Here is a 133,973-nt window from a genome sequence, read left to right as displayed (position 1 = left end):
TGGGGTGTGCGCACCCACCCTCACGGGGAGGCACAAAGCGTGTGTGAACCCACAGTAGGAGCTCACACAGGAGGGCTTGTAGAGTGACATGTGCGGCACACAGAACAGATGGCCAAGTGGTGGATCATGTCCTCCTCCAGTGGTGGCTCAAGCAAATATGAGGGTAACTGCGCGGAGGTTTCTCCTTTAGTTTAAGCACTCTGTGATTTTGATCCCCGCTGACAACTATGAAAGCTATACATACAGACAACTGCATGCTATGGAGACAGTATCAAAGCCTAGATCTGCCTTTAGGACCTAAGTTTTCCTACTGTTTCTCTCCCTCCCCCCTCTCCTCGTTTAACTCTTTCTTACTGATCATCCGCTGGAGTGGACAATTGGAGAACAAACAGCTCAGAAATCAAAGGGCTGTCAGGTTCCCCTGTGCAGAAAAGCTTTCAGAGAGCCTCCCCCTGCCTTTTCAGCGCCTCGCTGCCCCCGTCCCTCCAGCAGCCAGCCGGCACGCTGCTCCTCTGCTATTCATGGCCAGCGTGCAGCTGCAGCTACTCTCCTCGGCTGACACAGCAGCAGCTGCTATGTGTGTGCCAGCTGGCTAGCCGCTCTCCAAAATCCTCTTGTCCGCCCCGCTCCCCTCGCTTTCCTGCTTCCCCACCTACAGACCTGCTTCTCCTTCCCCACCACGTCTCCCACTTGCCACAATCTGCTCCAGTTTCCTAGCTTCCCCACTGTCCTGAGCCTACCCCTCTTCTGTCCTGGTTCACCTTACTTGCTCTCTAGGAAGCATCCCTTACTTTCCCTCTCATCCCTCTGGAGCTCAAACAGGAGCTCTCTGAAGTGGAGAGGTGAATATTGCTTTTAATTATTTTATGTGTCCTCTCTTTGAAACTGTGCCTCCCAAGATAGCTGCATTCAAGCATTTTTTTGGTTAAGATAACCTCTGGGATAACCACCTTTAGAAGGCAGCAGGGGGAAAGTGGGGAGAGCTGAGGGGAAGGCTGTTACGCTGGGTTGAAGTCTCATATTAAAGTTGCTACATTTTGTTAATCAGAAACTCCACCAAGCCCATGTTCTTTGCCCAGCTGAGCTGCTCCCTGACTTCCAAATGGACAGACAAATGCTTTTTAGCTTTTAATTACTCTTTCTGGTGGCTGAAAGGAAAGAGTTTCTTAGACGAGCTTTCTGCCCAAAGATTATTTTGTGGTGGATGGCAGCCAAAATATTTTGCAAGACAGGTATTTTGTTTGCATGTATCATGATAAACAAGCATAAAACCTCACAATCTACCTTCAGCACTATGTGGTCAATATGCCTGTGGAGGAAGACTTATATTTTTATCACCAAGCTAAGCAAATGTAATACAGAAGAAAGATGATCCAGTAGTTACAGCATATGCTCAGTCTCTACAGAGCCTAGCTCGCTTACCTGCTGTATCACAGAATTTCTTTGTTACCTTGAGCACACTGTGTGCTCTTTTTTTGCTTTGGTTTTGCCTTTGTATATATTCCACAGTACTCAGAAACTCTGGTGCCATTTTAAAATGCCTTTTCTCACTGTAATCTGACTTCACACGAGCAGAGAGGGAAGGTGCAGCTATTTCCGGCCATTCTCTCTGCTTGGGGAAATGTTCATTTTATTCATCTCAGCAGCCCCATTTTCAGCCTGAACTCCTTAGTTCTCTTGCTGTGGTTATTATTTTTTGAGTGCTCCCTATTCTCCTTCAGGTATGGAAAGCTGTTTCATTACAGTTACGCACAGACAGTGATGGCTTTCAGGTAATGCAACAAGAACATTTCTTAGCAAATGAACTTTGAGCTTTTAAAAAAGCCTAGTGGCCAGATCTGGAGGTGAATGCTGAGCACGATTAGGAGGGGACATCCCTTGCAGCTTGAAGAATATACATCAGATGACCCGTGTGTGACCAGCCCTGGAGGAGGGCAGTCCAGCCTCTGGAACTGTCCCTCCCTTCCCACCAGGGCTGCCTCCTTGTAGCTTTCGGAGAGAGATGAAGTTCAGTGAGATGAAAAGCAAAATGCCCTGTGCAGCCTTTGAGTGCCTTGGTCACTTCCAACAGCCACCAAACTCCTGCACCCAGGAGTGCAGTGGCAGGATTTTCCCTTTTCCTCCAGATTTCCCAGGCTCTGGGCCCCTGCTGCAGGACAGCTCCAGGAGCGGCTTCCCCCGCTCGGAGCAGGCGGCTGCCTCCATAACTCATTCCCAATCAGCTGCACGCTCCCGGGCCTGCTCCAGGCTGCCAAGTGTAAGCAAGTGTCTCCTCTTACACACACACCTGCAGCCCAGCCTGCTGTCACCCAACCCGCCCGCTCCCTCGGCCGTCCTGCATCTGGCACCCTGTGCCAGCAGCCATCCTTTTTCCAGTGGGTGAGGCCAAGGCCTTTCCTTCCCCTCTGCGCAGTCATTGTCCCCTCACCTTCCCCAGAGAAAGGTCCCTGTGCCTTTGTGCTGGGTCACGGGGCTGTCCGTGCAGCCCCATGCATGCAGGCACCTGCCTACAGCTCAGAGGGAGTTGATATAAATTTCCCTACGCTGAGCACAAGCTTTGAAGTGCTGTGCTTTTGCTCCCTCCTCACCAAAATAAGGGCCGCCAATATCCAGATTAAAAAAACATAAATATCCTCCCATTGCTGCTCCCTTGCTTCCTCCTGCTGCTGCTCCTTCTTTCTCTGGCAACTCCTGATGATGGTAGCAAGTGGGAACCAGGGGCTGTGCATGACAGAAGGGTGGAAATAAGGCTGAGAAAACTCATGCTTGACTTTAACTGGAGTTTGAGCATGTAGCCAGCAGTTACTCATCCTGCACAGGGGACAGGACGGAGAACATTGGTCCCTCTGGCAGGGGAGGGATGCACTCACCAGCAGCCCTGGGCAGGGTGGAGTCCCAGCATCCCACACCCCCTCCTTCCCAGCCCTCTGGGCCAGGATTTTAGCTTTTGTGCTCTAGATGTGCACTTTTGCTAAAGTTATGCCTGCATGTATATCCTTTGGAAGTATGCTCATTAAATCTTTTGCATAAAATATCCCTGGAGGATCTCAGCAGCTAGGAAGTGGTGGGGTTTATCCATGTGCCTTAGAGGTATAGGAATGCCTTTTATCTGTATGCATATGGACATGGATATACATCTCGCTTACCCAGGCCAGAATGTCTCCACTTGGGAAAGTTAAAGGCAAGAAGATCACTTTGGATGCTATCCATCTGAAAATTGGCAGGGTAGGAGTTAACCCTCCCTTTGTGGCCAGAAAAACTACAGCTGCCTGTCCTTGAGATCAAGGCATTGCAGGACAGAACCAGCTGTGAAGAATTAATTCCTCTCCTTCCATTTCCAAGTGAAGCCTTGTGTGTCAGGGTTAAGGATGTGGATGGAGAATACTGCTAAGGGGCAGAGGTAGAGGGTAACTAGCAGAGAAGAATTTTATTTTTCTCTTCTTTGTGTATCTTGACTGGAGCAAGGTATTTTGAGTTTTGCTCTGGGTTTGGCAGACAAAGGCACATCTTGTCCCTTGACTTTGACTGAAGACTCCTGTTGGGTTTGTCTTGTGTAATGTCATTAATAAGGGTGTACATGCATGTGCTTGTTCTTCATGGAAACAAACCAGATCTAAACTGCAAATATGTTGATTTTAAATATTATCCAGTATAAGCCCTGGGAGTGGTTTCTCTAGTTAGGATTGAGCTGCCTGTAGAGCCCAGGAGAAGACCAGGTGGAGAAGGCATAAGGTAGTGCTTATATTTGTCTTCCTTCTTGACTACTAGTAGGAAAGTAAAGTTATGCCTGATGGAAGTTGTGCCAGGAAAGGAGCTGACATCTTGGCAGCACCCTTTTCTATTTCAGTGGCTGCCCAGCTCTGATCTGGCACTGGTCTCCATGGGCTTTAGAGCAGAAAAGAGGTGATTTCCTATCGTTTTAACTTTGCAGCCTGGCATGCTTTCTGCTTTTGGGGCCTGGTCTTCTGCCAGCAGAAGCATATGCTGAGTCTGGCCCAAGAAGACAGTTGGACACAGTTTGTGCAGCTCTGGGTATTGAAGGCCAGCAACATTGATAAAGTAAAGGAGAACCACTGAACACAGACTTTGAGAGTTACTCCCAACTCATTACCACATGTGTGTGAGCCCTGCTTAAAATGGGAACACCTGGGGTGAGGGTGGAGGTGTTAACTGGTAATTTGGGGGAAAAAAAAGTTAGAAAACCAGCTCAGCTCACTTCTGAGAAACAATCCACTCCCTAAAAAGTGAAGTTCTTGCTCTCCTAGTGGTTTATCTTCATTGTGGGTTTTCAGAAAACATCCCATCAGAGAAGCCCTGGCTGAGCCATGCTGTGTGCTGTGTCTGCTACCCACCCCCAGCCTTTGCTCCTCAGGTTCATCCTCAAAGAAACACCTGCCCATGGCTTCCCTAGTGCATGAATCACAGAGAGCAAGGTCAGAAGGGATATCCAGAGATTGTCTAGCTTATCCCATTCCACAAGGAAGGAAAAACAGTGCCTCTTTCTTGCATTACAAGTGATTAAAATACATCCTCAGATAGAAATTTCTTAGTTGTAATAGCCTGTTCTAATGGATAAATATCAGACAATACATGCTTCTGCATTACTACCTTTTGATCCCACTTGACCATTTTTCAATGGATGTGGAGCTCAGCAAATTCCCTTCCTCTCTGAAGCTATCCTTTATGTATTTGAAGACTAGTGTTGTGCCTCTCCCTTTTCTACAAAAAAAATATTTTTTGAGTTTTACATGATTGTTGACCATATTTTCTAGACCCTTCATTATTTGTGTGGTGCTATTGTCATATCTCTGTCCTGGTTCCTCCATTAACTTAAAATGCAGTGCCCCAGACTGGACACAGATTTCCAGTGAGATCTTTGCAGCACTGGATGAGATGAGATGAACACATTACAGACCAGGCAGAAATCACTCCTGTCTGTACACACCACATGATGCTTGCTTAAATAATTTTTTCCTTCTGTTTTTTTTTTTTTAATTTTATTTTTTTGTTGTTGTTGTTGTTGTTTTTTGTTTTTCTTGGAACAGCACAGTGTTATTGACTTTGATTTGGTTTGCCATCCATTGAGCATCTTTTCAGGAAAAATACCTACGTGATCTAATGAACTTGTGTTAGCCATTACTCAATTCCTTATTATTTTCAGTATGTTTAAAGAACATTTCTTTATTCCAATTTTATTTGGAAATTCCCATGGTGTTAGCTTGGGCCATATTCTTAAGCTCATCTTCCAAAAAGGAATTATGTCTCACTTCTGCGGTATTCTGACACCTTGTTGGTTCTCTGTGGGATCCCAGAGAGCTGTTAAGAGCCGTGAGATAGATTTAACAAGCAGTCTAAGCACATTATATGTAATCAAGGCAAGTATTCTTTGCTTATTCTTTCATTCTTCTAGACTGAGAGGATCTCCTGTCATCCATGGCACCATCTGTGCAAAACGTTTGGGTACAAGTGGTCTTTTTACTGAAAGCTATGGTGAAGAAGGCGGGTGCTTTTCTTCCCTGTTGATAGTTCTTCTGATAGAAGGCCTTTATGTCCCTGATAATGTATTTTATATTTTCTTGATGTGCTCTCAAACATGTTGGTTGTATTTATATTTCCATCTTGATTTTTCTTGTTTGATCCCTAGATTTTCAGCCTATACATTTACATTCCCATGCCAGTGAATCTCTTTTCCATTTTCTGAATAAACCATTTTTTTCTTTGCAGGTCAATGAAGTGGTCATGTTTTAAGAAAATAGTTTATGTCTTACAAAAGCTGCTTTCCCTGCTCTGCTGGGATTGTTTGAATTGATGCCCTTACCATTGTTTCTTTAAGGTTCTGCAAACTTTCCTGAATTCTCTTTTCTCTGAGACTTATTATCAGTACTGTGAGGTTTTTGAAATATGGTTTCTGGAAGTCCATTGTATTTATTTTGCTGTTTTCCTTTTTTCCTTTCCTATAGCTTGTGAACTATGTTGTTTCATGGTCATTTTCACCCAAGCTGCATTCCTCTTGCGTGATATAAGTGGTTCCTCTCTTTGGTCAAACATAGTCCTCATTTTGATTATGTATCAAGATTTTAATCTCTTTTTATTTATTCCTTATGCTGTTTGTATGATTCCATCAGGTGATCCCTTATCCTCTTCAGCAGCCCTCCAGTGATATTCTAATGAGTAATGGTATTTTCCCCCATTTATAATGGCTCTGCCCAAGCACTTGATGCTTGTATTTACCTGCTCACTTCTGACATCAGTCCTTGTGGATCCTGGTTTCATTAATCCAGCAGGTCAGGGCACAGAGATGCTCTTCCTGTCTTGCATTCCATGCTAGCTCTGATCACCAACTCTTTTTCTTGGAACATCCATCCAGGTTCAAGCAAGCCAAAACCACCTGCACAGTCATGCATTCATTTCCAGGAATAGAGTTCTAAGTAGCTGATGCCACTCGTGACCAAAATAGCTAGTGCTTTATTCATGGAAGGAATTTTCCCTTCCTCCTTTAATCCATGAATTAGCCTGACCAGTGCTAAGAAAACCACTCTGATGTGCTGGGTCTAGACAACTCTCAACACATCAGATCTCTGATTCCCATGGAAAGATCACAGGAAATTACCCAAGATGCAGTTAGCAGTTTATCTAATTGAAACCTAATCCAGATTTAGACTAAGCCACTGGCATCTTTGATGACCTGTTGTGGGACAAGGGAGGTCTGACATCCCTCTGCTGTGTCTGGACCACTTGTCACAGCAGAAGCTCTCACTGACCAGAAGGTGATGTTTTCCTGCTAAGAGGTGGTGGCAGAATTCAGGAAGATACAATAAAATGTTTGTGTCTGTGAAAAGCACATATTTAGTGAGTAGGGAGGAAAGCAGACAGCTGTCTATGCAATAAATTGCTATGATGCAAAGTACTGTGGTATATTTACAGAGATATGATAGTAATTTTCTCTTCATACAAAGGTATTCCTTTCTCCACATTAGCCATGTGGCTGGGTTTGACCAGCTCACACCTTGTTAAACCTAAATGTGAGTAAGATGGAGATTATGGTTTGAGTTATTTAAAATTATGATTCCATCTTCTTTGAAAGCATCCTACTCACTGTCAGTAGAGCAGGGTTCATGCAGTCCTCAGTGATATTAGGCTCTTTCCCAGCAGCTGATAATGTTCATTATTTCTGATGACCTGGAAAACCTACCCAGCACTGGAGGAGGAGGAATCACTTTTTGTTAGCATCCTCTGTCATGTAGAGACAGCTGTAAGACAATTTGTGGTAAAGCAGTCAGACCTAAGGAAATGCAGATCTGTACCTGGCACTGCTGAACATGACCTGGGGGTGTCCCAGTGTGAGCATCCTGCCAGTCCAGCCTCAGCAGCAGAGAGGCACAAAATGCAAAGATCTGTTAGTGCACTTACACAGTGACACTGATTTAAAGAAAGGGGAAAAATGACAATAGCTTTCTTATCAACACCATTATTAACATTTTTTCCAGTTATTAATGAATTTATCTGAATTGCTCTTAAATGTGCAATTTGATCTGATTACATGTTCATGCAATCCTCTTTCTCTCACTGACACCTCCAGCAATTTATGTTTTGCAGAATAAACTTTATAAAAGGCTTATTTTTAAAACTTCTCTTATGACTGAGATTGTCAAAGAAGTGATTGTTCTTATCATAGCTCTTAAACTAAAATACTTTGTGCCCTTGTCTGCATTTACACTGGGATCTCAGTCAGTCTGTTCCCTTCAGCCAGTGTCTTCCAGCACTTTCTATAAGGTGATGTGCAGGAGCAGACCTCAAGCTTGCAGAAGACAGCTCAATTCATCCACTGGGATGGATCAGATTGCTATTCACAATTCATCTATTTATGCCCCAATTAACCATTCAAATAAAATTTTTTATCACTCCTAGTTAAAAGCACACATAAATGGAGCTTCCTCTTCTGAACAGGAAACTTTGCTCCAAAACAGAATTCCTTCTTCCTGAAGCCAGGCAAAATAACCAAGAGGGGTGAGAGATGATTAATCTACCAGCACTCTCCATCAAAAACTGTAGCTAAAACAAGATTACTAAGAAGAAGAGTGCTATTAAAGGAGGAAACTGCTGCTGTAATTTTGTTAAGGAACATGAGATTATTTAAAAGCCTTTTAAAAAGTGTGTTTGTTCCGGGAGAGTAGGGGGGAGGGAGGATTTTAGAGGAAGGGAGAAAGATTATTAGTCTTTCTTGCCTATAAAATTCATGCTGCTTCCCTTGCCCTAGCCAGGGATTTCAGGAGCCATTGTAAGCCATTATTCCAGTCCTAATGAACAGGGAACAACCTGCACCTTAGCTTTTCAGAGGCTGAAAGCATAGGAAATAAAGGTTGTGATCTGTAGAGGATTTGGTGCACTGCACTGTATATAATTACAGGTTAAGATTTTGTTTCCAGCAGTATTTGCTCCTGGTGGTGACAATCCCTGGAATACTCACACGGCAGCAGTCTCATAAAACTCTCAGAGCTATGAACAAGTGAGCCTCAAAGCCTGAGCCTCGCTTCCCTCACCCATAACCAAGTTTGCACCTGCCCAGCACACAGGCAGTGATGAAGCAGGGAGTGAAACAGGCTGCCACCACTTCCAGCAGCCTCTGCTGTGTTGTTGCCAGCAAACTGCACAGCACACACGTGGCAGTGTAGTGGCCCCGTACCAGGGGCTGCAGGGGCAGCATCCCAGAGCTGCAGGAGCAGAGATTGGGGTGATTCTGTGGGGATGACGTGGTCCTGGCTGCACACCTTAGCCAGGGACTGCTGCTGGATTTGGTCTGTCTGTGGCGCACAAGGTCTGCCACCAAGCAAAGCCAGCATAAGTGTCCCTGGGATTGAGGGGCAAACCTTAGCCTGGGAAGTTGGAGATCCTATTCTGCTTCTGAAAGTGGCTTCTTTGCATAGCAAATGGGCATACTATAAGTATTACTGAGAGAGACAGGAAGAGGATTTGTGCAGATGCAGATCACTGGCCAGGAATTACATGTAGTCTCTCCAAATGGAATTCTGTGTAGAGAAAGCTGAGGGAATGAAGGGATGCATTAAACCAAGTACTGCAGCCATACAAAAAGCATTTTGTGTACAGTGTCAACTTGCAGCCAGAGCTGTGCATTTTTATCAGGTTTTCAAGGTCAGACAGGAACTTGGTGGTGATCTGGTCTGACCTCAGCTGGTTTTCAGCCTTTCATTCTGCTTGCTTTTATCAAAAGAGAGGCTCTGCAGCAGGGCTTCCCAGGATTGGATCAGGACAGGCTGCTCATGGGGCAGAATGTGGCCCAGGGTATGCCAAAAATATTGAGATCACACTGCTGAGAAGCAGAAAGCTCCAGGAGCCAGCATGGGTTGTGTCTATGTATTTCTGCCAGGCAAGGGAAGAGTGCTGTGGAACAGAGCTGATACCTATTTGTTCATTGTAAATTAATGGCATGTTTTAAATGCAGAGCTCCTCTGAGTGGAATGGCATAGAACTTTGGCTTTGTGATGTGTCAGGATGGGGGGCTTGGGGGAACTGTGGCAATTCCGGACTTCAAAAAGAAAAATGTTACACAAAGGAACTTGGAAGTTGAGAGAGGTTCCAGTAATGAACAATTCTGAATAAAAAGATTGAATTTATGCTGGAAAAAATAAGTTCAGGATGTGGCTTGTTTTCTGTGGTTAGTCCCTTCTAAATATTTAAGGAAGAAAAAAAAAGAGGGGATGGAAATAGTGCTTTGTTTAAAAATAGGATCAGAGGTTCTCCTAAACACATGAAGGAAAGCTTCAACATGTTGTACCCTGGGATCCCTCCCCTCAAACAGGCTCACCCTACTCAATGCATCCTGGAAGAGTCAAAAATGAGCTTGCATTTTTAAAATCTATATCTAGGATTTGTTAGCCTTTGAATCTGGGTTCAGTCCTCAAAGCATGTGTCTAAAGCATATGTCACCCACAAGCCATTTGTCCTTATGCAAAGAAATGAGGAATCAGACCTGCTGTCACTGAAATGTGCAGAATGACCTGGGCTGGAGAGAGACCCTCCAGCTGTGGCATCAGACCCTCCATACACCTGGCACAGCCTCTCCTCCCTGCCCTGCCTTGTGAAACCTCTCTCTGCAGGCCAGCAATGTGCCCAAGGCTTCTGAAACCCTGGATCCATCCAGCATGGACCAAAACACACAGAGCTGGCTGCACGCCCGAATGCAGGGGGTTGTGGGTGTATTGTGTCTTTGCATACATTTCCAGGGAAAACACATTACACCTAGCTTCGGATGCCAAACTTCTCCAGTTATGAGAGAACAGTAATTCACCAAGGAGTAAGTATTCCTTCAATTTCCTTTCCTTGGAAATGATATTGAGAATCTGTTCTGAATGGAGGCAGATGAAAAATGCTACATGTTAATGCATATTCTGGGTTAGCTGTCTTTGTTAAATTAGAATGAATGCTGCTCATTTCCCATCTGGTCCTCTTTGACATTACTTCCAGAATATATTCACAGCTCTTATTTGTACAGTACAAATGGCTGGCTGTAGTACCAACTTTACCTTTTATAGGCTGCTAAAATGTTGGTGCCAGATCGCAAAATAACGTTCTACTTCTAGGAAGCATCTGTGGGCATTGCTTGCTCCAACAGCTTTCTTTTTTTCTTCCTCTTATTTTCTTTAAGTGTAACCATGTATGTGAAGTGAGTTTGTTGTCAAACCAAGTGAAAGTTGACGGCTTGACAGCCCTGGAGCCTGCAATCTTCCTGGAGCAGCGAGGATGCAGCAGGCAGATCAAGCAAAGTGCTATCAGCCTTCTCATCTCTTCTGCACAGCCTTCCCCGAGGGCTGAAAGCACAGATATTTCTCCATCCGCAGCTGCTGGTTGGTGCCTTTGCTGACTGCTGTGGCCAGGGATTTTGTGCTCTGGATCTCCGCATGCTCCGGGTTGCCCTGAAAAATACCAATGCAACAGCAACTGAGCAGCTCAGCCAGCGCTGAATCCGGTGCTGCTGACCTGAGCTGGTTTTCTGATTATTCCTAAATCTTCCCATCCATGAGTGTTTGTTTCTGGTAGTTTCCTTAGCAGGCTCCCAGTGCCAGCAGCCTCCGCCCCTGCCCTTCTGTGCATTTCAGACCTACCTTGGTAAACAGTGTTGTGAATCGAAACGCCCACGTTTTTCTGCCTGGAGAGACCAAGGGCTGCAGCGTCGCGCTGGGAATTCTCACCATAGCAACTACCAGCATTGACAGAATTTGGTGCTCATTAAATAGGCTGTTTGTTTACCTCTTTGGCAGCCAGAGTAGACTACAACCAGAGCTGAAGCACCGCCAGCTGAACAATGCTGGGCTGCCGTTGTAACTTCACGTGTGGCACACATAATGACTGTGCTCTCTAAGTGAAACAGATACAGAAAACCCGTGTGGGATGGCAGTGTTGGAGATGCAGGGTGACATGGTGTTATTATCAGAAGATCAGCAAGCGTGCTTGTCAGACACTGCTACGTGCTCTCGATGGATCCAGCAAAAAGCGAGTCTTGAGTCACATCCCCTTGACAGATGAGCTAAATGATCGTTCACAGGGGTCAGTACATGGACTCACCAAGCAGCAAACACATGGGCAGGGGAATAAATTATTGGTACCCCAGCAGAAAATCCTAAAACCTGCAGATTGAAGCTCAGTGCTCAGCCTCTCAGGGATCAAATGTCTGGGAGTGGTTTTTAAGATGGTTGTCAAAATGTAGAACCACCTAATAGTGCAAGAGTGACTTTCAGAAAACATATCCCCTTGTCCGTGCAGCCCTTTCAGTTCCAGGAATGTGGCATCTGCCAGCCTCTGGGCAACCCAATGGGACATCACCTACTGCAGAGCTGCTGTCAGCTCTTCAGCAAAGGATACTGGTGATACAAATAAGAAGAAACACAGCAGCTGAACATCTTCTGCCCACCACAGAGCTGCCTGGCCTCCAGAGCAGTGCCTCTGTTGGGGTGATGGCTTTCAGCACCTTTACAGGGGTGCTGCTGGGCACCAGAACGGCTCAGCCAGGAGCAGGCTAATGCTCAGCCTCAGCACAAGATCTCCAAGCTGTGGTGTCCTGTGGGTGCTGCCCCCGTTTTCAGGCAGCCCTGTAAAATAAACTAATGGGTTCCCAGCAAAGCCAAAGCCATGAAGAAGGAGCACATGCAGGCATGGCCAGAGCATGGAATGGGAGCATTGCACATGGAGCATCCAGCATCCCATGGCACACAGCTGAAGGTTCTGTCCAGCACATGAATGCATTGGCCACTCTTCTACACCCCCTGCGTGCCTCCAATCTGGATAGAATTGTTGTTTCCCGTGCCTGCTGCCAGAGCACCACTGAGGTTTGGGATGTTGCTGGCAGTGAGGAGCCCAGTCCAGGCAGCAGCTGCTGGATGCTGGAAGAGGAAAGAGAAGTCCTAGTGTGCACTCCTCATTTGGCATTCCCTGTAAAAGGGGCCAGGACTGCTGCTCAGGGCCCTGCCCCAGGCGGGGAGGGAGCAGGAGGTGGACTGAAGTCACTTTCTGCAGTCACCTAATTAGAGCATTTCAGAAGAGGGACAGGTCCAAACACCATCCCCTCTGCCCCTTAGGGAGCACAATAGGTGTCCGGTCACCACTGGCATGCTCAGGACTCTGTGCAGGCAGGGGCTTGTAGGAAGAGAGGGCAAAGGGGAGAAATACCTCTGAGACAAAGGTGAGCCTGGGAGCCAGCCTCCATAGCTCTGCTGGCTGCAAAGGGCCGAGGATTCTGCATGCTGTTATTAACACTTTTCCTCAGGTCATACCTTGAACTAACCTTTCTCCCTTCCTTAGGCAGTAATTTTTGCCTGTTTTTCCCCTTAATCTTATCACCTTGTAAACAGTCCTCCCTTCTGTGCAGGTGCTAACCCTAAATTTTACTTACCTTGAGTAATTAACAAAATTAAACTCCAGAAGTTGTGCTGAGATATACCTAGACTGGAACTGCTCCTTCTTTTCCAAACCCAAAGAAGGGATTTTAAAACTCTAAACTTGCCTGTTTTCTCTAACCATGTGAGTTTGTCTGATGAGGGTCACTATACTTCCATACAACCCTGGCCTTGCTTAACGGCTCTTGTCCCTCTTCCCCAAATCTTTCCACATCTGTTCGGTTTTAAATGCAGAGGGCTTTGCTTTGGGGTGCCTCAAGCATGGGGCTGGGGAGTTGTTTCCTCTCCCCACCTCCTGACACAGTTATCTTTGTTTTGGCATCAGTGGGAGAGGGGATGGGGAGCACCACTGCATCCCAGCCTGGTGTGGATGGCCTCCTGGGGACTCTTAGTGAGTTTGGCTCCTCATCTGAGTGTGCCACAGTGGCAGCCAAGGAGTCTGATCCCCACAGCTGGCTCCTCCCTGTCCAAAGCAGCAAGGAGAGATCCCAAAAAGCAGTGGGAAATAAATTGTACTGCAGCAATGCCTTCAGCACCAGGGCATTGGGAAGGTTCGTGCAGGCTGGGCCACCACAACTTTGTTGCCACCCCCCAGGGCACAGCTCTGAGCTCTGCTGGTCTCACCCAGCCCCAGACTTTGATGTAGAGGGTACCACTGCGATTCACTCGGGCATCACAGCCCCTCACAGCTTCAGTATTCCCTGGATGCTTGATTTGAGCTGGCATAGATCTCATTTTCCAAGGTGCCAGACTCTCCTCACTCCTGCTGCAATGAGACCACAGCAGAGGCATCAAACTAAAGCCTCCAGTTTGGACAGAGAATGGGGACAGCAGCAGCAGCATGCCCGGAGGGGAGAGGTTATGGCTCTGCTTTGAAAGGACGAGGATGGAGTGCAGTGAAGGCATGAGGATTAAGCAAATGCTGATGGTGAGCAGGCAAATGGGTGATCAGATCAGAGGGAGAGCTGCAGGCCCTTGCATGTGGGGACAGGCAGAATTGTGGGGCAGCTGCTGGCCACGGGGCTCTTCCTGGGGCTGCTGTGCCTGCTTTCCAGGCTGCTCATGGCAGGTTGCTCTGTGCTGCTCTTCTTCCAGCCCTACCACTTATTATGAACAGGCACATTGCACATTTCCAAGTATTTTTCTACTGATTGTGATGTAAGCAAGAGTATGGCAAAATGTGGTCATGAATATTTCAGGGTGATCATAGGAAGACTTTCAACAGCTAAAATTTCTTCTGTGACAGACATTTGGTGGGGCTTGAAGATACAGAGGCATTGAAAGATGGTTCCCTGCCATTCAGTTCTGCAAGGAGAGGGGTGATGGCATGTGTCAGGCCTGATGGAAGGGTAATTTCCCAGTTTCCCAGGAGACCTTTCAGTCATCGTTGTGTGGACCTTCCTCAATACAGGGGGAAATTGCAGTCCCTTAGAAGTTCATCCCATGGGCAAAAGGAGACTTGGAAATGATATCTTTGTTCAACAAATAAGCAGTGTGCAAAGTTATTAAATAAAAATGAGAAAAAAAAATTATGTGTCATGGTTTAACCCAGGACAATTAGATTTTGTACATTACTTACTCAGCTAGGAGGGAAGATATTTTTCCACTGGAATATTTCTTTCTGCTCTCCAACATTTATGATTTCTCATGAGCAGCAATTCTTCAACTGCACTTTCAAACACTGAGGGGAGCAATTGAGGACATAGTGGAATTGAACCTGGAAGGAAACCAGAAGAATGTTTTTCTCAATCCATAGGGGTGTCTCAGCCTGAGTCTTCTGCTGAACTCAAACCATCCCCAAACACCAGCAGTTGTTTCTGGTTATTGTCTTAGAATAAAACCAGTGGCTTTCCTGGGGCCCTGTTCACTGTCGGGACTGCTTTGGATTTCTCCAGGGGGAGGGGATGACCCAACTTGGTGCACATTAACCCTGCTAGACCCTTCCTCCCTGGCCCCTGTGCTGGGAGCTGAGCCTCTCCTCTCCTGTGCCCTGAGCTGTGGGACTGTGGGCACATCCACCTGCGCACTTGGAATATGCTCTTTCCCACTGTGAAGCTGCATGTCCATGTTTTGGGGCTAAATTGAAGCCGGGCTTCACAGGCAGCTAAGCCCAAACCAGACCTGAACCCCCAAATTTATCCTGGTTCAAATACCTGGGAGATGACTGCTGTGAATTAGACAGAAAGTTGCTTTGTTTGACATTCCTGAATCATCCTCTTTTACTGCCTCACATTTTCAGCAATGAATGAGTCCAACTGCCAGTTTGGAGAATTATTTTTGTGGCAGAGCATGCCTGATGGAAGAGACAACCATTGCTATCCATTTCCATTAGCAGCCTGTCAATAGAAATTAAATTACGTGAATAAGGCACTATCAGTGCCAACATCACTGCAGGAAAACATTAATTAATCCTCATTTACATTAGTCAGTGCTACCATCAAATAGACTCTTCTGTTGCTACCAAAGACATTTCCACAAATGATTGTTGCTGTCTGATAAACAGATTCACAGAACCTCACTGACTCACTTGTTGGGCACTTGCCATCACATTCGGGGTCTGAATGAAGCAAATGCTTCATGGGATCCTATTCAAAGCCCAGGTTTGACATTAGGACTTCCAGTCATAATCAAACCAATGCAGACACCAAAGAGGTGGGGCTTTGGGCTATAAAGAAAATAATTCCCCAACTAACTCATAATACTCATAGCAAATTTATTTTTGTGAGGAGTTCAAGATGTGGCTGTCACCAGTGTAAATAAACATCCCTGAGGGCCTGATGATATTTCAGAGGGGGCTGCACAATAGAGGGAAAATGGAGGGGACTGATCCTTGCCTTCTGGCTCATGGAGGAAGGATGAAAAGCTAAACTCCTTTCTGAGAGAACATTTAAGTCAGACATGCCCTATTTAAACGACAGGATGTCTTTACTTTTTGAGCCCTGCTGAAATCCAGATTTGCAAACAGGCTCTGCCTTCACTACAGGCTGAAGGAACAGACATCTAAACTCCAGTGCCCTCTGAGGGGCTCCAAGCCTGGCTCCGCAGCCAACCCCCATCTGCCAGCCTTCTCCCCCAGGAAAAGAGAGCAAGGAGCAGTGCTGCTGCACCAGGAGAGCTGTCTTTTGCACACACCTTGGGGGAGAGAAAGAAAACATGGCACATGGCAAGATTCACAGCTGTGGCTCACCCAGAGCTGCAGAAGTGACAAGTGTGACCATAGAGTCATCATTACCCCAAAGGCTTCTCCCTAATGCTCCCACCACTCCATCCATCCACTGAGCTGCCACATCTGGTTTAACCACCAAATAACATAGGCATGGATCTGTAGCACAAGCAATGCAAACCTTTGGCTTTCCTCTGGGGACCTCCTGGGAAGGCAGGGTCTGCAAGCTGGGATGGCTCAGAAAGCACTTTGGAGAGGTACTGTGCCTGATTTGGGACTGTTCCCAGATCTGAACACTGGACACAGCAATAGTTACACTATTTCCAAGTCCTCCCATGACTGTGGAGGAAGCACTGTGACCTGATGGAGCAGGTTGCTACTCCAAAAGCTGTGCAGGTGTTGGCTCAGGCTGAGACACACACAAGGTAGAGCTGGTCACTTCAGGTGCCTCTGCCTGTGGTGGAAACCAGAAATTATGACAGCAGTCCTGGTAGCAAAAAACAGAGTGATGAAGAAGGATGAGTGAGGAAGAAGCAAAGAAAGTACCAGAAAATCTCAAAATCATGGCAATAGCTTTCTAAGTAAGTTGCACTGCAGGGCTTGCTTTGCTGGCCACTGAGGTGCTGTGTTCCAGTATCACAGATATGTATTATTCTGCTTTGCTGCAGGAGACAAAATGGCCTAATAGGAGGTGGGAATGGGTGGAAATGGAAATTACAATCAGCAGCAGCTTTTCCAAGAGATAAGAAATGCCATTAGCAGCTCTTCTCTGTGGCAGACTGCTGGGTCATGGGTGCTGCTCCTCCTTCCTGAGCGTTCAGGAGAGCATTTCCCCCAGCCTCCAGCACTGCAAATTCACATCTCCACTGGAGAACTGTGCACTTGTGCTTGGGGTCATGTGCAAAGTAGCATTAGTACAGGCCTACATGCTGAAAAGCACTATTTTGAGCTAAAATGGTGAATACAGAAATAACAGAAAAATCAACCTGAAATCTGTGGTTATGGTAGGTTTCAAAATCCTTTTCAGTGCTTTGACTATATAGTATCTGGCAAAAACTGCTGGTTGCTGTAATAAGTCTTTAAATCTACTTTAAGTGCCCTTCCACTTATTTTCTTCCTTGTGTTCAGCATGCGAATTACTATATGGGAATGTATTAAGCAATAAACAGTAGAGTCCAGATACAAAAGCTTAGCTGGGGTAAAGCTGAGGCAGTATCCACACATCCAGTCCATGCACAGGCAAAAGTAAGAGCAGGAAATGTAGGATGCACCTCAGGAACACAGCACAAGAAAGCAAAATATACCCCATAACCCTCCTGAGATTTAGAGTGAGGAAGTGGAGATGTAAACAGCATCTACTTCTTGATCCTGTTCCAGCAGGAGCAGTCATGGGAGGACAGGGAGGGGCAGCAGTTCCCACCCTGGGTAGGAGATGCTGAAATGGGGCTTTGAAGCCCAGCTGGTCCATGGAGGGGCATCCTCCTGCAGAGCCCAGCCTGCTCCTGCTGGATGTGGGTGTGCAGGCATCGATCTCCTGCTCCATCTCACTCTCCATCCTTCTATTTATGGGAAGTGTTTTGGTGCATGTTCCCCTGACCCTGATGCCTAAAAAGGTCTCTGTGGGAGATAATGGTGAGCAGCCCTGGAAGAAAGCTGAGTTAAATCTGACTCACAGTGATTGCTTGAAACGTGCTCCCCAGTCACCTGCTGCCTTGTACCGAGTGCCAGATTAATATAATGAACCCCTGATCCTTCACTTAATAGCTACACTGTGGCTCAAAAGCTGGGGACTCCTACACCATGTAAATTTGCCTGGATTTGATACGCCTACTGGTGACCTCCAGCCCCTTTAAAAATGCTTTCGTTCCTCAGAATAGAATGGATTTATTCTTTTTTTTTTTTTTTTTTTTTTTTTTTTTCAGTGAGATAAAAGGAACAGGAGTCAGGTCCCTAACGTTATGTTAAACTGCATTGAATTAGCCAAGACAGAAAAATCTCAACTCAGGTAAAATGTCAGGTATTTAGGATTTTTAAATGCTTATGTCTAGCTTTCCTTGCATGAGCTGCTTTGTTTCTTTGTTTGTTTTTTCACAGTAAATAAGTTTTTCTCACTTTTCCAGATAATTAACCTTTCTGCTTCAAAGCCAAGGGTGAGGATGTGAGGACTGATACTCCAGGGGGACAAACACAATTAGAATCATAGAATAACAGAATTATTTTTGTTGAAAGGGACCTTAAAGTTCATCCTATTCCACCCCCTTGCCATGGGATATCTGATTTGCAGTAATCAGATAAAAATAATGTGGCATCAGGAAAGACTGATAGTGCCAAAATCAGGGAAGAAATTGTGGATAGTCTTACCTTGATGTGCTTAAAGAGCAGGGAATTAAAAGAAGTAAACTGCAGTATGTGCTGAGACATCAAAGCCAAAAATCAACTTCAAATTACTCATCACTTTAGAAAATACATTTTTAATTGAAAACAATCTCCTTAACTAAACTCAAAGACTTGTTTTCACCAAGCCCCTGTTCCATCTGGCCAAGGCTGTATTCAGGAGCTGGGATGTCTCCCACATGGCCAATACTCCTATGGCATGGTAACAACTTGGTGTCCCTGGTTTCTCCCACAGCCTGGGGATGGGCAGCCAAACAGGGGGCTTGGCAAGGGGCAAACCCTGCTCAGTGGCAGTGACAGAGGTGACTTCCCTCTGTTTTCCTCCTGGACACAAGGTGAATCCAGCTGTAAGAGGAGGTGGGCACTGTTCATGTGCTGTGTGCCACTTCCCTCCAGCTCAGTCTTTGCACTCCAGGAGGGGCTGGGGGCTCACGGGGAGCACACAGGGCTTAGGGGGGCTCTTTCAGTGACTGCTGAAGGAAGCAGGTGGTGGGTTAGATGAGGGAGAACAGATGGTCTGAGGAGGGTGTTCCTACACCAGGCTGGGGAAATCATCTCTTCCCTGCACCTCCCTCATGCAAGCTGCACAAAGTATGTGGCAAACTATTCACATGCACTTTTTTTGGTGTATTCCTCTTTTTCTTTTTTTTTTTTTTTTCTTGTGTACAGTATGAGACACTCATTTATTTTACTGTGATGCATTGCCACCACACTTTATAGCACCTGAGTGCCTTCCAAGGTGAAGCCCCTGGACAGGAATGATCATTTGCTTTTTGCTCTCTTGTCTCTCCTGTCCTTTTGTGGATTGGCTGAACAGGCATGTACAGGTGCACCTCAGGTGTGGGAAGTGAGGGGAGAGGTGGGAGATATCCACTGATTTGGCTGTGCTTCAGCAGGGATGTAAGGGCACAAGCTCTGCATTGATACTTCAGATATTCTGATGTCTGAATGCTCAGAGGCAGTGCAAAGTCTTTATGTTCAAACTGCAAAGTCTGCTTGGTCCTATGAAACATGGAACATTCATAAATATCTCAGGCTGAGCACTCTTAGTAATTGGAAAGTAGCAATTTTGACCTTAATGTCCTAGTTTCTCATTTTTTCTGCTTTCCAAAAGAGTTAATGTCACCAGGTCTCTCACGGAGATGCAGGTGGGCTCCTCAATGCTGGAAACCTGCTCAACTACTGCAAAAAGCAATTTGTCTGAATAAGTCATGAAAATTGAGGTGTTGATGTAGCTGAAGACATCCTTAATGCTGCTGATTTACCTGTGCAGTACTAGGTTTTCCAGTCTATTTATAGTTTCAAAGATATAAACTGTTCCTTGCCAGTCCATGAGAAGTAAGAGGGAAAGAAAAAGATCATCCTCAGATTGCAGTTTCATGGCTTGATCCTGGGATGGCTGTTCATTGACTCAGTTAAATAACTTGAAAGGTTTTCTATCTCTAATGTCAGCTACATCTCAAATGAGACACAGCAGAATGGTGGGCTGAAAGCTTCCGTAGAAAGGAGATAGAGAATGGCCAGGAGGGTGAGATATCAAGTCCTTTTGGCTACAACAACTTCTTATTTGTGTTGCTGCAATACTTGGAAGCCCAGGTGTGGTCCAGCACCTCGGTTTGGAGAGTTCTTGTTGGTTCTCCTCCTCTCTTGCTCATTTGCTTTGAGATAACAGGTAATTGCATGGAAAATAGAAGCTGGGCAAGAGACCAGGACATGCTTTGGTTCTCAAAGGCTACTCAGAAAAAGTGAGGCATTTCTATGGATAAGTACATGCCAGACATCCCATCAGGAACATGTTTAATAAGTCAACAGTGATGACCCCCCCTAAAAATTGCCATTTGCCTTAGATAAGACATATCGCTCTGATAACCTCAATATTTGCCTTATTCAAGATAATTCCCATAACAAGTAAAATGAACTTGGTGCTATTTGCTTAAGCAAAATTATTTATGAAGAGAATGGCTGGTGCTGTAACTTGCAGGTGTTCTTGGGTAGGTGATGGTCACAGCCATGGCCAACCTGGGGCTACGAGCAGAGCACCTCAGGGTTCTTCCCATCCACTGTCCCTGGGAAGCTCACCCAGATGTCTGCCACAGTCCAGCTGGCCATGGTGACACTGAGCAAAGCTGCTGATACAATTTTATTCAGTGTTTTCAGTGTCCTTTTTCAGTTTTCAGCCAAGGTCCATCCTGGTTTCCAGGTGCTTTGGTGGCTGTGGCCAGGAGAAGGTGGCAGGCTAGGTGGGTGAGGATGTGGCTGGGTCCATTGTCTGAGGGACATGGAGATGGACTAGATCTCACATGGATTGGAAGGACAGCATTGTGTCCCCAACCAGGGATGATGTGTTTTTCTTACCTGGTAAAGCAAAATGTTGAATGTAAGAGATAATTCTATGCAAGCCAAGAAATGGAGAAAATGCTAGAGAAGGGAAATGGAAGAAAAAGTTCTCCTGAAAGCAAGGCAAGCTTTCACCACCAAGAAAATTTTTTGCAAAAGAAACAGCAGAGATTTTAACTTTTTTACTGTAGTTTATATAAGTAAATATATATATATATGCATGGATGTGTGTGTCAATGTCAAATCCCCCAGTCCAAGCCTGGCATGCTGACCACTCAATTGAACCTGTGAGGAACATTATACAGACCTACAGACCCAGGAATGACAAGGATTTTACAATGGGCATATACACACACAGGACCCTGAAGCCTAATAAGGAAACCCTTTACCATTTGTTTAAAGACTACATAATTTATGTTTTTCATCATCTCACAGGGGAGAGAAGGTTGTTTACTTTGATTTGTTGATGCAGCAATTTTAAACATATGGTATGGTATGTGGAGTCTATCTGGAACAAAACACACCTTATTGATCATGGTGTAACCAAACCAAAATCCATGGCAGGCAAAGAAGGAAATAGTGTAAAGCACAGAGTGCACCATTATCACCCATATTATACACCAGAACTTTGTGTGATGTTTGTCATCAAAAGCACCTTGCATGACAGAAAAATTAAAAAGTAAGGTTTAAAATGCCAGATCTGAGTTGTGCCTTGAGGGCAGAAGGAGGGATAGGTACCCACAGAGTCACCCCATGCTGCACAGCTCCCAGAAGCTGCGGGTTGAGGTTTGAGCTCTCGGGGGCAGGTAGCTGTGGAACCAGAGGAACAGTGAGGCAACTCCGTGGAAAATCCGCAGTGATAAATTGTTTGCTCTTAATATAAGCAGGTTCATAAACCAATCTGATCCCTGAAGCTTGATAGAGACCAGATACCAGCAGGCACATTTTCAGCTGCAGAGCTGGCAGAAAGCATACCTGGGATCCTGACCCAGGTGTAGCGTTACACGGTGTTTCAGACAGGTTGGATTACTCACCGTGTCCTCACAGGTTACCCAGTGCTGTGCTGTACAGTGAGGCTCTCAGAGCTAAAACAAGCTTTGATTTTGTCATCACAGGCAGAGTGCTCTCACTGGGGCTTGTCTGACAGTGCTTTGGGAGTGCAGTCTGTCTGATCAAAGCATCATCAGGCATGGGCTGAGCATGGCCTATCCCTGACACCAGCAGCTCAGAGGTGGGCAAGCTGAGCAAGCCCCTGGGATGGGGCTCTCCTTGCAGGTGCCTTGGCCACAAGGTCCCCTTGGTGGCAGAGAGGGTGCAGCAGTGATGCTGACCCCAGTTGGGCCATGCTGGAGCCCAGGTGGCTTCATGATTTCCTTCTGTGCAGGCCTCATACCCCATCCTCCCCTCAGTGCCTGCAGCTGGGAGCTGCCAGCCCCTCCTTTCGCTCCCGTATCCTCACATCTCCTCTTGTTTTCATTCCCACTACACAAGCGCGCTGACTGTCCTAAGTGGGGAGAGCAGACCTTCAATTCTTCAAACTTTTTACAAGAAAAGAGTGCACTTTGCCTAATATGGGCTGGTCCCTGGGCTCTTTGCTTACATCTATAATTTTAAACAGAAGGAGTGGGTTTTGCTGGTGCCTTTTATCCCCTCCTTGTTCCCCTTTGTTTTACTGTAAGGAAAATGTAGCCACATAGTCTTACTTTGTGCAAAGGGTTCACATTCAGGAAAGAGATGAGAAGTAATTCAATTTAAGTTTGATAGCAGATTTTCATAGACCTGATAATCAAATGGTAGGTGTACACTGAAAAAGACAGATTCTGCCTTCAGTTTCTGAGCCAGATTGCAGCAGTTGGACTAACCAGAGATCTAATTCAAACCTCTAACTTTGTTTACACCAACTACTTTTTTTTATTATTATTCTGAATGCTCTTAACATAAATTGTTACTTTTTTCTTTTTTTTTTTTTTTTTTTTTTTTTTTTTTTGTAATAGTTGTCTTTTTTGTTTACATCTTAATGCAGCTGGGAATTTATTGACAGGATCTCTTATCAGAACTTCTTGCATGGTGCCAAACATCTTCTGAAGCATTTTATAGGGACATAAAAAAATAATTCCATCATGCAGGGACTCGTCCTGTAGTTTAACTTTTTATTAGAGGTCATGAAATCAAGATATCAAGCCTCAAAGTGGTTAATGGCTAGAGCAGACTAAGAAAATCCTCTCCTTATCTCTTCCTGCCCTTTTCCTCGCTGAGATATTTTTTGAACAAAATGAAGTTTTAGCTGCAGTGAAACATTTTGGCTTTCCTCAGAAAAACCTAGTTTCTCTTATAGAATATAGAAGCACTTTTTTATAGTAAAATTTCCAGTTTCTTATAGCAAAAATGTCTCAGCAGAAATGTTTTGACTAAATTAACTAAGAGCAGTGTGCCTCTGTTCCAGTCTATTACTAGAATATATTCCAGACAGAACTTGAAATGCAGTAGACAGCTATTAATCCAACTCCTTTCAGCTTCTGAATTCTTATGTTCACATGATTCCCTCTGAATTTTCTTTGTTCATGCAATAATTCTTCCTTCCCTGTTCAGTACATGCCTTTAATGTTTGCCTTTAATGTTCATTTTGCACTGAAGTTGCCAAATATGAATAGCATGAACATCAAATGCTTTTCAGCATCTCATCCCTCTGCTCCCTTGGTTTGTCAAGGTACCCAGGCTGTCATTATAAATACAAATATGACCTGCTGTTATGACAAACAGCAGCAGCTAAAGGAGCATCAGGCAGTGCAAGGGAGGGGAGGCCACCCCTGTGTTGTCTCTTTTGGAGCCTTTGGAGGCCTCAAGGTGATGCCCACATGGGTAAGCATGGTGACCCAGGTATCAGCTTGGTACTGGATGGTGTGACAACCTGCCTCTCTGAGCTCATTAGCTCTGGCCATGCTGAGTTTCAGCCAAAAAATCCCTTCTCACTCCTCCCTCCCAGAAACTTGCTCCATCCTCTTGGCCATGCTTCTGGAAGGGTACTGGGGTCTGGTGAAGACAATGTCAGAGATCAGAGTTGGTTGTGGGGAAAATATGGGGTTTTTTCTCCTTCCCTGTGTTATTTTCCAGCTGGATCAGTTTCCTAGGCTGCCTCACAGACATGTTGTACAGGCAGGTATGTGTCAGGAGGGATTTTCCCCACTGCTGGCACAGGATGAAGTGTGGAGAGATGTAGGAATGTCAAGAACCAGCCACGCTGTTGAACAAGACCCCTCATCCCCACATCCTGGCCCAGGTGGCTGGAGCAGCCTCTGGTGAAATGGAACCCAAATGCCTCCAACAGGCTCTTGATTAAGCCATTATGTTTGTGACTAATTTCTTAAATATCTGCTTTCCTTCTTATGTTCTCTCAAGAGCCTCCCACCGCACAGTTGACTCACACGTGAGCAGGTGCTGCTGGCAGAGGCAGCAGGTGCTGGTCCCTCCATCCCCCATACCAAACCCCAGCACTGCTCCCCTGGTATCCCCCATCCCCAGCATTGGGGAAGGATTCTGCCCAGACCTGTCCTGCTGCTGGTGGGGTCAGGGAAATTACACTGTGATGTAGCTCACAACATCCAAAGATCTATCTAGGTGGGAAAAAACCCCAATTTTCCTGTTTGCTTTCTCTCTTAATGAGGAAGAAAAGGGTTTGCAGTGTACAAGGTGGGCTCTGGCATAAGAAATCAAAGAAATTGTCTCATCATTTTTTTTCCATCCAGAAACTGTCTCATCATTTCTCTGATACATCCACATTTCAGAAATCATCATTTTCAGTGTTAAGTACTGCACAGACTGGGCCATGGCATTGTGGCTGGGTGATCAGGTCAGGCCTGTGAACAAGCTGGTCAGCTGCACAGTGGGAATGAGAACTGTGTTTAACTGCAGCTGTTACCCCACTGACAAATGAACCTGCTCTCCTCCTGAGTCAGTCTTTCTTAAGGGAATGACAGGAGGGGCCAACTCACACAATGCTGTAATGAAAAAATCACTGGAGCACTTGTTCAAAAATTGCAGCTCAAGCATTGCCTGAGAGTAAAGTAACCCAGCAATGGTGGGTAGAGCTCACCATGCCTCTAGTCAAGGCATGGACACCAGAACTGGACCTCACTTTGCATTTATGGGAAGGTCAAGCAGGAAGGAAGCCAAGGTAAAGAGTTGCATTTCCTTGAGTCAGGCATGGGTGAGAGGATTTACAGTGCTTGGCTGCTACTGAAGGTCTCCTCTGTCTTCTGGCAAAACCCTACCATGATTCAAGACATGGTTTGGGGAGCTGTGGGCTGCTGGAGGAGGGAAGGCACCTGTATGTGGAACACCCTTTTTTCCATTGAGATTCCCTTGGTGGCCCGTAGGTCACATCCAGGTGCAGCAGCTCCATCCATCCAGAGGAGGCAAAGAAGGATTGTGCAAGCAGGGAAATTGTCCTGCTGAAACAGCTTCAGAATCACTCTGTATGGATCTGGGTTTGTTCCATGGGGACCAAAATGGCATAATCCACTTATCTGGGGAGATAAAGATCCCCCTGTGCTCCTGCAAGCCATTTGCCAGCCATGCTCTATTCTCTGCACTGCTAAAGGCCCTGCAGGGTGTCAGGGAGGGCCAAGACAACCACCAGCCAGGCAGCAGCAAGAAAAGCCACCACACGGCTCTGCAGTGAGGAGAGAATGGGCAGCAGACACCTGTCTCAAAAAAACCTCAAAACATTATTAAGCTCTGGTGGCAAGAAAAATATCACTGGGAAAGATGTTCCTGTCTGCACTGAGACTGTGCTGAGCCAGCTGGTGGATCTATACAATTTCCAGACCCCTTCCTTCCTCGTCCTGAGCTTGGGAGAGCAGATGCAGCACCACTGAGCTCATTCCTGCTTTTTCTTCCATATTAGGTAGACCCCTAAGTGTCGTGCCCTTCGCAGAGCTCACATCATCTCCAGACAGCAGCAGATGGCACTCGACGGCTTGTGTGGTGTCCGCACCTCCTTCTGCCTGTCTCCCCCTCCTGCAGGCTCTGATTCCCTCCCACAGCATCGTGCCCATCACATCATCTCTTGGCGGTGCTACCACCCGAGCACACCCTTCCTCCTGTTTAAAGAGCTCCAGGTGCCACCAGTGTCTGTGAGCTCCCCATCGGGGGCTTCCATTTGCATTGCACGTCTGGTGCTGCGCAGCCAGCACCGCTGTCCCAGAGAGGGGCAGAGATGTCCCTGCCTCCTCCTGAGGCTTGTACAAAACCTGGGGCCTTGCACCAAAATTGTGTCCCTTGTACCACACCTTTTATCAAACTTGGGGCCCTTGTCCAAAACTTGGGGCCTTTGTCACAAACTTGAGGCCTTACATCAAACTTCAGGCCTTGTATCAAAGGTCCAAGCACAGACATCAGCACCAAGGGAAACAATCCCATCCCATGGCAGGGGATGTCAAGGAGCAAAGCATCCCTGCAGCACATTATATAGTTTTATATTTGACAAGGTTTCACTCTGCTTTGAGAGGAAAGCCCTGGGTGCCCAGTGTGGTGTGGTGGGTCTGCATTTGGTGGGTGTCAGGGCTGTGGGTGCTCCAGGCCATGGTGAGGGGCTGAGCTGGCGTGGGACGAAGGGCAGGGCTGGCCTGCCCATGATGTCCCTTGTACCAGGCTGGAGGCTGTGCTGGATGAGAGCCAGAGCACAAACTCGGGCATCCAGGAGAGTGCTTCCCCTCCCAGTGCACCTTGCAGGAGCTTCTTGGGCACAGCTCAGGATGGCAGCTGTGGCTGTGGCTGTGGCAGTGGCTGTGACAGTGGCTGTGGCAGCAGCTGTGGCAGTGGCTATGGAAGGGCTTTGGTGCCTGCCAGCTGCCTGGCTCCCTCTCCTTCCTGCCCCCACTTCCCTGAGGCTCCTATCCCCACTTCTCCTCCTCCTCATCCCTTGTGTCCCTTGTCCTGTAGGCCATGGTGGTCATAATCTGGTCTGGCTTGTGCACAGCCCTATCCAGTATGCACAGGTGGTTGGGGAAAGGCTGGAGAAGGAGACGTGTCTATTGTTAATGCAGGTGAACCCAATGGGAAAAAATGACGATGTCTGACTCAATTCAGAAGGCTGAATTATTTCTTTATTATAACTATGCTAAAATATATTAATATGCTATATAAAAGGAGGATACTAAAACTACATACTACTTTCTCTAACTCTAACACAACTCATGATCCTCTCTCGAGAGTCTAGACACAGGTGGGTTGGATTGGCCATCAGGCTCAAACAATCCTCACCAGAATCCAATAAAGTACTCACTCTAGGTAAACAGTTCTCTAAACACATTCCACATAGGAAAAACAAGGAGCAGAAATAGAAATTGTTTTCTCTTTCATTTCTCTCTGTGCACCTCTATGAAAAATCTTGAAAGGGAGAAAAATGTACTTACCACACGTGTCTGCACATGGAAGTGCGTGCCAAGTGCCAGGAGTGGCAGAGGATTCAGCTGCTGTGGGACCTGGAGCAGAGGGGCAGGTCCCCACACCCTGGGCTACCTTGCAGCAATGGCTGCTCTGGGCTGCTGCTGCAGAGGTCCTGCTCTCAGTTCTGTGCTTTCTCCTCCAAAAAAGGAGCCATGAGCCAGGTCCTCCAGCAATAATGTGTATGAGACTGAAAAAGATGAAGGAAACAATGCTGTGGTAAAGTCCTGGAGACAAGTCCCAACAGGAAGAGCTGAGCTTGTAGGGACTCACACCTGATGAGGGACTCGGTGTATATTAGAAGTAGTTCATGTTTAAGTAGTTAATATGTAGATAGTTGTACTTTCCCCCCACCAACTGATAAGTAGTTCCTATGCAGTAAGTGGAGATATGCTCAGTAGGGAGAGTTAGTGTATTTATTCCTGCTTTCCTGTTTTCTCAATAAAATACAGTGTTCCAGAATCTGGATTGCTCAAGTTCTTAGTGTAGTCCACTAGCCCTATTGTGCTGAATGGATTCTAATCAGAAATTCAGCCTATTTGCACTCTGCCCATTTTACCTTAGGGTTTAATTTCTGCTGAATTTCACTACCTTTATTGCATCAGTCACCCTATGTCCTTGCCAGGGGTCTGGTGCCAAAGTGGACATGCAGGATACAGAGACTGGGCTGCCATATCAGCAGTGGGATTTGCTGCTGCACCTTTCCTCCAGATGCAGAAGCAGACTATTGATTCAGAGTTGATTTAGCTGAGACGCATGTGGAAGGTAACTTCAGTGTGGAAACTGTGCAAGGAGAAATAACTTGAAATTTTTTCAGGTATTTTATGCTTTCGCTTCCCATCACAGAGCAATCTTTGCAGCCAAGGGGAGAAGGTGTGCACTTAGCTGATAAAAATAAACAGCATTCTCAGCTGCATTCCTGGATTTAATGTTTGCAGATCTGATATTCACTTGTGTTGCTCCAGCAAGCGTTAGTACGCTCAAATACTAAATATTTACATAGTATGTGTCACGTGTAGATGGGGAGGAGGGAAAGTATCATCCCTTCCTCTTAGAGGGGAGTTAAGTGACTTTTCCATGCTTGATCTGGACCCTAACAGGATCTCAGATCCATCAGAGCTCTTGGGGCACAGGGTTGCTCTCTTTCCCTGGGACTTTGGGAGCCATGCTTTTAGCAAATGGTGTCCCTTGCCAGGGGTAAAGGAACAATAGGGAATTCGGCATAGACAATTGGATAAAGCTTTGGGTGCCCCATCAAAAAATCAGGCCCTTGTGTGCACTGTGATAGCATCAGTGAGATCAGGCAGCTCTACCTCACGCACGGCTTAATTTCACCCAGGCAACCATGCCAGGGACTTTAAAGAAGCAGCTGCCCCCTAATTCCAAAAATCACCCAGACTTCTGAGAAAACTCATCTCTTCCAGCCTGCACAGCAAACAAACTGTTGCTCTTTCTGTTGACAACAAGTCATAAGTTATCCCGTTATAAAAGGGAGCAGCAGCCAGAGGAGCTGTGCTCAAACCAGCTACCAGGCATTTTATTTTAGCAGGGAAGGGCAAAACCCCTTGTGTTTAAAAGAAATGCCTCCCAGTTTACCCAAGGTGCCCAGCAGCCTGCTGGCTTCTATAGGTTCCTACTGTAAAGGTCACATAGATGGCTTGGGAATAATGCATTCCCCTTGCTCATGTCAGGCCGATGGAGCTGAAAGTCTCTCAGGACTGGTTGTCTCCTGCATGTTTATTTTATTCAGTGGTATCATGTCAGTGTGTCTGCCTAAATATAGCTTCTGTGAAGAGCATTTCTAAGTTTCCTGTTACAGTTTCACTCGCAGTTACCTTACAGTAAATGGAGGAAAATCAATGTAATCTCAATTACACACCGCCTCTAAATGTGCCTTGCTGGAAATTCTGCCTGGATTGATTCTCCTCTCATGGCAACTGCCTGTCCCTCTCTTCCTTTCTCCTTCTCTATCTCTCCTTTTTGTTGTAATAAACCACAATTTTATAATTTAAAACCCCCTCACTCTCCTTTCTCTGATGTGCCCGGCAGATAAGGCTTTCACAGGAACCGACCGTGCAGAAACCATGGAGTCCCTGGCCAAAGCTGCAACTGTGCAATTGGGATTAATTGACTCTGTGGCATTAGGACATGACAATTTCAGCAGCTTCAACAAAGTAAACTGAGCAGAAGGGTCAAATTCAAGGTAATCTCTGAACAGCAAACATAAGTATAAAGATCCCTTCTTTTGTCTTTTGCAGACAAGACAATCCTACAAGTAGCAAGAAAACTATTGACTTAAAAATGTATTCCCTTTGCTGTGGTGTTTAAATACAGCTCATTCACCCGTCCCCACTGCCTTCTAGTAACACATATCCACAGACACACAGAAAAACTACTATTATCAAATCCCTGCAGTGTCAGTGGCAGCCGGTCACCAGTAAACAATCACAGCTATAAAATCATCCAACAGATGTTATGCTAAAGATGAGTAGTCCAAAATAGAAAGTCTAAAAATATATCTCCAGGGCCAAATCACACCCTCTTTTTATGCTCTGCTCTGCCATTTTTGGCCCACAATTGGCAATTTGATTCCAAATGGAGGTAGTCCCACAGCCACAAGCACACTCTGGGTTGGGACAGGATGGGGGGATGTTGTCACGTGGGGCCCTGACTGCAGTGACCACCCACAGACTAGTCATGATCCTAAACAAGTTTATTGGAGATATTGTTATTATTAACCCCTCAAATATCCCTGTAATCCAACACCAGGGGCTTTGCTGATGCAGTCTCTCAGAAATGATGCACACTGATATGTATTTTTAAAAACTCAGACCTGAGGTAGGATCTAATACCCAGCATGGTTGTATTGGCATGTGCAAAACTCAAAGCACCAAAGCTTCAGCTGCTGCAGGAAAGTGGACTTATGGCAGAGATAGATCAAGTCACAACAGGGGATGACACCACTGTGCTGCCCAACCCAAGATGGGGCTGGGGCTGGGTGTCCTGCACTCCCATCATGGGTCACCAGTTCCTCAGTCCAGCAGGGATGTTTCATCAGGAGATTTTGGTTTTATCTTGTTTTCACATCCTGAGACTGAGCCAAAAGGAAAGCACGGATCCCTCAGGGGCTGAGCAGCTGCTTTGCATTACAATGTCTATTAAAGCCTGGAGATAAATGCAGGATTATTCTCTGCTCTTTTGAAAGAAGAGACATAGAAGATGTGTTGGCAACATCCTCTCTGTAGAGAAGGGTGTTGCAGCCAGAGGGACCCCAAAAAAGACCTCCCAGACCTGTCACCTTTAGGGCTTAGAGAGTTTGTTCCTACAAGTGAGCAGCAGGTGACACCAGTCATTTTGGTCTATCTGGGTACTATCTTGGGCTCTGATCCTATCAGACCTTGTGAGCCAAACAAGACAAGGCCACAGCAGCAGCTGGCTGGGAAATTTCCAGGAAAAAGGAGCAAGCAAGCAGCCTTTTCAAATCTGACCCTCTTCTCAGTTCAGGGCCTCTGCAAGGAGACTGGGACACGAGGCAGGATGGGGCATTAAAGTCTCAAATGCGAGGTCAGCTCAAAGACCTCACTCCCAGCCCAGCTCTGCGACATGGCCTAGACAGGAGGCTGCATTACCCAGCTCTCATTTTGATAGAGTTTCTTTGGCTCTTTAAAGGTTTTGTTTTAGCTTGGGTCACCATCAAATGGAGGTGGATGGCTACAACATAAGCCCTGAGCAGAAATGGAACTTGCCCAGCCAGAAAGGGGGTATGGGATTAGAGGAAGGTTGAAAAGTAGAAAAGCTCCTGGAAGAGTGTCATATGTGCCACTCTCACCCTTGAAGGCAAGTGACTGGCTGCTTATATATGAAAGAGACGCATCTGGAGAAGCCCTGGCAGCTTCCATCAGTGCCAGGATGGGGCAAGAGGGATGATCCAGAGGACACAGAGAGCTGGCACAGCAGGTATCCCAGTGCCCAGGGATGGCTCTGGCTGCTCCTCCACTCTGCTTGGCAGGACTGGTGGTCAGTGAGCCTAGCCCACCAGGCACATTTCTCATCCCAGTGTGGCACAGCCATCAGCCATGCATCCCTGGGGCAGCTGCCCTGTGCTAGATAACACTGAGGATGCCAATGGGATGGGCTGAAAGCAGCTCTTCATGCTCATCCTTCCAGACCAGAAGTCTGTTTGCTGCTGCCTCTCTTGGCTGCTCTGGGAGGGTCAGAGAGGAGCCCTTCTCAAACTACCAGGTGAACTGTGAATCTCCTCTGCAAACTGTCCTACAAACTGCTGGACAAAGGGCAGGATAAGCTGCTGGGCCACCTGCCACACCTGTTTGCCCATCAGTCCACTTCTTGCCCATTTTCCCATCAGTCCATTTCTTGGCCATTTGCAAATTAGCCTTTTGCCCATTTTTTGTCCATTTTGGCCCATTTGCCCGTTGGCTGCTCCCCGAGGCCATTTGAATCTCCCCTGCACTGCCCCCTCCTCGCTGGGTTTGCTGCAGAAGCTGGGGGGCCCTGGGGCTGTCCCGGGCTGGGGAACCCATGGCACAGCTCAGTCTAACCCTCACCCCACACTTCCTTACCTCAGCCACCCACTGAGACTGGCACTGTTCCTCCCTCTCTGCAGTGGTGCAAAGACAACTCCCACATCCCCAGAGAGATGGTGATGAGGTGGGAGGAGATGAAGGCCAGAGGTTTAGCAGCTGTTTGTGGGCATCGCCCCAGAAAGTGCTGCTTTCTCATGTCACAGCGTGAATAGAAAATTTCATGTCATCTCAGCATCCCCCCTTCCCCACTCCCCTTCCCTGGTGATGAACATGGCTGTGCCAGCTTGGATTCAGTGATGAGCATGGAACACCACCTCCCTGTGGCACTTACAGAAGCTCCAAAGACATGGAGGTGGCTTTGTAATGGAAACCAAATGAGTTGTCTCCTAAAACATGTTTCTGAAATGATCCTGGTTCAACTCCAGGACAGGCAATGGCCCTTTGGTTCTGCCTGGCACAAGCTTTACATGAGCTCTCCCTGCCCAAAGGACAGTGGATAGTAGGTTTTGGCTGCCTGCATCCCTCATCCAGCTGGAGCACATAGCATTAGCCAGGATGTTCATATTTCTTGGTGAAAGAAAATAATAAAACTAGAGCAAGTGTTAAGGGATGCCCAGCCTGTGTTTATTTTCTCCTGACGTGCTCACACATCTCCAGTTTTTCACAGATTAATTCTTACTCCCTGTGTTGTGGCTTTTTTCAATTTTACAGAGACTTGAAGCTGAACTCATTTACACTAGAAAGAATGTTTCTTGCTTCAGCTTCCCGACATGGGTTAAAATCAATAACATTAAAGTTTATTTTAAACACTTTAGTTTAGCAAAGCAATTTTCTCAACATTCCAGCCTGCTGTCAGTTTTTTCACTGCTATTTGCAATGCATTAGGTGTAGTAAAGGAGTGTTTCACAATCCCATCTGCTTTCAAAGACCTTTCCAACAAACACTACAATGAGGATATAATTCGTGTGATGACCTTGGTCAAAAATAAACACAGGCCCCAAGGTGCAGCACGTGCAAGGGGGTTGAGGCACACACAGGTTTCATTGTAAAAGAAGTTTTATTTGTCACTGTCTCGCCAAAGCTGGCTGGCCTTGTGCCTACCCAGCAGCATCACTGCTGCTGGGCAGGGTACCTATTCTTTTGACTCATTTGGAATATGTATTTTACGGTTTTAAATAGACCCCATAGCCTGGGCATGGGAAATGCCCATGAGCTGATGTTTGCAAATACATGATGCCACTACCTTGTCAGCAGAATAGACCTATGTGCCATATTGTTCAACAGCAGAACTTAAAAGGTATGATCAGACATTTCTGTGAGTGAGAGGCAAGGAGGAGGTGAGGTGGGTGAATAAATTTGCCACAGATGACACAACTCTGCAGGCAGGTCCCCTAAGGAGAGGGCAGTTGGGTTTCCTGTGCTGCAGCCACAGACCAGGCTTTCAGCAGCTGATCTGGAGCAGCTGCAGACTCAGCTGCTGTCATGGAGCATTGAGCCATACATGGACCAGGCTTTGACATTTTCCCCGACTTCTGAAAACCAGGTCACCTCTCAGGTGCTGGCAGTGGCATTAGAAGTCTAATTTTAGGCTTCCGGCTGCAGCAAGCATCCCTGTAAATGCTCAGTTTCTCTGCCAACCTTCTTTAGGCTGGAGTGGAAATTTGCATCAAGAAAGCTTTACTGTCTGCACTCTGAATGGAAATAAGAAAGTAAATACTGAGGAAGATCATCTGGACAGAGTTACCGCTGAGAAGGCAACGCAAGCAATAGAGAAACGATTACTTATTTTGGTTTTCAGCACAGTTTTAGGGTCCAGCTTGTGACTTTAACCATCTTTCCACCCTATATGAACTGCTGGCAGTTGCTGGCTCCACCACACTGACTGTCCCTTGGAGCCCCTGGAATGGTCCATGCTCAGCACCAGTTACATGTAGAAACAAAACTGGACCAGAAGGTAGCTGTGAGCAGCTTGAGATGCTGTTGGCATCTCAAATATTATTATTGTCCCAACTCACATCTGCTGCACATGGGAAGGGAGATGGGGACTGCAGAAGATCTGGCATTTGTGGGAAGGAGGTGGGAACAGGAGGGATGGTGGAGGCTCTGAGGAAAGAGGGGACTGATACTTGGCACCCTGTCCCCATGGTTCCACACACATAACTGATACTCTGGGATGACCCCTGGGTTATCTGAGGCTGCAGATTAGCTAAGGACTTGCTTGAAAGGACAGTTATTTTACAGTGGTGTGAGTTATCTGAGATGCAGGCTATATGCATGAAAATACAATACTTGGAGCTCCTCAATTCAAAGCACTGTGATGTGATAGTGAGATACATATTATAGGGCCTTAAATCATCTCTACAGCCCTGATTACGAATTCACATAGTCCTGTCTCAGCATGCACCAGGATCACAGTCAGACCTGGAAAAGATTCTTTGGGAATGGACTATTCAAATGCTCCAAATTCCTGCTCAGCCTCTGGGAGAGGATACTGATTCAGGGCTACCTTTGTTTCCCCAGGATTTCATCTTGGAGAAAGCCTTTGCCACTTGCAGAGAAGGTCCTGCAGATATTTGGGGCACAGCAGTTACATCAGCCACTGCCACTCTCCTAACACAGGAGCACAGACACAGGCCAGCTGGCAGAGTGTCAAATCCTGGCCCTAAAAAAACTTGTGGATTTTCTGGCATAGGCCAGGATTTCACCAGGCACATTCCTGCTCAACTTCATACCTTTTATCCTTGTTCATTAGAACTTAAAATCCAACTGAACAGACCACCCAGGCACTGGTCAGAGAAAGGCATTTCCAGTGTCTGGAAGAACAAGGAGGTTTGCCACGTCCCTTTGTCCTGGGTCTCTTGTGCCCATTTACCAGGCAGAATTTGCTCTACTGCTAACTCCAGCACTAACTGCCCTCCAGCTGCTTATTCTGCATTTTACAGGATCTGGACCATCTCTGCATTTGCTCTCAGGGTCTTGTGCCTTTCCAAGGATTCTGGAGGATGAACCTGCAATTGGGCTACCTAGTATAAATGGGTGGGCTGGTTTTCAGGGGATTTTTCTTTTTATTTAATATTTTCTTTATATTTAAATGACAGTATCAAACTTTTGCCATAAGTTCTGGTCCAATGTACCACATCCAGGGATGAAACCTCTGAGGTAACCACTCTGATAGAGGATCCAGAGACAGCAGGTAAGGAAGGTGCTGTAGGCATATGGAGAGAGTTAAACATCCATCCTGACCCCTCCTCTATGTAAGCCAATAAAGACCCTACACTGGGATTGCTTTTGGCAACTGTGCTTTCCAAGCCATATTTCTAAAAGAGAGAAAAGCACTCAAATCTCTGATTTAAGGGCAGAAAATCTTCACCTCAAGCCTCTTTGAAAAACTCTAAAAGTGTGAGGCCCAGTGCTGGTAATGATGCTCTTCTTAAATGAGCTTTACTTAAAGAAGCCCAGTTGCTGTGCTGAAGATGACTTCAGATAGGGGAGCTAATTACATTGCAATCTCCAACTGGGAATATCAAACACTGGCAAAAGCTTCTTGTTTTACCCACCTCTGCAATTCTACAGAGGAAATAATGGCCATGCACTGCTGGGGTAGCCTCAAGCCAGGGCTGCTGATAAGCAGCAGCAGCAGTAGGCAGGCAGACAACATCTTGAGGAGCCTCAGGGCAGGACTGCACTGGGAGCAGCCACTGACAGATGCTGGAGACCTTTTCCTGACCAGACAAAGTCCTGTAAGGAGCTCAGAGACAGGTACAGCTCTGGAGGGAGGGAAGAGTGGTTTCTCTTCACATTTCTATCCCTATGCCCTTTTTCTGGTAGAGTCTGTGATCAGAAGGCCTGAAAATGCAGCAAGTGCTCATTTTACTCAATAGCAGATGTGGATTTTGGTGTTGACAGTTCTTAGTAAGCTGTTGCACCTGAAGCTGTGCCAAAACAATCAAGGCAAAGAAAAGTCATTCTATCTTCCTGTGTAGGGTAAGTCAACAGAGATCCTTCTCTGGAAACAACAGAGCTGTATTTATTTGCATCCAACCTGGTTTGGCCCTGATTTGGCAAATAAAACCATGTAATTTCCATCAGCGAGCAGCTGAAAATTCCCCTCTGCTTTCAGAGACCTTTTGAAGTGGGGATGCCTCATATTTATAAGAAAATTGATGAAATCTGAAAGATTAAACCACACTTCTCTATTATTACAGTGTGGGACACCTGGACTTCTTTAGGAGGTGGCAGAAAAAGGTTAAATACAGTTTGAGGTGATCAGAAGTGAGACCGTGGCTGGTAAGGTCACACACTTGATGCATCAAAGGTGTGGGGACAAGTCTGCCCCTGACTGAGGCTCCTCAGGGTGATGCCACTGAACCTGTGGCCACATCTGTGCTGGGCTGGGGACATTCACAGCACCATGGCTGCCCCAGCCTGGGCACCTCCACCTTGCAGGAGCCTCCCTGCCAGATTCTTCACTGTGAGAGTGGTGAGGCATGGGCACAGGCTGCCAAGAAATCCATGGATGCCACATTCCTGTAACTGTTGAAGGCCAGGTGGGACAGGGCTGGGAGCAGCCTGATCTAGTGGAAGGTGTCCCTCTCCATGGCAGGGGGGTTGGAACTGGATGATCATGAAGGTCCCTTCCAACACAAACCATTCTAGGATTCTATGGTGATATGAGGATGGAGGAAAGGTTTTTGTGCCAGATACTTATGGAGTTTGATCCTTTCTGAGGCCTTCAGTGGTGGGGGGTGCTCTGTTTGTGCTGTGGCACAAGTCCATCTCCTGTGCACTGCAGTGACAATGACAGAGCTGTGTGCCTCTGAGAACTTCCCTCCCATCCCTGCTTGAGCAGACCTGACCCCTTGGGATCTTCTGTAATGGTTTTCATCAGTGCTGAAAAGAAGCTTTTCAATGAGTTAAGTGCAAAAACAGCCCCTTAGATGGGTACCAACACACAACTCACAGGGGAAAACACCTTCCTGAGAAAGAGCCTTCATTTAGCTGTGTGGCAGAAAAGCTCCCACTGATGGCTGTGAGCAAAACTAAGAGCTTTTGGCTTGTGCATCTATAATTAGACTGAGCAGAAGGCAAAATATTCCGTTATGACAACTTCAGAGTTGAAAGAAATAGGTCTGAGCAGATGTTGATTTGCAGGATAAACAAACTAATTCAATTCAATTTAGTCCCCTCTACAGTTACAGTCCTTTGTTCCTCAATTTAAAGTGTCAAATACAGGGCTCATGCTGTACACATGACAAAAAACACATGCCAGGACAGGCACATACATCTGAAAATAGAAAATATATCCAGTATCCTTGGAGTCTGCTGTATTTCCATATCATCCCTTAACCTTCAGGACCTTGGCTGTTACCCAGGGCTGGTGTTCCACAAACACACGCTTGATTTACAAAGCCTTTGCAGCTTGCCAGTGGAAGGACTGCCTTTGATGCAGGGACCTCTAAGATTACAGGGCTGCATGATGTTGGTCATTAGGTTGGAGACTGAGCCTGCCAGTCTCCAAATTTTCTGGAGAAAGCAATGTGCTTTTTAACATGCTGTTTGGTGGCTTGATGAGGGGAGGGAGTCAAATGGATGCAAGCATGGGGCTGGCACTGAGCTCCTCCCTGCACATCCATCTGTTCTCACCTGGGATGGCACAATCCTTTGGAATGGGACCTTCCTTGAAGCTCTGGAAAAGCCCAAGCTCACAAAGGGTGTCAATGCAAATTGCTTGAGAATAAGCTTGGCTGGAGACAAACAAACAAACAAACAAACGAACAAACAAACAAACAAACGAACAAACAAACAAACAAACAAAGGATCCCTCCTGGAGTCAAATGCTCTTTCTGAAAAGCTGAGCTGGGGTTTAAAGGGCTTTACTTCCTTCAGAGATCTTGGAGAGGTCTGTGGCTTCTCTGACTTCCAAGTTTAGACTGAGACATAATTCAGCCCTTTTAATAACTGAAAAGCATTGAGTCTTCTTAGTCCAAAGGAGCAGATAAGCAGCTTTCTGAGTACTCCAACTCAGGCTGGTTTTGTAGCATTAGTGCAACATTCTGTCTATGCTTAATAATGTGTTTTGTATCAGTGGAATATCAAAGAACACACAGGCTTAGAACGAGTGTCTAATATTTTTACTGTCTGGCATTCACTTTTCTGAAATTTTAGAAGAATTTATTTGATCTCGAGCACCCATGATCTGCATGCAAATGTCTGGTGGGAGGGCTGAGCACTGCATGATGCCCTGGAAGACTGCTGAACTGCTCTGTTTCAGATGCTGCTGCATGGGATCTGACATCTCCAGGTGGCACAAAGAGTGGCATTCCTCCTTGCACCTCAGAATGGCCCAGCTGGCCCAAAACTGGTTCAAGGGAAGGAAACAGTTCCTAACCTGCACAGATGGCTCCCGTTAACTCCCCTGTGCCACCCCTATGGCTCAGTCTGGAGTTTCATGGCAGTGTGTGCTGTTTGCTGGCAAAACAAGAGGGGGTATGAAATGACCCAAACTACCTTTGATTGCTGTCCTGCAGACAAGATTTTTGTTTTTGTTTTGAACTACAATAGGATGGATATTTACAGCTGGAGCAATGCTGTAGTAGTAGGGCACGTTAAAAGTCATCAGACTACTGCCCCAACAGCCCTGTGGGCTTTTCCCAAGCAATGAAGGCTTCTTCATGCCATGGAAGTCTTGGCTGGAGATGGGTCCTGAGCCTCCTGAAACATTCAGAGTGGTCCTGCCTAGCTCCAGACTCCCCTACTCCAAGGGGCTCAGCTTCTCAAGAAAAGTCTCTACTTTTCTTGAAGAGACAACCCAAACTCTTATTCCACATGAAAGATCTAAAAATAGTACCTGAGGAAAAGAAAGTTCCTCTTTTTTGCATCAAGTGTAAATGCTCTGTGTAAATTCTGCAGTGCTCTATGCAGGTCCTGGATGTGCTTTATGAAGCCAGAGGGACAAAACCAGCCCTGGGAGCACCAGCCCTGCAATGCCAAACCACCACTCTCAGTTCCGACCCTCTCCCATCCAGAAACAGGACCTTACAGAAAAATGTGTTTTGTAAGCAAACAACTTCACAAAAATGACTCATTTTGTTAAATCCTAGTTGCACTTCATGTTTCCATCTCCCCTCTCTGCTTGCCAGGCAGCCTTGGGTGTGTGCTCAGGTACAGGTGACAGAAGAAACTCTGGGAGAAAGTGGCAGAGCTCATGGTCCAGCCCTGTGGGATGCTTGTGCTGCAGCTCCAGGGGTTTGCCCTCTCCAGTAGCATTGTTAAACTCATCCTGGAGCAGCTATCCCATCCAAGAGGTGGAGGTGCCGTGGTGAGCAGCAGCCAGAGCCCCTGCACTTGCAGGCAGGTTGCATAAGCCTTTTTTCTCTGGAAAAGCAGCTAAAAATAGCCAGGGGGGCTGTGCCAGGGGCTGCAGGCTCCTGCTGCCAGGTTTGTTTTACACTGCAGCAGCTCTGGGACTCGGTCCCAGGCCACGCACCGTGCCTGGAACCAGGTTTGGGGAGGGAGGGCTGGGGCTGGGCTGCCACGAGCCAGCAGCACAGCTGGGCTGGCCACAGGGGTGCCCTGTGCTCTGTCCTAGGAGCCACAGTCCTTGTGGGAGCCTGCCCAGCTCCTGGGGACCCCCTGCCCCACGCCCAGAGCTGCTCGGGAGGATCGCTAATGGGGAGGATGGAGGTGCTCTCAGTTTCTTTATCCCACGTAAGAGGGTTTGCACTATAAGGTGATACCTTTCTCCAGAGCAGCCTGGTCAAGTGGAAATCAACACTAGCTAAGTAAATGCTGATCATCCTGCTTAGAGACTTGAATTAAAAAGCTTTGCCAATCAGCCTTGATTGATAGAAAAAGGACAGGGCATTAGGATCAGTCATGAGGCTTTAGAAGGCAAGACATTCACTTCAATCTTTTTGTTTCCCCATTTATTAACCAGGAAAAGACCTGTATCATTAACAGCAGAATATTTACACGTTGCTTTTGCCAGTGAGAAAAAACAAATGCACATATTAGAGTCCACCTAGGAGCTAAATCCTGTGCTAGAGAGAGCTGTCACTCTGCTGTGATCAATAAGCCTGTTAGCCTTTGCTCAGTGCCTTGGCTCCCAGAGAGCCCCTGCAATCAGATCTGATTATGGTGATATATTGGTGTGATTATGACTGAGAGACTGGGATCAGGTTGTGTGGAAGAGCCATGAAACAGAGAAAAAATAGCAGTAAAAAATTACCCTGCACAAAGACATTAGAGATAAAACAAAGCCATTTGGAAAAATGAAGCTGGCAGCATGACTGGGAGGATGCAGCAGTGAAAACATTGGATACAAACCTGGTACCTGGCTTGGCCATGTCCTGCTCCAGCTCTGGGCAGCCCAAAATGATGCTGCTGCGTGATGCTGCCACTGCAGATGGGACAGTCTCCACTCTTACAAAATCACCTGGTCTGGGATGTAAAGGGTTGTGGCTGCTTTGGAGGCCAGCCTGAGGCTGTGCAATTTTCATACACAGCCTGCACCAGCCTAACTCTGTTCCCGTTTTTTCCTGGCAGCCTGTTGCAAACCCCTCTTCCTGCTCCTTACAGACACTGCATAAATATCAGACAAAAGGTCGCTCACTCCAGCAAATGGGGTTTTCTGAAGCACCTCCATGACTAAGCATAAACCTTGAATGTAACCTTGGCTGCTTTGCCCTGATGCCACCCCACCAGCTACCCCAACCATGATAGGAAGAGACAGGACAGATCCTGGTGCCAGTCCCAAAGACCAAGGAGATTTGTTGTGGATGTGGAAGGTCCCAGGTCTGTGGCTGCATCCAAGCCCTGCAGGCTCGGGGCTCCCCTGTGCTGCTGACACCCTGCTGAGCTGCCGTAGTAGGAGCAACCGGGCTGCAACCCCATGCTGGGGCTCCCACATGATTGATAGCAGGAGAGCAGTGGGGCTGGCAAGTGGATGAGCAGCTGATGGATTGCTGTAACTCAAGCCTTTGCATCCCTGCTGCAGCGCCAGCGCCGGGGTCAGCAGCACTCGGGCTGTGGCACAAACCCAGCCAGGCCAGCGAGCTCCCACTGAGAGCCTGCTGAAACTGGAAACTGGGAATCCTGGAGCAGCAAAACCCAAGTTCTGCCTCTGGGGAGACCCACGGGGAGTGCTGAAGTCCTCCCAAAGCCCTTGCTTTCATAGTGACTAGAAAAGGGGTGCTGAAGAAAGTGTGGCATGGACTCGTGATAACTCCAGTTTTGTTTTCCTGATTTTATTGCAAAAGGAGAACCTCCAAGCGCCAGGGTGGGAGCGGGGGGAGCCTGAAGGAGCAAAGGCAGGAGGTTACAAAAGGAGCGTGTGGGTTATCGGTGCAGCGCATTCCTGCGGGGCCCCTCGCACAAACCCCGGCGAGCTGTTTGCACAGCGCCCGCCGCTCGTCCCAAGAACATTTCTTAAATTGTTTCTAGCACTCTCAAGAGTGTGATTGTGCCTTGAACAGTTATTTTAGCGATTGCTGCACGAGCAAGTGTTACCCCCAACACCCCCTCCCACCAAACAGGGCAGGACTCTGGAGGGACCCACACGCTGGGCAGGAGATGGAGGCACCTTTTATTCACCAACCTCCTCCCTGGCCAGACACGTTGGAAACCCAATTAGTGACCCTGGAGCCACAGCCTGTCCCCATCCCCAGAACCAGAAGAGCTGGAGGGGACCAGCAGGCTGGAGCAGAGCGATTCTCATGGCCCTGGTCCTGCCTGCAGCTCCCGGGGTGGCTTCGGAGGTGGTGGCTGGGCTGTGCCACAGAGAGAGCACAGCACCATCAGTGCCCCACATCACCTGCTGAGGGCTTTGGAAAGGGCTGGGCTGGAGCCAGTGCTGTGCCAGACACCCCAAAGCACTGGGGCAAGGCTCATCAGATGTTTCCATGGCACCTAGGGCCAGGTGAGATGTCCTTCTGGGCTTATTGTCTGGGCTTAATTCCTTCAGGGAATTAACAAACTGACCTTTTTTGTTGTTTTTTTTTTTCCAAGCCCCTCTCCACGAGTCCCAGGAAACAGAGTTAAACCCAGGCTGTGTTCACAGTGATGGACATACACTGGGACAGCATCATTTGGAGGGGTCAGCCTCTCACATATGTGTCTTCAACCCCATGAGCTTCCCACACACAGCAACATTTTGTTGTCATAAAAGGATCAAATCATGCTTTTCTCACTGTTGAATGCTCTACCCATCAATCCAATACCCTGAAAACTGACATACAGGTGGGCACAGGAGGAGCCCAGGGATGTTTCTGTTAACGAGGCTGGGGCACGAGGGCCACTGTTAATGGTGACATCTGCCAGACATTCTCACATTGCCTATTCCCAGCCCATTTTCCTCATAACCAAGGGTCCAAAAGGGGTTTCTTTGCACGTCACTGCTTTTGAATGTTTTATTAGAGACTGAAGCCAGTACAGGATATTGAGCACTTCAGCAGCAGAGCAATACAGTGCGTGGTTGGCAGGGTTTAATATGGATCTGATTGTATTTCCAATTACGAGAAATGCACTGAAGCCAGTCCTGAGACAGGCCAGAGAGCTCCAAGCGCCACAAATCTGGGCCATTTAGTTGCTATGAATTCTTCCTCTCTTCCCTCATGATTCATCTCGAGAGCATTTAAGTCCTTGTAAAAATGCATTGCCAATTAAAATGTGAGAGTAGCTCTGAAGGATTGGACAAATTGAGAAGTACCTTTGGCAGCAGGGTGGGATTTGAGCATCCCGTTTTTTGCTTGTATCAAGCTAGATCCCGCATGACCAGTGAGAATGAAAACTCCCACTGAAAACCTACTTCAAGGTCCACGGCATCCTTCCTTTAATGAAAGTCAAGTCTGGATTGTGCCTGAGGTCTCAGAGTTCCACCTTAATGCTGTGCTGTGGTAGATGTAGCATCCCAAAGCAAAGCAAGCAAACCCCTTTTTTAAGAGGCTGAGCCCAAAGAGGCTCGATTGCAAATCATTGGTATCTGATGCCAGAGCCACCGGGCAGCATCCCTGGGGCTGCAGAAACAGGAGCTTGCTGTATCACAGAATCACTGTCTTGGAAGAGACCTTAAGGATCATCTGATTCCAACCGCGCTGCCATGGGCAGGGACACCTCCCATCTCAGGGACACCAGGTTGCTCTCGTCCCCTGTCCCTGCTCAGGCAGCAGCACTGCCTGGTACCTCCCTCCCGGCACAGCCACCAAGAGAGGAGCCACAAATCCATCCTGTGCGCACAGGTTTCGCTCTGATCCTCCCGAAGCCTCTGCAAGCTCCGGGCGGTGGCTCGCAGCAGCTTCAAACAAGCGCATTAATGTGTGACAGCCTCTGCGCCCCGAGCGCAGCAGGGGCGGCCCAGACGGACTTTTATGGCCACAAAGGCCACGTCGCACCTGCTGGCGGTTGTGAATAGACTTGCAGACAGCACCAGGTGTGCCATTGCAACAGATCGCACAACTGGGCGTGCCTTTCATCTATGTATAGAGCCCCGGCGAGAGGATGGAGCGTGCTCGGCAATTGTCCTAATTTAGCAAAAATCCTATTTGTCCAGCGGGTCGCCCTGCGCGCTCGGCACGTGTATTTCAGGAGCAATTATCCCGGCTGCCCCGGGCCGGGGCCGCGGCGGGGCCGGGAGCGCTTCCAGCGGCGCGGAGCATCCCCGCGCTCCCCGGAGAATCCCGCACCCCGCCAGCCCCACCGGGCCGGTCAGCTCGCTTGTTTACAGCGACAGCTTTTACAGAAAGCGTTTTCATCATTTCTCTGCCCGTGAGAGCTGGGAGCAGCGCAGGGCTTGCAGCCACTTTACAAATAGCGTCACAGAGCAGTAACAGAGATCCATGGACCTGCAAGGTGCTGGTGCCTTCTGCCATCCAACAGTGAGCCCGACAGCGACACTGCACTGAAGATTTTATCATTCCAGGATTCATTAGAAGTCTGAGTCATAACTTCGGGTTCATTAGATTATTTCTACATCTCAAAGTCACATCGTAAAGACAGCAGAGATTCTAAGACTTGTGTTATAAATGTGGACCACTCAATTGTACTCAATAAAAGATGCTGATCTCATGGGGATGGTGGGGTGAGATCAGATCAGAGCTCTGCAGGCTGCAGCCAGTATTCATTAGCAGCAAATGGGGACCCTGCTTTATGCTGTCCACCCTCCATGGATGTATGTGTGGTGGCACGTCCAAAGGATGCATCTAAAACACAGATGTGACTGTGAGATTTCATTAGAAGAACTTTCCCCCTGCCTGGCTTGGCCAATGTATATTGGGTTTGCTCTAATTAGGATCTTTGAAATGAGCCCTGATGAGTGAAAGGACATCTGAATTGTTCTGGTTTTATTTTTATAAATATGAATCATCTACTGTGTTGAAAAAAAACCCTGAACAAGGCCAAGCCCTTTGTCCCACATTTTCAAACCTTTATAATTGCTTATAAAATCTCCCACCAAAATTAACATGGAAAAAGTAAGAGGTGGAAGACACATTTATATTTAATATTGCAGATTCAAACTCCAGATCTCCCATTGCTTTATGCACCGCTTTCAGTATACTGCTGTTTCTGTGGGAAATTCCCAAACTGGAAGACAATGGAAGCAATCCTGCGACTGTTTTGTGTGTTTGAGAATTGCACAATGTGGGGATGGTGAGGCAGAGCACAGGGATGGAGTCCAGCATCCCTTGGGGTGTAAAGCTTCAGAGCCACTGGGGTGTGTGCCCAGTAGACCCCTGGGGAGGAGCAGCCTGGGCGTGGGGACAATGCTGCTTGTCTGGCTGCCTCCATCACGGAGGAGTGCTGAGGGAATGCTCGGCTCACACCACTGCCCTCCATCACCCCTACCCACAGCACCGAGTGCCAAAGCACTCCGAGCCTGTAGGCTGTGTTGGTGGGGTCACCTCGGGGCACTGATGCCGCCCTGTCACCCCTGTGGCTTCCTCCCCACACCCCCCCACGCTGCCACATGTCCCCCTCTTCCCACAGGGTGACCTCCAGCTCTCTCCCCAGCCCTGGGAAGCCTCGGCTGCTGCTCTGGTGGCGATGGCTCCTCGGTGGCTCCTCGGTGTCACCCTGATGGCCCCGGCAGACGCCTCCTGCGAGCCCCAGCACGCTGGTGAGCGATGGGGAACAGCCTCCTGCTGACCAGCAGGAGCTGGGGCCAGGTTTTGGCAAGCCTGGCACTGCCCCTGGTGAGGTTTGGTACATTAAGAGGCACAGTCACAGCGCCTTGGAGGGGCAAAATATTTTATTTTTCCCTATTTCTGCATTATACAGAAAAAAGGCTTTTGACATGTATGTGTACAAGCTGCTGTGTGACCAGTAATTTTAGTGGAATCAAACAGAAACTTTGGTTACTACAGCCTGGAATAAAAGGCATTATTTATTCTGTGGACTGTAGTAGTTCATAAAGGCCTCAGCAGCAATCAGGACACACTGTACTAGACAGAGCAGTGGAGACCCCACCTTGAAACACCTTCCAATGTAAATACATCAGACAGACAGAATTTATTTGCTTCTCACAATAACTCAGCCCTTGACTCACCATGGACCAGGCCCAGCTCAACACAGCTGTGTCTGAACTTCCACAAATAGCCTGACTCCACAGACAGAGGCTGATCCTTCTTCCCTGGCTTTCCAAGGACCTTTCCTCCCTGTCATGAGGAGAACCAGCAAGCAGCAATTCTAAAAGCTCATTTAAAAAAAACCAACTTTTTTATTTATACACCTATTGAGATAAGCAGTGATTTAAAATCAGCCACTGGACACCATCAGACACCTCTGCTGCATTTATTTCAGCTGTTAAATTCAAGTTTGCATATTTGCAGTTCTCTTCTAAACACACTTAGCACCTCAGTACCCCTGGAGGCATTCATAATATGGGCTTGTTGATTAAGTCAGTGGATAACATAACCCAGTGCATAATTAAATTGCCAGACTTGATTCTGTTTCATTCATGCTCTTAACAGTTTCACAAGACAAACAGTCCACATCCAAACTACACTGATAGAACATGTACTATATGTTCTAATTAGACCACTTTATTAAACCAAATTAAATCAAATTATTAAATCAAGACGTTGATTTTAAAAGACATTCCTCAGTACATCTGTGCAGGTTGCATAGGCTTTCATGTAAACTGCACAAATCATGATAAAATCACAATAAAGCACTTCCAATCATTAGACTCCAAGAAGTGTTATCTGAAGGGTAAGTCCCATTCCTCCCATTTGGGTGGTAAGTAAATTGAGATCACAGCAAACCTCAGAGAAATCACTTGAGTTAATCACCTCATAGTCAAATTAAAAGAATTTGGCCTCTCTGGTCCCGCTCTAGAGGACAAAGTTTGATCTAATTTATCAACAATTGCCCCAAAAGCAAAGAAAGAAGCATGTGTTCCAGCAGAAGCCCCCATCCTTCACCCCTCCATCACCATCACTGCTGCCCAGCATTGTGATGGGAACAAACAGGAGCACATAATCTTACAGCTGCTCCATTGTCAAAGTGACACGTTAGCAGGATTTACAGACCTGTTTGCTTATGAAATAAAGGTTTGCATGTTCAGAAATGCAAACTCCTCCTCTGCACAGGAGCCACACACCACAGAAAAAGCTGCTCCCTAAAACAGTGCTGAACTCAGGAACATTGTTAAGTATCTGTGACTATTAAGGTTTGCTGATTTCTTAAAAAAAATAAAACTGGCAATGAATGCACAGCTGTCAGTATGTACAACACGGTGAGAGGCTCCTGAGACAGCTGTGCTGAGGGCTTGGGCAGCTCCTCAAAGCAGTGCTGTGAGAAAGGAAAACTGGACAAACTGAACACATTCACTTAACCTTTGCACAAAAATCACCATTTGCCTCTCCAAGGCAAATCCTGGCCCCAGTGCAGCCAGTTAGTGTTTTGCTAATAATGGAAACTGTGTGAAGATTTTAATTCACATTTTACATCCAAATTTATTTAAAGAAAAATTTGTCATGTGAGAAGTTGAGTTGATTGAGGCAGGCAGATTTGCAGTTTTCTGCATGCACAGCACCAGCAGAAAAGCTTTCCTTAAAATCATGGGGCTTTACTTTTTGGGTAGGTTAGGTGCTATGTTGTTGTGGAACCACATGAAGCTGAAGATGACACCCATTGTCTTTGGGAAAGTTTCATCATAAGCGAACTTCATGGATTCTCCTAAAGGTATTTCCACAACTTCAATCAGCTCTCCTTCTTCAGGCTGGCCACCTCCTTCACTGGTTCTCATCTGGTCGTTTACTTCTGCATAGAACAAAGTCTGCCTAGAACCTGTCAAACCAACTCCAGACCTGGAAAAAAGCAGAGAGGAAACTCTGGTTTAGATAGAAAAAAGGCTGCAAGGAGCTAGGAATGGAAACTTGGGTCCTTAATGTGTGAGACACTGAAAAATTGATTGCAACTTTTATGCAGAAATATCAACAGTTTTGAATACAGTTCCATATAAAATAAATCCATTTTCAAATATATTCTTTGGAAATATGTGAATTTGGGTGAAAATAAAGAAGGAAGATTTTGTACTGGTGAATTGTTTTCCTACACACACTGAAGTCAAGAGAAGTTCTTCCAGCTGACCTCAGGGAGAGCAATCTGCAGGATGACTCACAGAGATGCACAAACAACAGGAAGAAGCTCCCCAGTGTATCTGTGTGCTGTCGTGCTACATTTGTTTGCTTGTTTTTACACAAATATTTAGATTCTTTACTCTTAAGAAGATTATGTCCATTCACAGCTGGAGTCCTCCACTCATGGACTGGATAGGTAGAGAAGGGAAAGGCAGTCTGAGACTCGCTCTCTATCCTTCCTGAACTTTAGCCTTGACCCAAATGGACCACTGTAAGCACGCACATGTCCAAAGTAATTCAGTCTCCCTGCTAAATTTGCTGCAGTGGATTTAGCTGAGGATATTTTAGATTATGTAGTCTTTCTTCAGCTAGACTGCTTGCTGTGTATTATACTTCTTATTTGTTAATCCTCTATTTCCTTAGGACTATTTAATTTAGGTATTATTAAATAAGGGATAAGTAGATAATCCACTCATTTAGTCCTTCCAAGAAAATATTCACATTGTAATTGCAATTTCTTCATTTCACATGATTACAAGCGACTTTTCACATTAAATCTGGATCCAAAGTTCACTGAAACTATGAATGAGGCATTAGGGCAAGATGAAAAATTAGCTTCCATATTATTACACATACAGAGGATTCTCAGATTTGTAGCAGTGTTATGATCTCAGAGGGTATATCCAGATTTACCCAACCATTAGTCAACTAAATCTTTCAGTTAATCCAGCACACATCACACCCCATAGCAGGAATTAATCATTTGTCTCTCAGTTTTCTAAGAACACTGGCAATTATTTTGTTTGGATAGTTAGTAGTGACTACAGAAGTTGGTTTCTAATAGTGACTATTGAAATTGATTTCTTATATCAATATACACTTTAAAAAAATACTGAATAGGCAGCGAATCAGTGAATTATTTTCCTAAAATTACTTCTGATGCATTCTGTGACTTTGGACAAGATGTGTCACCGTGCCTCCAGGATCATTCCTATGAAAAGAAACTTGACCATCTTTGGCATTTTCAGGAACTCTGAAGGTTGATATTGGACCTGTTTCATTCTGTGCTCATCACTTTATCCCAGTGTTAGGACTGGGCTTTTTGATCTGAAAAATTTGCAAAGAATGCAGTTTTCTGGTTGCCATGAAGAAACACGGGACTGTGTATAATATATTTAATGTCCTGTTATTTATGATGAGTATCAAGTCTGACACCTTCCTCTGGGGTGCCCCACCTGGAGAATTAAAATGATCCTAACCCGAGTATTTCCATGTCCACTTGATATTATATAAAGGTTATATACAAAACCAGAAAATTTATACAAGAAGTACTTCTATAAGAACATTCTGACTTGATTATTTACAGCATAATCTCCTTCTATAGCACCTGTGACCATTTCCTTATGAAATAGCTAAAGCTGTGGAAAGCAGTTCACTTCCACACATCTTTTTTCTAAAGGAAAACCAATTTCCAAGGTGCTACACTGTAAGACTCAGGCTCTTGCCACCACAACTCAAGTAGCAGGATTGATTTCCATATGGTGTAATTTCTTTGTACTTATTCACATGATATTCCCTTGTTATGAACTAAATATATGAAGAGTAGCTACTACACTTAAAATACTTGAAAAGATGAAAGTCCTGGAAATCAAGGTCTTTCCTTTGTTATGATGCCCAAAGTTATGGTATTTCTTCACATCTATTGGCATATAATTAACCACCGAAACGAACAAACATTTCTAACAATACATATTCAAGGCAGGACATACCCACATGATCATTTTCTCTTACTTGATTATCTAACTATCTCTTCTCTGGTGCATTTTTGCCACAAGATATTAGTTATAACAAAATAAAAACTTCCAAGTGAGCTATAAATAAAACTAAAGAATGCTGGTATTAATACTTTTTACATTCTATTCTACTCTTTCCTTCCCAAACCACCAAAATCGAACATTTCTAAGCCTACCTAGAATCCCTTCACTATTTATATGGCTACTTTGCAGACTGTTGCAGGATGTTATTTATAAATATATTCACTCCTTTAATTTGTTGTCTTGTGTCCCTCAAGGGAGTTGACAGTTATTTCCAATTTGATGATACTGAACTGGGAGGAGCTGTTGACTCCTTCAAGGGCAGAGAAGCCTTGTAGAGAGACCTCAATGAATTAGGAGAGGGGCAATCACCAACCACATGGAGTTTAACAAGAGCAAGTGCTGGATTCTGCCTTCAGCATCCTCAGGGGGTGCAGCAGAGGCACAGGCAGCCATCCCTTCACTCCTGTGGCCAGCAGCAGGACCCGAGGAGCTGAGTCAGGAGAGGTTTAGGTTGGATATTAGAGAAAGGTTCTTCAGCCAGAGGGTGTTTGGGCAGTGGAACAGGCTCCCCCAGGGCAGTGGTCACAGCACCAAGGCTGACAGAGCTCAAGAAGCCTTTGGACAACACTCTCAGGCACAGGGTGTGGCCCTTGGGAGTGTCCTGTGCAGTCAGGAGCTGTACCTGATGATCCTTGTGGGTCCCTTCCAACTCAGCACATTCCATTAGTCTCTGATTCTAAAAGACTGTTTCAATGGTTTCAGAAAGAAGTTCAAAGACATAGAAATATACTTGAATTCTTAAAAGAGGCAAATATCTTACCTTTTTTCACTTGCTATTTTATTCTCTAAATGCTCTGGCTTACACTGCCAGTTGATCATTTTTGCATAGATCCGCATGGACTGCCCTTTACTAAATTAAATATTCTTCAGTATTGCTTACTGCTGTCTTTCACAACATTTCCACACTGCTAATGTACCCTGCTTGTCCTTAGAAAATTGCACAAAAAAATCAATGCTATTCACATTTTATCTGTCTTAGTACCTTTGGCTTTTATAGAAATCAGAAGTTAAATTTGTTGCTTTGACTCTTTTCAGGTAGAAGTAATAAAGCATTTTTCCATATAACCTTGCAAAACATTGTACATTTCAGTGATTTTGGGCACTGGAAGAAAGCAGAGAGGAAGAAAGTGGGTCTGACTGGTGAATAGGCTATAGGAAATATTATGTTTGCAGTGTGCTTTCAGGTTTATCTGTCACTAGGAATTTTCTCTGCTTTTGCAGAATTACCTGCATTTTCTGAGTGTGCTGCTTAAGGAATTTTGATGTGCTTTTAGTCCTATTTATACGCCACTTTCTGCTACTGTCTTCTTCTATCCCACATATGTGGCATATACTTTTCCTTACCCCAGTATTTCCCACTATGAATAAAACACTTTTGCCATGGTCTAAAATGAGTCACCTATTAACAGCTATATTCATTAGCTGTGAAAATCACAGGGGTCAGCACACCCGAACTGCAAGTGATGAGTTTCAGCCTGGGAAAGCCACCTTCCTGATAAAGGTGCCTTCCTGGGACAAGAGAAGCTTGGCTGGGGGGAGGGTGAGCAGGTCTGAACTCAGCACCAGCCCATGGTGAGACTTCAGGCTTTGGTGTGAGCCCAGGGTTTAGCAGCATGCTGCCCAAACCCAGCACGTCATGGCTCACACTGACCCAGACCTACTAAGCCTGGCTTGACCTCAGCTGACTGTTCCAGCTGTATTCTGATGTGTCTGCACAGGGCTTGACTGATTTGCCACTGGGGGACAAAGGCAAATGATCTACACAAAACACAGCTCAGTTTTGTTGCCTCTTCATCCTGAGGATGGGTTTCCTCCAAGAGCTGATGGTCTTTCCAGTAAACAGCTACAGGGCTCACAAATACTCCTTGTCAAGTCATTAGGGCTTAAGCTCACAAGCCATGTAATTTCAAGAGAGAGATTTTAAACCCCAAAACTCTATTAGCACTAAACTTTCTGCGTTGCTTCAGAGAGTTAGAAACCTCCATTACCTTTGACAACAGCAAGTCTAGGAATGTAAGCATGTCAAAGCAAGGATACCAAAGTCGTATGGTTTTCATCACAACAGTAACTTATATATAAGTTTAACACATCAAAACAAGATTGTATGCTGCCTTCCCATATTTCATTTTGAATAAAACACTCAAATAGTGAGATTAAATCATGCTATGGCTTTTAAAGCCCTGGGCAACACCAGAGAAGAAACTTCTGTAGAGTGACTGGAAGCACTTCTCACCTCCTGCCCAGGAGTGGGACTGGCAGGCAGCACGAGGCTGTAATTACAGTATTTCCATCTACTTCCTCCTCAGACCAGGGGAAACACAGGAGGCAGATTGTCACTCCAATCTGTTTTTGAAACACGGCCATAGCAGCTACCACAAAGCCTTTGTTTAACTGTTCCCTTTTATCAAATGCACGAGGAAATACGGCGCTCGAAATCGAGCTCACAAAATGGGACTTCTCACTTGTCCCAAGTTCATGAGCATAAAAACACAGTGCATACATTTTTTATCAGAAATGGGAAACGGTATCTTATAGCTTAAAAGAAAAGGTTTAGTAGTGTCTGAAGCCACAAGTGAGACTGAGTTTGCCAACATTCCTTGAGCTTTTGCTTCACAATGAGTGTGCACACGTCTGCATGTCCATGTACAAACATGTTGGCAATCAGGGCCAAAATTCAAAGCTTCTGGTTCAAATTAGCTTTGCCTTTTCCTCGTGTCTGGGTGCTCACCTATGCCAACCAAGCATCTCATTAATAAGTATCACATTTGTAAATATTATATTTTTAATTTGAAGAAACAAGCATGTATGAGAATGTAAACAATATTTTATACTCTGCTGCAACATGGGGAACAAATAAATTGGTTTATCCTTGTGAAGACTTATTACTTTAGTTCAGATTTCTGATAGACAGCAATTAAAAGCTAAATTTCTTTAATGTGTTAATATTAAACAAATACAAAATCTATACACAATCAACATTCTTATCAACACAGAAATATATCTCTTTTTTTGGTTTTAATCTTACATAGTTAATGTCCAAATTCCTGAAAGCAATATATCTTTTTCTAAGACATAAGCCATCTGGATGCAAAATTTGGGTATAGAGTGAATACATAATTCATGTTTACAAATAAATGTGACACAAATCTCTGTTATTCATGCTTAAATCAAGACCCACTTAGGCATGCAACATGTAAACTGATGATCAGTGACATGCAGCTCCTATTGTCACTTCTTAGGACCTTTGAACAGTTCTGACATTATAAGCAGCAGGTGCAGGCAAAAAAGCACAGAAGTAATTAACATAAAATTATATTACATTATGCCATCACCCAACAGGTGTACTAGCAGGTGATCTTTCTAATTATAATGCACTCTAACATTTTCAGGGCTTTTATTCCTTCTACATAAAAACCTGTGAATACAAACCATTTTTACCTCATTGCACAGAGGCTAAAAGCCATGGCACAGTAATTGGAACATCCAATATTAATTCTCTGAATGCTCTTCTTGTACACTTTGGAAACAAAAATCAAATGTAGGAAGATTAAAGTAAGTACCTATTTTAATATAGTCAGTCCTTTAAACTAATCCATCTGATTTCTTTGCAGTGAGGCTGAAAACCTACAGCTCCTATTGTATCCAGGTCAGAGGCAAGAGTATTTTACAGCCCCTGGGAGAAAATAAAGATGTAATGAAGGGAAAAGGAAGCTGAACTAGAAGCTCTGGTTCAACTCTACCCTGACGTTCCGAGGTGCTACTGAAGTCCAATTAATTTTATAAATATTCTTCAGGACAACCAACATTTTCAAGAACTAAAAGAAAATACTTTGCAATAGCAACAATAACATCAAGGAGAACAATAACAACAACAACAACAACTTATTTCCCTGCCCTTGTCTTGGAAGGAAACACCTCAAGGCAGGGCAGATAGCTGGAAGCACTTCAACCTAAGAAATTAACTCACAGCTGAATTTCAGCACATGGGATTCTATCAGAAAACTGCTGGGATACCATGACAGAAAGAAAATTGTTATATCTGGTACAAGTAAGTCCAAAGTAAGACGTTCACTTAAAAAATTTTGCATTTGTGAAAAAAACCCCAAACATTAAAGGAAGCTCACAGATTTCTTTCAGAGCTTTTAAAAATGTTGAATTTAACTGCAACCTTCAACCTTCATGAACCCTCAATTTATAATTATACTACAACTGGATTAGCTTTATTTTGTTGTTTTATTATTGAACCAGGTAATTCCTTTATACCCCTCACATCAACCACCTATGCTATTTTGGACTGATGCCATACATACAACTGACAAGAATTCAAGACAACAGCAGCCACCAAAACTTCCTGGAAGTCTCCGAAAGTAAATTAGCTGCAGCCATAATTTAAACCAACACTTTTTCAATACCAAAAGGAAGTTACTGAATCCCAAGCACAAATGTAGAAAATTGTGGAGTGATGATACTAAACTCACCACACAGGCTACAAACAATGCAGATTCTTATCGGAATGATCTCTCCTCTGTCTACACAGCAACATGAACCATCTGCATTTTAATTCATCTCCTGTCGGGCATTTTTCTATAATAGGAACAGATATTTCTGACTTTCAAAGTGTGATTACTCTGTCCTCTCCAGTCAAGTTCCTCTAAATATGTCTGTGTTTCTTGTTATCTGCCCCCAACCCAGCCTCCTTCCCTCACCACACCATACTGTCCTCCTGCTGCTGGAACAATTTGTTCCAAAGACTCTTTCTCAAATGGTGCAAATTCCCCAACTCCTGGCTTCTTTCCTGATCCCTCACTGACTCCACAGCTCCTCTGTGGATAATTCAAGGTAATTAAGTGTGAGATCTGCTTAATTCACTGTCTGACTTCTATGTGATGAGTATTAAATCACTGGAGCTTTGACAGAGCTTAATAAGGGGTCCAGTGGCTTAACTCCATGTTTATGAATTACCTGTGGCAGTACTGGGGTCATACTTTCCAGATTAGCTGAGAAGCACTAAAAAAAAATCCCACAAAACCACTGCTACAGGCCCTGATAATAAATGAGGAAAATCCCTGCTACCTTCAGATTATCTCTAACCTATACAGTTATAAAACAGAGGACAGAGCAAAGTTAAATACAGTCTCAATACTTTCCTCTTTTCCTTAGAGAATTCTTCTCTACCACAAAGAATGTACTTTCCCCAGGTCCATTTAGTTATCAGCCTATGATTTTTCTGCATTTTTTCTCCATCTCTTCTTCCTCTTTTTCCACTCAAGGTTTTCATATTCATGTTTTCCCCATAGTGTAAGTTCTCCCTATGGATTGTCCATGCTCCATCTTCCTTAATCCATTAGGCATAGAAATATATTGACCTCCCTAGCCAAAACCATTTCTCCCTTTCCATTTGATGTGTCTTTGGCTCTTCATGCCCTTCTGTCAGGTCTAGCTCAACTCCTGCTTTTATTTCAGTCAGGCACTTCCCTTCTGATGACCATGATTCCAGCAAGGGGTGTCATTAGGAATACAACTCCCTGCTTTCAGATAAAAGGCTGTGATGACACAGAATATGGACAGGAGGTGAATGACAACGCAGAATCATGGAATATTCTGAGCTGGAAGGGACCCACAAGGATCATCAGGTTCAAATCCTAGTTTTGAGACAGGGAGGCATTGTGGAAGATAAATTGCATCAATAATGTAATGCCTCTGCAAAAAAGGCAAACAACAAACTGCAGTGTATAAAGAATGATCTGTGAGACTAGGGGAGATAATGCTTCCACTCTATCCAGGAAAGCCCCCACTAAAGTACTGTGCTTCACTTTGGGCACTTGATTTTTAAGAAGTGTGCAGACCAGATGGAGAGAAGGCAGAGGACAGCAGAAGGAATGATCAGATATCTAGAAAATATGATCTGAAAATACAGACTAAATCAACTAAAATAGTTTTGCACAGGCAAAAATAAAATAAAGGGAACATGCTTTAACAAGGAGGTGGAAGGAGCAGAAGTACTTCATGTCCACTGGGGACAGAGTATTAAGTGTCAGTGTTGAAGTAAAGAAAGGGAAATTTAGGCAAGATATGAAGGGAAAGTTGCTTTTGGTACAGACAGGCAAGACACTCCAGACAGAATGCCAAAACCCTCCAAGAGAGGCCACGGAATGATCCGATTTGAGAGAAAGAACAGATGCACATTTGTCACAACTGGTGCCAGTCTAGCTGAGGCTGATCTTTGCAAGAGGAGCCATCTAGAGAGAGCCACCCAAAACTCTGACCTGAGGCACTGGATCAATAAATAATGCAGAGCAGCTATTACACAGATTGTTGGGATGGGTGATAAGAGTAGAAGTGCAGGATGCATTGCAATTGTAATGGCATGCATATGCATTAATGCAGTGCTTTATGCCTGTGTTTTGTATTGACAGTCACAGCATGAAACAGCAGCATAAACCACTTGGAAAAACTTACTACAGTTAGAAAAAGCCCAGGAATTCTTATATGTAGTGCAGTCATTACAGAAAAAAATGTCCTTAGGAGACTATAAATGAACAAATTACTTCCTGTCTTTGCATTGAATCCCCAAGGATCAGAAAGATATCACAATCCTTGGCTGGAGGAAAACAGGACACTACAAATAGGAATAATAGAATAAAACCCTAATAATAGAGCATGGGAAATCACAAAAAAACCCCTGTGAAATATCATCTTTGAGGTGTCAACCTCATAATTATTTAAAAATGTAAAAATTATAAAAATTGTACAGGCCCTTTTGACTTCAGCATGGATCTCCATGGGTAGAAAGCTGTGTCCACATGGACAATGGAGGATTACGAGCTCTTTGCAAGGATCTCAACAAAGAAAATCCAAATTGTATACACTCTTCACAACTCAGTGCAATAAAAAAAAACCCAAAAAAAAAACCCCTGAATTAACAACCACCTGTAACATAGAAACACATTTATCAACATCAAAACACAGAGTTTTATGCAGATAAAAATCATTCAGTCAAACATCTGCACTAAATCTACAACCTTCTACAGGAATTGTATTCTACTTTTCCTCTTTTGCATTTGTATGCACATATACGTACACATACATATGTATATATCTGCATGCAGCAGCCTGTCAGTGTCACCCAACCTATGAAATTCTATAGACAGCTTTTGCTCATAAATCTGGAAGACACTTTTTCTTTCAGTACAACAAACCCTTAATCTGGTTTCAATGAGTTGTAAAAGACAGCTCCTGTGATTCACCCCCTCCCCTCAACAGAAGCACTGCTTGTTAATCCAGCAGGAAATAACATTTGCCAGGATTGACAGCTGTGGATTTGTATTCAATTCCCAAATTAAAAACCAATGACAGCGCCTAGTTCAATGGAGATGTCAAGTAAAATAAAGAAAGTAAAAAACCTGCTGCTTTCTCTGTAAAATACAAACATACATACATTTTGGATAACAATACTAAAAGCTGGGAATGAGATAGAATAGGATTAAAGCTGTGTGCAAAGTTTCTCTTCAGAGTTTTTTTCCACCAACACACGCATTGTATTTTTCCACTTACATATTAATTTTCCCCTTTACTCCTAATAAATGTTTTAAAACATGTTAAAAACTATTTCAATAACTATTTATAACCCTGTGAAAATACAGTGTAATAATTTTGACAATCAACTCTGCAAAATCTTCAATTATTGTCCAATTCAAAGAAGCTTTAATTACAGACCAAATATTAGGAAGAGATCTAGTGCCACAGGTTCTCATGCTTCTGCAAAATCATGTTAAAGTCTAATGAGAGAGTATCTTGGGCAGTTTCTATTGTTAATCTGAATAATAAGAATTAGAGATGGAAAACACCCAGTATAGAAAAGATGGGCTGTTTTCTTGTGTTGTACCAAACTCTGAGGAGCCAAATACAACATTTTCCCGTCCTAATTGTTTTTGGAATAAGTCACAATAGTATGATTCTTCCTGGGAATTAAACCCCATAATTATAATATTGATTATATAATTCTAATTCCTTACATTTCTGTAAATACTCCTCTCACTTGCTAAAAATTACACCTTTCTTGTACCTTCAGATGTCCACATTCCTCCAACACTCCATTTAAACAGGGCAAGAGGGAACATTCAGGCCACTTCAGCAATCTGTGAAACAACAAAATGCTAAGTGCTGTAACTTGCTGCTATTTACCTGTAAGAAGTGATCCTCCTGAGGCCTGCAGTGGAAACACGATAGCCACACTCTTCCAAGACTTCTTCACAAGCAATTTCTTCTAAAGAAAGGCCTGGCTTGTCCACAATGCCAGCACAGAGTTCATAGGTCACTCCAACCACAGCAGGTAAGGGATTCTCCAGGGAAGTGAAGCTCTCCTTATCCTGATTCTCAAAGACTTGAGGATGATGCCTTTCAGTTTCACACATGTAAACAGCTTAAAAAAAAAAAACCCAGAAGAAAAAAGAAAAAGAAACAAAAGGCAGTATGTTAGTCTCTTCATATTAAATATAAAAAAGGGTGGTAGACAAATTTTGCCTGGAAATTAACAGCCATGAGAGTACTTGAGAGTAACAAGGAATTCAGCTGTGTTATCTGTTAAAATAATGACACACAGAATTGGAATTTTAAAGAACAAAGGTTCTCTTGCCATGTCCGTAAAATTATTCTTTAAACTCTTGTTTCTACTTACATCATCTGAAATGAATTCATGCACACCTTAAAATAAATAAAAATTGAAAAAGGAAGCTAGTTCATCCAAGAAATCTAAGTGCCACAAGCACCACACAACTCCCATTAGTTGGGCAATGCAGATATTGGGATTTAATTTAAACTATGCAGTTATCTTGCAGGGAAGTTGGGTTGCACATAAAGTACCATGTGCACAATGATGAGTCTTTCAGCCTGTCAACTCAGCTGTTATTTAGAAAGGCTATGAAAAACATGTATGTTTGTTTGAAAAAAAAAAAAGTCCTCTTTTGAACATATAATTCCTTGCACAGATTCCTTGTAGAGTCTGAAAAAGACTTCTTGAACTAATCTACGAACAGCTGCCACTGTAATGCACTCCTCAATAAAGTGCAAATGTCAGATTTTAGTCCTTATTTAAGCAAAACCTCTCACTGATGTCAAAAGAAATTTTGCTTAAGAACTGCAGGACTGGATGTCAACACACAAAGAATCCCTACTGACAGACAACTTCAGATCATTGTAACTTTAATATACAGGCATAATTCCACTTGTTTTTCCTTGAGATTTCCTTATGTCTATCCCCTTGCTTTTCATGAAAGGTTTCCAAGAGAGTGTTATAAACCACCCTGAATAAAACTGTTTTAAACTTTGAACCTATTTTTATTCCATTAAAATATTTTACATACATACTTCACATACACGTAACATGGTTTTCAGATTAGTTTCTCTTTTATTTCCCATTCTAAATCTTGCAGAATTGATAAATAACAACTCAGGTTTAATAGGCTTTGTCCTTCCAGATACTGTAGCTTGGTATTTCTTAAAAAAAGGTGTCTGGAGAAATGTTGCTGAATAACAGTGAAGTACCACAGTGACTTCTTAAGCACTTGGTCTCTGAGGCAGAGTCTACACCCCAGCAATCTGTGCCTGGGCTCTTTCTGCAGTGCTCATTTTGACACCTCAGAAGTGCAGAATAGCAAGATCTGCACTTGAAAGGGAGATGTCCAGATCAATATCCAAAATCTAATCTTCCTCCAGAAGTTAAAACTTTCAAAGCTGCTAGTCTTAGGTGTATCCAGGTATTTGAGATTCAAACAGGTATGGATTGGAGTTTCTATTTCTTACTTGAGAGACGTGAGTTAGAGCTCTTTTTTTTTTTTTTAAAGCACAGCATGAAGCCAGAAAAAAAATACTCCCTGCCAGCTCTAAGGGACAGCTCCTTGAAGGGTGTCTATTGTCATTATTCCAAAAACTTCTAAAAGCTAGGAAAATTATCATAAATGACAACCACATCCAAGATTTCTCTGAGACGAGCCAAATCCTCTGAAATCCTTATTTCTTTTTTAGTACTGACAAACCCATATCAAATAATTTAAAAAGGAACAACACATGCATGCCATTAAAGGCTTTGGGCACTAAACCAGGATGCAGGTAAGAGTGTGGGATACAGACATATGAAGCTGTGACTTGAAAGTGTTAAAAGTCTTCTGTATCCCTGAAACCCATCCTGTCATTCCATCAGACACCTGCCATTCTCCTTCTCCCTCAGCACAACTGGGCCCCACGGAGATCAAAACCTACATTCCCAGAAGGACCTAATTCAGCAGTCCTCTTCAGAGCAAAGTCCTGTGATATGGCCACACTTCAAGCCCAGGAACAGTTTTTCTCTGTAGATAAGGAAGAAAAGAAGCAGTACCAGCCACTTCTGTAAGAGCCTAAATATTAGAGCATTCACCAAGGAGTCTGATTATGAATTTACTATCACTTGGCTTGCAAAAGTTCAAACTCAACTCACAGATAAGAAAAGCCTGAAAAGCCAAACTGCCTTCTAATGTCAGGGAACAGAGAATCTCCCATAACTCTCTTGAAAGTGCAAAACTGACTGCACAAGTGATGCACTGGATGATGAAGAACTGGATGGAAAAGCAATGTGTGACCTACTGACTAAGGCACACTCTTCAGAGCGAAATCTGTGACCCTCCTCTTCCTCACCAGAGATTGTCATCTTACTGCAAATCCACAGAGGCTGGAAAGCAGATTCCAGAAGCCCCAGCACAGTCACCCACCCACTTGTCCCATGTCCATTGTTCCCTTGTCTTCTGACGCTTCCTCAGCCAGGAATTGCCCCTGCACCATTGCTGGGCAGTCTCCTCCATCACCAGATGGACACGGCCATGAGCGGCAGCATGGTGAGGAACCAACCTGTGCCAGGGCAGCTTCTGCCTGCACATCAGGGACAATGACAACAGAAAGGGCTGTCAGCTTTGGAAAAGGCTTCCCAAGGAAGTGATGGAATCCACATCTCGACTAATTACCCTGGAGGCACTTGGCTGTAAGAAAGTTTCCACTCAGAGTGGAAACTCCAGTAGAATTGATGTTCTCACCTTCCTTTCTGTAATGTGGGACAAAGGATAGATGGTTCAACCAAACAGAGCAAATAAGATCACTGCTGCTATTAAAAGCAGCCTTTGTAGGACACATACAGGGACTTATTTGCTGTCCCTAAACAGAAGAAAACAAGAGTACAGACTAAGGAGCCAGTGGGGTTTGGCTGTCTGGGAAGGCGCTGGCTTGTCTCTAAACTTCTGACTGCACTGGAGTTTTGTACCTCCTGAAACAGAATACGGCTTATGATTCAAATCTTTGATACTGTTCATTTTAAGTGAGTGGAAAAACAAACATCACAATCCATTGAAAGGTCATTATCCTTACAGTTAATGAACCAGAGAACATTTTCATAGGTCCCAACCCTAGCAACATATCATTTTATTGTATTTGAAAATGTGTGGTCAATTGCCTACCAAAATAAGCATGGACCAATCCCATTGCAAATTAGTCATGAGTGAGGTACATATACAGAGATACATGCTTATCTTTCTTCTCTCTGTGTGATTTCATGATCATTCAAGATGATCTAATCCCAGAGCACACTGTTTGCCTCACTGATCATGTGCTTCTGCCACCCTCGAGTCAGCATGAACTCCTTCAGCTCCCTGCTCCTCAAAGCCTCCTGTCTGCAGCCATTCTGTTGTGGCTGCATAAGGGCTGCTGCTACCAAACAGAATGGGAGGCATGGGTGTCTTTACAAGCAGCACAGACATCAGTGGGAAAAGCTGCTCCTGCCAGCACAGCCTAGGGAAAGGTGAGCACACCTGGCACCAGCACACGTGCAGGGGACGTGCCTGCAGAGCTGTTCCCTCACAGCAACGAGTGATCACCTTCCTGGTGGGACCCTGGTGGGATCTGGCAAGGAGAAAAGCCTCAGCCTTTGTCTTGGCTTCATGGACCAGGCACCAGGGCAGACATTAGCCATGGAATGGAGATATAACTATAACAACTATAACCATAACCGTAACCATAACCATAACTATAACTATAACTATAACTAACTATAACTATAACTATAAATATAACCATAACTATAACTATAACTATAACTATAACTATAACTATAACTATAACTATAACTATAACTATAACTATAACTAACTATAACTATAACTATAACTATAAATATAAATATAAATATAGGGATGTGAGTAATGCAGGGCATTGTTGAGATCACTGAAGTCCTGTGGCATATCTGACTGACCACTGGGCCCAGGACCAGGTGTTGGAGCAGCACCAGCCTCTGGAATGGTTTAACTCCAGTCTTTTGGGGCTGATTTGAGACTTTCATAGAGATAATGCAATGAATGTGTTGCTGCTCAGTCCATATATATACATGTGTGTGTATATATATATATGTGCATGCACAGATATGAAGGCTTCTCCCTAAGATTGCTCAAAGAGAGCAAGAGCTAGGGGAGCCATATATTTGCTGGCAAATAAAAGACAGTGGATTAGTGATGAACAAATAACCAAACACTTTATACAAGTCAATTAGCACTTGATGAGAAGGATGCACTCTCAGTGTAACACTGCTGCACAGCACTGGAGAGGCTGTGATCACTGTCAGGAAGAAAGGGCAGTGTGACACTATCCTAGAAAGTTTTTTATGAAATCTACCATGAGCAGTCTTGAAACGGTCTCTTAGCAACAGTCAGTGAAATACCTTGTCCTTTCTTTTAATTAACATGCAGTGAATACACATTTAGTTTTTAACTTCCAGGAAGTAAATATTGCTATGAATTAAAATAACTGATACAAAACCTCAGAAAAAAATGTATATAAACTTAAATTCAAAATAATTGGTAAAATGAAGTTGTCCACATACTGGTGAAAAAGCATACACTCCTGAATCTCCCTCATTTCAAATTCCCAACTATACAATGCACAATGAGACAGTACAAATAAAAATAATATTTAAGACAAAACAAAACAAAAAGGAAAATACTGTGCTTCTGTACAAGTAGGTCAAGAAGGAACTTCAAATTAAAGCAATTTCTTGCACGATCATTGTAGAGCTGTTTGCAATTCCATCCAAAAAAGGACAATAACCAGCCCAAGAGCAGAATGTAAGACTACCCTGATCATTCGTTTCATCTGTAATGGAAATTTCCCTGGTTAGAAATTCTGACTAACTGAAAAGGATGGGCTATCATACCAAGAAACAGAATATAGAACAAAGATTTTATCACCACAGATGCACCAATTTTAACTGCTAAACCCTTAAAAGCTTGCTTCACTAGAGAGCAAAAGTAAATGTAAAAGAGAGGATTACCTGGGCGGAACTGCTTCACCACAACAAAGCACTGCCGAGAAGTATTAAAGATCAGGATTGACACACTGAGGAGGAAGATAAAAAACACCAAAGATCAATGCTTTATGAAGGATTAATGCAGAACTATTAAACTTAAATCTTGTGAATTTAATTTCAACTTCATAAATACATGTAAAATTTATTACTAAAGCCTCAACACAGCAAGGTCCTTGTCCAAAATCCATCTAGAGGGATAGATAATGGATCATGTTCCCAAAGCCCATGACAATTTTGCTCAAAATTAAGTCCCTTTTGTCTCCTGGCATGCAAAATAAGCACCAATCAATTCCTTCTTGCTAACAAGAACACCACCACCACACCCTCTTCCAGTCTAAGAACACTGGTGCTAGATAGCAAAAAATCCTTACAACTAAAAACATTTTCCCCCTTATACCAGTCTCAAATTAGGACAGTCAAAACCTCAGGCACAGTCTAGTCTCATTCAGAGCCAGTGATTCTGTAAAAGCATAGAGCATCTCCTATCTGCAGCTACTGGCTGAGCTCAGGTTTCAAAACAGATACCATCCAAGTTCAGTTTTGTACAAACTTAATCTAGTAGCTTCACCTGCTACATTCAGTGTTCTTTGGTTGCTTGCAGTACATGTCAGGGGACACCTGATGGGCTGAGTATTTGGATATGCTCTTGTTGTGTAGAGTACTGATTTCTCTGCTTGCCTAACACACTCTCAGATTTACTAGTTTAAGAAGATGCAGACGGAAGTTTTTCCCCTTAGTTGGTAGCCCACTGCCACCTGAGAAAACAAGTGTGTATTTTGCTCATTACTATGGCAGCATTCTCTCATTTGTTCTGCCTCACTGTATGCAATTGAGACGTTAATTCATTATTCTATGAATTCTACAATGGATAAGACTCACAATGGCATATTTGCAGGGTTGAGTCAAACTTTCAACTTTCCTTGTAAAAGAGCTGTATATTTATTTTCACTATTTGATTTAATAATGAAGTCTCAAGCTGCCAAAGAAAATGCTATCTGATGATTATTAAAAACAATGTTAATGTTTATTATAATAATATATAAAAGCCAAAACAGAATGGAGAAGTCCAGATGTTAGTATTTATATTCATGCTTCTATTCTCAAAGACCTGTACTGCATATTGATGGCTTCCTGCCCTGGGAGATGCCATTTGCAGACAATTTTAAAGAAAAGGTTTTAGCCTTCAGAGAGGCTGGAGGAGAACATTCACTCTGTTTACTGGCACTAGGGTTCTTTCTGGAATATCTGTGAGTTTGTTGGAAAGAAATGAAGTTAAACCACACACCATAATATTTTTAACATTACTTAAATATTATTCTTTTATTCTTTGATTTTTTTTTTCTTTTGCATGACCATTCCTCTCCCCAAAGCAGTATTGTCTGAGGGCAGACACTGCTCTAAATAAAAGAGGAAAAGGAATTACTGCTGCTGAACCTTTGTTTTTTGTCCACGGGCCCTGCCTGAAACTGGAGAGAGCAGCAGCCTAAAGCTGCTGATGAAGAGTGGAAGCTTCCTGAAGCAGATGGTTGCCCTTTACCTTTCTTTACATCCACCACCCCAGGCCCAATCTTTCCTTTGGCTTGCCTTCTTCAGCACGTCTCATTAAATAACTCATACCAACTCATTAAAAATGGCTCAGCTATTAGACATTATTTTTTCCTAGGAGTCAATCACTTGAGATTTTTTATGGAACAGATGGGAAAATTAAAAACAATCTGTCAGAATTAAGGAACAAGATCAAATTAGCTGGAAAGGAGTAGCAGCAAGTTATTACAATTGTCTGCTTCTCACACCATCTTGAGATGAGAGGGTACAGAAATGGCACAAATCTGTACAACTTTCTATTTAATTACTTCTAATTTTCTGAGAGCCTGACAAACAATTTTGAACAGAAATGTACATTTTTTAACAAACCACAACACACAAGCTTGTCGGAGTTGGAGAGTCATGGAAGAGAAAGTTCAGAATTACATCTTCTTAGGAGGGGTAACATTGAAAATGCCATTTGCTGTTTCATTTTACAAAAAACAACATAACATGAAATATTTCCATAGGTCACCAGGTCTGTAACTTCTGAAAACCCACTGAAGGTTGCATTCAGGACAGTTATTTGAGTATTAGACAAAGTTAGAGCAAGATAATTCAACTGAGCTAAGTAGAGGAGCCTCACTCCCATTTTCAGTGGGTTTCCTTAGAACGACCCAAGTGGGTTTATATGATTGGTCTGGCCTGTAAGGAAAATATTTATCTTCTGGAATTTTATACCATCATACAAAGAATTCATTACAAAATCAGTTTGAAATTGCTATTTTTACAGATGATACAGGCTATTAAAAAGAACTACAATGTTAGTAGTTCCATTAGTAGGTCCAAATACATCTTTCAGTGGTGCCATACCATGAGGTATTACAGATGCTTCAAGGCAATTCCCTTCGAAGTATTACAACCAGATCTATTTTAGGGTATACAATACCCTGTTTTTAAGTGAGGAGTAAACATACAAAAAAATTAAAACATCCACAAGGACTTTGGTGAGCATCTCCACAACTGAAAGATACAAAAAAGAAATTAAGCCAAAGTTGTACAATTGGGAAAAACACACAGAAGCACTAGAAAAGAAAAAAGAAAAAAAAAAAAAAGAAAAACAAACAAACAAACAAAACCCAAAAAAAAAAAAAACCCAAAAAAAAAAAAAAACAAAACCAGCCACATTCCCTAAAAGAAGGCAGTAATACTATACAAGAATTTAACCTAAAACGGGTATCAAAGGTCCTAATGTAATAACAGGCTTCTTGTCTCAAACAGGAGCACAAAACCACTTTTTTATTATATTTCACAAAGGAAAGCAATACCCAGATATAAAAGGATCATGATAAATCCCAAGCTTCCATCCATGCCTTAGAACAAGCTGCACTAAGGAAACAGTCTCAGGTCAGATCTGCTAATCTTTACACTTTGTGTGGCAGATTACTTTTACCATATTCCAGAGGTGGGATCTCTGCTGGCTATTCCTCCAGCAGCTGACTCTGGGGGAAATCAGAGGTGTAAAAGGGGAGCTCAGGAATGCAAATACCACTGCCCAGTGAAGGAGACTTGGCTCCTCCACACCACATCTGTCGAGGCTGCATTAGGAACTAGAGCCAAACAGAAAAAGAACTTATTAAGAGATGACAGGGTGTGTGAAGTGTCTTCCAGGGCTGGTGAAGACCACAGACCTACTTAGCCTTCAGCCCAATCTCATCCTCAACTTCCCACTGCAGTAGCTCCCACTCATTTTATACATAAATCACTACTCTAATTACAGTAGTTTTCCCCAAAGAAAGCAGGCATGTAAACAGTTTACTATGCAATGATGTAGAATATTGTTCTTTCTATAAATATGGGAACAATTAGAGTAGCTTTAAAATATTTTAAGAAAGATATGTACCTAAAATGTTACATACACAGAGCATTTAACCTGTACTTGAGCTGTTGTTGTACTCAAGTTTGCAGGTGAAGTGTGTCTGGTCTTGGCACCTTGCACAATGTTTTCTGAAAGGGATTTCAACTATTTGGCCAAGGCTCTCATGTAGCATTTAGCCATTTAAACTTCAAGAAATCCCTGAGTGAAAAAGGTATTAGGATTCTTTGATGGATATCTGACTTCCCTAAACTAAGTCAATGTGCAGAAATCAGACAGCTGACCCAAGGACACTGTAACATACAAGTGCACAAACTTAATTCCTCCTCCACCTTTAAGACTCTTAGGACAAGAGAAAATACCCACCTGAACACAACCTTTACAGCTGAAAACACCACTGAGAATAGTTTAGAAAATGACTCCATTGTGTGCCATAGAAAACTACATTTTTCCTTCCCCCAACACAGTAATGCTGATGCTTTGTGATATTCCAGCTCAGCAGACATTTAACTAGAAATACTACAACTTCATGCTCTCAAACCTGAGAAAGGAAGGTGGTGTTTCATGGAGCAGCACAAGACACGCAGCATTTGACCACAGCAGCTCTGAGGTAGGGGACAGATGAAAACTGACATCCTGTTAAAATGTGCACACACACATATGGACCATGCAAAGTTAATTCTTTTGAAATACATCCCAGCAATTGAAATCAGCAAATTAACTTCACCACAGCTTCTTAAATGTGTACTTCTAGGGCTATAGAGTTAATCCACATGCAACTGCTGACACTTACTAATTACTTTTCGTGAGACAAACTTTCAAAATCCTTTAATAAATAAAGATGGATTCAGTCTTTCTTTATTCTTAGATGTGGTCCTAATGCTGACTTTACAAATGTGAATTTCGAAACTAAAAAATAATTTTAGAAAATCCCCACAGTACAGCAATAGCAAAGACAAGGACAATACTCTTGCACTTCTGTCAGTGAGCTAAGACTCTCAAAGCTGGAGATGAGGACTTTCAATGACAATCCTGTACTAATAACTAAAATACTAATACATTAGGTAAATTATGAGATAACAGAGGCAAAGAAATTGACCTTTCTTAAATCCTTGTCAGATCAACTCTGGAGCTGCTTGTGTCAAGCATTTGTGGGTATGTGTGTGATACACACAAATTGTGATCAGAAATGAACAGTGGAAGATAAAGCACCTAAAAAAAGACTGATATTAACACTGGAAGCCAGGACTTCTCAGCTATTAACTTCAGCCACTTTCACCTACTTTTGAAGGTTAAGAAGTATCTCAAAAATAGTTTAAGGCTTGTAATATTGGTAAGTGCTGCCTAGAAAGAATAATCTCAGCTCCATGGGGGAGACTTTAGGAACTAACGATGTATGATTTCTAAAAAACCACAACAAACCAACCAAACCAAACTACCAAAACCCCTCCAATACTACTAACACAGCGCCTGCAGTATTTCAGTTACCATTCTCAAAGAAAAAGGAATGGCAGATTCCAAAAGGAGACACAAAAACAGTGTGCAGAAATAAAAGCAAGTAAGTGATTTAATCAGCCCCCTTGACTCTCAACAGATATTTGGTTTTAAAATTCCCTTTGATACAATCAGAAGAAAATAATCAAATGTAGTGTGCAACCACAGAGGTATTTAGAGATGCATTCATCTCTGCTGGAGAGCATGTGAATATAAAACATACATTTCATATTTTTGCCCACATAGCTCATAAAGGAGAAAATATCAAGATTTACAAATCATACTAGATGAAAAGTTAGTAATAAATAAATAAATAATTCAGAAATCCCATAATTGTTTTAGCTTTAAAGTATAAATTTTTCTTCTTGAACTTATATGAATTTGGCTTTCTTTGTTCATAGAGGGATGACAAATTGATTATTCATAGTTTTCCATGTCAAGCCTGTAATTCCAGATAGTCTTTTTAAAATACCGTGTTTGAGAAACACCCCAGATCACAAATAAAGTATATCTATAAAAAGCTAAAGGGTTGGAATAGACCTTAAAGATCCTCTAGCTCCAACCCCCTCTGCCATGGGCAAGGACACCTCCCAGGGAACCAGGTTGCTGAAGGTGTTATCCAACCTGGCTTTAAACAGTGCCTGGGCTGGGGCACCCACAGCCTCCCTGGCCAACCTGTTCCAGTGCCTCACCACCCTCACAGAAAAAAAAAATCTTCCTAACATGTGACCTAAATTTTCCCTGTTTGAATCTGTACCTCTTACTCCTTGTCCTGTCACCACAGTTCTCACAAAATCTCTCTGGCTTCTTTGTGGGTCCCCTGCAGATCCTGCAAGGTGCTGTTCACATTTGGGAACGTGTCCTCTCCTGTTCCAATCTAAAATGACTGTGCTTTCAACTTGAAAGTGATAATAAAAAACACCTAAACTTGTTTGGGAGCCAACACACAAAAACAATTATTTGTGAGGAGTCAACCTTCAGGAGGGCCTACTTCATCTTATTTCAAAATTATTTTTGATGTCCGTAAGAAAGAATTGTATGCAGCCCCTGTGCTACTTCTGTATTCAAATTAATCATCCATTTAACAGCTGGACATGTCCTGAAAACTTCTAATGCGGCTTCTAAAGTGCTGTCTTCTTCCTTTTATCAGCACAGCACCCAGTACCTTAAGCCAGAGAAAACAGCCCCTTCGTTTTCAGAACAGAGATGTAACAAAGCTGTACTCTGATTATTCTCCAGTGCAATTCCTTTAGTTTCCCAAGCTTTAACTATAATGCAGATAGTCCTGAGATTAAATGTGTGCACTTGCACAATCTTTACTGGTTCATTTAAGTCTTCCTTCAAAGCATTTTGCATCTTTCAAAGGCCAACACCAATCCAATTGGCTGCTTAAAATGCAGCCTATTACAAAAGCAAAGCTATAAGCTCCTGACAAAAACATTCAGCCTTTCATACTAATCACATATAAAGTGGATTTGGCAATAGATAATTAGAGACATCTAAAAGACTTCTGTATTCTGATGAAATTTGAATGCTTTCTCCAACACAACGTAAATATTTAATACTAAATAAACCCAGAATAAAGAGGTGAGCCATGTATGCTTAAGAAAATAAACGTTACTTTGGAAAAAATCAAAAGGAAGATCGATTTCAGTAAACTGAACTGCAGCAGGAAGTTGTTCATGACACCATAAAGCAGGAAGCATATATTTGGTTAATCATCAGACCAGCGTAAAAATGGACTAAGAAGTGGTAACAAACCCATATACACCCACTTTTAAAACACAGTTTGTACTTGTAAAGTAGCAATTTATATTGCCAACCAGAGAATATCATCAGGACAACTTCTTTGGAATAAACAATTCTCTCTGCAACTTATTTTCATACAACAAAGAAAAATTAGACAGAAAATTCAACTGCAAAATAAATGAGACATCAAAGCATGCTGCTCTTAATAACATTCCTTAAGTGTCATATCTTGGCCAGTATCCCAGGATACCCTTAGAAATGACACATTGCATCTCAATGGGATTCTTTCAACAAAATATTTTAATAAATAAATTCAGGTTTTATGCTAACTTATTTGATTAAATACAGCTTTATGTGAATTATGTGCAACAGATGTCAGAGCCTGATGGGCTTTTGTTCCAATTCCTAATTATATGTGAAACTGCTATTTATAAATGCTATCACATAATAAGACAAATAAATAATCCACCTAAAAAACCTAAGTATGCCTCTATTCCCTTCTGAAATGGCAAAAGTCAAAGATTTAAAACACCATCAGGTTTCAAGGACAGTTCACAAAACAAAAAAGTTCAAGCGTTCTGCACTAAGGTACGGGAAATCAGCAACTTTGTTTATTACCTACCAAAATCCAAGTATGATGTGCATAACACAACCTTTTGCCACGTATAACTGCACAGTCTCAGTACCATCAGTGAGAAACTGGTAATTGTTCACATTTTCCTCAATTTTCTAGAATAAGGTTTAAATAATTCCCTCTTTTCCAAGAGATATTTTCAGCTAAAATTCTAAAATACAGGCACTTCTACTACAGAACATTTCCTAGCTTTCCTAAGATTGTTTTTACCCATCCCAAATGCAGGCCATGATCATGCTACTGCTCTAGGCCATGTACAAACTCTTGGCATCGTTCATACAGAACACGTTTATTTCAAAATCACCTGAAAGCAGAAATCACCTTCCTAATTTCACCTGAAATCACGTTTCTAATTTCTGTGATTGTAAGAAAATGAACACATTGATTTATTTTGTATATTATTGGAAACACTAGATTATTAAATCCCTAAACTCATGAAGAGCCCAAGATGCTTCTAATCTGGATACCAGAAACCTGTATTCAGAAATTAATGACTAACCAGCTAAAATTCTTGTGTACCTGCTTAGTTATAAGAATTTTCATGGATTCTGTTCTTAAAATTAGGCAAATATCTAACTTCCCAATGAAGCATTGCCCTCTATAAAGATTTTATTGCCATTTTATACTGTTTCAGTGATAGAGCAGAGATTATATGCTACAGAGTGCGTTCAGATCACATGCTTAAGAAGATAAAATGAGAATTTGAAAATTTATGACTTCATTTTTCTCTCTGATAACTTTACAGCACTTCATCTCATGTTTCTCTCATTCCTATGCATTTATTTAAATTGGGTCCTAAGGTAACAGCATAATAACTCATTTTAAAAGACAGTAAATATGCCTGCAGAATTCCTGGCACAAAAGCAGAGGATCTGTCAAGCCTTCACTGTAAAAAACCCCAAAAATGAACAACAAAAAACACAGCATTAAATGCATTTTATTTGCAAATACTGTATGCAAACAAATTGTGTAATTACTTGGGTTGAAGGAAACTAATAGGCTACTACATTTTTTCCTTCTAATACCAGGAAAATTATCATTATCCTGATAACATCCTTGCTAGATATCAAGCCTAGACCTGAGCATTTTCAATGATAGTGATTACAAAATATGCCTTCCTGGATTGTTTATTGGTAAAAACAGTTTCTTAGTGTTTAGTTTTAAAAATACTTTCCTCACCATACATCATTTCTCATTATGTCATTGATTACTGATGAAATTAAATTATTCTGGCCTGTTCCTTTACATTTTATGGTAAGTGGTGATTTCTCTCCTTCCATTGTGATATCCTTTGCATGAACATGCCCAGCTCTCATTCCTTTCTCTCAGCCATTATTTCCCTAAACTTTTCATTATTTTTGTTTGTTGAACTACCTCCAGTTGATTTTAAACACTGCTTTATCTTCCACATTATCTTTGAAGATAATCAAGAAAATTCCACATCACTGACACCCTGGAGGAGACTTTACAAAGACAGACAAGGTTTACAGAACAACAGCACATCATTGAAAGTAAAAGGCATATGCCACCCAAGAAAAGCTTTTTTAGGTTTTTTTTTTTTACCTGTAATGATGTTAAAAAGCTATAGTTTAAAGCTACTGTGACAATTCTTGCACAAAGGAAGCATCTGAGTTAAATTTCATGGTGTCTTATAATACACCAGGACATAAACCAGAAAAATACATACAGGATTAAGTTTCCATAAAGCCCAAATGATCTGGCATATGAAACAGGAGAAGGAATTTAATCCACTCCTATAATGTGGTCAGGGCACATGACTTCCACCGTGTCTCCATAGCTGCCTGTGCAGCCCCCTGAGCCAGAATAGCACCCGTGGCTCCCGTGGGCCACGGCTCTGTGACCCATCCCTGGCTGGCTCCCCTGGCCAGGGCTGGATGCAGCCACAGCTGCTGGGCTGCATTCCTCAGGCAGGACCTCCTGAGCTCTGCCCTCGGCCAGGTAACTGCACAGCACGCAGCCTCCACACCTGCATCTCCTCCTCCTGAGTTATGCTCATTGCTAACCTGCCTCCAGAACCTCCTCCTGCTGCCTGCATGGCTGGTACCTGCAGGAGGAAGCAAGCTGAGGTGGAGGTTGCTTTGGTTTCCTTCATCCTGTAAACTCACTCCTGATGGAAAACTACACTTTTCAGTTGTCTTTGTAATAGAGAAAGTGTAAAGTCGTTCCTTCCGAGGAAGCAAATTAGATTAGGAATTAATTTGTTTGAAATGTGAAACAAATGAATATCTTTACTTGAAAAAAAAAAAAAAAAAAGGCAAATCTTATAAGCAGGAATATAAACTTTCAGCTTTTTTCAGTAAGAATTTTTTAAGTCAGGAACTATTGCTGAGTCACTGAGACGTTTTTGAAGGTAAAAATGCAGCATGAATGGGGTACAATGCACGTGTAGAATTCCAAGTTTTTTAGTCCAAATGCTTTATATACATCACATGGTATTTTCAGAGTTGAGAGGAACTCACATAACTATCTTGCTATCTTGCACAAAATTCAGTCTCCTCAAATTTGTTCTCTTTAAATGCAGTGAACTTTACAGTGAATTTTTCACACTTTCAAATAGAGAGGTAGACATAATTTTGTTTTGTCAACTAGGAAAAGGTACAGTGGTGTCCCTGTTCTCAAGCATTATTACTCAAAGCACAGAAGGGAGCACATGACTGTACACTGACCTTCATCTGTTCCCAAATTATGCCTTTTAAAAGCCTTGAATCTGTTTAAGGGGAGCTGCTGAAACCTGAAACGAACGTGGTCTATTGCTTTATAAAGTAGATGAATGTAGAACTTAAGTATTACATTTCAGGCTCTTACTGTACTATATATAGCAAAATTAGGATGAGGGAGAATGTAACTGTAACCTGAGTCTGGTTTTAGAGAATATTTTTTTGTTACAGGTATCAATGGTTACTCTGTAAAATTCAGCATGTTTGTATTTCTAACAGAAAATCACCACAAATTTGTAGAAGGAAAATGTTCTCCTGATAAAGACTTTTATTTTTAAAAGCCAAGCCCTTAAAAAAATTAACAGCTCTTCAGCCTGCAAATCACACCCCACAAATTGCTAACCAGTTCTGACAGACCCAAGTCTAAAAAGAATCTTGAAATACACCTTGTATCTCAATTTTCATTGCTTGCACTCTGCCTGATTTTCATCAGGATATGTTTAATAATGACCAAACACATCATCTTGAGTATTAAAGGGAAAATTACACTTAATTAGAAAAGTAAGTAATGCCTAACGCCAGAAAGCATCTTTTCTGTGTGCCTGACACAACAGGCCAAAATTATGTAACTCTTAGGAGCAACAGCTCAATAAACTTGTTCAATAATTACAGTGTAAAAGAGGTAATCAAGGATTTTTACTTCATTCATTTTTAGTAAACTTCATTGTTGCTTCTAATGACATAGTAAAACCTTCCAATGAGCTCCGATAATGTTATCTGAATGTTTCAAAGAAAGATTAACTTAAATCTAACTCCACAGAACAAGAACAATAGTAACCTCATTATTTTCCAATAGAAAAATGGCTTAGAAATTGACAGATTCCTTGACAAGTTTGCCAATTTTTGACAGTTTTCAGATGGGAACTGTAACACTCATGAAGCATTTAATATGCTTGTAAAATACCAGAAACCTTCAGGATGCAAGTGACTTTTGGCAATCATCTGATCCAATCTCCTGTTAAAATCACTATAACTTCTAAGTTAGGCCTGATTTCTCAGAGCCTTGTCCAGCCAAGGTTTGGATTTCTCTAAGGAAGGAGATTCTGGGCAAAGCATTCCAGGACCAAACTACTGTCCATAGGTGTGTCCTTGTGTCGTGGATCTTCCTTCTGTTAGAATGTAAACCTAAATATGGTAAGAAATGCTGCTGCTTTTGTCTATGCTGACACACAGTTGACTTTTGAAGGTACAGGTTCTGAAGGTTTGCCTTAACACAGTTTATTGTGTGACCAGGAATAAATTGCACATAACTATTTTTGTCTTCAAGTGGCAGGGAGGGATTGGGAATAAGCAATTACTTGTTCAACATGAATTACAGCAGTGCCTTCAGGATTGATGTTTAGTTCTGAATGATCTTGATCTTAAGAAAGCTCATGAACCACATACTGTAGACTCATGCCCAGATGTGCAATAACTAAAGGAAAGACAAGAAATAAAAGGAAAAACCAGAGAAGTAATACCAATTATGCTATTTTATCTTGTGCTAGAGTTACACCACCAGACTACACATAGTTAAATGATCTTGCCCCACTGCAACATATAGTGAGATTTTAAGAGATGACTCACATCTAAGGCAAATGAAGTGACTACTGCAGTCCTTGTGTTTTTGTCTTTGTATAATTTAATCAGCTGTTCATCTGAACAGTTGGAAAGGATACATTTATACAACAACAACTTCATCTCTCTTGGTAAATACTTTTCTGTATCTTTTGATACAAATCTATTAAATATTGGCTTATATTGACCTAATTTGAAATGAGGCAGAACACTCCCAAAAGAACCCAGCACACAAGCTCTCATTTTACTACCATGCAACAAGGAAGTCAATCTTAAGCATGTTTACGTGTGCTGCTGAAAGAGGATGACAATAAAGACATGGGTTAGGCACAATGTCTGGTTTGATATCATCACACTGTTGTTTTTTTAATTAATCATCACTAAATTCGTAATACATATCAGTTCAGGTAAACAGCTGCATTACAGATACTTGGAGCACTTAAGAGTCTTACAGCACTTCCATGAGTATTAAGCCATGAATACTTATGAAAAACTATTATGGAAAAGGGATCTTAATTCTGGAAAACATCTACAATGTTCTTCAAGCAGACATACACACCAGGAAATCCTGACCAACAGAACTGTGTCCCAGAAACCTCTCCTCTCCTTCAATATTTCATTAGCAGTAATGAACCTGTAAGAGCTCTCTCAGCATAAAGTTCTTTATAATCTTCAGGAACTAGTTAACATGGCTTTTCCACATAATAAGCATCACAGCTATTAAAATACATCAAAATGTAGGGCTTTAAAGTATTGTAAGGGATTTTGAATCTGACTAATATATTGGGTAATAATTGCCTTCTTATTCTCAAAAAAAATTATGTAAACCCATGGATTTCCTATGCAGGAAGTTCACATTACTAACTTTGGTGTCAGAAGCTGCAATGAATTTCCTTGTGAAAGAGTGTTAGACATTCTGCAGTTCCACAGTAGTCACTAATAAGTTGGGGTGGCAGCTGTTGTGCATCTGAAGCTAACAAATGTTATGTGACCAGAGATGACTGGCATGACATGTGGCTGTAGCCTTTTTATAAAGTTATGTTCTCAACTATTTTAAAAATGTCCACAAAAGTCCTTCAGAAATACTGTTCCCAAGAAGTTCATGGAAAACTGATCCTTTAATACTTACCCCACTCAGTTGCATATATTCACACATTATCACACAGTGATAAACTAAAGTTTAAACAAAAATAGTCATACAAATTCATCTGGAAGTCATGTTCTCAGTACTGTGACTTGAGGCTGGATTCACTTGCTTGAATGGGAATATATTAAATTTCCAGCAATCAATTATCATTTCAGCCTTTGTATCTGCCATCATAAATTTAGGCACATGCCCATATGGACAGACAAAGTGCAAAGACAGAACTGTCTTCCAGGCAAATTCCAAAAGCAAGTGTGAAGTTCAGTATTGAAATATCACTCCCTTTTCTGTCCTCATTCTCAAACAGTACAGGCATTTTTAATCCATTTAATGCTTTCCCAGTCCTCCTGAAAATTTTACCTTCAGAATCTTTATATATATAAAAAATGTTGCTAGAATTTAAAATTTTATATCCCTCCCAGGCACCCCACAAAGACTCATGAAAGGACTTAGAGGGTTCCAACAGAGAAGAATTTCCCAAATTGCAACTGATTTTAGTTATTTAATGCATACATATTGCTGCATCTTTTACAGTTAATAGATTTAGAAAATCTTTTTCTTGGAAAAAGTTATTACCCTTCTTTTTATTTTTATCTTCTAGTGCCTGAATTTTCAGCAAACAGATTAAATATTAATACTTTTGGAAAGACATATAAATATTTTAGTTTTTAATAACACTGAGACGTGGTCTGTTTTATATACACCTTATTTGTTATAATCTTGTATGAACTGATCTTTGAAGTCAGGAGTTAATTGCTTTTCTTCCCTGATCAGAGAAATACATTTGGAAACACAGAAGAAACTCCTTCCTTCAGGTAATAAATTCCCACTCAAAAAAGAGAATTTCAAACAATCCAAATGTTCAGTTCCATCTTCTGTGTAATTAAATAATGTAATGTGTAAATAATGTATACAATAATGTGTTAATGCACAATTATGTGTTAAAAGTCTAATATTGGAATAGTCAAGTACTGACAAAACTCACTGAAAACATAATAAACGACAAAGAGATTTTTAAATTTCTGCTAATTCTATCTTAAACTGTAGAGAACCACCTGCAGGTATTATGTAAGAAGTGACAATGGAAGAGGAAATTGGAGGAAAGAAAACATCAACAACACTTGACTAATGAAAGAATAGAGTATGAAATATAACATGAAGACAGTGGGAAATAATGTCATGCCATCATTACCTGTCATGTGTCCTCATAAAATCCCAGAACTTCTTTGTACCATTCTAGGGGAGAAAAAATAATAAAAAAATCAATCAAATTAACTCCAACTGAAAAATTACTATAATGAAATTTAACAAAACTTGAGAGGTATTTCTTTGAAAACTTAGTATAGTTAATTTTATTTATGAGGCCAGTATTCTGTATTTTGACAGATAGTATTACAGACACTGAGAACTAACTTAGGAGAGTTCAAAATCTTAGATCCACAATAATATGATGACAGCTAGCAGACATTTCTTGCAGCCTTCAGGGCCAGTTTTGGCCACATTATCAACTTTAGCTGCCCAGTCTAACCATTCATGGTGCCAGGAAGCCATAAACAGCTCTGTTTTAACCAGTAAAATAACCCACAGGTATGTCCTTCAATGTCCAAAAATGGTCTCACCTTGAGACCAGCTCAGCACTTACCTCCTAACTAAACCCATGTGGGATCCAGGAACAAGACACCTTCCCTCTAACCCCCTACAAGGACCAAAATAGGAGTTTTATCCACACCTAACATGAAGGGGTCACACTCCATTCTCCACAGCAGCTGTTCCTCTGCACTGCTGCTGGTGCTGACGGCACTGCCTCACAGCAGGCTTGAAATCACAGCACTCACTCAAGAACTGGGAGACATAAAATGGCTGATTTTCTCAAGATGGGCCAATTCCTGTCCTCTGCCAGCTTAAAAAGAACAATACCCACTACAGCACAGCTGACAGCAATCTCTGAAAACAAGTGTTCTTTCATAATTATAATGAACACATATACCCTGCTTACATTTATATTATACCTATATTACCTATAGCAATTCATACACATCAGTTAATGGAGATGCAAATAATTCTTTACTCTGTTTACTGCAAGTGTGATGCTCAAATACAACTCAAGAGATTTCACTCCCATGCTGGTTTTAAGTCTGTGTTAGGAATCCGTATGAAACCAGAGGAAATTCTTGTGGTTGATACCTTTTTCTTATAAGCAACACAAAAATGAGACCTGCTGAAGGCCTACATACCTAAAATATGCTTAATGTGAAAAGCAGACTTGACTTCTATTATAAAGTATGGCTAAATGGATGATCAAACCCTGAGCAACTGGTTAATGATTTAAAGCAGGTAAATGTGAGCAATGAGAGAAGAATCAAGTTCAGTTGGTGAGTAAAGGTGCCAACCAATATAGACAGGCCCTTCAGCTCTATTACAGATGTCATGGCTACCAAGTACACAACAGCTGGTGGGGATTAGATAACAAGCACTCTGGTTCAGAGATTAAGCCCCTGAGCTTTATGAGTTTACCAAGCTTTTTGGAAGAGGGACTGTTTGCTTGCTAGCTGGGTTTTTCTTCATTCCCACAACTCTAATTATAAACAGTTGTTCACCTCAAGAGAAACTCTAATCCGTGCTTCCATTGGTGTGTGCACATACCTTCTGTTAGCACTGACAGGAATCCAATGTGTGCATTACAGGAGAAGCCCTGTCATTCTTTAAATGAGATATAATGTTGAAATGGAAATAAAGACAGCAAATTCTTCGTGTGAACTGAAATATTAAAGCCATTGTTTCAAAACCTGAATGTATATCCAATTCATTTCACCTGCTGAGAGACAGAGGAACAACTTTGATAGGACTATGATACAATACACAGCTGCAACATGGGATGTATTGTAATGTAAGATAATTTAAGCTATTAAATGTGCAAGGTCAACTCAATCTTTCTGTAGGTTTATTTCTACCTGTAAGCAAGGTATTTGTGGGATTTGTTAGCAGATTGCCGAGCAATTTTCCATTTAACACAAAAGAATTGGAAAATTTTGTACCAAGGGTAAATTTCTCCTGCATGTAACTTCATATTGTTTCTCTAGCCTCAACCTTCCCCTGCCCCAAATCATAAGTTGGTGCTACCATCATCCATTCTCCCTTTGTAGTATCCACTTTGGAGAAGTGTCGGTGTCCAGCTGCTGGAGATGCAAAAAAAAAAAAAAACCAAAAAAAACCCCAAACCAAACCAAACCAAAAAAGCCTGAATCAAGTTGCTCCTTGCATTAATTTAGGCTATTAGTCCTGTGATACTGCATTCTAACAAACAGTCCCACCAACAATCTTCCTAGCTCTTTCCTTTTGCCATCATTTTGCAAATTACAGAACCTGATCACTTTGGAGCACTTATGAGAGGGTTTCAAATAGCTGAGGAAAATTACACCCTAGAGAATCATCCTCATACAGATGGGATCCATCAGACCTGAATGGCCTCTTCCCAAGGATGAGCTCTATTACCATTAACAGAGCCTGCCTCACAGACGTAGACATAATTTTAGCAGAAAGTAAAAGAAGAAACTTAGTACCTAAAAAGAAATTAATCAGAAAATAAATCTCTATTTTCTATTTTCTAATCCCAGGTAAAGCATTTTCTCTAGACCATGATTTGATTAGTCTAAGACCCAAATTCAAAACTAGCCACAGGCTAAATTATTTTGAACCAAGACATGGGTTAGTATCACATACTCTGACTGGACAATGTTTACTAAGATATTTTCTGCCTATATTTGAATTAAAAATTTTTTTCATATGATCAAGTTGCACCTGTCCAAATAAATAAATCAATAAACAAATGAAACATTCCAACATCTCTTTGTTTACAGTGGCAGAAACTCAAATGAGCCCCATTCATACCCTATTGTCGAAGTCAAATGTAATCTGAACCCAACCGAATGGAGTTGAGTTTCTATTGTACCCAATGCATGGTTCTTTCCTAACTGACTAGTAGGAAGGTTGCTAATTATTAATAGCATGTAAACAGTTACCAATGGTTCTTATGCTGTTTTACATACTTTACAGAACATTAATTCCAGCCAGCTTCTAACCAACTATATCAAGCTGCATGTAGTATCTCTATCTTATCTTTGAGACAAAAGTATTATTTGTTGAACTGATCAAGACTCATGCTTTTAAAAGCCAAGAGGTGATGATTACTTGTTAAACTGTTCCACTCTACACATCCTGATCTTTGACAAAGATCTGCTATCACCACAGTTACAGACAGCTGCAATATTAAAGGTATCAGTGGTCAACATCATTCCTGAAAAAGAGAAGTATCCTTGTGAAACACAAAGGCTCTCAAACCCTTAACATTTTTCATTTTAATAAGCATATGTAATTGCATTATTACAAGTAGTCCATTCTCCAATGTCTAGGATAAGGAACAATCACATTATCTCTCAATGCAGTGGGAACTGAGTATAACTGATTGCTGGGAGACCTAAACATTGATGACAGGAAGGAGAAAGAATTATTTTATGACATTTGAGAAAGATTTAAAAAATTATTCTTCAAACAGGAGATGTATCCTGTGATGTTTATAAATATGTCAGAAGTATTTTACACTACTTTTTATCTGTTCAGAACAGCAGTTCAGATACTGCAACGACCTTGTGTAACACATAATCGATTTGGTAAATCTTTAATCACAAAGTAATCACACTCTAGTTCTGTGCTCAGTGATCAGGTTCTGTGATGTTGCAACACTCAACTAGTGCATATAGTATGTGTAAATTAATAAAGCTGTATTCCAGGAGAGGCAGCAAGTGAGACAACCTCGTTTCACATTACACAGAAGACGGATCACTTACATAAGTACTAATTGCATAAGAAAGCCATACCAGGTCAGACAAGATGTCCATCTTGCCTGGCAACCTGTCTCTAAAATATAAGAGCAGAGAAAGCACACAGCAATGCTTCCCCAGAGCACTCTTCCAAATCTGGCAAAAGGCACCAAAAGGTGGCAAAAGACAGTGCCTCAAAAAGGCACCCAAATGAAACACAGTCCTCCCTCAACTCTAAAAAGCAAGCACAAATAGCCATTTCAGTACTACCTGAAAGTGCAAAGTGGCTCACAAGACCATACTGTCTGTAAGACTGACTTGGTAATGGCATTGATAACTTAATCAGAATTAGCAGCAGCTTGCTCCCAGCTTGACAGTCTGCACAAGCAGACTCAACGCCTTCTGGTACAAGTGATTCCAGGAAAACCAGGCACTGCCAAGTGCTCCCTGCTAGACAAGTGTTGACAGTGGCTGCAATATTAGCAGATGTGACTCCTACCTGTGCAGAGCTGTTTATATCACCCATACTTGATCTTCACATTCTCTGTCCTGTTACCATCCTTGAAACAATTTTCTTTAGACTCTTCCTGCACCAGCTCAGTGCCATAATTACAGGCAGGTGTCTCTTCACACTATCTGTAATGGATAAGTTGGACTTGTCTGCAGCCTATCAAAGTACCATTCTTTTTACCATATGCCCTTTAGCTAAAATGCCTCAAGAATCACTGTGCCAGGGATATTGCTGTCCTTTGCTTTTGTCCACTGCCTGAGGCAATAAAATATTTGAACAGCAAGTTCAAGTCACTGCCAGAATGCCTAAAGGATAACTCTTGCTTGCTAGAGGAACTTGCCTAAGACTTAGCCCAGGCAGGCCAATAAAGAAGAGAAAAAGGACTTGCTGTGCTAATGATGTAGAAAGAAACATTCACTGGCACTGACTGTAGGGTGATACTGGGTATGCTCCACATGTGACAGACCCTGGACATGCTCTGACTCAAGTCACTGGAAGTTTCTACTCTTCACTAGAGGCAGCTTCAAAGCCTTCCTCCTTTCTACTGAGGGCAGTGCCCATGCACAGTCTGCCACCTGAGAAGAACCAGCTCTTGAACCAGCTCTTACATGAGGTAATGTGTCTGCACAGGCACCAATACTCATTACTGTTTGACTGATACCATCCTGGGCTTTCAAAATACTCCCAACTCAAACAAACCAATCCCCTCAGTCTTGCTGTGGTGTACTCAACAATTTCTCTGCAGATGCAGCTTTTTCAAATGGAGGGAGTAAGTACTTAAACACAATTTTAGAGAGAGGTGTAAACCCTTCCTCAAAGATCACTCCAAGAATCTTCTCAAAAATAAGATCCTTTTCATAAGTAATTTAATTGAATTAGACCTGTGGTACTTCAGTTATAAGATGCTACAGAGTTTCAGGATGAGGAAGAGAAAGGACAGGGATGCTGTAGTCCATGGCACACAGCTTATGGTAACCTTGATACAGTGCCACACTAAGGGCTGACACAGCAGAAGTCTGTAAAACCATGAATCACACAGAGAGCGTGGGTGTGAAAAAATATTCTCTATTTCTCGTAATATAGAAGCACTATGTCATAGCTGGCTAGCTGGGAAAAAGGCTGAGGTTTTTCTGGGCACTGATCTTCTCTGATCAGCCTCATCTCAATGAACCAGTGCTCAAGTCCTGCAGCTGCACAGAGAGGTTTGCCTTGCTTATGTATAAAAGAATTAACTGACAGCTTCTGAAACAGCTACAGACAAACTGCATTACATGTATGTTTTAAACATGTGCAACTAAAGGCTTATTCTTCTTAGATTTTTTTAGAAGTTTTAGTCTGAAGAGTAAGCTGAAAACACGTTGGTGTTACAAGTGAAAGAACACTCGCAAAACTGCTCTAAATGCTTCCTTTATCTTTGTGTAATAATTTTTTTCACAACATCACATAAGGCTGTATAAAATAAATCCTCCACACACAGGTTTACAGTAACAGATTTCCTGTAGTTACTCTGTTGGGAGTTTTATTCAACAAAACAAAATTTACATTGGATTGTCACTTATTTAATGACTCCTTGAAATGAGCTCTGGACTGACAACACACAAGTGAAGGAGAAATGATCTTTACCCAAAACCTACTTAAAGCTTCTCCTATATTATTTACCTTATACAAATATCCAAAGAATTAAGAAGTGACCAAATTAAAGGCACTACCTTATGTCATCCCCCCCATTTATCCACGGACTTCTGCTTGGGCAGAGAAAGTCTAAGTGGCCAAGAACTGTAGAGTTACACCAAAACCACCTCAGTAAAAAGGTTTTGTACCTTGTATTACATATTTTTGAAGAGAAAGGTAACAGGCCACGCAGGCTGATCACTTCAAATGCAGGAGACATGTGTCCAAAATATGTCCAAAATAAGCAAATTAACATCACATATACCACTAAAAGAGAAAGAAAAGCAATCTGTCCATGACAATGATTAACTTCTTTCTGTTTACATTACAGGAGAGACAACATGAGGTTTGGTGACCCATTGTGAAAGGCACTAAACACATATAGTGGGAACAGTTCCTGTTCAATGATCTTACAATTCAGTTAGAGCCCAGACAAAAGTTGATGTAAACAAACAGAGGCAGTTAAGAAAAATGACAAATACATTATGATTTAGATAAGCTATATGCCCTAGTTATGAGGGTTAAAATGACAAATAACAGTCATGATCCCACAGTCTCTACCATTTGGATTGGGTTTAAAGCAGTCACCCAAGAAATGTTCCATATTTGTGAAAAAAATATCCAACTGGAGAAGTTGAAGCAATTATAATATAAAAATAATTCTGTCGTCATTATTCCATTTACTCTATTTCCACACTCCTAAGACTCAAAAGCAGTTAATGTCCTTAATGCAAAGGAATAATGAGCATTCTTCATGTAATAAAATAATTGTATTACAGGTGCAGAAAAACAGATAAGAGAATTAATTGGCAAATAACGCTCTTAAACCAGAGTCAGCAAAGTCAAGCAAGAGTGAGGTCCCTGTTTAATGATTTACATGGACCAAAGCAGTAAAATTCCCTAGAGACATAATCAATTTTCTGCCTTTTTTCTGCTCTCAATAAAATTTTGTACAGGTTTGAGGGTTATGCTTTTCTTTCAAAAAGTGTAAAACTTGTTTTTCTATTGCACTTATTTTCACATTCAACCCATCTTCTACAAAAATTTTCACAAAGTTTGGTATCAATGTGCAAAGCAATGCCCCTAACTGGAAATTCACCATACATTCTCCTGTGGAGGTGTCTACTTGTTGCCTAAACCTTCATAGCAAAAGAACACTGAACTTGCCATTTTATTAGATGGGTTTTTGTCAGGTTAATCTATGTGAGCAGTCAATGAACTGACTCATGAAGGCAAAAATCTGCACCAACACAGCTAGCTCCTGCTACCTCCTGTCACCTTTATTTCCTTACGTGGTCTCAGCTTAATGCTTTTCAGCCATGTTCACCTTTTTATGACCAGTAAAAATTGCCAAGAGTTAAATTTGCAATAGAAGCAACTCAGTAATTCAGAACTTTTTGGTTTATAAACTATATGGTTGTACAACAGGAAAGATGTGTGTGAGCTGCTGCTTCTCAAGTTCCAGATCCTAGGTTAAACAGAGTGGACTTCCCCTATGGTAAAGCCATAAAAATTATGTCCTCATCCCTCTGCAAACAAACCTTTCCCCTCCTTTCTCCACTCTCTACTGAAGAAGTGCTGCTATCAGGTGAGGCTTCCTTGTTACATTTGTTTTTCCAGCCTAATGGAACCTGATGTCACATCTGTAGTGGTTTTCTGTAGCAATGTATGAGCATTGATAACCTAATGTAAAGAATTTCTTGTCAGCTAAATTATTAATGCTGGAAGTCTCTGTTCTATAGAATCAATACAAAATGTTTTCAATGCCCACAATGATGTGCCTGCAGAAACTGCACTTCCAGGACAATCTCAGGACTTTATTCTTTTCACTTCACTATCAGAGACAATTAGTCACCAATTACCTTGCATCGTCTGAAGATCTTTCATAGTATTTTCAGAATATACAAAAATTATGTGAATTTAAAAAAAAAATCACCCTCAAAATACAAAGTTTGTAATTTTTCTTGAGAAATAAAGCATTGATAGTCATCACAATGCTGTGAAACCTGTTTGAAAAACAGAACTCAAATTGAGAGACAGCTAAAGCAAGTTTGAACTCCTGAAGTTTTCCAAATGATAATAAAATACCTATTCAATACTTACTCAATACACGTTAAAAGCTTCATTGCTTCCTGTTGAATATTTTTATTGGATTAATGAGTCAGTGGGATGGATTTTGTTTATAGAAACTAAAGAATTGCCGTGCTGTATCCAAAAATCTTCATCCATAAAAAAAAAGTGCAAATGAACAGTCAAAAATTCAAGGATATTTAATATTCAACTTTTTCATCTAAAAGAAAAACCCTGTCTTGAATAGACTACTTTGCATCTGAAATCTGTTTGAAATAATGACTTATCATAATTTTTTTGTCTACTTGAAAGGTTTGATTTGTAGCAAGCAGGGAGAATGCTGTCTTCTTTTTATATAATTACAGACTTAATAGAAAGTTCTACATTATCTTTCAAAATGAAAGGAAGCATTTTCAGCTAGCATAAAACCATGAAACAAAAATATTAAAATCAATAAAATAATTTCAATTTGCATTAGTTGAGTGACATTTTTTTTTTTCTTTTGAATGTGCACATCAGTATTAGGGATCTGTCTTATGCTCGGCTCTCTTATTACATAACTACTAATTCAAATGCAAAATTGAAGTCACTCTGTCCTGGGGTTCAGTCCCAAAACACTGTAAATCACACAAAACCCAGGCTGCCCCTTTTCCTACTCCACCTGCACATCTTTATCCTATCCTTACCCCACCACTGATGTTTGTGTGGGCTGGTTCTGCAAACTGACCTAATCAAAAAAATGTTTTTTTTTTTTCTCCAGAAAAAAATCCTGATGAAAATATTATTTACTAGAATGAAAGTGAAAAATTAATAATGAAAAAATATTAGTCAACATTAATGCAATGCCATCATACAGACTGCAAGTCTTCAGCAGTGACTATTAAGCAGAACAGGCTTGGTCCTCTCACAACTGCTCCAGGAGGACAGAGATGTGTCTGATAGGGAGTGTTCTACAGAGAGACACATGCACACAAAAATCCCAAATTACCATTTCAGTCCACACCCACCAATCCACTCCATCAGACTGCACACGCTGGAGTAAATGAAGCCTCATCTTCAAAAGCAATTTGCAGAATTACTTGCTGATGTTGAAAAACTACTTCAAAAGAGTTTAAGTGTTATGGAATTTTACTGGGTTTTTTAAACAAGCCACTATTTAAGCTCAAGAGGAAGGGGGGGAGTGTTTGCTTTTTAAACAAAGCTTGTAATATTTCATTACTAAACTATCCAGAGTGTTTACTTTAAAAGCATCATGATTACAAATAATGGCATTTTTCAGTTTTTAACTTCCCTATTCCAGCATTTCAGTTGGAAACGATCAGTTTAGTGCCTTTGTACAGTATGCATCCAAAAATACAAAACCTAATGACATTTTAACAGAACTAATAGTGAACATTGTACCTGAAGCAAAATACTAGTGCTGTAAGCTGGCTTTAATTGACAATTTTAACAGTTTCAGAAGTAAGACTGAGCTAGTGAAGTCCATGCAGACAAAACATCCTTTACACTAAAGGACATCATGCCAGATGTCCAGCAGTTTGGGCAGGGCAGGACAAAGTTGCTGAGGTCTCATTCAGCTCATTTTAAGGCTTGAACAAGAGACTGGAGTGCTCAGCTCCGTGTGACTCTTTGATGCATGGGCTTCTTATCTGAAATTAGCTGGAAGACATAAAGGTACTTCTTGAAGAAACTTTAACATCTACCAGTGGAGACCACACCAGGAATACCTCAAGGGACACAAAACCTAAGGTCAGAGACCGTAATTTTTACAACCCATATCAATTTTCTCTTCAAAGGGAAGGTTATTCTGGTAGGACTGTGTAATGAAACTGCAAACAGATGGTTATAGCAATAGAGTTTACTGTTCAAAGGTGCAATTTTTTCACACTTTGGGAGGTAAAATAAACAATAGAGAATGCATTAATTTATTCAACTGTTAATGTGATACTGGGCCAAGCCACTTTATTCATTTTATGTACATCAACTGCCAGAACAATTACAGCTAAGATACCTGATGTGTAAGTAAACTTTCTCCTATAATCCTCTGGAAGTTTACTTTTCAGGTCACAGTTTGTTTTTTGTGTGTACTTTTCAACAATGGAGTTGTTGCAGTTTACCTTGGCATTCAGCTATCATTAAGATCACTTACCTTTGAATGAAATTTATAAAACATGAAAATTAAGCATATATAACTGCATTAAATACAATCATATCTCCTTTCTCACCTTGTTTTTCTGTTTTTAATATACATAATTATCAGGAACAATTGCATGTACAGATCAAACATGTTTTATTTCAAGGCAAATGCACAGCAGTGCACTGAAATCTATACTACAAAGAAAAAGGACATTGAGAAACAAAATATGCACAAAGGTCAAATTTATGACTTTTCTCACATCATTTTATTACCAAGTCAGCATATAATTTAAGGTTTTAAGCTGAGATACAGATGGGGATTTCCTAGTATTAAATTCAATTCTGTGCAAAGGAATCAATTGCTAACAGGTAGCCATCAGATTCCTCTCTCATTGTATATAACTGATAAAATTTAAAGTGAATATTCAAGTGTTCTTTTACATAAATTCCTGTTATATTATTGAATTTTGCTGCATGTATTTTGCCAATTTCACTAAACTACATTTTCCCTTTAAAGTTTGTAACACACTTTCTTATTTTGCAAGGATAAAAGGAATATACACTTTCCATACTTCCTAAATTACTTACACTATTTTTTCTAGAACACTATAGAAAAACATAGAACTTTTAACTTTAACTGGACGTAGATAAGAAAAATATTCCTAATAACAAAAGAAGTTTTAACAGAGATAATGTAATTTGGAAACTGCATTCAGCTAATGTGACAGCAAAATACTTTACTGTAAATAAGTGCTGTACTTTCAAACAGATGTACTACACATCTCACACTTGTATCCATACCTGCTGAAAACCTCCCCACCAAAGGCCTTTTCTCTAATCTTTTACCAATATTTTTTCTGATATTGCTTAAGAAAAATCTCACACAATTTGCAAAAATTACACTAGGAGGCTGAGAAACTCAAGTCCAGGATGCACATCTGCTGGCTCCAACTCAGAGAATAAAAGCCAGGGAAATACCTCAGCCAAAGGCTGCTGAGAACTCCTGGGTGTTCTGTGCCTCAGTACTTTTTTTGGAGTTTTCCTTATTTGTATAAATGGTTGCATATTGTTGCAGTTAGAAGCAAACAAACAAACAAGCATGGCCTTTGTAGTTCAGTAATAAATTCATCTGGGGAACATAGACATGAGTTCACAGCCCTACTCCAAATTTATAATAATACATTAACAACTCCAAAAGATGAGATTTATGAAAGCACTTTTTAGCATTCAATAACCTTCACCTTTAAGACCCTCACTAGAAAGATAGAAGAATTGAATTTAGACTTTACTGTGGACCACTGCATTTTCAGCCAAATGCCAGAACCCCCCAGCTGCATCTAAACATTTTTACTGAATAATGTAATTTCTGTGGTGGGACTTAAAATGCAATATTTGTCTAGGATTATAGAATTATTTCTGCTCTACCATCTGATGGAGCATTAGTGAAATTAACTGAGAAGAATTCCTGAAAATTCCTTTGGAAAATGGCATTTAAAGTCATAAGTTACTAAAGACAACATTTTCCAAACTTCTAAATTTTACTGAGACTCACATAACTATGAGAAAAATAAATTTTGTTTAATTTTGGCCTTTTTTTTTTTTTTTTTTTTTTTTTTTTAGAGAGACATAAAGAATTAAATACATTTCCAGGAAACCTGCTTCCAATCTTTTCTTGTCCACTGGCAGCTGCTCCTTTTGACGAGTTACTGAGATAAAGGGCCTGACTGAAATTTCAAACTAGTGATATTTAATGACAGGCAGGGGCAATAATTCTGCACTCATAATAACATACCTAGATCAATCACGTCTGTCTCTAGTAGCAGTTTCAAGACAGAGTGAAATTCAATATAAAGTACCCATTACAAGTTCGAGACCCCACAATGGATGAGAATTCTCACTGAATATTCTTGAGCTCCTTCCTGTACTCATCCTGTGCACTCATCAGTCAAAATAACCTTTCAACCCCTTAGGAAGAGGATTTTCCAAATGCTACACACAGGGCAAACACTGCTTTGGTCCACATCACATTCCCACAACTCATGATTCCCTGCTCAGTTACTGGTACAGCACAGCCTTGTGTAGGATCTCTGACTCAGAGAGAGGTTCACCCCCCTGACTTTGCTGGGATTTAGGGCTTTCACCTCATTTCTGCAGGCACAGCAGGGAGAAAAGCAAACACAAGTGTAGTAGGTAGAAGGACTAAAGGAATCTTAAAATCATCAGTCCCAAGGCAACCACTACGCCTACAAGCATAATTTCTTCTTCTTTGCTACACTAGGTCATGACCCTCATCCAAGAGAGGAAGGAAAGAAACTGTCCTTTCATCATTAATTTTGCTATGTCATTCAAGAAAACAACACTGGCAACACCATAAAACCACAGTTTAAGTTGCCACTGGTACTTCAGCCAAAAGCTAATCACCACCATCAATTGTCTAATATTTCTCATTACCTCTTTAGTCATTCTAACAATCCACGGCAACTTATATAGGATCTGATTAAAATCTTTTCTGGCTGACAAAGAGCCAGCAGGAAAATAAAACTATCCCTCTTCTACCACAGTACTGGGCCACTCCATTTAAACAGATAATAACTCTGCATTCAAAAACAATGCAGTTGATGAACACTGCTCTAATTAAAAAAAACAACAACAAAAAACTACTACTGACTGTGTCACCTGAAGCAGAATGCTTGTAAGAAAAACCCTCTCTATAGACTGTTGTATCATTAATATTGGATTTAAAAACCCCCCAAACAACGCAGAAAACAATCCATCATGCATAGCTGCAAAGTTACTTGGTTTTCCTAATGCACCTGATAAGCAATATCACAGATCACATGAGTATGATTTTAAAATAGTTACAAATCTATTCATTTATATATATAACTTACAAAGGACAAAATACTTCTAATGCAGCATTCAAATCAATGCAGAAAATAGAGTTCAATGAACTGTACACCTTGTCTTCTACAACAGGCTGGTACCTGCCAGCAAAGATCCAGCATTAACAAGCTTGACCAAGGTTAGTAAGCAGCACTTGGGACATCCTGAGTGTCAACAAAGTCGGGAACAAAGCCAGGAGCAGCCCTGCTCTGTCTCCAGTGAAGTAAGGGCAGGGGAGGACACATCCTATGTACCAAATCTCAGAGGAACTCAAGGCTACCACTTCCTCTTAGTATGTTCATAGACAGAGTCCCAGGATTCTGAGCATGTCTCCTCTGAATACTGCGAGCATGTTAAAACTGTTTTTGGCCACTTCTGTTGGTCCTTCAGTAGAATACCAAGAGACTTTAAGCCTTAAGACTTCATTCTGAGCATGCAATGGCATGAACTCAGCATATACAGAAGAGCCTAAATCTTAAACAAAGAATATAGGTCACAAGTTCACCCCACAGGGTCAGCAGGGCTGGTCCGATAATGAAGATTCAACATTCACAGCTACTACAGGCAATTCCACACCTTCCCTTGCAAAAGCAAGACACACTTTTCTCACTAAAACGTATACATAACATACCACTGCAGAAAGTTGCTTCTTCTTCCTTTCATCCTCTCCCCAAGGCACAACTGCTGGGTGTGGTTTATCATCCCACTTAGTGCAGGACTGGAAGGCCTGACACTGCTCTATCCTACAGGCTGCAGAAGAGTGTACAGAAAGAGGGGAGGGAAAACACCATACCAACTGTCATTCATCTAGTTTTTTTTTCAGAAATACTTCAAAAGCAAATATCCTGACAATTTTTCCATTTAATGAAATAGTTTCCCTGAATTTTTTCAGCCCCTGGGTGTGATTAAATCTTTACTCTCCCACCACTCAACATAATTCTTACACTTAAATCTTAACATTGATATTATTACTTTAACAAATTAATCTTTATGGAGTGTCCCATAATGCTCTAGGGAGGCTCACATGTTCCTGTGAGTCCTGTCAGATTTCTGCCAAGAGGTCTGAACTCCTAGACAGACCAAAGAGAAAGTAAGGAGATAAATAGAAACATTGTTCTCCAGACTGACAGGTCAACCACATCTCCTTGTCAAGAAATAAGGGTGGTTTAAAGAAACAATAAGGGAAATATTAGTGATTCATATTTGGTGGAACTATCCTATAAAATACTATAGCAGTAATTTCCAAACTAATGATTACTGATTTGTTTCACGAATAGGAGGCCAATTTCAAAGAATGATTTGAGCCGGAGGAGACCTTCAAGATCATCAATTTCCAGACTCTCTGCCATGGGCTGGCACACCTTCCACCAGACCAGGTTGCTCAAAGCACCATCCAATCTGGCCTTTAACATTTCAAGGGATGGGGCATCCACCCACAACTTCTCTGGGCAACCTGTGCCAGTGCCTTACCACTCACACAGCCAAGAGTTTCCTCCTTATAGAAAATCTTAATCTATCTTCTTTCTGTTTAAGGATGTTCTCCCTTGTCCTATCACTACGTGAAATAATCTCATATTGTTTTTTAATTTATCTGAACAGTACGAATCAGATAAGTTACAGATAAAATTTTAGGCTGTACAAACTGCAGTACAATGGAAATGTTACTCTGAAGAACAACACAGCTTTGCAAAGTAAGCCAGAAATTGTCTGGGTCCAATATTTTCAAGTGTCAGAAATGTTACAATGCTGAAAGTGGAATGCTAAGTGTAGACACACATATGAAATTCTACAGCAGATTTGCCAAAAGATTTGATTTTTGAAAGCAAATTTTTCTTCTAATCCTGCTGCTTCAAAAGCTCAACAAGTGGCATAATGATAACCAAAATGAAAGTAAACAAAGTCAACAGTGATAGTTTATTTCAGCAGCTCTGGATAAGAATATATACAAGAGCTATATAGCATCATAGCTTATTTTTTAATTATTATTTATAATGTTATCATCAATATATAAATGTACTGTTTGCCCCTATTTTTTCCCCATATTGTCTTCCAGCTTAGTTTGTCAGAACATATAATTTCTAGTTAAAATCCACTGAACTGTTGCTACTCCAATCAGTTTACCTACTAAGTGAAAAAAAAAGTTACTCAAATTGCTTTCAAACTTGCTTTAACTAGTACCGAATACAAACAATGTAAGGCACAACCTGGCCTCACAAGGAGGAGAACTAAAATGCCATTTCATTCAGCAAGGTTGGAATTTCATAATGTTACAAAAATTCATGCTGAGGATCTTCATATCTGGACAGACCCACTTATTGTCTAGAATCTTTTTCTGCAGTAAACCAAAATGCTCTATCCAATCTAAGTTCACAAATAGCCATTACAGCTAATTAAAATATAGTCTAAAATGAAAAATATGGAAAAGAATCCTTAAAACAGTAACATCAAGTGATCAAATTCTATGTAGTTGTTTGGATAGTCAATATTCTTACTCCCTATTTAAATGATCTCATACATAATGAAAATCTTACAGATTTTACTCAAATAATGTCATGCTTTTTGATGAAACGTACCATTTCTAAGCCTTATAATCTGCAGAAAATCCAGTAATTTGCAATCATCACATATTCGGCTCTTGGGAAAAATAATTTTCTGTATTTCATAGAATCGGATCTGGAGTTAGAATCATGCATAGATGTAGCTGTTTTACTCCAGAAGGAACTTGTGAATTAAAATTGAAATTACAACGCTGAATATTTTTGAAATCTGAAGATGGATATTATATTTTATCAGTTTGCTGAGAAATTATTCTAGACTTTAAAAAGAATTGTTTGTATTTGCTTACTAAATGTGCACCTTGATCATATGCAGCATGAGATCAGAAAAAGCATTTGGTTTAATAAAATGAGGCTCATAGTCTCAGTGGAAATACTGTTTTCAATGTATACTTTTTTTTCTTCATTTTTCATATTAGATCTACAACACAACAGCAAAAAACAAGCTATTTACTGATTGGGAGTACTCTGGAGGGAATTGACAGTGGGGAGAGGAGACTAAAGTAAGAGGGCAGGTTCCAGAAGAAACATGCAATTACTAGATGATACACAAATGCACTTTGCACACACTGAACACACAGAACAAATATTATGCACTACAACACAAAGAAAAACAACTATATCAGAACTAGATAAGAATTTGAAGCACTAGTTAATTAAAAATACCAGAAAAAGGCATCCCTTAAAACAGACAGAAAATTAAAAAGCACAGTAACGACCACCTACATATTTTTATGCTTTGGTCCTTTTCCATCTATACATGATGAAAAAAACTGCAACACTCATGGAAAAAAAACATATTGCAGATATACAGAGGGTCACAAAAGCTATGAAAGAGATACTTAACACAGGTTCCTGAGCAGATGACAAGCCATTAAAATTTCACCTTTAGGTAGTTATGATGATCTGGTGTCTCTTTTATGATATCAACCATTTTTTAAATTAAATCTACAATGTGATTAACAAGCAATTCTTCCATCAATCTTTGATGTGTTTTACTTATAAAGCAATGACAGTTTTCAGTTCAGACTCCTTAAAGTTCCAGAGAAACCATTTTCCACTCACTTGCTTTGAAAGCCATTAAAACAACTTGATGAAGAACATCAGCAGGGGGCTAACAGAAGCCAAGGCTTAGGAACAATCTTTAGATTTTTCTCCTAAGACTTTCTCACAGACCCTCTTCACAAAGATCCTCAGGGCTTTTCATCCTCTCCTTTCTCCCCACCCCCTCCCAAAAATCAGTTCAAAGTGACAGATGCAACTAGCTCCAGATTCTGCTCTTTTCTTAATTTCACTTTTACCTCTCAATTTTGATAGACTCAATTGAAATCTGATTCCCACAGAGGCAGTCCTCTTATCATCTTCCCACTGGGAAAAAGTCACACAAAGAAAGATTCAAGTAACTTGTGAACACTTTCTAATCTGTCACCCATTCTAATACAGAATAGTGAGACCTGTACCTGTTATTTAAATACCATATACTACTGGCATTCAGTAAATTGACTGAATTGGTGATTAATTGATTAGTGATTTACCTACAGTTCTATGTGTTACTGCAGTATTTCTGGAACTTGCATGACAATGACCCTGTAACAGTTTCGATACTAGGATATAAAATAAAGAATTGTGCAAGCAAACTATAAATTATCATTAAAATGGAAATTGGGTATAACAAATGGTAAATTATTTGGTGATAGTTTCATGCAAATGCAGAAATCCCAGTTTTATGGAAAATATACCTATTAGGACAGTAGTTATGCTACTTAGAATGAGTAGAGCGGGTTAGTTTTGCTGTGCTCACCATAATTTTATTTCTTTGATTATGGCTGACTGAAGGACAAATTTCATTGATTGCTAATTTTGTGGTACATGTGTGACTCCAAAGCTCTACCAACTCTTCAGCTGCTGTATTCAAGTGATGTCACTGTGGTCAAGATACTGAACATGAATTTCTCAAATGTGAACATCTAATTCCATGAAGCAGGGCGATGGGACAAATCAATCCCATATTTTGTTTACAATCCCTTGTTCTTTTACAAATAGAGCTACAGTTACAGTATGCATAGCAGCAAACAGGGACTGAAGGAGACCAGCCTCATGTCTCCTCAACTTGAGGACAGGGGCAGCACATATAAGGGATTTGAGGTCAGGAAGGACAGATGGTTGGCATTCCCATTACAGCTAAATCACCTCTTGTCCTTACAACATTGAGCTTTATATTTGCCAGTTGGCAACTCTCACAGTTTGTGTTTCTACATTATTTTACCAAGCTTGTATTTGTAACTCAAACTGTGAGAATACATTGTGGAATAAATTTCTAGATGTCTTGTGAACAAATCTTATTGGTACTTTCTCAGAATATTAACAATTATACTTTCTGCTTGTCCTCTCTTCAGCTAAAGTAATACATTACTAAAAAGTTAGTGTGAGATGTTTTTTAATTAATTTTTCTTTACAGAAATTTGAAAGAAAAAATCTCATAAGAAATTCTAAGTCAGAAAACTGACATACAACCCTATAAGAGAACATGCAAAAAGTTTGTTTGCTTTCTGACATTACTATATCATAAATATTGGAAAAGGATTCATCAAGAATATAAACTAAGGAAATCCAAGAAGTAAAGAAACAATACCCTAAGGAACAGGAGGACTTATGTATGATATTCTACAAGCATGCAATCACTTTACAGAATTGAAAAAATGTTAAGGCTGGAAGGACCTCACAAGATCACTCAGTACAAGTCTCTTAACAGTGGCAGGATCAAACATATGTTATGTGAGTGCTATGTAATACATGCCAGATACAGAATATGCTTCTAAGCATTATCCAGTCAGAGCCTCCATTCCAGGCTGTTCCATCATTCAAACTAGTCCACCATTTGTGCAGTCTCATGACTAAAATAAACACTTTCAATCCTATATGTGCAATAGCACTGTAAGATTGTTATGCTGAAAGTACACGACTTAGAGTTTATAATGAACGCTCCTGCGGAATAATAATTCAATTAAAATTATCATTAGCATCATTTCTTTCTATATTAATTTTCAAGAACATTTACTTCTCCAGAGGGCTAAACTTTTGTTTTCCCATATTTTCTATTTCAAGAGAAAGAACATCTCTCGTCTTCAGGAGTATAGCCTCATTTCCCTATAATGTATTCATCACCCCTCAGCACATCTGTCCCAGCAAATCCCATTTCCTGTTCTATTCATGAGGCTCAGCAACCTGGAGCTTTAGTGATTGCCGCCACACTTTTCCCATGGCCTTCTCACCTCTCACCCCCCCCACGCACCCCGCTCCCATTGTTTATCATCTGTTCTCCCCTGCTGCAAACTGCTGTCAGATGTTCACTTATCCCTAATCTTACTCACTGCCTTTGATATTCTTTCTAATCCAACAACCTGTCAACTGGGGCATCAGCCCATGTCCACACCAGCTGCTCTGTCACAGGCTGTAAGATTCCCTCTCTTCTCCAAGAGGTATTTAAAGGATTTTGACACAGCAACCTCAACGTGGAACAAATAATTAATGCTGTTTTGATCAGTGATCAGGGCTTTAGTGTGACATGAGCTGACCACTAAGAAAAACTGAGCTTTACTTTGTTTAAACTTCAGTAAACTTTAGTGTTACTATATTAACAAGATTTTGATCAATGTCTGAAGGACAGTACCAAAAAGCTAAGTTCTTTACCTTTAGTTAAAAATTATGAAGAATAATTAATGAGTGCAAGTCAGAGGGGCAGATAACACTATATGCCTGCTGTGTAAAACATGCTCATTTATTCAGTATCAACTTGTATAGAGTTTTCAAAGCATGGGAGCTGACCTTTTATGAGTTACAGCTGAAAATACAAATGCATTTTAAATATGGCAGCAGTTGAGATAAAATTATTTTTAAAATACTTGTTTTCAGAAATAGAGTAGCATAGTTTCATCTCTTATAGAACATCAAACCCTGACATTTTAAAGAATACTGCCATTTACAGAAAATCTAATTTCCATGATATTCAGATTTGCTATAAACACTTAAAATTTTACAGTGTTCATCTGCTTTAAAACATATCAAATACACACAATGTCATAGCTGAGATTGTGACTCAGATGACAAATTTTTTGTATGAGGAAAGGTTTCTGCTAGTTAAGCAAACACATGAAATTTGATCCAAACTGAAAAACAAATACAGTATATAGTTGTTGGATGAACATGAGCACTGTTTTATTTCTCAGATCTAACTTCAATTACTACAAGCCAAACAAGGCAAAAAAGCCTTCTTCATACCCTACAGTAACTGTATTTCACACACAGAAGTATAATAAAACTTTAGTGATTAATTATATAACATGGTTCATTCACTTAGAACTAAACCACTTTTATTCTTAGGGCTTGTCTATACCAGGACATCAAGAAATGAATCTGAAGTAAGTACCTTGATGAACTTGAATTCTGCTACTTAAACTCCATTAAACCCCTGTGTGGACACAGTCATCCAGTTTAGTTTACTGGTGCCTGAGGGCACACACTGGAAAGTTAACATGGATTAAGGCAGGGTATGAATTCAAAGTGCAGTCGTACTTTGAAAATGGTTTAACGTAAACAGAACCAGACTCTTTGTTGTAGAATGAGACATGGAGTTAATCAGGAAAGTCCTGTGCAGACAAGTCCTCGAAGATGAGGCTACTGGAGTGGTATTGCCAGAGCTGATGGTTTTCAACTTCTTCATCTGCTGATCTGGAAACATCTTCCAGGGAAGCTGCAGGCCTTGGTAGCACATTAAGCCTGCTAAAAATTTATCTGCCTTTCTTAGTTACCTCATATGGATGATCTACAAGTATTCCAATGGCCCTCAGTGAGTAGCAGATCAGAACTTGAGAAGTACAATTTAAACTCACTACAACTTAAATACCTCCTCCTACACTCAGTCTTAACTTCACAGTTACTGTGCAGTAACCCAAGTAGTCTGACGGCATTAAATGAGATTTTACTGATCGTTTGTGTAAGTGCAGACACATTTCAGCCACAAAAGGTGCTCAACAAGGCCTTCTTCTTTCCATTATGTGACATTTGCTGTCACAAGTGTGCTAAATCGTAGTATGACTGACCTAAAAATACAAAGTTTTGTCACTGTCAACTACTTTTCATGCATTTACTTCAAAGCTTACATTCACTTGTCAAAGCATGCTGGATAAAGAAATTAAGACTAACATGACATAATTTCACTGAAACAAAAACAAGTACTAGTGTTCTTTTCAACTAGTGCTCTTATTAACTAATGCTTCTCATTTCCCCTTCAGTAATTAATAAATGCCTGATACAAAAATAACTTGTACAAATTTTCAGAGTTAAATTCAAAACATATGGCAGAGTCAGAAGCGGATATGCCTAGATTCCTTAGTTCCTTTTCTTAAATCTGTGTTCTAATTGCAGAGAACACCATTCCTCTCAAAGGAAATTATGTTTCCTAAGTACTCAACTCCCTAACACTATCTTTACAAAAACTTTTCTTTATTTTCTTTCACCCATATGAAAGAATTATACTGCACCTCAACTACATTCACTGTTAACACAGCAGCAGTAAGATCAAAAATCAGTCTCATCCAGGATCTACCTCTGACAGAAGCCAAGATGCCCAAGTCAGAATATATTGTTAAAACACTCTCAGACTCCTGCAATTTGCAGCTCAGGGACTCCCTGAGCTGGAAGCAGTATGTTTCCATTTAAGATTAATACCCAACACTGACATAACAGACTTGACAAGCTGAAGAAAATGAGACAAACTTCACAGGGAAAAAATGGCATCTCCTTTCACTGCATTACTGCTTTAAAAAATGAACTGCAAATAAATGTGTTACTTAGTAACATATTTCCTACTACTGGAACCTTTTGAAGATTCAACAGAACACTTACTTGTTTGAACAGGTAACTTAAAAATCTGTTTACTCCCTCAACAGTGTAATTTTTAACTGTCAAAACAGAAAAGAATGTTTTATGTTTATAAAAAAGCAGTCGGAAGTTCCAGAGAATATTTCAGGCAGCTGGGCACATTCATGTTGCTATTAGCATATACAAAAATTCCTAAATGCAAAATAAGATTGTTAATATTATTGTTACACTGCCCTGCTTTGCTTTTTCATCTTCAAAGTTTTTATGGTATTAATGATAGAGGACTCACTTCTTTCTCCATGTATACACATATTCTAATCTTGATGACATCTCCAAGACAGTTAAAATTCTAAGACACAGGGGTTGCTCATGGTCACAAAAGAAAGCAGTGGCAAACTCAGATCAGAAGAAATTCTTTGTTCACTGATGAACTGCACCCTGCTCATGAAGCACATTTTCTACCCATTACAAAGTTCATGAGGTGTTAAAATCTATACAGCAGCCTTGAAAATTGCTTTAGAACAACTCAAAACTCAAAGATATAATAATTTCATTCCATTAACAGTGAATAAAAAACATCATGCATTAAAATGAACTTGAAGGGAGCATTTTTCACATTTAAGTTTAAAATAAATTATTCTAAGTATTAAATCAATAGAGCAAATGTGATGCTAAGGCATTGATCTGCTCCAAAGTGTGGAAGGAATGTGAAGCTCAGAAAAGAGCAAATAGTTCCAGTTTACCATTACTGACTGTACATGTTGATGTGCGTGGAGTTTTTGAGCATTATCCCACCTGCATCATTGAAAGAGATGCCCATTCACCATTCCACAGATTCAAAACACAAACTCACACACAAACACACTGGGAAAATTGCTGACTGATGCTTCTAGTCTGGTAGCAAACTTCTCAAAGTTCCTGGGCAGAATGCACAAATATGTTTATAGAATGCAAGGAAACAGTGGCAAGAGCTCCTCTGCCAGAACAACTTTCAAAAACAAAGGTTTATGAGTCTAGGAGAGATCCACAAAGGCTTTGATATGTGAACTCTGGACAAAGGTTTCTGTAACAGCTCAAGGTATTATTCCACCAGCTAGATGCTTCCCCCCAGCTGATGGATGCTGTGCCTCCCCTTTGAAGGGCGTTGTCCCTAGCACAGAGGTCACCAAAAAGACTATGCAAAGGCAATTCACTTATTTCTGTCTAAAGCTCAATGATTTGGCTTAAAGGGCTAATAGCAGTGGGTTTGAATTGGAATAACAGAGCAAGAGCTGGAGCAAAGCCACCCTCTGCTGATTCCCAGGCGGTAAGAACCATCAGCACAGAAAAAATTTGCATACAGCAACTTCTTAAATTGTTACAGTAAGATCAACCATAGCTCTTGTTAAAATCTAGTGTAAGGGTCCAGATCCAACACACAGAACCACTGAAATCCCTCTCTGCTCAGGTGCTGATTGAGAAGACTTTGTTGTATCCAAGTCCCATTTGCATACTTAATGCTGCTCAAAATCCTTACTACTCTCCTTAACTGTTGCTACTCAGAGTTGACTTAATGACTTGAAGTCTCAGCAGAGTTCTTAAACTTGGTTTTTTGTTGTTTTTGTTTTTTGTCTAATATATAGGCTAGTGACTGGCTAGCATACACAAAAGAGAGCTGAAGATTTACAGACAAATGTGTATCCCAGCAGTGAGCACATTCTCCTGTGATGTGGGAAGCAATATTAATTGAAGTGAGATCTTGCAGCCTGACTCTACCACATCCCAGGGAAATGCCCTAGCCCTTGGGCATTGAGTTAATCTCTCATTAGCCATCCCTCTGGTCTCTTGAATAAATTATTTATGAAAAGCAGAAAAACTTCAATAGGAAAAAGTGAAAAGAGATTTACCATGGAGTTCCTGGTAAAGAAGCCAATTCTTCAGGAGGTGATGTATGTTTAGAAAAAAGCCAATTTAGATAACAAATCAATTTGCACTTTGGGGGCAAGCACGCATTAAAGCTAGACAGATGCTATCCTCTATGTGAGAAAAATTAATTTTCTTCTCTCAGTACCAAGCAGAACCAAAATATATAGGAATACAGAGTTCCTACTGACAAAATTAAGAGACTATTCTTTAGGCTAAGTGAGGTACCTTGTCCATCCCTCAACCCCAGGCTAACTCACTTCAAACATGGTTTATTTGACTAAGGGCCCCCCTGGAGCAGGGCTGACAGCTGAAAATCCCAAATAGGAACTGAGGTCCCTTCTGAAGTTGTGTCAGACACCTATTTTGAAGAATATAGTCTTAATTTGTACTTTACTCCTCCATACTGGCCCTCACTGAAATCTGACTGCAGTTTGCTGAATTCCACAACTCCTTGGCTACACTTCCATTTTTACCTCTACACTACATAAAGACAGAAGTAATAATTTAAATGATGACTGGTACAGTGATGTGTCCAGCAAGCCAGGTTATTCTCCATAGCTTGGATGCCCAACATGAAGCTGCAGGGTGCCTCAATCTGCAAGGTTCGAAACCTGGAAGTCTTTCAGAAGGGTATACAACTACTTTCAAGCACTACAGGAAAAATTCAGAGCTGACTGCTTTCATTTAAAATACAGATGGGCAGAAGGAGAGGATGATGAAACACTTCATATGAAAAGCTCTCATGACCCTCTATGGGAAGAACAGAATACACCATAGGCATAAATTGCTGTATGGTTTTCAACTATTCCTTCTCCAGGAACTGCCATGATTCCTTACAATCCTCACTTCAGTGAAAAAGCCAGAAATTGACATTTTTCTCACAGACTTTTGGAAGAGTATTTCCATAAGTAACCAAATACAGACTAAAGGATGACTCAAGCTGTTACAACACAGGGGAACTTGGGACTCAAGCACAAACCTACAAGGACATTGTTGTGGTTTTTCTCTAACATGACAGTAATTGTCTGACTGGATTCTATGTAAACACAACTCTGTTCTTCTGTTTGTCCACAGCTCCCAGTCTGAACATCTGTATGTCCAAGGAAAATACTAAACTGGCCCAAACATTAATGCAATCCTGCAACTGTAAATGTGTAAAATGCCTCTGAGAGCAGGTAGAAAATGATCTGACCCTGCGGCTCAACTCTTCAACAGGTGTGACCACAGCCTCCTTCAGATGTGTAACCTGTGTGGGTTTACAAAAGTATATCCAGAATCACAGAATATTCTGAGTTGGAAAAGACTCACAGGAATCACTGATCCAACTCTTGAGTGAAAGGCCCATGCAGGGACTGAGCCTGTGACCTTGGTGTTATTAGCACCATGCTCTGACCAGCTGAGCTAATTTACTCAGCATTTTGTTTTGATTTCAGCCCCCAAATGGATCCTCCTCTGCTGTCTTACAGATTTTGAATGGTCTATAAAGCTGCTAGAACAACAGTGGTATACAAACCAGTGGGGTGCAGGCTGAATGGATAAAATCAAACTAGCAGGGTACACTGAAATGTAAATCACCTACTTACATTTATCTTTAAAATAATAAAATTTATCTTTCTGTTAAAGACCTTGCTGTATTAGATATAGTAGTAGGATTCAAATTATCTTCACACAAGTAGCATAATTTTGATATGATTTGTCTAGAAATCAATGCTGTTATTTAAGCATTCATAAATGCTTAGAAATAATCTTAAAATCCTACACTGTATGTAAAAATTTTTTCTTTGTACAGAAAAGCAGTAGTTGTGAAAGAAAACAAATTAATAAAAAACCATCCAACTTTCTGTATGTCCCTGGGCAGAAGATATATGTTAAATATCAATGCCTGTTTTAGGAATATACCTTTTTGAAAATAGATTTCAAATTCTCAGTCTTCAAGGCCCAAATTATCCTCCATTAATATCATATAAACACTAAAAATGCATCAATGAATCTTCTTCAGACTACAATGAATTATAGGGGATGTATCATAGCTTCACAAAATGTGAAGACCACCCCAAGCCTTCCAATTACATCTTAATTTCACATATTGCATAATTTAACTATCCAAACTAGTTTCAGTTTTCACAGTGCAACAAATTCTGTTATTCAAGTTTTCCCCATTAGATTATTCTGTTATCCAGAAAGACTTTTTTATTATGTTTGGGTCAAGTTCAGCAAGAAATTGCAAGGAATTCATGGATGGGGGAAATTAATGTTTCTTAGGAACAATTAGGAACTGGGAAGAAGAAGTTTCTTTTCTTTTTCCAGCTAATGAATTAAAATAGTTGGACAAGGGAAGACCTACTCAGTATAAAAGCATTAAGATCAAGGGCTAGATTTTGGAAACAACTGTCAGTTTTAGAGGAGTGGTGGAATTTTCAAAATTCTCAAGCACAACAAGCATCTAACTGTCTTAGATTTTAGACACTTGACTGTTTAATGGGGTTTTCAGCAGACCTAAATGGTTTTGAAACAATTAGTCAAATGAGTGAAAATATTTAGTATTTCCTTTGGTTAGTAAGTCAGTTTTTAAATGTAAAATGGGTTTCAATAACAGTAGGGCCTGTTTCTCAGGTCAGGTACAGACAGTTGTGCTCACACTGAGCTCATGCTCTCAGTGGGCTGGACCCAAGCCAGCCTCTGCACAGATGCCATAGAAACTACATTTTCAAGTTCATTTTAAGACAGTGCTGCAGCCAAGAGAAACAATCTCTCACCAGGCCCCAAACACTCATCCCTAACTACCACATTACCACCTCCCCTCTGCCAGCATAATGAACTGAATCACTGATCTTGTCTAGCTTAAAACTGACTTCTTCTTTTGGCTAGATTAGGTTTTACCCTGGTCCAGCTCACTCAGTTGCTGCACAGACATTTGTGCAAGGAGAGGATGCAAGAAGAGCAAGGCTACTTAATTTAGTGGCAATGCTGATTTCTGTCAATTCACAGCACATGACCAAACACATCCTTATTTCTTCTTTACAATACTCATCACATCTAAGGCACATCTATTCAATTAAATGTAATTTTGCAATACTGTTTCAAACATTTTAATTAAATCCCTTTTTTCATGTAAATAGAGCATGACTCAGAAGTGAAAATTAAGTAGTAAGACCCACCACTTGTAAGCTAAGCCAGCAAAAATTCAGAATGTGAAAGAATGTTGTTCAGCTTTACTTCTGCTACCTAAAAAGACACAACTCAGTATAAGAGTTCAAGAATCAAGATTGTTTATTTATCCCAACCAATGAGAAGAGAGCTTTCTTTAGGAAAATCATGTATAAAATGCATTTTTTAAATGTTAAGAATCAGCCCATCTGCTTTGATGAAACCTATTTGAACCCTTGCTTTTAATTTTCTGTAGTTTATCTCACTGTTGGACTCAATACATTCCTCTTCTGCCTTTCCAACTGATGTGTTTAGAAGCAAAGCAAAGAAAAGAGAGATGTGTATTCCACCATCGGTTTCTAGGGCTGTCCGAACTCTCCTTATTTCCCCTCCCACCACTCTGCCTGGGTAAGAGCTCACCCTGGACCAGCCAACAACCAGGCCCAAGGAAAGCATCCAAGGGACACGGGATGCTTTGCACTGGGAGGAGTGACTTTCCCTTCAAAGCTCTCATTCCTGCCGCTGCTGGAAGCGCCAGTTCTCCGCCATCCCGTGACAGGTGACTCATGTTGATGCAGACATGATAAGGGATAGGATTTCCTTCCTCACTTCCCACCTGCGGGCATTGAGGCTATTCACAGAACCGACAGGGTAGAAAGGGATCTCTGGAGATCCCCCAGCCCAAACCCCCTCTCCTGGCAGGGTGGAGCGGGTAACACAGGAGTGAGTCCAGCTGGGTGCGGAATGCCTCCAGAAAGGTGAACCCAACAGCGGCACGGGGTGACAGTGACAGCCGCAGCCCAGCGCGGCACAGGAACACCCGTGTGGCCCCAGGAGCCGCTGGCACCCCACGGCAGTGACCCACGGTCGGCAGGGCCCCTGCGCGGCCCTCCTCGAACCGCCCCGCGGGCGCCGTGAGGCGGCAGCGGCGCCGCTCCACAATGGCGCAGGCGGGGCGGAGCGGCCCCGCAGGGACGGGGCACGGCGGGCGGGCCGGCGGCGCCACTCACCTGCCGGTAAGAGAGGCGGAAAGGCCGCAGGTACAGGGAGGAGGTGCAGGGCTGCACCGCCAGCTCCTCGATGGCCTCCATCCCGGAGGAGGAGGCGGAGGAGGAGGAGGAGGAGGAGGAAGGGGAGAGGCGCGCGCAGCCGCCGGCGGCCGGGCCGGGGCTGGCGGACGCGGCTGCGGCCTCTGCCCTCAGAGGGAGCCGGGATCGCGGAGTGCTGCGTTTCACCCCCGCAAAGCGGGACACAGGAGCCTCCCCGCCTTTATTCACAGGATCGCCAAGGTTGGAAGACATCTTTAAGATCATCCGGTTCAAGCTGGCCGCCCAGCACTGCCCTTGTAGCCCTTACACCGCTAACACATCGCCCAGTGCCAGATCCAGACACTCGAGCTGGTGACTCCACCATCTCCCTGAGCAGCCTGTTGCAATGTCTGACCGTTATAACACTGGAAAAAATGTTCCTACTGTCTATTCTGAATCTCCCCTCTCTTAGCTTAAGGCCATTTATTCTTTTCCTCTCATTGCAGGCACGGAAGAAGAGACTGGCTCCCACTCGCCTCACTACAACCTGCGGTCATGGAGTAGAATTATTCTCCAGAAACACCTATTCACGATCCTGTTATGTCAGGAGCCTGGCGGATGTCCTCAGAGGGTCACTTATTCCCACACTTTACACCAAAATTTATGGGGTATGCCCATAATTGGAGAACTGAAACCCACCCCCTCCTCCCAAGCCTTGATGCGATCTACGTGCTCCTAGGTCATCCCGCTCCTGGATATCATCGGGCTTTGCAGAATGAGCACCTTGCTGTGAAAAGCAAGGTCCCTTCTGCCTGCCTGCATGCATGGTGCTTTCCTGCTAAATGAAGATTGTATGAGTGGTGTGGGAAATGCAGCTACAAATACAAATTCTTGGATAACCTTCAATTCATCGCTCGATGCATCTTCAACTTTGCTTTTCAGGGTCAGCTTCCAGTACTGGCCATGCACCCAGCCCTTAGCTGGAGAATAAAAGAAGCTTGGTTAGACTCCCCTGGCTCTTTTCGAGTTAAAAAATAGTTATCCCTTCTCCTTTTATTCAGTATATTTTAAGCAGAACGCTATTAGATTTAGCAATTTTCTGGTTTTTGTAGAAGTTTGATCACAGTTATGCAACATTAGGTTACATTACTCTGGGTGCTTTAATACTCCTAATAATTTCTAGGTTCATGAGCAACAGATCTCACTATTTGTGGTGGTTGTTATCTCTCTGATTTGTGATCACTTTCTATGCAGATGTGCCTGTGTACAGCAATTTAGGTGCCATATAAATCAAAATATTTTGTCAATGTATTGGCCACACTGAGAAAAATCTGAAGTTTCTTGTATTTTTTTCTTTTTTTGTCTTCCTCTGTACTTCCACTGCATCACTAAGAAAGTTTGTCTTGTCATGTGGTAGAATTTTAGCAGTCTAACTGAAAGGAACAGATCCAGCAATTACAAAACTCACTAAGAAGTAAATGAGGCAGCACTTACATTGCAGAGTGCTTACCATCAGTTCTGATAACGCAAGTGGCAAAAAAAATGCTTGGTGGGGCTGCAAACTGTGGCTTTGAAAGTGTGTTTGCAAAGCTATCATAAAAAATAGGCAAGGAAATGTATTTTATTAGCTGACTTCAAAAATATTTGTGTAACTCTGTTTGCATCACTGTATATGTCTACATATTTTTGGTTTTTTCAGAATGATCTCAAGGTCATTCAGAGCTCCTGGGAACTTAAGCTATATTTTTCTAGTAAGTTATTTCAGTCTTCCAAGTCCAATTTAAGTATAAACACAGTTTCCATGCACAGCAGGTTTACAGTATCTCTGTTTGCTTATGTTAAAAGTTACCGGCTACCCAGGTCGGTTCAGCCAGTCAGATTGCCCTCTTCAATAAACATTCTGACACCACTTTCAGGTTTTGAGTGTGTGTGTGTTTTGGGGAAGGTGTCACACTGTATGATGGATTGCTTATTCCATTCCTAGGCTTAGGTGGGAAGCTTTTGGGGTTGTGATGTGTCACAGACCTGATCTCGTTAATGTACCTGGAACAGTTGAGCACAGTGTCACAGGAAAATGCATTTTGAGATGCTCAGGTGTTGCAATTACAATGGAAAGCTGTAGATTCCTTTGTTAGAAAATCTTTGTGAATATGCCAGCTGAATTGAGGATTTAACAGGCTGAGATTGATGAGTTGCCTTAATGTTCCTGTTTTACAGGTGAAATCTGAGCAAGAAAATAAATAGGAAAAATATGTTCTGCATAGTGGGACTATGATTCAACACCTGGACCTGAATTTCATTATAGTTCTTTATTAAGGCTCAGATTCCCTCTGCAGCAAGTGGCTTTGCATTTGCTAGTCCATGAACAATCCCAAGAAGGAAATTTCTTTCAGCTATCATTTTTTCAAAGGGATAATAAGAATGGGGAACAATTTTTGTATGGGTGAGACACACTCCTGCTTTCCTGTTCCCTTTCACTGCTTTTGTGGCTGTCTGGCACAGTGACACCAGCCTGGCTCAAGGTGCACTGAGTTCACAGCAAGGATTAGGAGATGATATGATGCAGAGATGCTGCTCAGCTCCTCAGCTCAGGGGTCAGAGCTCACCTGGGTTCCAAAGGACACGGCATGTTTGCTCTGTAAACTGCCCCAGCTACTTTGTTTTGTGTTCCTTGACATCCCTGTGTGTTTGCTCCTTTTTAAAGCAGAACTACTAGCGGTGGGATGTGTCCAGAAACTTGGGAAAACAGATGTCCAAAGTGTTAAAGGACTGTGTTCGTGCCTATTACCTTCAATGAGATACTTCCAATACTTAAGTCCATGTTTAACTGCTTGCAGAATCTTTTCGGTTTGATTAGTATTATTCCAGTAGCATTTGCATTTCTACAATCCTGTCCCTAGTTCATCAGTTCCCAAACTTCTTGCATCCTGGATTACTCCTGGCTATCACAGTTTCTTTGTGGGGTGCTATCCAGCTTTATCATTGCACTTCTAATCAAAGCAGCTACCTCTGATGTCCTTCCACAAACCAAGTGCCTTATGCCATCACATCTTCCTTGCCAAGTATGACTGTTAACTTGAATTCCAGAAAACCAAGAATGTGTCAGAATGACAGGTTGCCTTTCACTGTATTAAATACATTCCTTTTTCTTCCTTAACAGTGGCTTATTGATTGTTTTCTTGTTATTAAAAACAAAAACAAAAAAAAAAAAAAAAAACAACAAAAAAAAAAACCAGCAAAAAAGAAAACCCAGATACAAAGTTGTGAATGTTGTCATGTGTAGTTTGCTCATGGGTTCTTCAGTCACCTGGAGCTGCTGGTCTCTTGCTGTAAAATACTAAAATCTCGATGTTTTTCCCTAGTCTGTAATAGATCTGAGTATGGTTTGTGTAACAGTGTGATAAACGGCCCAATGAGGAAAAGCAGAAACTGTGAATAAAAAATTGTGTCTTTTGTGGAAAGGAGGCAGAGAGGGAAAAAGGAGAAGTGTCCTGTCTGGAGTAAAGAGTCTTAAGGGAAGATTCACTGGGATTTCTTACAAAAAATGAAATGTCAACATTGGTGTTAAAAAGGAATTCTTTCTGCAGAGTAAAGATCTTTGTTTAACAGACTTCTCTTTCCTTCAAAGCGGTGTTTGCTCTGTGTAACTTCGTGAGTAACTTTTATTACCAGCAAAGTGCCCAAACTTTTTTTTTTTTTTTTTTCTTTCTTTTTGGTTGCTCTTTTAAGAAGTTTCCTTGAGCTTGGAGTTTCTGCCGACACAGTCCTTCCCTTCCCCTTCCAGCCCCGCGGTCCTCGGGCATGCACTCTGCAGAGGGTCAGGTTGCATCCTCATTAGCGGCTTGTTTTATTGCTGTTTGCTTTGGGACACAACCGGCAATGTTTCCGTCGCAAGCCCGGTGCTGCTGCCCCTCTGCTCGCCGTGGCCCCGGGAGCCAAGCACACCTCCCACCTCGGCCCAGGCTTACAGTGAGTGGACATCCAGGAATGTCTCTTGTAGTCTTCCCAGTGGAGCTTTGTAAGGTGCCTGAGCTGCTGGGTTCACTCATGCTGAGTTAGGCAGCACATTTTCCATAGTGATTTTTGTGTGTGTACATGCCTGCATATACTTTTCATCTCCGTCAATATCTGCCAGGCTCACTTTGTTCTTTGACATGCTGTGGCTCATGAAGAAAAAATCATCAGGTCCTGAGCCTTTTATCTCCAGAGGACTCCTTAATATATTGTAGAGTATCATTACTTTTGATATTTGTGAGTACAGTAGTTACTAAGATACTACAAATATGAAAGCCTCAACAACCAGAGGCGTGTTGACTTGCAGTTCTCAAATTCCATTTAAAAAAAATTATTTCTAACCCTTATGGTTGCAGGGTAAAATGGGAAATGTAAATGATGGAAATGTAAGTGTTGGCAAACTTAATGGTTTGTGATCTGTTAAGTGGAGATGATGCCACATGTTTGGTAGAAGGGCTTTGCTGTTGGGGTGACAAATAACCTGAATCCCCAGCTCTGGGCAGAAGAATGCCAGCAGAAGCTGCTGAAGCCAAGAGGCACTGGATCCAGCTGTGTGCTCACATCAGCCCCATCCAGCTGGGATGCCATCAAAGCCATTGTCTTCTGCCTAGAAACTGCTCCCAGAACTTCCTCCTCCACCTCAGCTCCCTGGGCCATGTGCAGTTTTTTTAAGGTCACATAGGGATATTGGGAGAGTTGAACACCTTTCCTGTACAGGCTTAGTGAGGAGGATGGATGAAAGTGTCCCAAATGAAGTCTATTTTGTAAACTCATGTTGGGAATCTTTATGGCTGACAGCATGAAATTGTATTCTCTTCATGTGGGCCATCCTTGCATTGCCACAGAGATGTTAGTTTTTAGTGCCTTTCTGGGGATCAGATGCATGTTCTTTCTGTAATGAAGTGGCTGTTGTGAAGTTTGCCTTCTAAAGCTTACCCCTTAGGCTCCTGGGGAAAAGCAAGCCTGAAGCTGCCAATATCTAACTTTTAATTATTATTCAGTTCTGGGGCATAACCACCCTGGTTACATTCATGAAAGTCAGGAATTGTGCTTATGCAATTCTTTTGGCATTGTAAATAGAGCCCTAGAGAAATTTGTTTTGATTTTAGTAGTAACTTTCCTGAGAGACTACTTTTTGTTTTAATAAATTATTTACATTTCAATTACAAAATATAAAATTAGAGGTCCACATTGCAGTACATAATATTATGTTCCAACAATTTTATTCACCATCAATTAGTACAGGGCTGCTTCAATCCATGAATAGACTCAGTCTGAAGAACTTGGAGCAATTATTCCTGAATTTGGTTTTTAAGGACTAATGGCATGGTCACGACAGGCATGGTGTCTGGTATTGCTGATGTGCACCACAGCAAGTTAGAAGAGTATGTCAGTTTGCTTCCCTAAGATGTTTTCATTAGCTCCATCTTGTTTTCAGAAAAAGTGTATCTCTTTTAATGAGAAAAACCATCTTGGTCTTTACTTTGCAAAGTCAAAAACTGTCTCATGGCTGTAGTAGAAAACACACCTGTGTCTAGTGTCATTTCCCAGAAGAGCTGAAATTTATCCATCTGCCTTGTGAAATGAAGGTCTGATAAATAGCTTTTTTTTTGTGCCTATTATCAGTAAAAGCATTGAACTAAATATGGTAAGAAAAAAAAATTAAACATATTCAGTATAAATATAGAAACAGATATTATGACATGTAAAATTGGTCTCTAAAAATAGTGAAGGAAAAAAGCTCTGCAACATAAATGTGTAACTAATATGTCAAATAGTTCTTAAGTTATTCACAATATAATATGACAAGTTGCAATATGGTATAAAGTAGAGGAGGGGAGGTGAGAACATGGGAAGTAAATTCTCATTCTTAGCTTTTCAGCTGGGGTAAGAACAAACAGTGTGAAAAAAAAAGAAACAATATGCATGCAAAATTTAGATAATTTTATATTATATTAATTACTATCCAACAAATGTTGCCTACAGCTAACAGAATGAAAATGATTAGAGGGAAAGCTTTGATTTTTCAATAAACTTCCCTCTAAGGAGGGGAAAAAAGAAAATGATAATACCGTGTTGTTTGTATTACAGAACCATGTACAACCAATATCTGGATCTCATTATGCTGGGAACTGTTCAAATGCAGGTAGAAAAATGGTGTCTTTCACAGAAAAGCAGCAAAATAATTTGAACAAAAGAACAAACAAGATGAATGTACGGTAATAAGGAACAGCTGAAGGAGAGCAAAAGATCACAAAGCATCTTCTTTTGTTTGCCACATATGTATGCAATAGAGCTGGAAGGAGAACAGTATTTTGATTTCTCAGGGAACCTTGATGTTCCAACAGTTTGAAATTGCCTGTAAAAAAGGACTGGAGCTGGAGCTGTTGGATACTGGAGTGCTGGCCGTGGCTGTAGCTGTGACCCTGGTATCTCTGAGCTCCCCAGTCACCACGACACTGTGCAGTGCCTGGTACTCTGCCCTGGACTTGGGGGCATTATAAGCACAAGGGTGCTTAATCTTCAGGCAATTTGTCCAGCAAGATTTCTTGAAACTGTAGGAGCTGGAAACCCTGGTCATCAGGAGACTACCAGCTGGGATGCTCAGAAGCTGGGGCTGGCATAGCTCCAGTGGAAGCTTGCCTGTTTTTCAAAGGAATTTGATTGAATACTTGTCTGGATGAAATGTTTGGTAAATTGAGACATTCCAAAATAAAAATATAGTCAGAGAGGTTTTTTTTCACCAGATGTAGGGAGCAGGTACATGGTTTCTATTTCAACATATTTAAATATAAATATATGTATATGTGTTTTATGTGATAGAAAGGTAGAGAGACACAGCTGGCCGTTTTCCTGCCTCCTCTTCATTAGGCATATTATATTATTTTCCTGTTTATTTCTGTTGTGCCAGTGCTTAGGAACCCAGAGCTTTATTGTGCTCATCAGTATCGAATCTCAGAACAAAACAGCCTAAATGCTCTAGTGAGATTCTTGTGGTTGGGAGTGAGTTGGAGAAGAGCTCCAAGGAAGGACAGGGTAAGGACCCCACAACTTAGTTCAAGGAGTTGTAACTTTTCTTCAAAAAACCTGTGGTTGAAGGACAGCACAGACAGTGATTCTGGGAGTGCTGTGGCAGCGTGGGATGTGTGCTGGAGATACGGAGCAGCAGGATTTCATTATCAGAACTTGATGTCAGGAAGCAATATAAGGGTTGGACTGAGTCAGTTGAAATGTTTTAGCAAGTAACCTACAGGTAGTTGAACTGATTTGTTGTTGAGGGCTAGCTGGAAAGTTAGACTATGGGTCTTTAAAAGATTGGGTCTGTAAGAGATTGGATCTCCATAAAAATCAAAGTTCTGAAAAACAAAATCCTAGGCATTTTATACTGGACTCTCAAAACTGTTGGCACTGACCTTTCCTAACTTGGGAAAATGCCTGACTTTGAAACCTTGACAATTTTTTGTTTTTAATAAATGTTCTGCATACTTTTCAATTCTTTAGTTGTAGTCCAGAAAAAAAAAAACCAACCACAAAAATCAACCCTTCCTCCTCTTTCCTATTTGTGATCTATCTTGCTGGAATTATTATTTTGCACTGTGCTCTTGGAGGCTGCAGAGAAGGTTTCCAGGGCATCTCAACTGGAGATATGGGCATTAGTATGCCCACAGTAAAACTGAGCCCGGGGATATCCAGCCCTAATCTCTGTCGATCTCCCGGAGCAGCCTATTTTTGTTTGACTTTTGCAGTGCTCCCTCTCTTAATGCCTCTTCCTTGCCTGCAGCCACCTCATTAGAAAGCCTGCGGAGCAGGAGAGGCGGATGTGTTTAATGCTGACAGGTGTCAAGACCAAAGGAAAGACACTGTTTGTTTGGCTCCCTGCTCGTGTGAGAGGAGTTTGCAGCTCAGCTCTACACGACGGACAAGGCATGGGGAATCAGGGTTGCCTTGTGCTGGGCAGGGGATATCATTGCTTTTAAACTGGTGGGGATTGTTCACTGTGTTGCCTTTTTGCTGAGACCAGATTTGAGATTCTCATAACTAAGTGACATGTAGGAAGAAATTGCCCTCCTCCATCAAGATCAGGAATTATATATGGTTTTAACCACAGTGCTCTCCAAAACCTCCTACAGTTTTCTGCTCATATTTTGAAGATATACAGTCCATGTATGCTAATATATCTGCATGAGAAATTGTGAGGACTTGGAGGCAGTCTTTGGCAGAGACAATAGAACAGGCTCACAAACAGGTGGTTTTCATCACTGGGTGCATAATGCTGTGAGTATGTTTTAGCCCCTTGCCTGATGCCCTGATGCTACAGAGGAGGCAGTTCTCTCCGGACATAAATCAGGATGCATTTTCTGGAGAGGGTAACAAAGTGCTTCCTTCATGGAGGCATCCTGCCTGGTACCTGTACAAATACCTCTAGGCAAGCAGGTAAACCAACAGCACATAACCTGCCATTGCTAAGGACAGAATTGCTGCTCTGTGTACACAAGAAAGGAAAATATGTTTAGAATGAATGTGGATATTCTGTTCTTCATTCATGTGTGACTGAATTCTAATCTCTTTTAGTGTGCTGTAAATCCAAAGTAACATACTGAAGTCAGTGCAGTTCCTGGGGATTTGTGCTACTGTAAATGAGAACAGAATAAAGAAATTTTTTCTCCTTCTCTTTTGTAATGGTGAGAAGAAAAGCTGGATTGTCAGCCTGGCTATGCTTCTTTGCTTTGCTCATGTTGTCATAAAATGGACTTTGCTTTGCTCACTTTGTCATTAAATGGACATAATTTAAACAATATTTTATTTTTTTATATTCAGAATATAGCAGAAGGAGAACCTTGATGGTTTTTTATTTGACAGAAATATAAACATTAAAGTCATTTTTCTTTTACACGTGACTTAGAAAGCATAATTTACGTGAAAGGACCCTATTATATACTCTGTCCTGTATTTGTTTATCTAACTGAATAGAAGAGCATTTACTGCAGTTTCAAAGTTAAGCCAATAAACATTTGTCTTTGTATTGCAGCAGCGATGTTTGACAATTGGGTTGTGTAACACCCATTTTAACTTGGGTTTATTTTATAGTATTGATGAAGCAAAACTCCAAGTACATATTCACTCCCTGGCTTGCATGTTGCCATAAGGTAGATATTTGGCAAAAGATCCTGAAAGTTTTTCTTACAAGCTGCCTGTGTTATTTACATCATCCTTTTTCCGTTCACCATATAGGTCTTCTCAGAACTTTATATTTTATTTCACATATCCCTGGATATCCTGGATCCCTGGCATGTGAAACAAGATGTAGAGATATGAGCAGAGGGATTTTAAATGGACCTATCTTTATATTTCCAATTAAAATCAAGAGGAAAACAGCAAAAACCAAACTGAACCTTTTTCTCTTATGTGGCATGCTCACACCAAAACATCTGTCCATCCACTCTACCTGCTTCAAATCCAGGAACACCATGGTTATAGTAGTGTTTAATGCTTATTTTCACTGTCAGTTAGAAGATGCCATTGGCATACTTATACATAAAAATACTTAAAGAGTGCTGTATTATTTTATTTCTGCACTATAAATGGCATTCTGGATTGTGCTGCCTGTATCATATAGCTCCTAGAACATCCCTCTTAATCAGTTCCTTTTGGGAGCAGGATCATCGGGCTCGTTCTGAAGCTGTGCCACTGCCAGCAGTGCATGGGGACTACAGATGAGAGCTTTGTTACAGAAGCATGAGATCAATTCACCATTCCAGGCCATGTAGTAAACGCATTCCTGACTGAATGTTACATCGTTTTTATGTTCCTGGGACAGCGTTGTACTGTGTCTCCTCACTGAAAGAGCCATGTTCATTAGATACAGGAAGTTCTGCTAATCATCCATAACGCGACATTAACAGCTGCTGGTAGATCTTTGTATGCCCACTGATCAGGGGAGAGCTTGTAGGAGATTTGGTGCTTCTTTGCTGTGATTGTTTTCCTCAGCATGCTTCAGAATCTGAAATTCAGTGGAGAAAAAAAAAGGTAAAAAAAAGGCACTTATTCCTTAAGGTTGTGAGGAAAACTTTTCAAACATGCACCAGATGGAAGTCAATGCAGTAGTGTCTGCAGGCAGGCACATACACTAAGAAGCAATCTGAAGACTGACACTATTTGGATTAAAGGCAAAAGAGCTGCAAAGCAGTCACACAACTTACATATCATCAACAGAGTGCAGGGGCTCTGCAATTCTGCAGTTTCACATGGTTGATATCTTTGTTTTTGCCAGTGGCTCAAGATAACCCAAATTTTCTCTCCTATTGATTTGTGCTCCCTTTCTTTTGTATAGACAACTTCCATTACTTCCTTTAGCAGTGTACACAGATAGCTGACTCAGGAATGGAGCTGACTGGAAAAAAAAGTATTTCCAGTCTATGGGCAATAAATTTATATTTCTCCACTTGTTTTCTGCCCATTTTCCCACAACAAGAAAAAAAAAAAAAAAAGAGAGAAAAGAGTAGAACTGGTGAATGTGGAGATGTTTGTTTTGAACTGTTTTGATCTATATGAAACCCTTACGCTGGAGTTGATTAGCCTCATGGCTGCTTTGTTTATAGTGAAGTCTTCAGGAATCTATCCTGGGTGCCAACAGTTATTCCTTAGCCCCAGCTTTGGGATCTCTGACACCTCTTTGTGGGGGAGCTATAGCAGGATTTCTACAGATTATTCTCCAGAACAATCCATTGTTCATTCAGGAGTCCTGCATGTTCGGCTCCCATCCAGTTTATGGGACAGACTCTCTGCTGACAGTGTTGCTGGTGTTAGTAGAGAAAATACTAATCCAACATCCTCTTGGTAAAAAAAAAAAAAAAAAAAAAAAAAAAAAGATAAATCTCAAGGTGGTTTGCAGTGTCTTGAAGGAAAAGTACATAGCAAATCCCATCTTGTACCCTGGAAGACAAGTGGTTCCCCAATGTCAGCAGCGAACAGGGGCTGTGGCTTCAGAGAACTGGATATTCCATGTGACACAGAGGGGATGTGGGCCAAAAGCACATGAAAGCACCTTCATTCCTGGTCCTTCCAGCACAGGAAAATGCCTATAAACCATAAGAGCCTGCTCAGGAGTGAAAGCTCTGCCAAATGAGTAATGCAGAGCTGGTAGCAGCTGCTGGCTGAAACAGGAAGGCAGCTGGTCTCTATGGATAGTGCCCATGGGGGGAGCTGCCCTAAGATGTGGCATAGGTAAAGCAGAACAATAATCAAAGAAACTTCCATCCTCTGGATGGAAGTGTTTGCATGCAGCACCTTGCTACACACCTAAGTGCCTGGCAGCTTGAGGTTGTTGATACTCTGCAAGATCATACATGGTACCATTTGCTTTAATAGTAGCAATTAGTGGGCCAGTAGAATAAACAATGATTTTATGAAAATGAGGACTGATCCATTCATGGATGGATCTGGGACAAAGATTGAATCCCATGCTTGTCATCAGTCAATGCCCCCCTCAAGGTGTTCATTGTTCAGCCAGATATCACTGCAAGATCCATACAACAGACCATCCATTTTTGTACATTTGCTGCATTGCACAGTACCCTGGGGCTCCAAAGCAGCTCTTTGCTGTCATATGTAATGCCTGCTGTATGCTCTAGTACAGGCAGACAGAAGAGCAGGTCCCAGAATCTGTTCACAAAATTAAAAAACAAAAAAAACCAATAACATGGAATGCTTCTCTTTTGCCCAATTTACCGTTACAGTGAGATGCTCTATGGCATTGCAATAACCAGAATTTGCAGTAAGAAGCTGCAGTAATGCAAGTTTAAATGAAAATTAAGAAGTGTTTCCAGCAGTGGGCATCACTCACCAGAGGAGCACAAGTTCCAAGAGAAACCACCTCATGGCTGATGATTAGTATGGTATTTTTGGGTAATTTATGGACAAAATGATAGATTACACCAACTTTCATCTGTTGCAGACTGTGAACAAAGCAAGTAGGGATTTGTCTGGGGAGGAGTGCATGGCATAAAATGCATTGGTTACAGTCCTCCACCATCTCCTGTGTCCTCTTACTTGGTGTCCCTCCTGTGTTCCCAGCAGGGAGCCTCCCAGCAGGAGGTCAAACTGCAGGGCTGGCACCTTTTGTGCCTGCAGCTCAGTGACAACCGAGCTGCTCCCTTGGTATTCAAGGTGAAGTAGGTGAAAAAGGACTTAGCTTTCATGATTCTGCATCTTCAGCCTTCATTTTGTACTTCCCTCCCTTGAATTTGAGAGTTCAGTGCTGCTGGGAGAAAAGGGTGAGAGATCTGGCTTTGAAGGAGATGAATCCTAGAACAGAACAGTCTTCAGGCTCCAGTTACTTCTACCTGTTCACAGAGAATACATTTCTGCTGTTACTGGATGGTACATGCAGACAGGACAAGATGCTTGAAGCCCTCAAATGTTAACTGCTGTGAGTGAGCAGCATAAAAAATGTAGCAGTCAAGTTCCCAATCCTGGGAATTGGCCATGAGGATTCACAATAAATAAGCATTTCAATTTCCCTGCACTAGGAGTCTTTAATGATTTTGTGTTTTTCTTCACAAATGTGGAGGCTTAAAATGAATTATTTAGGTGGAAGATGGCTCTTTCTTATGATTATGATTTCTTGTCTTTGTCTACTTAGACATCCAGTACTGGAGGTTAAAGAAACATCAGATTTGCTTTGATATCCTTAAACCTGGAAATAATGGATTCATACCAGAGAATGAGACTGTTGTGAAACTGAAATCTTGGCTTTAGCTGCAGAAGTAATTTTAACAGGCGTCCACATGTGTTTAATAAAATCAGATTTCCACCTTTCCAACTGGAGCTTTAGTCACAGCAGCATATTTTGCAGTTCCAAATCAAGCCAAGCAGCATGTGATAGGAAGGACACTGTTGCAGGAGCAGGGAAAGTGGAATCAAACAGCATGGTAATCCACCTCACACTTCCCAGCCAACAAACTGAGAAGGAAAGTGTTAAATCTCCTGCAGCAATACTGTATGGGAGCCTGCCAGTCATCTTTGCCTTTATTTCCAGCTCAAGCAAAGGAGTAGATCCTCCAAATTAGGTCATCTGTTTGCTTCATTCTGAAAGATTTTTATTAAAATTAAAAGTGTTGTCTGTTTCTTCTCCCAGAGAGAAAACAAACATTGACATCTAAAGTGGTGGAAGACAAACACTTGGTGCTGGGCAACTTGATTAAAGTGTATTCCTTGCAATGAGCGGTGCCTCCCTTATCCTGCCATTGTGTTCAGACAAGAAAAAAAAAGGAGGGCTTGCCCTTTCCCATTGTACAGTCACATTTTCCAAGTGCCGTGAAAATGGGTTTTATAAAAAGCTCTAAATAATAATAATTAAAAAAATATCTCTGTCTTTTAGTAAACCACTGAAGCAACTCTTCAATGAAGGCAACCTTGTGCACCTTGTATGCAGGAAAACTGTTGGAGTTGGTGCTCTATCTAACCTACCAGAGATAATAGTGAAAAAAATGGTCTAGGATAAATATTATCTGAGCTCTGCTTAAAAGTTTGCTACTAGAATCAAAGCTGATTTTCACTTGGAAAAGGTAATAAAGGAAGAAGTGATTTGCATCAGAAGACTGTGTTTGTACGGTTATATTTTTATCACTGCCATCACCAATACCAACATCTGCATTTATCTACCAGTGTACATTAACCAGCAGTCCACTAATACATTAACAGACATTATTAGCTGTAATAGCCCAGTTCAGTCAGATGTAGTGAGAGAATCACAGAGTTTCTGCATCATGTTTGCCCTTATCCAGAGAGAGTTGCCTGTGGGCATTCACCTGTGTGCAAACTGGGCAGAAAAAATGAAAACTGTGCATTGTATGCTTACATTTTGGAAACATTAAAAAGAAGCTGTAGTCAGTAGAAATACATGCCTATCCTCAAAAATAAAAACCCCAGCAAAGAAAATTTGAAACTTAGGCTAAGCCATGTCCTCAACTCTGTTTTGTGGCACTTCTATTTGTTTTTAAAGATTCAGCATGGATTTTCCTTGGTATCTTTGTGTGCTGAGTTTTACTGTACTGGTTCCACCACCAGCAGACTCAGTAAACAAGGATGTGCCCAGGGAAAAACAGACATGTTTAAAAAGATCTCTGTTGCCAGCCAAAATCTGATGAGGTTAGTTTGGGCTTCTAGCAGCCAAAATAAAACAGTTGTGCAGGGCCAGGAATTTTGAGATAGAGAGGGCTGGAAGAATTCTAAGTATGCTACAGAAGTGGAAGGAATAGGACTTGGCAAAATCCTTGGTTGAGATAGAGAAACAACACATCTCTCTCGCCAAACAACAGGGTGGTGTTGAAAGAGAGAGTGAGATGGCAAACCCTTGGGCAGAGAGAGAATATCCAGGAAGGAGTGTTTGAAACTTGGGCCCAGATGGAGATAAAAAGTTAGCTCTAATGAAACACCCATTTGCTCAGATATTTGGTCCACTGTAAATATAAATTCTTGACCAAAAATTCTTCTTTGGTATGATCAAGGGATCTGAGCTGACCAAATAGTTCTGAGATCCAACAAAAACACAGTACTCTTGAAGTATACATAGATAAATATAATATATATACACTTCCATCTATACTTACAAATAGGTATGTTACCTGGACATGGTTTTGACATAATAATTGAAATAACAGAGAGAAATATTTCATGCTAGAAAAGTATCAAACAATTACTGTAAAGAATCTAATTTCCTTGTGCTTAACTTTAGTTCTGTATCAACACATTTGTTTTTAAGTTTTCTTCTTTTCCTTCCTAATTTTAGGGATAATTACATTCCCTGTAGTTGCTTCACTAATAGAAATTAACCTATGGATCCTGCATCATAGAAGCTTAACATGTAAATGCTTGTACCTGTTTGGCAAGAGAATTAGCAAAGTGATGCTAATTGACACTGAACACCTTGAGGGGGGAATATTTTTATAGTCATCAATTACACGCTAATGTATATTGATTGAGAGGCATGCAGTGCACACATCAATTTCTCAGCACACAAAAAAAAACGCACTCAGCCAGCATAGCATTTTTGCTGTGTGATTTTCTTAACTTTTAGCACCACGTCCAATAAAAGGCAGGTACTTTCAGTTAATTAAAATTACACATTTTATCCAGGAACACATCAATAGATAGGCGTGTAAAAGGTAGAGATATTATCTCACTCAAAGGGAACATGGGTTTGGTTCAGTCTTACGCTTTGAATTTGTGTTTGTGGCTTATTACCATTGTAATCAACAAAATATAAATCTCCTTCCAAGCGCCTGCTTGAGCCTGACAGCTCCAAGGGAGCATTTCACAGCAGGACCCTTCCATCCAGACCCCCAGCCTGCTCAGGGTCTTTTTAAAGTCTTGTGTTGGAGCTGTCAGAGCTCACAGATGTAGTGTTGGGGTTAGTCAGCAAAAACCAGCCCCGTGTTGCTCTGCTGGTGTCTGGCATGCAGAGCTTGGGCTGCAGGAGCAGAAGGGATGCACATGCCCACAGAGCCTGGAGCCCACCGAGGGAGGAGACACAGCTCGTGCCAAAATATGCAAGGAATTGAAATGAAGACTCTCCTAACCCTATACAACGTGCATTTTCAAAAAAATGCCTAGATCTCTCATCAAAGTAAAATGTAATTAGGGATATTATTGCATGCCTTCTTAATTGCAACAGCTTGTGACAGAGAAGTATTTGGGAGGATAACAAAGTGCAGAAGTTGTGTGTGCATGGCTCTGATGGAAATGCTGCCCAGCACATCCATGTCCATGCAAAGCAGAGGAATGGTGAGGGTCAGTGGGACTGCCCATGGGCCCAAAGTGGTTCATGTGCAGAAAGGCTCAAAGCTTCAGCTCTAATCACAGTAAGACACTGTTAAGGTTCCTCTGGGCTAAGCAGGAATATGTCACTCCCCTGTGAGCAGTAGGAAGTACTTTAACAAGTCATATGTAACTATAAGTGACACCTTTTTTCCAGAAGCATGGAGGAAATTATCAACCTTCTGCCCTGTGTTGGAGTTACTGTCCCAAATGCAAAATCGGCTGTGTCAATGAAAGGACAAACAATTGTGCAGCCAGTTCAGAAAATTACTCCTGTGAGACCCAGCCATGAGAGTGAGACAGCAGCAAATGGATGGGAAGAGTTCCCACAGACAGGGTAGTGGAGAGAGACCATAGATGGGATTTTGGGCACAGTTAGGGAGGGGCTGACACTGGGAGGTGAAAGATGCCTTCATTCTTCTCATGTGGTTGGCTCTGCACTGCCATAGCCAGAGGGGTTATACCCCAGGGGACTGCTCTCCCAGACAGCCTGGCCACGGGCCAGGTATTAATTTCTCTGGGTTACTGTGTGGAAGCAGGGAAAGTGAAGAAAAATGTTAGAAATGAAAATAAGATGAGAATATTAATTATGTTTTCCATGGGGTTTCTTCTTAGGCAGTGTGCTGCTAGCACACCCCCAGAGTGAATGTAGAAACAAGTTTGTTATTTTCACATGACTAATACTGTAATTTTTAAATACATTTCTTGGTGGAAGTGTAGCTGGAAAGATTTATTTTAATGTGGTGCATTGAGAAGAGCTGTTGCCTGATATTCAATAGTTAAGTTGAAGTATCGGACACTGGAGTAATAAAAACCTACTTGCTTTGATCTTGTAGTTAAAAAATGATTAAAGTATAGAATTGCATGTGCTGACATTAGACCTCCACCCACAGAGAGATTTAAAACTGTCAGGGGAAAAAGGAAAGTTGAAAGACAGCTTAAATATAATAATTCAGAAATTGAGCTGCTTTGTTATTTCAAAGATGGTCAGAGTAAAGGGGATTTTTCATACCCTATTTGTTACACTAGATCTAAGAAACTTATCCCAGGACATTTCCTCTTGCATACAACCGAAAAGATGAAAATTGCTAAGAAGAGGTAGCATAGGAGAGACCTACATTTCCATACTTTGTGTTGAACTGAACTCAGTGCATTTACAGCCTTGGGGATTCCCTCTTCCTCTCCTGGTACCTCCACCCTGTGCAGGGTGACCTCTGCCCTCCCTCCTGCATGCTGCAAGTAGAAAAGATTGCAGAATTCAGTAATACACTTTGCAGGGATGAAAAGCTTTCTTGTTTTAATTGTATGCATATTGTCATCTCCCAGGCACATGAAATTACCTTGTGGAATTGCAATTATGAACTTATTACTGGTTTATCTAATTGTTAAAGAATACAGTGTTGGATTTCTGGCCTCTGACATCTAAACTGCTCCAACAAAGGCACACCCTTACACCCACACACAATCCTGATTTAAGTCAGTAGGAAGCCTCTGGTTTTGCATAAGCATTTTGCAGCCAGTATAGAGACTTACAAAAATGTATTGGCTGATGTTTGCATGATTGCATCTGCCCAGCCAGGTTTCTTAATTCTTTTGTAGCAACAGCTTTGCTTATGCAAAGTCAATATTTGATCTTGCAGTGTCCTTGATTATACAGATAATTTTGATTCTCTGGCAAATTACAGACCCTTAGCGTTTTGTCAAACATTCTTCAATAAAAGTACTTTTGTGATAAAAAAAACCACGGTAGCACTCATTGCAAATGACCCTGGAGATCAGACACAACATTAGATCAGTGAGTTGGGTTTCACTAAACTGCTTCATTCCTATTAACATGATGATCCTAATCAGAAATTGCAGAGGGTCTGAGGTTAATGTTGCTGTTCTCTGAGAATAAAGAGCCAGAAATCACACGATATCATCTCAGGGACATGAGATCTGCTAGGACAAGAAGATTCCAAGACAGCTTTCTGGAATCAGCTTTGTTTACACAGGATGCAACATCTTTGCTTTTGAATTGCCTGCCACATTGGCAATGCCCTGCTATTCTACTGTATTCTTTACCAGATGTTCATTGCTGAAGCACACACTTCAGAAACATGTTGGTTTCTGGGATAAGTAGGATTATTGCAACTCACTGGTTTTATATGAATTGCCCTTCTCACTATCAAAATTTAAATACTGTGTGTCCAGCTGCTAGGGTGGACAAGAAGTTAATTTTGTTCTTCCAACCAGCAAGGATCCAATTACCACTTGAACGGGTCCAGGACCCCTCAGGACAAACTTCTGAGGCACAAGAGTTGTCTTTTCAGAAAGTCATTCTCATAATGTGTGTGGACAAGGGAACCTTCCAACCATGTAGAGTTTCCCCTGTGTTGTTTGCTGAAAGGATCATTCCTTTCCTGGTCATCTACAAAGCACACTGAAATCCACAGTGAGAGCTTTCTTCAGGTGAGAAAGACAGTGTTAAACTCTCTGATTCTTCTGTCTGAAGGTCTGTTTCCTGGTTAATTTTGAACTGTCGTTGCTTCATGAGATGGAAGGACAACAACCTGGCATGATGAGGCAGGGTTTGCCTCTTGGAAGTGCAGGTGTGTTCTCCAGCATCTCAATTCCTTGGGGGCATTGAGAAACTGGTTTAGGATCTTACTTATCCTGAAGTTAGTCTTAACAATTGGAAGCAGAATTTTAAGATACTGGTGTAATAGGGGATGTAGTAGCAGTACATAGCACATGGATTAGGTATAAATGGGAAAAAATAAGAAAGTTCCACAGAAAATCATAGCAAAGTAGATCTTTGTGTTTGGCCATCATCTGCACTGACTCTGCCTATAAAGAAATATCCACTGGGAAATGGGCTCTCTCTGGCAGAGCTGTCAAAGAAAGGTACCCAGTCAGACTTGTAGACAACTGAACATCATGTGCTTTTGGGCTCCTCTGAAAATTGAAAGAATGAGGTGTTTACAGATCATTTCAGACAACGAAGGTTTGTACTGGGGTTCTACTACAGCATGGTTGAAATGGACATATTTTAAATGCTCACATCATCTATGCAAAAAAATAACGCTTTCAAGTTAAAATAGCAAAGAACATCTTGAAGCTTATATCTGTGGAAATAAACCTTCCAGACTAATAGTAAATGACTATTTATAATTGCCTGTTGGGATGCCTGACATCAGATGGTTGCACTACTAACATGAGAACGGTATCTGACAGGTTGGGAAAAACACATGGCAGAAGTTGGGAATATTGATTTGTAGGCAAAATTTGGAGGGAGGGGGAGGGAGACAACAGCCAAGAATGTGCTTTACTTTTTAAGAAAGTGACATTCCTACCACCAAAACAAAACCTGAGAAAGAAAGCACATTCCAAAATTATATCATCACATTCCTTCTATACGGACAAACATGCAGCACTGTAGCTGCTGTTTCCTGCGTTTGTGATTTCCCTCAAAGAGTGTTTCAGTGAGAGAGGTTTTCAAATATGAAAAGAAATTCTGTTTCAATGTCCTTAAGGACCTCTTGGCAAAGTTAGACTGTCTCTCTGAGGCCAAGACTGGCTTAAACAACATCTGGGTTGGCTAATACATCAACTTAAAGTTTGTGATGGAGGTAGAAAATAGGTTTTCCAGTCTTCAGTGACACCTTTTAGAAAATATCCACATATTCTGGTGGATGCTTTAGCCTGAATAATAGACCCAACATGAGATTTTAATTTGTATTGTACTGAAACAGAATCTGCAAATTGTCTTGACTTCCAGGTTTTCAAGTGGATAGGAGGCCTGTGAGGCTTGAGAGGATTTGTGTTAAATTGAGTCACTGAGTGTAGCAAACCACAGCAACACCTGACCAGGGATGTGGTGATTCTCCAGCATCAGGAGACTGGACCAAGACATATTTTTTTAAACCACCAGCAACCACAAATTGAGACCACAGAGTAGAGCAGAAGCTTCAGCATGAATTTCTTCACCTTGGGTTGCTCCAGAGGTCAGACTGAATGATCATGAAGTCATGAGCTGTGAGTGCATGGGCTGCCACAGCCCGAGATCAGTGTGGGGCTTTGCCTGTGCTGTCCCATTCAGGTGGGGAGAAAGGGATGAGGAGATTCAGGCTCCCATAATTTACAGGCTGTCAAATGTCTCAGAGCAGCAAAGCAGGCAGAGTCTCACTGCAACTGCATGGCAGGGGACTTGCTGTTGGTTTTCTCTCTTCTGAGTTCCATTTTGGTATAACTCAGTGGCTTCCCACAAAGCAAACCCAAACGTAACTGAAGGGAGAACAAATTCATGGTCAATTAAAAAAATGAAAGTCTGAGATTCCTGTGCTTTTTGGACTACAGATGACAAAACCATGGCTCTGTGTATGTTATTGTTCAGCGTGTAATTCTGAATTTTTTTATTATGAATAACATAGAACGTTATTTAGAAACCCTGAATTTCATCATCAACCATGAACACCTGGGGTATTTCTGTAACTGTTTCCCCATACTCCTACCTTTTATCATTAGCATCCTAAAATCAGCATTCAGGCACAGACATTGTCCTCTTCTGTGATTTATGACAATCTAATCCTTCCCTTTCCATTTCTGTTATCTTTGCTATACAACACCTCTCACTGATTTCAAATGCAAGTTTTGAGGGGCAGGGTCTGCCTTTGTGAGTGTGAAGAGGTCTTGTTCTCACTCAAGGTTGCAGTACAAACCTGCAAAATTATTATAAATATTATCATAAGAAATAATATTTATTTTTGAAAGGACAAACATTTATCCAGTCCTTGACTCGGGTCAGTAGCTCAATCCTTATACCAAATAGGTGCATTTTGCACAAGTGGTGCCAAATCACCATGTCTTCACAAAAAACAGGGTCATTGTAAAATCTCTCTTGGTTTCAAGATTACTTTTTGGGTGATGAACAACAAAAGCCTGATGGCCCAGCAAAGAGAATTGCCATGGCAAAATTGTGCCCCTCACAGCCTTTTCCAAACCATTCCCCTGTTGATTGCAGTTTCTCTCCAAATGCTATTCTGCTCTTATAGAGGGTGTGAACCTCCTCCATCTTTCTGCCCCCAGACTGTCAGCTGCTCCTTCTGTCCTTGAAGCACTGAGGGAAGCTGTGACTGGCATGTAGCTCTTCCTCCCCTCCACGTAAATGATGAGGTTGTATGGCAGATCCATGTTTCCTTTGTTATCTTTTTGTTTGAAGAAACAGGGGTTTAGCCTGAGTAGGTCTGCAGAGGCATTCAATTAAACAAAGACATTTTATTTTAGCCTCTGTTTAATGAAGAGGAAATCAATGGACAGTCTTCTCTTCCTTTGGGTGAGGAAGGCATTGACAAGTGCTATATTTAGTTGTGAATTAATGCAACCTGCAAAAGGATTTTATCCAACTTACCAGGAAATGAATTCCCCTTCGTTTCTAACAACTTGAACTTCAGGGAATGTGAGCAGCTCACACTACACTGGAAGCTCATGTTCCTAAATGCACTTGAGTTTTAAAACAAAACAAAGAAAAATCCAAACACCAAAAATAGGTGAAAAATAGTCAAGCAATTTTTAGTCAAGCAATTCTTCTGTCTCATAATTTGAGATACACTTGCTGGCATTGGAAGGTAAGATTATTTTTTATACTTGTTCCTCTCAGTGCTGATAGCCTAGGGGAAAAGATGGTTGAACTGGACTGGGTGAGGAGCTGTGGGCATGGCATGGGCACTGGAGCTCCATCTCCAGGGATAAGCATTGCCCTCGGTTATGCCAGACAACAGTCCTGAGCTACAGGACTTTGATGTATTTATTGCTGCTGATGATGATTCATAAGACACTTGAGAAGACAACTAGTTCCTCATATCCCAAAACAAGTTTCCAAGTCTGGGTAGTGTAGCTGTAAGCTGAGCTAATTAAAGATAATTTTTAGTATATGACAGGAAAATGCTGATAACATCAAACCCTAATGGAGGGAGATGGGAGAATTTCCCTGAGCTACGTGATTGTTGCTGAGAAAGTGGAGCTTGGCAGATGGAGGAAGATGGAACTGATTTCCAATTTAGCCTTCTATTAATGTTTTTTGAATTTAAATTTAGCCTAGTAATTCACTCTTCTGTAATCTTTGCAGGTCTCCTATTTCCTTTCCATGAACTGCTAAAATGAATTCTGTAAAAATATCTGTGTATACACATATCAGAAGCCTCTCCTGTCCAAAAGAGGAACAAGAGAATCTCAGTACAAATTCCACAGCAGTTGCCCTTCCTACCATATGAGGCTCAACATCCTCATTCTGTCAAAACTTCCTCTGAGCACTGTGGCTTAGATCCAGGTTTGTCTGGGTCCAGCGTCTCAGGTATAGATGGGTAGAGAGTAGAGCAGAGGACATACATTGTTTTTATTCTCTTAATCTCTCTGAGCAATTAGGCTTTGGCAAAGAAAGGGTGAGAGATGCAGTAAGAGTCCTTTCCTCCCCACTCTGCGTGGGCTTGAGCTACAGGCTGTGTGATTTTATCCAGTGCATTCTCATGGCACTTGGGGAGTGCTCTGGCAGCACGCCATCAAGGCATACTGATGGCATCCCAGGAAATCTCTTTAGAGAAATGCAGGAAAGTAAAATACATATCCACCCACCCTGGGCACTAGGGACTGTCTGAGAAATGGATGCTGATTCATTCTGCCAAAAAAAAAAACCCAGTAGATGGAATGCCCAGCATGAATTACCCTCTGCCTCTCTTTTCATTGATGATAATTTAATCATCTAGTGAGCTGGCTTGGACTCAGAAACCTGAGATTTAGGCAGAAGAACTTGGACAAAAAGCATTCAGCTCCAAGGACCAAGATGGAAACAAAAAGTTATTTCTCTCAGGGCATGTTTCATCCCATGATTGATAAATGTGTCATTTTCTCAGGATTAATCCCTGGGAGCATCCCCATGGCTTTCATACTGCCAGGCCCTATGCAGGCTGGGGGGCCAGTGGGTGAAGGATCAGCACATGCTGGCAAGTTAATTGGGGTTTTGGTCATAGTGGCATGAATCTAGAGCAGCTCTCCCAAAGCCAACAGCAGCTGCTCTCTGTCTGTGCCACTGACACTTGGAAACCAGAGAGCAAAACACTGGGAATTTGGGGAGCTTCAATTAGCAGTTCCAAAAATTGAGGAATCCAATGAGGTAGTGCATCAGCTGAAAGCTGAAAGCAAGCAGAAGGATTCCCAAAGTATAAGCATGATTCTGTAGAAAATCAGTAAGAAAAACAGACTGGGGAGGGAATTTTTCCCAGCAGGGTGTCCCCAGCAGGAAGGGAATCTTTATTTGGAGAAACGTGACTTTATTGTGTTTATTGTAGCACTTATTCTTATCATGTGCTGCTGCACAAAGAGAAAAGAGGTGTCTGCAAGAAGGCCTAATATGCTGATGCTGATTTGGGTGTCACTGGTGTAAAAACACAGTCATTTCAGAGCTGGGGGAGCTGCTGCTGGCGATTTAGCACTGCATATCTCAGGGTCTGTCTGCTCCGACCGGCTTCCTGCTGCTATCCACCATTATGTATCAGCAGGAAATTACACTTTTATGAGTGATTTACCTTTAAACAAACACTACTACACAAACAATATGGTATTGAATTTGGTGGTTTGCCTTTTAAGTATTACAGTGAAAGACTGTAACAGCTGTCTAAGCTGATAACTACTACCTAGGGTAAGAATAATGTTGACTGAGTTATTAGTCAATTGTTTAACTAAATCTAGCTGCATCTCTCTCTTTTAACTGTGTGGCATTTACAGTTTCTTTAAACAATATAGTCCCTTGAAACATGTAACTGGTTCCTTGGGTGGGAACTTTATGGATAAAGAATTGTTTTGGAAGTCAGATCACATTTTTAATTTAAATTTTTGTATTTCTGTGTTTATTCCTTTATTTTTCGTAGCCAGTGCCTGGAGGGAATAGTCTCCTAGAAGTGAGTTTCCATGTGGCTTGCTAAATTTAGCAAATGAGTTGCAACCACAGCTTGTGGCTAAAGGTGACTAGGCTGCACAGCTGGATGAATTTTGGCAGAGCTGGATTGAGACAATGTAATGAAACCACTGCATATCTACAGCAGTGGCTTTTGTGGGAGCTTTATCCTAAGATGAGGGGTCATTTTGTAAGGTGCTGAATGCCTGCAGCCTTCAAGAAGACTCTCAAGCAAAATAGGGCACAGCATGTGTGGAGGATATTGACCTAACAAAATTCTTATTCCCATTTTGAACAATCAGGGTTAACTTCAAGCCCAGTTGAAACTTCCAGACTTTGAGGCTCCACAGTTTGGACCAGATCCAAGGTCCAGTTAAGTCACCTGGAGATTTTCCACTGACTTCACTATGCTTTGGACTAGGCACTTTGAAAGGCTATTCCCGTGAATTCAAATGCCTAAAGTCAAACATGGCTTTATACAATTGAAAATCACCTGCTTTGTATGTTTTCAAAGGCAGCTCCACCACTCAGCAGTAACAATGTAGAATTGGGTTGAAAGGGTGAAAATAGAGGTGGATGTGAAGTGACTCTTCAAAAAGTCTGTGGAAATGGTCCAGCTCTGCCACACTGAAAATGAGAAGTTTTAATGCAGACTTTTTATGGTCATTCCTGAACCAGATTTAAAGGGAAAAAAAAATTGTCGCTATTGCAGAACAAGCACTCTCCTCGTGTTTTATAGATTTGAACAATCCTCACTGCATTCTTTGAAAAGAGGAACACTTCAATGCTTCAAGGCATTCCTTTTGTTGTATCACTTCTACTACCATTTTAAAGCCAATTTTTTTGATATGAGCTCTGCTGATACTCTGGAGTTGGTCTCTACCAGCAGCCCATTTTCATCAAATCACACCTGGAGTCGTTTGCCCATTGCAGGAAGAATCAGTGCTATGCCTCAGAGACAAACTGTTCTCTGCAGCTTTGCACCTGGCAACAGCCTAGTTCCAAAGAACCAGACTCACCCCTGAATTCATGTACAATCTACAAATAAAGGCAATCTCACGCCTTTTGTTCCACCATTAGTTTTTTGAAAGTACAGTTCCCCTTTGCCTATAACTGCTTTTTGTAACAAAAACCCTCATTTTTTAAGTTAAGTTTATATCACTGTCTTTATGGTTTTCTTTTTTCAAACAAGGTCAGTTTTGAAAATTCTTGTACATATGTGCAAATTTTTGTACAGTTATGTGGATTCTGATGTAAGTGCCCAAAAGTTAAGAGGACTAGGCCCTTCTTTGTCTTATTACATGGATGAAAAGGAAGAAAAGAAAGGTGACAGAGGATTTATAAAGTCTCATGATCTACTTCTATAGCTTATTTTCTGCCCATGTCTAAGTTTCTAAAGGGTCCTTTCTTCATTAGAGTGCTAATTATTTTGTCTAGTGAGCCAAAGCAGAGATGAATATTGGATTAACAGTGCCCACTAACTCTCCCTCAGCAGGTGGAAGATTTGATGCTGATCTGCTTGTTGGTGATGTAAAGGAAGAGTCATGACCTGGAACCAAATGAATATGGAAGGGCACAAAGGAGGATGAGATCAGAGGGAGTTTCTATTACTGTCTGGGCAGCTCCCTGCTGATGTAGCCATCCTTGAAAGAATAATAATAAGTCAGCTCTTACAGTTTACTTTTCAGGTCTTCGTGTATTTTGGGGCACAAGAGTTATTGTCACAGAGAAAATAAATTATCTATTTTCAAGCTATTTTCCTTTTTTATTGTTGCTTTGTTTTTTGTTGTTGCTTTGTTTGATTTTGTGTCCATACCAAACTAGGAAGAACTGCAGGTGATGATGAGTATGAGGTTCTGAAATGCACAAAAATGGCAGAACAGCCTTGAACATAAATAGAGTACTTCTCTGTAAAACAAGTTGTCAAAAGCACTGCCTCTTAATGCAGAACAAAAAAAAAATAATCTTTTCAAACAGTTTAATGGCCAGGATGAATGAAAGAATCTGTGTATGCTTTACAAATGACCTGATTACTGCCAGCTCACATGCTTGCTCTGCAGTTGTATTACATTAGAATTTGAAGTAGGATGTTGTTAGCAACTCCTTGCGTGGGGTGGAATTTGAATCAAAAGCTATAAATGACCTGTGACAGCAAAAATGAAAGTGCAATTGCTTTCTCACATGACCTGTTTCTTTTAGTGTCATTAAACTCAATCAATGATTAACCTTTGGTTTAACAGTGCTTGTCATTTCATAGCAAATCAAGTAGAAAAAATGTTGTCTACCTGAATAATTCCCTCGAAAATGTCTCTGAGGTACATTAATAGTTTGAGAGGTGAGAGGCTGGCCTAAATTTGAAGTGCAGAATCACCTAGTGCAATTGAGGGAATGAGAAACATCTGACTATCCATTTGGCTTGCAGAAATCCTGCATTCAAACCCAGACTATAGGAAGACCTGGTGTCTTCTTGCACGAACAGGACAATGTTTGACTCACAAATAACACATAAGAAATAGCATTGACTGATTTCACAGAGCCTTCATCTCACTAAGATTGTTTTTTCCATAATAACTTCAAATACTAAATATATATACAAACAATATGTTGAAATCCAAGATTCTCTGGATATGGTTGTGATTTTTTGATCTTCATTGAGATCAAATGAGTTACGTTGCTTTACACTAAGTTAAGTTCTAGCTGGAATGAATTTCCTTTTGGCAACCAATTAGGATGTTTAAAGAAATTACTTTTATTTCTTGATCTCAAAAGTATTTGTGGAAATTTCACATGGATGATATATTACCATGCCTAACTGCCCGTATAATTATGTCATTTGCATATGCTAACAAGGTACATTATAGGTATGGTGTTTTCACATGCCTTTTATCCAATTAGCTCATTGTACCCAGCAGTCTTGTGTTCTGTCCCTCTGTCACCAAATTGCTAAGAGCTGTGAATTGAAAATGGTTCCATTCATATGGTGTATCTGTGCAGACAGACCTTACTCAGAAGAAATGTGGTTTCTGCTGTTTGCTAGCCTGATTTATTCATTGCACAGGATGGGATGGTGTGTGGGGCCCCTGGATAAACTGGAGAGCTTGATGTGGGAGATGAGAATTGATTAAGGATTTAACAAGAAGTTGTGCTCTAAAAAATACAGAATTCACAGGATGACTTCTTGTGCTCATCAAGCACCTTTCAACTGAAGGCACATGAAATAATTAACCTTTGCTTGCTTTCATTCATTTTGCTCTCAAAAGAAAAAGTTGCACATGGTGAGATCTCTTTCCTCTTTTTTTTTCCTATATCCAAGTATTCCAATGCACTTTGTGCAGCATTTTTAGTTCAATCCCATTGAAGTGGGATTCATTCAGGGGATTCAGCCATGCTCATGTGCCTTGATGTGTACACTCATACCCAGCTATGTTTCTTTTAAAAGAGGACTTGCATGTAGATTTGCACCAGGGGGGATAAAAATTTTCAATAAATTTCCTTTCTAAAATTTTGGCACAAAATATATATGATCCTGGACAAAGATCCTGGGGAAATCATCACTCTGTTAATAGTGTTGCAACACGATAGTGCTGTCATCATAGTCAGTGAAGTCAGAGCAGTGTTGGGAAAGTATAAGAGACAGGAAGGTTAAGTTTTTACCCCCAGTGCCCTTTTCTATCTTATCCTTTTTTAAATTGTGAATATTCCCAAAGAAAACTGCAAAGTCAGTTTAGGAACATCTCCTATTTTATCATCATATGATTAAAGCCTCATTGACTCAATGACGGCCTAATTAATCACTGTAAAAATGAAAAGGAGAGAAAAATTGGGGTGACAATTTGCAATCAGTATTCAGGCAAGAAGGAAACGGGCTAAAAGAAGTGTGGAGAACATAGTTTTCAGTTACTCTGTTTTCTCCTTTTCCCTTCTTTCTATCCCGTCCATGTCACTCCAAGGAAAGCAGCTGGCATCTGTAGCCTGTTGTGCAGATGGGTTGAGAGGAGCACATATTCCACGATGTGTCTGGCACACTTCAAAAGTGGCTGGTGACTGATTGTGTATTTGCCAGCAGCCAGTGATTAGGGAGATTTGCTGCAGCCATGTCTGGCAGCACACAGAGTCCAAGAGGCTGTGGGCATAAGGAAACATCACATTAATGTCTCTCAAAATGCTGACCACATATGCAGCCACTTGGTAGATGCAGCCTGCAGGGTGAGCATGTCCCTTATCCAGACTTTTCAGTTTCACAGGAGTCCTAAGTTTTTGTTTTTATTCCTAGATGTATGGAATGTGCACTGGAATATGTTGTTGTGTGTGTACACCTTGTGAGAACAACTTGCAGTTTAAATAGGCAGAAACAGCAAAGGGCTGGAGACAGAAGATTTCCCCATTCCACGGGGAAGGAACTGAAACACGGAGAAATAACATTGTTTATTGTAAATGCAGGCGAACCCAATGGGAAGAAATGATGATGTCTGACTCCAGTTCAGATGGCTGAATTATTTCTTTGTTATAACTACACTATAATACATTAATATACTATTTTAAGGAGATACTAAAACTACAGACCTACTTTTTCTAACTACCATATCTAACTCTAACACAACTCATGACCCTCTCTGGAGAGTCCAGCCCCAGGTGGCTGTGACTGGCTATCAGGCTCAAACAATCCTCACCAGAATCCATCAAGCAATCATCCCAGGTAAACAATTCTCCAAACACACTCCACATGAGAAAAGCAAGGAGCAGAAATAGAAATTGTTTTCTCTTTCTTTCCTCTGTGCTGCTCTATGAAAAAATCCTGAAAGAAAGAAAAATGTCCCTGCAACAGTTGTTGGGTGACACGTGGGCATTGTGACAGTGGTGAGAGCTAAATCCCATTATTGCAAGCCTTTATTGAGGGTTTTAGCTTCTAAATTATTTTTTACCTGTATGTGCAAGGCACACCTTTGACTTGATGGCATTTGACTCTTTCCTCCAGCAAGGCAGGGCTCTGCTAACCTTAAGTACAGGTCAGATGCCAGCCTTACCAGGGTTCTGTGTCCTCTTCAATTTCCACTGTGGCCTTGCTGTCATCACCACCCTGCAGCACAGCTGGGACACAGTTCTTGCTTTTTGGAGGAGGCACAGGAGCCACTAATCCCTCTCACTGTCTCCTTCCTGCCCACCCAGCCTGGTGTAGGAGCAGGAGAGAAAACAAGACACAGGCAGGCAGATGGAAAATGACACTTAGAAGATGCTGACATGGCTGGAGCAGCATTCCTGCAAAGAGCCAGCCATTGGCAGGCAGCTTTGCCATGGTGCCATGCAGGCAGGACATGGCATTGCTCAGGAACTCTCTGGAGCCTCTCCCTTGTTTTTCTGGAATGGTACCAGCACAAAGCTGCAGCAACACGCTGGTGATTGAGGCCCAGCATGAATGGTGGGGCTGGACTGGTAACTGTGCTGCATGCCAAGAGGGACTCTGCCAGAAAATTCACCGCCAGCAGCATACTTGCACCACATTCAGCTTTACAGACACCTTTCCAAAACAAATATATCTGCTTAGAATGAAATTCAGTTCTTTGTGAAGTGGCGTCAGGCTCGGCGGATTGGGGTTGTTTATGGACAGTCACCAGCTCTCCAGTGGTGAGTTCTCCAGCAGCAAATCCAGCCTCTGCATTCCTCATTGCGAAATCAAAAGCCCTCTTCCAGCCTACACTCAGGATTCAAACATGTGATGATCTTCAGGAGAGGCTAAGGCAGAATATCTCCCTCCTTTTCCTCCATCATTGGGTGATATTTTTTATTATAGGACTTATGCACTTCCAGCGCTGTGTCCCTGGTGAATTGGTCTGTTCATTGGTCACTAACTCACCTCTGGCCTCAGTTTCCCACCAGATAATCCCAATGGCATCTCCTGCCCAGCCATTTGGCTGTGATAGAGGACCCATGGGCTCTAGCAGGACCTCAGCCAGCATCAATGAAAACCAAAAAAACCCCTTTTTTCTGACTCACTCTCCCACCTGTTCTGCATTGATGCTTTTCCAGATGATCGAGAAAGTGAAGGAGGATTGGGACACCACTGACAAACATGGTGGCTCCTCCTCCTCTAGAACTGTCCAGGTGGCAAGGAATGGCTCTCTTCCTCTGCCCTGGGTACAGACAAGAACGCTGCTGTGGCTGCACCTGAGCAAGACCCAGGACCAACCTCTTTCACCAGAAGTTGCAAGAACAAAACACTTGCATGAACAGAAATAAAGTAGAAGATGAATAGTAGAATACTTGCATGAACAATAAAGTAGA

General features: G+C 41.7%; 1 protein-coding gene and 1 long non-coding RNA gene across 3 annotated transcripts; one reads left to right on the top strand and one right to left on the bottom strand.

Moving 5' to 3' along the window:
* Nucleotides 1–45,012: 45,012 nt before the first annotated feature.
* Nucleotides 45,013–104,032, bottom strand: NUDT14 (nudix hydrolase 14). 2 transcript variants are annotated; one of them, XM_021554491.3, is made up of 5 exons: nt 103,919–104,032; nt 76,526–76,569; nt 62,582–62,646; nt 57,427–57,664; nt 45,013–47,092 (listed from the first exon to the last, which is right to left on the bottom strand). In XM_021554491.3, the coding sequence occupies exons 1-5, from the start codon at nt 103,997–103,999 to the stop codon at nt 46,852–46,854; spliced, it is 669 nt and encodes a 222-aa protein (XP_021410166.2). In that variant the 5' UTR covers nt 104,000–104,032; the 3' UTR covers nt 45,013–46,851. The 2 variants fall into 2 exon arrangements, with proteins under 2 accessions (XP_021410166.2, XP_031360765.1); XM_031504905.2 differs by lacking the exon at nt 103,919–104,032 and adding an exon at nt 82,482–82,535.
* Nucleotides 103,852–105,845, top strand: LOC110484091 (uncharacterized). The gene is made up of 2 exons (XR_002467698.2): nt 103,852–103,924; nt 104,443–105,845. It is a non-coding gene; the product is annotated as an uncharacterized LOC110484091 (long non-coding RNA).
* Nucleotides 105,846–133,973: the final 28,128 nt, after the last annotated feature.

The sequence above is a fragment of the Lonchura striata genome, chromosome 6, assembly GCF_046129695.1.
Source record: "Lonchura striata isolate bLonStr1 chromosome 6, bLonStr1.mat, whole genome shotgun sequence".
In the NCBI taxonomy this organism is placed as follows: Eukaryota; Metazoa; Chordata; class Aves; order Passeriformes; family Estrildidae; genus Lonchura; species Lonchura striata.
The sequence above is the reverse complement of the archived record's forward strand: the minus strand, read 5'-3'. Positions and strand labels throughout refer to the sequence as shown.

What these genes read in the sequence shown, in the direction of transcription:
- NUDT14 (XM_021554491.3), bottom strand. Translation starts at nt 103,999, where the DNA reads ATGGAGGCCATCGAGGAGCTGGCGGTGCAGCCCTGCACCTCCTCCCTG. An exon ending in GGTGAAGCAGTTCCGCCCAG is followed by an intron (nt 57,665 to 62,581) that starts GTAATCCTCTCT and finishes TTTTTTTTTAAG; the next exon opens with CTGTTTACATGTGTGAAACT. An exon ending in AGGAGGATCACTTCTTACAG is followed by an intron (nt 47,093 to 57,426) that starts GTAAATAGCAGC and finishes GCTTTTTTCCAG; the next exon opens with GTCTGGAGTTGGTTTGACAG.